This window comes from Coturnix japonica, chromosome 9, assembly GCF_001577835.2.
Source record: "Coturnix japonica isolate 7356 chromosome 9, Coturnix japonica 2.1, whole genome shotgun sequence".
Taxonomy (NCBI): domain Eukaryota; kingdom Metazoa; phylum Chordata; class Aves; order Galliformes; family Phasianidae; genus Coturnix; species Coturnix japonica.
This window is the reverse complement of record NC_029524.1, coordinates 8,565,309-8,709,487: the sequence shown is the minus strand read 5'-3', so window position 1 is coordinate 8,709,487 and position 144,179 is coordinate 8,565,309. Positions and strand designations below refer to the sequence as shown.

Sequence of the window (144,179 nt, the reverse complement as noted above, 5' to 3'; positions counted from 1 at the left end):
GAGTATTCATTCATTTTTATCATCATCTTTACATTTTCATTACATTGTGGACAGATTTCTTATCCTGAGATTAAAATACTGGTGCAAAAATAACACCAGGGCTAATGATAATTACAATAGGACAAGGACTGCGTTTACTTGTTTCAGCCTTACACACAGATGCTATGCATGCAATCCCACCCAAAAGGAGTGGGGAGCAGGGAGGCAGGCTACCTTTACCCTCATTCAGGCTGCAGCCTTCTGAGCACAAGGAAGCTGCAGGGAGAAGCAGTGACCTTTCTGGAGAAGCAGCTCTTCCGCAGTGGGTGGGAGAGCATGCAGAGAGGCACAGCAAGCAGGGAGCAGCAGGCAGGAAAGCTGAAACAAACAAAAGGGATAGCTTACAGCAGAGAAAAGGCTCAGATCCTGAGCTAGATATATGGGTGTTTCTATAGGAACTTGAAGTGGAGCACTAAATTACATACAAATTAGGAAACTGCTGAAACTTGCTTCAGTGGAAGGCAAAATCGAGTAGAGGGATTCACCCAGTAAGATACACAGAGCAGGAGGGTTCTTTTGCAAACCTTTCAATCAGACTATGTTGATGAGCCTCAGCTTTCTCCCCTGTAGAGATCTCTCATGTTCTTGCTTTATAGTTTGCATCAAATAGAACCTGACTTTAAAGATGAGAAGCTTTTGGTTTCTTCCAGCACACTCACTGTACAATAAGGCAGAGTAGGTCTGCTTTGGAGATTCTGATGACTCAGGGGTCCGTCAGCTAATATATATATGATCTACCATATAACAATTATATATATTCATAGGTATATAGAACAGTCAGCTAAAAATGATACATAAAATATATGATTATAAATCTTCTCTTGTCAGGAATCCATAACTCCTAATTAAATTTAACCATAATTCTTTGGCTACTATTATTTTTGTTTGTTTTACTATTTTAGTACATCCTTTATTATTTGAGTTCTTCAACAGCTTAATAGCAGGAAAAGATCAGTCAGAGGCACTTATCTAAACCCAGGAGATACATTCCTGACCACCGGTTATCTTCTGAACCATCAAACATGATCTCCATTGTCCTTTAATTGTACAGAAACTTTCCCTGTTTTTAAGGCTAGGACTGTAAACTCTGGGAAAAAGAAAAAAAAAAACAAAAAGTCCAGAATATCTTGTATTTTAACTTTGTTTTTGTAATGACAACAAAGATAAAACCTTGTCCTGACACACATGCTCTGCTGTTTCCTAGACACATGATTTCCACTTCTTTTGGGACATACATAATAAGAATACATTCTACAGTAATCATACATAATAAATCAGTTTCTAGAGACAATTAGCTAATTAAGGTTCATATTAATTTTAAAATCCTCCTTTCATAATGCTCATTTTTCTAAGGAAATGTGAAAAATACTTCAGCTCATGGCTGTTGCTCAGATAAGAAAAGAGGCACTTCTATCCTTAAAAGTATATGCAGTCCTGAACACACTTCTTAGTGTACAGATTAAAATGTTTTTTCAAACCTCCTCTTTCACAGAACTTCTTCCTGCTCTAAGAGTTGTTGACACTGAGCACACAGACAACAAAAACATTGCTGTCTGAACTTGAAGCAGCAGAATAGCCTTAAAAAAATCTGAGGGCATCACTTAGAATTACACAGATAAGCATCTGTGACCACAAAGACTCATGCAATAAAAAGATTTTTTTTACTGAGTTCTACCAAGCACAAACACTGTGCTCTCAGGCTGTTCTAGTCTCCCTCCCTCTCCATCTTTCTCTCTATTGCCTTCCTTCTTTATACAAAATAAAAGCCCTCTGAGCTGATAAAACTATATTTTCACAAGAAGCAGGAAACTGTACAAAGGGTTTTACTATAATCTTTAAATCATATGCTGAGAAACTAAGAACTTCAGAGGGGAACCATCCTTCCAAGGGGTGAATACATAGCATTCACTGCAGTTAACTTAGTGGGCAAGGTTAAGTCTGATGGCTTAATTGTAGCTCTATGGCGGTAGGCTACCTGAATGGCTTTTGTTACTGATGGAAGTGCACTGCTTTGCTCTCGATGGTCTGTCTACTATCATATCATCTGCGTGACTTCAAGATGTATGTCAAAGTCTGAATACTGTTTCTTCATTAGCTACCACTTCTGCTGGTACAACCATTAACTGCAGATGTATAGAAGGGAAAAAAAACAAAAAGGGTTGTTCTCCTGGACTACCATGTGACTGCATTTGCAAGCTTGTTAAAAGATTCAAACAGTATTTCCTCTCTTGCTATTGTCAAACAAAATTCATTGTTCACTTAAAATAATAGCTTTTACAGAACGAGTCTATTTCTTTTCCTTACCGGAAGATTGCAGGAACAAAACACAATTAATGCCTTTACTGCCATTCTTGATTCAAATGAAGATTTAAAGCCCTGCATATCCTGCCTTAAATTCATTTTAAAATATTTATTTTCCACATCATGTCAAGATCGTGGTCAATCTGGAAAGACAGCTTATGGTCTGAAGCAACAACTGTTCCTTGGGACCGTGAATAGCAAATTCTCTCAGGGTCCATTCAGTAAAAACAAGGGCCACAGAGGAGCCACCTGAGATCCAGGGACAGAGGAGACATAGAACTCAGTAATTACAATTCCTCCCCTCAAAAATAACTGCAAAAGCACTTAAATAACTTCTGTGTGGCAGGAGATGAACATTCGCAAAACAAACTTCAACATACTTGAAGGAAAAAAGCAAACAACGGTAAATATGGTCTGAGAATAGCCCTCACCTGCAGTGCTGCCTGTCTGCTGGCCCCTATTTAAATTCAGAAGGGAATCAGTCCTTATGCCAATTAGAGCAAGTTCCTACAGTGGTGCCATTCTGCTTCTCTCACTGCTGTTCATTTCAGAGATGAAAAGGAGCTGCTTAAGGTGAGGAAACTGCTTGTTGGCAGCAAAACAAACCAGCCTGGTAAGCAACTGGGAGGTTTGGCAAGAAATCAAAGTTTCCTTCCTTTCTTTGTTTTAAACACTTGACCCACTATTCTCTATACAAAGTATATGGAAAACTGTGAAGAGATTATCCATTCCTTTATCCATTTCCCCACCTAGAATGGGTGTAACAGGAGTCTGAAGTAAGACTGAAGGTAAGAGCACTTATCATTTTTAGTTCTCATGGGCAACAGATTGTGGATTAGCACTGGTTCATGAATTAAGAGTCCTGACACTTTGTTTTTGGTCAAATGTTTTGACTCAGAGCTGACACACAAAGAGGGGGAAAAAGCAAAAATGCGTCCACCACAGAGCTGCAAAAATGAGAAAAATCATCTGGAAGCACTTCAGAAAAGCTGGTATTCAAATACTTATCTACTGCTTGATTTAACAGAAATCCTCATTATACTCATAAGGGAAAAGCATGATGAGCTGCTGGTTTTTAGGCTGAGTCAGAAAGCGGATCATTATCACATTATCTGAGCAGCATACAAACAGCACTTAGTACAAAGCACATTCTCTAATTTATTCTTCCACATCATATGAAGATACAGTTGTACAATACTGCTATGGAAAACAGCTGCCCACATTTAAGTTCCATTATTTTTTCATCAGGACTTAAGAACACAGAATTATTAAATTAAAAATGAGAAATAAAATTGCTGTTCTGTTTCTTAAATAAAATCAGATCTAAGTATCATTAGATGTAAAAACACCTAATCATTACACAAATTTTCCATGGCTTCTCAGAGTTTGTACTTTAAAATGCTAAACCTTCAGCTACAGTTCTTTTTGCAAGCGTGCTCTGATAGCTTATTAGGTTGATGCTGGGTTTCAGACTTCAGCACCATCATTTTTCACTTTCAGTATGCTAGCATGGGGAATCAAAAGTCAATGTCTTGCCTGGCGTCTCATGTTCATCAAACATCCCGATTAAAATCTTTGCAGTTATTCTAGGTAAAAGGCTACCTACATCGATCTTCTCAAACTTCACTTAACATTAGGATGGATAACAGTCCTAAGAGTCAATCATTGATCCCTTGTTAAATTTTCAACGTGTCTCTTTTTTTCTCCTTTAAAGCAAATTCAACATTGTTTTGTGGTAAAAAATACTCTTATCTGTCCCCAGAAATGCATTAACATATCAGTGTTACTGGGGGATAAAGTCTAGAGGAGGGATAAAGCAGATACCTTCAAAACAACTAAAAGAAAACTCTCCTGTATTAGTCAGTATAAACTTCTCTGCCTAAAGGCTACTTTCAAACCAGCTTCATAGTTCTTGCATAACGGGTATACAAGAAAACAGACCCACAAGCCAGTCACCATATAACTGTTCTGTCAATGTATTTCTGCATAAGCTCAGCTGAGAGCTTCCTCTTGTTTTCCCCATTATCTCGTTGGTATTATGCCCTGGGAACAGAAGCAAAATTCTTTTGGACTTGTTTACAAATCAGGCATATGTCTCCAGTTTATGAGAGTGGAACCAGCTAAACTGATAATGGTTTGTTCTTGATGAATGCCATGTAATTGTTATTGATCAAGACAAAAATTACCCATACTTATCATAAATTTAATTCCTTCATTCAAATAAGTACACAAACTGGAATGCTTTAGGGCCTCCTCATTTGGTATTGTAGCACATTGTCTCTCTGTTTTTATTCTAATCACAGAAACAGCAAGTTACAGCTCCATGACCATTAGATACGGACAAGTATTCCTATCAGCTTGACTGAACTGACCAAATGCAGCAGGCATTTTTTTCCCATCTTATTTTCCTCCACCTTCATATCCTTGCATATTACATCTGCCTGCACCCTGATGGCATCAGAAGCAGCTTAAGCCCTCAGAAACAACCACTATGGCTACACGCTGCTTTGCCTTCTCTTGAGAAGTCCAGGAGACTGGAACAATTTAGTTTATTATAGCTCTATGAAGATCACAGGAAAGCTTTCATAACTGTCTTTCATAATTGTTCAAAAGGTATCCAGTCAGAACAGCATGTGTGAACATCCAGTCAGAACAGCACACGTTTCTGTGTGAACGTGCGCTGACAGGACCACTCATCAAATCTGTTCTTACTTGCAATGAAACTTCAACCCCAGCAATTCAAAAGTCACGAGACATGTCTAGCACATCCTATGCCATGCTTGCATGAAGTCTTGCAAAGCAAACCTAGCTAAATGTTCCTGTACAATAGCTGCTTTTTTAAACAGTTACTCCACTATTGTTTAGTGAACTGCAAGTTATGACAACTGATACATCCATAGTCATCCCTTTGGCATTCTGTATAAAAACATGAATCACCAGAACATTCACTATGAGGAACTCCCATCATTAGGATACATGTACAGTGTGAGTTCAGCCATGCTGTATCTTTCCATTCTGTACAATATAACTGTCAGAACAACTTGAATGAATCATATAGGCCAACATTTAGGCCTGGCAAAGAACAGCTCTGATAAAACATGTCAAAATTAATTAGTTATGTTTAGCTTGAAGCAACATTTGTGTGGAGAAGAAAAATGAAAATTCTCATTCCTCATAAGCCATTGTACCAAATGTTGTAATAGCACCCTGTTAATGTACATGAATCAGAAACCAAAACACTTGAAAGGAGTTGGCCTGCTAACAAAGCTCGGGCATTGAGAAGCATACACAAAGACCACAAACAGGCTAGAACAACTACTAGAACCAATTGTGCAAGCACATGAGCAACAGCAAAGGGAGGAATTAACCACTTTAGCTACTCCAAAGATGTCAGAGGGAGAGGAATAGCCCTAATGTGTCCAGATGCTCTTTCAGGGAACAAAAAAACCTGAAATTTCCCAAAGCAACAGTAAGGCTGCCTATTTTTTAAGTGAGACACCAGTGAGGTTTGAAATCACTTGCTGTAATAACGCAATGACTAATTATAAAAAAAATAATAACTTGATGGTTAATTGAATTTGCTTTCAATTTCTCTCCATGCATTCTTTAATGTGTCTAATGAAGCTCCCTGAGGCTATCAAAATGCAACATTCAAAATGTGCTCTCTAAAATGAAATGATCACCTTTAACCATAACAAGTTATGTGTCCTCTAACATAAAATGCCAGTTTTTTTTTTATATTTTTATTTCAGAATTGATGGCTTGTCAAGCGAAGAAAAATAGGGCTTTCTTTTAGCAAAACAAAAAGCTCCACACAAACAAACTGAAGCAGTAGAGCTCCAGCAGTTCTGCTGTGCTACGAGCTATAGCTGCTGAGATCTTCACTCTTAATCCAAATCCCATTTTAGAGAAAGACACCGTATATAATTAAAATAAAATTTTACAACTGATACTTAGTAGAGCAATTTAAATCTTTAGATATTAAAAATCAGATGACAAAAAGATTATAAATAACTAAGTTAGAATAAAATTAATATACATATTTATGGAAATGAGATTAACATCCTTATCTTAGTCACAGACTTAGATATTCAGATGAGAAAAGTGCTACATATAATACCAGAAGTTAAGAATGCAACAATGTTCTCAAGACGAGACCAGAAGCATTTTATTTCTACAAAATAACACTGACAGACTTTATGTAAAGTTGCCTGACCTGACGCTACTAGACAGCCTGGAAATTACACACAGGTTCCACTCACTAAGTCCATTTACAGTGCAATAGAAAGGTAAACTACTTGCTGCAACACAAGCAGCTTTTATTGACTAGCTGAGTCTTTGTGACAATACAGCCAAAAGTACAGAGCCAGAGTACACAAAGCTTTACTGCCACTAATAATCTTCATAGAACAGAACCACAGAATCATTATGGTTGGAAAAGACCACTAAGATCAACGAGTCCAACCATCAACCAGCCCCCACCATACCCCTCAGTGCCACATCTCCATGGTTCTTGAGCAACTGCAGGGACAGTGACTCCACCACCTCCCTGGGCAGCCCGTGCCAGTGCCTCACAACTCTCTCTCAGAATATATTTTTTCCTAATATCCAACCCAAACTTCCACTAGCACAAGTGAATGCCAGCACCTCTTGTGCTACTGCTGTTGCCTGGGAGAAGGCTACCTTGCTGCCACCTCCTTTCAGGGTGTTATACAGAGAGCAGCAAAGTCTCCCCTGAGCCTTTTCTCCAGACTGAACAAAACCAGTTCCTTCAGCCACCTCCTGTAAGACTTGTGCTCTAGACCCTTCACCAGTTTCATTGCCCTTCAGTGAACAATGACTTAATCAGGTTAATACTAAAACTTATTTTGTCTCTTTGGGCTCAGTGAGACTGGTGGCAGTACTGATACCTGGGAGGGCAGCAAAGAAAGTTTAGACTTGAGATACAGTGGAAAGTGTTTCCTTTTACATTCTCTATTTGCTAGTGGCCTTTCTTCAGCATTGACCAGGGTAATGTACATGATGTTCTCATAAGAGTAGACTTCAAGCTATTATGAACCTCCCATTTCAGCCTACTTCAACTAAAATTATCAAGTACTTCTAATAGCAGTAGTATGTAAAACAGGGCAGGAAAGACAGCACCATTTGTCTTATAAAGCACCGTAACAAAAGTCACTACAGAGTGACCAGGGTACTCAGTAGCCTCTGAGGGATGGCATTTAATCCAATAGAGTTCACAATTTAGTTTTTCAGATTAGATTAACACTTGAAATGCATTTTATATGCCTGGAAAAGAGGCAGACAAGTATGGTGCCATAAAGCTGGCAAAGGAGGAGAAAGACAGCCTGAAGAAAAAAGCAATTTCAAATTACATAATTTACTTTTGCCAGAAGTATCTCGCAACCTCAAGATTATTCTCCTCCCACAACTTCATTCCCCATTTTCTATTGTAAACTATCTACCCTTCTATTATAAAATGACTTGGTCGGTTCTTCTGACTTAGGTCCTGATCTCGCACAACTGCACAAACATTTAAATTTACTCACACAAGTAGTTTCACTGGCTTCACTAAGACAGTTGGTCGTAGGTGTAAACCTTTCAGGACTGCTGCCTTTGGTTTGTTAAGGTGAAACAAGATGTTAAAAGTAACTGTGTTCCTGAAAGTGTAACAAAGAAATTTACAGTAACAGAAAGAAGCAAAGAATCATGCATTTCAATGGGTCCTTAAAAGAAACTGAAATTCATTTTTAAAAGATACATTGAAAATGCTAATAGAAATACATTTATAACATTTGTTCTGTTCTACTTCTTCACAGTGCAAATACAAATTGTCCATGTACTGAAACAGAGAACTGCAGAAAATGGAAACCAATAATGACAAAATAACTCATTTTCTGTTCTGCAATACAATGCCAAATGGTGCATTATCAAACTACTTATGTGCTTCTTCCAGTGATTCATGGAACACTTAACATTATAGCATCTCACTGATAAAGATGTTGCTGGGATTTATTGACACTGCAATTGTTCAAAAATTAGGTAACAAAATGTTATGCACAGATGATATCCTGAATTCACAAACCTCAGTGTTGCAATATATTTTGAAAACCACAGTCTTGCAACATCTGGCATCACAGGGGATATATGACTAACATCACATTAAATTCTGGTTCTATACGTAACTTCCCTCCGTATGGGAACATCTGTATATTGAAAAAAGTCACTTATGTGCTAGAAAAAACTATGGCCAAATCAGAGTGCTGGTTTATGGCCTTAGAGAAGCTGCGAAGTGGCATCTGTACGGCTGTGAGATGTAATGCAGTTCAGGACAAAAGCTTGATGCTTTATGCCACTGGCACCATTAGGCCTCTCCCAGCTGTAATAGCACTGCTGTTGTTGAAATGTATACGTAATGAACATTTCTGCCTGAGTTTCTTGAACTAAGAAATATTTTAGCTTAATATCACCCTGACAGATCCACACAGCTATCTTTCCTCTCAACCTCCGATTATCACAACCTTTCAGGATCATCCTTCCCAATTAAAACCCCACGTCAGAATTCAGTTTATATCCTTTTACACCATTTGGCAGAAAGTCTCCTTTCCAAAGGCAGACAATTACAGATTCACAACAATCTCTGAACAGAATTATCCACTAGTGCTAAATAACACCCTTTGTCATGATTTTTTTCTTTCTTTCATTTGAAAAACACAAAACGGTGGAAAAGCAAATTTAAAAGGAAAGAAAAGAACAATTATTTTTCAGCTTAATCCTCTCTACAGAAAATGAAGAACAACACAACGTATTTCCAACACATTACTTAGCTGTGACTAAAGCACTTAAAATATTTAATACTAAAGATTTTTTTTTATTATTGCACCATTTGGAATGAGGTATTAGATTATTAATAATCAATAAAGCTATGTTTGCACAACACAAATAATTATAGAAGACAGCTTATCTATTATTACTGCTCTTTCTGAACAGGCTCAGAGTCTACACAAAATAAACAGCTGAACTGAGGAGGACGTTTGCTCTATGAAAAATAGAAAGAAGTATCAGCAACCTCTGTGACTCAAATAGTTTCTATTTCCACCTTAGTCAATGGAAACTATAGCTAGACAGATGACAGTAAACAACATACATAATCAAATTTAGAAGTTGTTAGAAAAAAAACTACCACCTATTAACTTCTTACTGAAGAAAACAATCAGATGTGACTCACAAGTAATAGACTTCAACATTAGCAAGTATTCATTTCAATGCTTTCTATCAATTCTATGTAGAGTGACATAAAATTAAAAATAAAAAATGCCTCAAAATTTGCATAAGAATCAATGAATGGCTGAAGATGAAGGTATCAACTTGCATATATATATTCTATATTTGTGACTGAATTAATATCTGTTTTATATGAAAATATATTTCTTGTAAAGAGCCAGTTACAAATTGCTTTAGTCTAGTTGTAGTTTAATTTATCAGCAAAATACAGAAATATTACCAGGAGACCTGATAAAAGATTGAAATTGATTGTCAAAAAGAATGGATATTCAGCTATAAATACATAATATGCTTAATAAATGCTTTATACAATTAAATTGGTGCATTCTTCTCTTCATTCTGTTAAAATCAGCTTTAAAAGAATTTGATCCTGCAGGTCCCATTCTGTAGCCACCCTTAAAGCCTTCTTTTACATTGAATGACAATCAAACCAACCAAAAATCTAACAGAAATTAGGAAAACAAGACTGACTGGTAAACCAATAAGCATCCAGATTTGACATAGTATTTGAGCTCCATTATCTATCATTACCTGAAAATTAAAAAGTCCTGAAAACTGTAGAACAAAGAGGAAAGATTAGTAGAAATAAAAAGAAAATAGACAGAAAGACAATAAATTATTGTAGTCAAAATGGTAGAGTCAGTGGAGAGTCATCCAAAGGAGATGCCTCTTCACTCTATGATTGCTTTTTGTATTTCAGGATTTCTATCATTCTAAGATCCTTAGAGAAATATGGCCCTTCTTCTTGATTAAGTCTCCAGTAAAACAAAATAATTATCTCCTTTGCTAGGACAAAGGAAAATAATATGGTTGGTACAGTTTGTCATCTACATTTCCTGTCAATGCCATATTACACCGATTAGTTCTTCTTAATCAGATGTGCTGCATTTCTGAAGCAGTGTCAGAATACGGAAAGTTTCTGAGGTTGTTACTAATCTTTTCAGTAACAATCTGATATTTACAACAACAAACAAACTCCTGACTTAGCTTCACCTCCATTTGCATATCCACCAGAATCTACCCTGTTAGGATCATTCAGTTCTTCAAACAGTCCAGTTTCAATGATTTCTTCCTGCCAAGGTATAGGGACAGCACCCGTCGCAAATTTTTTGAAGAACTTCTTGTCTTTGTCATCAAACTCAATCCCTCGTATTTCAGAGAAATCAGCAATGTCTGCAACATCTTTGGCATAGACAACTGATGGATCTGGCACAAATGGAGGGTCAATGAGGTTTGCCTCTAGCCTGTGAAAATTTATTGTTTTGAAGAAGCTGTGCTTTCTTGGGTCGTCATCTTCATTTCTGCAACAAAGCAAAAGATTGTTAATTACTGCAGTATTTTGCTCTCCAGCAGATACAGTCACACACAGCTCAAGCATATTCAGCGTTGCATTGAACAGTGTAAGCACAGCTAAGCAGCCAAAAACAGCCCGATCCCATTATTAATTTCTTACCTCTCAAGGTAAATTAGTCTGGGCAAGGTACCACACAAGAGCAGCAGCGCTGCTTCTGGCAGTACACTGAGATACACATAGCCAAAGATACACCAGAACTGAAGAGATTGTAGGGTGGAGATAGTAAGTATTGGACTGACTGCTCAACAACAAAAAGTCAAGTGGTTGACTTAAAAGGATAAGAATATCTAGTAAATTCCAGACTGGGGTGGTCTGGTTTAATACATCTAGGGACCGACGGATGTAAAACAGTCTGAGGAGGAAACTGACAAATGGCATTTGTTCTGTTAATTTAAAGCAACTATGCATTTACATTAAAAAAATTCTGCAAAGCCCAGTTAAGTAGCTCTAGCAAGTCAGTTAACTGAACTACTCTTACAAGTACAAGAGCAAAAGGACTCATAAATTATGGCATCAGCAAGAGTATGTGCACTTCTGTCAAAAACACAGTTTTCTAAAAGTATCTTTAGAACCAGGAATAAAATCCAGACACTGTAAATACAATATATTTAGGTACACTTTAAAAAGAGTAACTCAGGGATGACATTTGATGTAACAGAAACAGTGAATTCTTTCACTGTAGCATATCCTACAAGCTTGCTATGAGTCTAAGAATAATCTGAGCCTCAACTGTACGGTCATTAAAGCATGATCCATGACCACAGCGTTAGATTTGCACATTGCCCATAATGTAACTCTAGCACCAGGCCATACAAAGTTTGTATTTAGAATTACTGTGAAAAGAGAAGCAGGGGAGATCGCTACACTTTTTTCATGGCTATGTTGTTGTTTTGTAGTAGTTGTTTTTTATTCGTGGGTCTTGAAAATGATAACGTAAATGAATGTACTTTTTTCTGAATTTCAGCAAATGGTCATTGCTATTGTTCCTATTGTCTTTCTCCATTTTCTTACAAAAATACTTAGCAAAAAATGTTTAAGTGCTCAAGCAAATCTTAGTCTTTTTATCACTGTAGATGTAAAGAAGCACCATACAAAAGTAGCAGATCTGCACAACCACAGAAAATCTTTAAGACCTTACAATATGTTTACAGAACAGCTTCTCTGGCTTGCCTCTACTGCCATTTCCTAATAAGCCTCCCTGCCATGCTTCTGGCCTGCCTTGGTTGTAATGAGGCACAGCTGAGATGAAAACGCCAGCTGCCTTTTTCAGCTCCCTTAGAAAACCAGATTTCTGTGCTTCTGCTGCCTGGTTTGTCTGAGAAAGTCACCGCCAACCACTAAGAGCAGTACTCCACCATGACCACAGTGACAAGATACAGCCTGAAGAATGATAGATGCTGCCATCCTGGTATCCTGCCCAATGAAATAACAACATTTTCAACCCAAACGAGCTATATGAAGATAATTATTAAAATGTAGATTAAGACTCTGCATATGCATAATCTTGTAAAATCATCTTCTAGATTAACTAGCTAGTGATAATGCCATGTACTTGTACAGCTCTCGAGCTTGATGTGATTTATTTACATTTGCTGTTAGCCTGTAGGGCATTAGAGCTGCTGCTCAGATTAATTAGTGCCCTGTGACACTAGAGAGCTAATAGTGCCACCAATCCTATTAGACAAAGACGTACTCACAAAAATTTCACTTTATTTTGCTCCTCGTTTCTGTGACATAAACCAAAAAGCAGTAAATGCTGGGGAAGGCTCCAGTATGGATTACTGTGGTGTTTTTCTTCCTGATGTATTTTCTGTCACCACTAGAAACGTAAAAAGTTTAAAAACATAAAGCTACAGGAACGCCACCTACTGGAACCAACTGAGGCATCTTCCAACTAGCTGCAGATGAATTTGAGCTCTTCCTCTGTGAACTGCATGTTTATGTAACTTAGAAGAAAGAACAAATGAGCTCATCTAAACTCTGTCAGTTTTGTATTCCTCCACAAAAAAAAAAGAAAATCGCTGTACATGCAGGAAAACGCGGGCTACAGGGATGTCAATCCCCTAAAACTGGTTACTTTATTTCCTCAGTTAACCAATGGCATTAAGTCTTCAATAAAAAAGTGAGGTATTTCAAAAGGTCAGGTGTACAAATTAAAGCTGTCCTTGAGCAGCTTTAACTTATGCAACAGGCACTTATGTAGATAACCCAAGGTCTTATTGTCCTTATTAGAATTACAGTGCTAATCTTTACATAAGGATGAGCTGTCCTGAATAGTATCTCCCTATTTAAGACATACATAAATGCTTTTATTCTGTCATGACCAGACATGGTATATATGAACACTTTTACAACACATCTCAGTAACTGTATTGTAATAGGCAGTGCAATTTTTTATCCCTGTACATTTCTGATACTGCTCAGAATTAATGCAACAGCAACCAGGCAGAATAACTGTAGTTTGGCTAAGGAAATGAGTTTACTTAAGTGAATAATTTGTTGCTGCTTTTGCTTCAGACTTGTTGAATCAGACTTGACCAAACTGCTAAGTCAGGGACAAATCCATCGCTATTCATCAACTCAGTGCCACCAATGAAGTCCCCAAATCCACTGTTTCACACAAATGTGTGCCCAATATTCTTCTCTCATTTGTTCCTGGAATGAGTCAGAAAAACCAGGAACCTCTACAAGACTTTTTTAAAGCAATTGAGTAAAAAGAATAGTCTCTTCAGCAAGAAGGCAATGACGTAGCCCTGTAAGTTAGGCATCTGCAGGGCAGAAAATCTGTACTGCAGATCTGGATTTCTGCCCACATAATTCCTGTAAGTGATAAAGCCAGAAACCCTGCATTCAGTCTACATTAGCACAGATTCACGTGTCTACTTAAATACCGTCTGCTTTTAGGAAAGGAGATGCAAGAGAAATGGGCAACTCCCATCTCCCAGAGCTGCAGAGTCTGATCCCATAAAATACCAATAAAAGAACTCCTGTGAGCAGTCTGGGGTGGAGATGGACAATTACAGTATTGCAACAACATTCTTTATTTCCATTTTATCTTCAAAAACTTCCACCTCTCTTCATGGAAATGAAGGAGAAAACTCTGTACTCTGTAGAAAGGGTAGGTCTAAGCTAATCTTATGTAAAATGTTATTACTATTATTATTTGTGGCATTAATACAGCTTTTTTTCTGAATGTGAGAAATAAGGCATACCTGCTTCCTAAACGATTCTCTGGTTTCTTAGCCAAAAACAGTCGGCAAATATCTTTTGTTTCCTCTGTAAAGTTGGCATGTTCAAATTTCACCTCATCTTCCAGAGTTCTTCGTTTAACCTCATCCTTATCAACCTTTTCTTTGAAATTCTTGAATGGTGTTCGCCCAGCAATCATCTCATAGATGCTACATCCCATAGCAAACCAGTCCACAGGATAGCTGTAACTTTCTTCCTTCAGGATTTCTGGAGCCATATAACCATTTGTCCCAGCCTACAGCAAACATACAGACAGATTTATTACACAATGTGAGTAATGACATTCAAAGAATTAAATATAGTTTTAAAAATATTAGTAACACAAATGCTAAGTTGGTTTTGTATCTGTAAACTGAGGAACAACTGTGTTTTAGCACATGGACTATTTCTGTCCTTAAACATCTTAGCCCACAGAAAATCTTTTAAATGCATTCTTCAAAGGTGAAACGTCTACATAATTTTTGCATAAAGGGGTTTCTTTTAAAATTAATCTTTATCTGACTTCTTTCATCTTAGCGTTTTTCCTGCTGAAGAACACTTCTGGCTTTGTCTTGCAAACACAACTAGTAATCATTTTGAAAAGACTGAAAAAGGACCAAAAAAAAATCAGGCAATCTTCTGCCCCCTCCCTGTTCAGTGGTTACAACTCAGCTCCAACAAGAGGATTGTTGCCATGAGAACATTCTCCTGGAGCTGGCAGCCGAGCTGTGGTGGGAAGTTATCAGTCACATTCCCTGCTGTCTTCTGCAAGGAACTATGACCATCAAGGGCCAAGAAAAACTCTTAAAACCATTGTATGAAAGTAAACCAAAGATAATTGTAATTAGTACATTACTTACATTTAGGTGAAAAACTAGTTCATAGTGCTTGACTGGGAAAAGCTCTCTGAATAAAGGAAAGGACTAATCAAGCCTCCAAAAGAAGTGGTGACCACTCTTTGAGAGGGGAATTCATCTGCTTTCTACCAGTCGTATGCCTGGCACATCCCCAGCTGGGGGACAGAGTCCACAGTATTCAAAACAGCTCTTGCTGCCCCTCTGGTAAGCAGTTCTACCTGGATGGATGGGGAGGTGAACTTCTCTATACAGTTTCTGATGCACTGTTACATCACTCAGGATATGAAATTTCAGTCAAAGCATTTTCTCAACTGACTCTACCACATCTAATTCTAGACCCTATTTCATGTATTTACCAGATTCAGCTAACACTGATAACTATGTCATTTGAACTTTATCACCATTTGAAATGAAAATACAACGCTCGTGTAAAATCCCCCTGGGTGTATTCAAGATGGTCACCATTACTACCACCAGAACAGTCAGTGACAAAGATTCACTCTGAAGCAAAATAGAGTGAAAAAGGTGTAACTAAAACTATAGTTCATCCGAGCAAAATATGTTTGCGAAAAGAATAATAGCCCAAGAGATGAATTTCAGTTTACGAGTCATGTCTCACTATGAACCTCAGCTCACGCCAGTTCATATGATGGCATATTTGCTACAGTAAGTAATGTCTGCAGGAAGTTAGTTTTTTTAGAGATATAAAGCAAAGTCCTTAATTTGATCGACGCATAGAAGTGAAATGAGAAAAAACAAAAATATCAGCAAGGTTGAAAGCAAAAGGAAGGGTTAAAAGTGAACTGTTATCTCCCTCAGTAAAACCACAGAAGTTCAATGGAGCCATTACAGCAGCCCAAATCATTCCTCACATAATTTATACTGTTTGCATTGGATTCATCTAAGTTAATACTGAGAGATATCCTGACAACATTCAATTTTTATGTGCAATTACTTTGCCACACAGAAAGAAGAAGCGCTCCAATATGGCCTGCAGAACTCTGGCCCATCTGGCCAAGGATCAAGAAAGCTGGAAGGGAGTGGAAAGGCTGAGAAGAGTTGGGAAATGTTGGTACAGAAGGACAGAGACAGCTCATAGTGCATTAGGGAACACAGACACTGATTACGCTTCTGGAATATTTTTGCTTCTTGTTCTGGGAAGCAATAAATGTTCTTAGCTTTCCTGAGATGAACTGGTTTTAGGGCACTAATGCCTTGAACAACTGATAGATCACAGTATCTGCGGCCAACAAGGTGTCTCAGCAGAGCTACCTCCCAGACGGTCTCTTCCTTTCTTTCCCAGTTGGCTTTTCAGAAGAAAAAGGTGCCAAGATTGCTCTCTTCCATATGCGTCTTCCACATATAGCCTTCAGTAAGTCACACTATAAAGAACACTGTGATTTGATGTGATCACAGACTAAAATACCACATGAGAACATCTTAATAGAAAACAGAGATGTATCAACAAAAGCTTTCCTTTGAGATGGTGGATGGGTTAAGAGTGTGAATAAAAACTGAATTTACAACATTCTAAATTTGGTATCACTGAAATCTTCTGAGCTGTTACAGAACTGATCCAACTCCATCTGAGAGAAAGCATGAAATACATGTTGTTCCTCTGGTATGCCCAGCTATTGCAGGTGAGCTGTTTTTCTGATGAACATTTAGCACAGCTTGAACCTAAATTTAAAATAAATCTCTCTCCACCCTGAAGATTATTGCTAGTTCTAGGATTGCTAGCAAAGGAATAGGCTGAGAAATAGCAATCTAATATAATATGATGACCCCTAAAAACAAACAAACAAAAACAACAAAACAAACACACAAAAAGAAAGAAAAAGAAAACCTAAAGAAAACCCACTGGAAACAGACACATTTCACAGGTACTGAACAGTGATTTTTAAGTGGGAAGAACTACGTATCTCAACTTATATACATTATATATATAAGTAATATGAAAGAAAAAAAAAGGAAGAAAAAAAGCTTAAATTTTAGTCCTTCACCCCAAGCTCAAAATGCAGAGCTTTGACAAATTATTTCATTTGGGAAGAAGGTTGATAAAACTTTAAGTATTTAAATGCAGAACAAGTAACACAGAACTTTTTCAACCCTTGGAGCTGAAAGAAAAGAAACCTTCTGAATGAAGACTTACTTGTATCTTTAAGGAGTAGAAGGCACTGGAAGGAAAATACAACCTCACATCCCTGCAGTATCATTACTAGGAACATGTCAAAACTCTTATATTACAAGGAAAAGAGATCCTGTGGCAGCACGAAGGACAGCCTCAATGACTCAGGAAAGGTTTATTTAGGCAGGTATGTAAGGAGCACATTGTCAGCCTAGTGAATGGTGCTGTAAAACTGTACAACCCTCACTAGGAGCTAAAGCATTTGATAACATCCCATAGAAGGCGGAATCATATGCCCCTGCAAACACACACAGCTTTTCCAAGTTCAGTCAATGCAACGCTGGCCATTTTTTGCTTACTCTCCACCTAACACTATCTTTTGTTATGATAAGCAGAATGCTTTATTCGCATACACTGTCTGAAATACAAAAAATATTATTGTTCTGTTAAATACATTTTAATGTACTTGTTTTTGACAAGGATTAAACGATCCACTTCCCTCAATTCTCCTGCCTTGAAAACAACCCAAAAGGCAAGTTTTCAATAATCATTTAAAACATAATGACCAAGTGTTGTCCTTAGATACATTAGCACAGACATTACATTAGGTGGAATTATTGCTTTCAGCATGCAGCTGAAATGAGTCATCTGAAACGATACCTTGTATCTTTAGTGAAATGTGATTCTGTATAAATTTTTAAAAGGCCACATAATTATAGTCTATGAACAACACAAGATGAGATCCTGAGAAGCACTAAGTGCGCTGGGTTCCCAGGACAGCTGAGGGTACTTGGGCTGCCAGCAGAACGTGGTGCACAGTGCAGCTTCTGCCCCTACATCCCATTCAGCTTACTGTCCCAAGAAGGAAAAGTATTCTGAACAACATCGTTATCCCAGCTTCTTAAAAATACAGCGAAGAAAGAAAGAGAGCTGTCTAGAGTTTTCATTATCACGGAAACAGGCAAATGGGGAGAAATGGGATTTAGATCCCTCTAGCTTTTCCCACAGATCTCTGCAAAACAAACTCAATTGATATCACAAAGCAAACAGTATAGCAAATCAGAATGACTGTCCTTTGTTTGCCATGGCACAAGAACTGTTGAACAGAGGAAAAAAAACAAGCTGAGTTTAGCTCTATCAGCTGTTTCCTGGGGCTCAGTCCATCCTTCCTCCAAGGGGTGCCTGACAGCTTTGTTCTCTCCTCCAGCTGTTCCTCTGCTCCATCAGCACTGCCTGAACACACCCTGCAGGAACGAAGCGACTCACCACAGAAAACTCTTCTCTTCACATAACTTAATGGGCCTGAGATGCAGAGAACAACTGATATTCTTCTGCCATTCACTTTGCAATGTTCCTTTCTCCCCCCAGAGTCACTGTGAGGAGAATTAGGCACAGAGTTCCTCCATGCTTTCTTGTCACACGAGCCAGCTGACCAAATGTCTAGGCAACTAACTTCTATAAGAACATTAAATCTGATCTAATTAGCACGAACTGCACCTCTGAAAAGTCTCGCTGAGCAAAGACCTCAACATACTGTTAATGCTTAGCAATGGGAAAGACTCCATTGACTTTCAGACAAACCGATGGGCTGCTGGTTCAGAAGAACACAAAGCACTCTGTTGAGAGAACCAGGAAAAGAATAACGATGGCTGTGAATCCCAAAGGCTCACATTAAATTCAACTTTGAAGGTTTTTCTTTCATTTTCTCAGAGGGACATAATTTTAGCTGGGAAATCTTGTCTGTCTTAACAAAATCCATACAGTTAAAACCAAAATGGGACAAAACCCAATTTCTGCTATGTAGTAGGAAAAAAGGAAACAAAATTTCTCTCTGGGATCAAAGTCGCTAACTGAATTTGTACAAAAAGTCCACGGCCATTTCTCATTAATTTGAGCTTGTATGACAGTGACCATTGATGTCATCACCATAAGTCGCACAAGTAAAAGAGAAAGCCTTGTGACAGGCTTTCCTGTGCTCAAACACAGCAGGAGAAAGTAGATGCAATGACAGTGTATTCTTCAGTTCAGCTGATGAAAACGAAAACGAAAGGGATAACGGCTTGAGAAGGACAGCTGCTCACTGACACCAACTGGATCTCTGGACTCAAGAGCATCTCCCCAGTGGCTCCCTGTGTGACCACAGGTACATCATGATCTTTGCCTCAGATCCCACTGCCAAACCCTAACGTACCTATCTTGTGAACTGCCAGAAAACACACGCTTTTACAGATAGTGAAGTAGTCAGACATTATAGGGATTGAGCATATGGGACAGGCAAAACATCTGGTACTGCCCCCCTAACTACACAATTAGTATACAACCAGTACTAGGGATCTGTACTATTCCTGTGACACAGTTTTCCTTCTAATGTTCTGTTTCTCTTTCAATTTCTTGTGAATATTTCCCATCTATAATGTGCAAAAATTGCTGCATTTCAGAGATAGGTATGCTTTTATTTTTAAAATGATTATTGAATATTATATAAAAAATAATAAAATGAGAAACATTCCATCCACTTAGCTCCGTATATATTTTATGAAGCTCTTTCTAATTAATGTTCATGCAGCACAAGGCATAGGTGGCTTTCTCAAAGAGAGGACATCAAAGAGAAACGTTATGCTCGGCACCTGCACCACGGAAGAACAGCACTGCAAGGCACAGGTAGCAGCACCCCAGCTAGCACAGCCTCCAGGTTAAGAAACACAAATGACAGCAACCCCTGCATGGCTGCTGCCACTGACATCCACAGGACTTCAACCACCCCTACAGATGAGTCCAGGAAGATTTGGCCCATACAGCCAAGTCAGGTCAAGAACAGAGTCATGTCATTCCATGTTTGTTAACTGGAACACTACTTGCAGTACGTGCAATTGTGCACATGGCCCACTATGAGCAGAAGCACGACATCCCTGCAACCTACGTTACAGCTCCTGCTACACTGCTCGTGGTCAGAGCTGTCAAAGGAACAGCTGAAAGATAAACATCATCAGCCAAACGCTGCATTTCTTACCCAACAAAACGCACATTACTGACTAAAATAAATCACCATTAGATGATTTAATCAAAGAGATCATTCTGGAAAGAACTGGCTAAAATTAAACAGTAGTACTTAGCACTTACACAGCATTCTCATCTTCCAACAGTTTAAGCTTTCTACCAGCTTTAGAAACTTCACAAGGAATCTCGTCCCTTGCTTTTTCATGGAACATACTGCAGTATTTATTAACCATGAGACGAAACCAATGAAGAAAGATGATCAAAGTCATGCAAAGTGCCTGGATGCTGTGTTACAAAAAGAAAGAGAAGCTATGTCAGGCAGGTGGCACACCTGGTACAGGAAAACTATCCTGTTGGGATATACCTGACAGCTTGGGAAACACTGCATTCTTGTCACTCCAATGTACTTTCTGCCCCCTCCAAAACTGCAGGATGCAGAAAGTTCTCACAAAATCATTTTTGTTCCCTTCATTCTCAAGTGCCGATGGCAGCCACAGCAGTAAGATTCCATTCTGTAAAGTGTGTGTTTCAGGAGAAAAAAAAAAAAGCAGCAGTTTTCATCATGGTAATGCACTTCGTAACTGTGATTATCAAAATTCTTAAGAGCAAAGCCCCTCCAGTTAAATATAATCAGTCGCACTTGTGACACATCAAATTACATCAGGTATGTGGTGGTTCTGAAACTGTAAGATCACAGCAACGGTTGTTAATTCCAAGCAAATGAAGAGCTGCCATTTTTTGAAAGCTCGAAGGAAGAATTTTTTTATGGAACTTTATCTAATAAGGACGTAAATGTGACCATGATCAGAGGGCAGCTGCAAAAACGCTTCGTTATTTCTCATCTTCCAGCTCTGAACCCTTCTCTCCATTTCTCAACTGCCCTGAAATGAAGCTGCGAGTTTCAGGAACATCTAAATAGATTTCCTTTTGTTTTCCTAAGAAATAGAATCTTACAATAAACAAACATACAGGAGGGCAAAAGGACATTTTGAGTAAGAATTTAACCAAAACATGTTTTTACTATAAAAATATTATCATGTCCTTCAAATATATAAAACATAGCACAGGAAGACCAAGGAGCCCAAAACCTCTGCTGATACAAGTGCATTTTTATGAATATTATAGAAATATTTTTATCTTGTTTTATTTTATGCTGATATTCTTTTCCTGTATTCAGCCTCCCTGGCTCACACGCACCTTCTCCACAGAACTTCTTAACTGACATGCAGCACACATGAAGGTATTAGAAGAAAATGCTTGCTCTTTTCTCACATTCTCAGGAAATCAAATACTGCTAATCCTTTGGATAAGGGCAGGAGCATTTGACTCCGACACACATCAATTACAAGACGTATAATGCGAAAAACTTGAACAGACCTCCAGAAAAAGCACGCTCAGTCACACTGTTCAAACAGAGAAACTTGGTATAAGACATGGAGACTCCACACTGCCATCTTATGCAAAAAGAATTAGTTCCAAATCAGCCATAAGCATTTAGCAAGCTCTTAAAGAAACTCTTTTGCTCATAATGAAAAAAAATCATTGTGATATCCACCCTATGAACATTACAGTTTCTCAGACCAGATTCAACAAAACCTCAATAAGTGCATTTGCACTGACAACCCACATATGGTAGTCAAATAAGTACACAGCTAGACAAAAACACCTTGCTTAGGTAAAAGCCAACTTTGAAGGCTCTCAGTTTCTCTTTGTAGCCTATTTCAACTTAAGAAAAAGAATATCAACATATAAAAAGGGAGTAATTTTATCTCACAATCCAGCTTTATACATGATATCATCAAGACATCAGAACAGATGTTGCAGGCACACTTGTATGGAAAGTCATGTTGATATTTCCTAATGGCCTGAATAATTTTATCAACTCAGACAAATAGTTTATGATTCCAGGGCTGTCAGTAACAGCTCTGCCTGACTAAGTGAGCATATACACATTTCTATATGGAGAGCTTAGGTATGTGCACATACCTGAGAAGAGAGGGGAAAACCTAGGGCTGGGTATCCAATAAACTCTTTAAAAACTTCTGCTTCTTAAAGTAGGGTAATTTAATGTACTAGAGTTACAGACAGTTTGTATAGGTATCTCCCAAATGGAGTATGTTTTGTGACAATACATAAAGGATACCGGAGCAGCTACTTCAATTAAGTTAAGCTTTAAATAATGACCTACAAAGTAGTTTTTCTGTAGCATAATCACACATTAAACTATTAGAAGACTTGACCTAAAATTCATGGAACCTTCCCATGTGCTAAGAATATAATCTTTGGCTGATAAACAATGCAGAAACATTACAGTTTCACTGAAATTGCCACGGAAAACTTGAAAATGTCTAAAACAGGAACTCATTAACAAGCCTATCACTGGTGCCCCATGCTAATCTAATCACCTAACAAGATTTACAAAGGGGATTTATGGATCCTCCATCTCATACATGGACGGTATGTATTGTACACGAGATGGTAGGAATTTTTATGATTTGAAGGTGAAGCTAATTTATCTTTTAATGGCTTCCACACTAATGAGAAGTACACTGGATTTTTAGAGTACATGGAAATATTGTATTTTGTAAAATCTTGAATGGAATAAAGAAAATGCTCAAGTAAGTTCATGTATTACATACTACTCAATCCTGCATAAGGATCAATGAAATTATTCACATCCTTTTACTTCGTAATATGTAGCAAATAACTATGAAAAAAGGCAAAGACAGCAGAAAACTGCTACTGAGTTTCACTATTTATGAATTATTAAGAGGTATTTTCTTAACAGCTGAGGTACAGTTGGTCACATGGAGCTGAATGTTTATCAAGAAGGTGTCTTGGATCAGGTGTCCACTTTGAATGCACACCGCTGAAGAAGTGATCTGATTTAAAACCAGACAATCATCAATGCATTTCAGGGCACTCTGCAATGCCGCCTTGAAAATCTAGTCAATTGCGGGCAAGTACACTTGACTCAATAGAGCAGAGGTGCTCAAATCTTCATAAAACCCCAGCTGACTTCAAGTACACAAAAATGTATGGACAAAATCTCCCCTTTTTGCTGATTTGATTTAGAAAAGTATTTAAATGATCTGACTTTTATTTTTTCCAAACTCAATTTGTAGAAGAGCAGACTATTCAGGCAGGAAGATACAGGAAAATACAGTTACTGAAACTGTTTTCTCATTTATATCTTCAAACAGATTATAAAGATTGCACACAAGGTTTTTACTCAACTAAGTGCACCTGGCTAATGTATCATTTAAAGAATTTTATTAAAACAAATACTGAAGGCACTCTAGAAAGAATATAGGCCATTAGCCCATTTTTAGAGTAATCAAGAAGAAAACTAAATCAAATGAACATTTACTTAGCTCCTGATGATATACAGAAGATATGAAGTCTTCCATTTTACTTTGCTTATCTACAAACTGTCACCCAGAATATGGAATCTGCCTTCTGGTGTTTGGCACTGCAGTCAGTACCTGGGGCACAAAACACATTTGCCTGGGAGGAACAGGCAGATATTCTGCTTTAGCTTATCTGCCTTTATAAAGCTGTGTCCATAAAACGGTGCAATTGATTATATTAATAAATTTGCCTCGGAACCAAAGGTGTCTATACAAATAGATTCTCATAAGGCTTTTAAAGAACTACTCAAAAGCTTCCTAGGAGATAAGAACTGCCCCCATGTTAGGCCAGAATGTAACTGCAATTAGTAACCAAATTAATTTAACAGCACCATTCTTACTTTCTTACATACACCAAATCTTGTAAAAGTGTTTTAGAGCTTCCTGTGTTCAATGCTGCTATAAATATTACTAATGACCAGCTCATATTTTGCAGCAGTAACTTTAACTTCCTCCTAATTACAACACAAAATGAGAAAAAAAAAATCATTATAATCTCTCTCATATTTCATGTTCTCAACAAAAACAAAGCTGAAATTCCTTCTGACACACTGCAGTCACAGAGTATATCTGCTGCAGTTCATACTCTGATTTAGTGCCCATGTAATGGTGAACGCTGCTACTAAAACCAGTGACCACCAACAGAACAACCTGACTTTCATAACTCTGTCATGGAAGGCAATGAGACACAACTATCTCGCCCACTGCTGCTTGTGAGATTGTACTGTAATAAGTACAAGAGGTCATGTATTTCTGAAAACATTTTTTTTCTTCCTTTACCAAAGCCCACACATTTCCAAGTAGTAAACACTGCCCCTGGACAAAAACAGATTTTCATCGTAACAAATGTATGCAACTGTAATTCGCAAAGCATAGTAAGGTTCAGAATCAAGAACACTCTGGGCTCTGATCAAAAGGCCATCTTCACAAACAAAACGTTACCACTGCACATAATTTCTACTTGAAAATCTGTCCTTGCTATCACTGAAACTGCATTTTCATATCTAAAACTATGCAGCCTCGTTTTAAAATCTCCCATTTAAAACATTCATCTGTATTATTTGCTAGCAAGAACTAAAAATAATCATAACATTTTTTAATGGTCAAAAGAAAACCTGTCCTTCCAAGTACAAATTGCTGTATGAAGTGATAACACAAAAGGATGTGTGTACCTTAAACACGATGGAAAATTTTACCAGCAAGTCCTCTCCATGCTACTCAATTTTTACAGCATTTTAAAGACGTGGGAAGTATAATTACTGCAGTTCATAACGTTGCTTCCATTTCTTCACATTCCTACTGTACTTGGCTCATTATATACATCTTTAAGTTCAGGACACTTCAGGATAAAAACAATTTTTACATTTCAGGATTACATCTTTTCTTTGTAAACCTCATGATACTGTTACAAATTGGGACTGGGATGACCACAGGCACAGCTGAGGTGCTGCACAGAAATACACTCAGTAAAACCCAGTTTGTTATCTCCCTCTGTCTTCCTACACATACACACAGGCACGCACATTTTCAAACTCCCATTGAGTCTGCTGATTTTTTCAGGAATGAATTTCTAGGGGGAGGATTCATAATTGCTTATTGTGCAGCACCACAAACACCCACAACGCCATCAGTACCACCACTCAGGAGAAATCTGAGATCTCAGAATCCTTTAGGAACAAAAACTGAGAATGGGATTCATCTCTCTAACTGATTTGCACTAAGCAAACTAGTCATTGGTTAAATCCCAGACCATGCACTATTACTTAAGCTGTGTTAGCATCTCTAAAACAAATGGTTCAAGTGCTGATCTTAAAAGAAACAACAGACGGAACCTGATTCTTCTGTTTTTGTGTAAGAGAAGTTGCTTTACTACATATAGCGTCCAGAGACATAATTAACCAAATCTTCTTACCACCTGTCTCTTAGAATGAAATGACCACGTAAGGTCTTTAGCAAGCAACAAATCCTGGGGAATTAAGTCTTGGACTCAACGCATTAGAAATAGAACAGCTTCCTTTCCCACTGCCCATGTTCAATGAATTCCTACTCACCCTCTGAGTGATGGATTTTCCCTCTTTGACTTGCACTGCCAATCCAAGATCAGACAGTCTGCAGTTTCCGTTATCATCCAGGAGGACGTTTTCCGGTTTCATGTCCCGGTAAATGATCTTCATGGAATGAAGATGCAGAATCCCACAGGTGATCTGAGCTGAGTAATAAATGACCCTGTTCAATTCTAAACCCCTTTGTCCTACATTGTAGATGTGATATTTCAGATCACCTCCATTCATGAGGCTCATGACAAGACACAGATGAGTTTTGCTCTCATAGGCATAAGCTAACGTGACTATGAAAGGGCTGTTGACCTTCTCCAGGATTTCTTTCTCCAGTAGTGCCATCTTCTCTCCACTTTTCTTTTTCAACCTTTTCTTATCTAGTTTTTTGCAGGCATACATCTTGCCAGTATTTTTCACCTGAATGGCACAAACCTAGAAGTGAGATGCAGATGGGAAAGTAAAGAAGCAGCGTTACACATACTGGTTAGAATATCAAGAGCAGTAATAGGCAGGAACTGAGGAATCACAGATGCCCAGCAGCAGACACTGATGGTACCTTGCATGGCTGAGCATAATAGCAGAAAAAGCAACGAAAAAGCAAGGATACAATCTGTTCTATTCTGAACTAGTATACAACTGTGGGAAGATCCTGAGGACTCCGACAATAGAACTGTATGATTCATTAAAATAAAGAAGGATCCATTCCCTGATCATCATAATAAGCAGCAAATACAGTTTGCACCTCTTCCTTCTCAGAAAAAAGATTATAATCTTATTCATATCTTTTTTTGGAAACAGAACTTGACCTGTGCTATTCCTTAAACTGTATGTAAGAATTATCTGGAAGAATATGAATTAGCACAGGCCAAAATAGTGCCAAGGAAAAAACTAACAATTAACTGTACAGACAGTCACGCCAGCTTTTGTATAGAAGCCTGTATCTTTACTAGTACGCATGCAGAACACAAAATTTTTAGGGCAGTTCTTCAATAACAGGCTTCTGGAGTCAATATGAGAGGAGATACAAAGTGAATTTCTGAGAAATTAACAACCTGGAGGCTAAAGTTCTGCAAAACTTCAGAATGTGTTTAAATTCATTACCAAGTTCAACATTCAAACCCACCTGCTGATCTCAACAGGGGAGAGATGACCCACTTTTGTAAAGGTACAGCTCTTACCTCTCCAAAGCCACCTTTGCCCAGCACTCGGAACTCATAGAAGTATTTATCAGTTACTGGCTGCTTCTCAAAAACTTTCCATTGGAGGAATTTGTCGTAGAAGGGGCTAGTCTGGAAGTCCTGGAAGGGCTTGCCTTGAAGGAAGAGTTTGGTTTCCTCTCTAGCCAGCTGTACAACATTCTCATAGTCTTTCTGAGCGGCTGCCTGGCATTTGCTGACTAAGTCAGAGCTCATGAAAGACAAATAATTTTTGGAGCCTGTCTTAAGAAAGTTGGTGATAATGTTCTCCATGGTACTGCTCTTGATGTTGTCCTCTGCCAACTCCCAGTTTGACACCTCATCCAAGAAATCCCTAGCCACCAAATATTCTGGAACTGTCTCTAAGAAGTCTCTGAAGAATCTCTTGCCAATGGGCTGCTGTTCACAGATGCTCTCGTAGTCAGCAGTAATGGACTGCCTAACCTCTCCACATTGATCAATCTTGGGCAGTGAGAGGCTCTTGCGTCTCTTCTGCATCTCCTTGGTGTCTCCCTCTCCACTCTTCCTGGCCTGCAGGTAGGCCGTGTTGGCAATCAGGTTGTCGAGCCCCCCCATGTCACACATCTTGGCAAGCTCTTGGGGTGGCAGAGCCTGGCTAGACAAAATCAGTAACTGGCCCAAGAGCTGAGCTGCAGCTGCCCTGCACTCCTTCCTGCTAGCGATGTGTGTGCGTTTCTCAAATGCACCAGAGAGACTAACTGCTTTTGCATTAAATACCTCTCAAGGATTTTCACTAAGTACCTTTAGGTACACGCACCATTTGTGGAAAGTGACTGGTAAGAGGTTTCTCTGTAAGGAGCTTGAGTTTGCTATCTATAGCTGAAGGATGACACCCTACACAAACCTCCTCACTGGCAGCACTAAAGAGACTCAGTTCAGCTGCAATTTCTCAGAATGGACCCTGATAACCTTTATATGTACCATGATCTCCTCTGTACATAGATGCTGGCTGCAGAAAACAAGCAATTACTGCTGTTTCTAACACAAACAGTACAGTCCAAGCCCAGTGGCACACCAGCCACAGCTAAGAGAAGCCTCTTGCGACCCTTGCTCTTGCCACACCAAATGCTATCAGACTCTGAGCTTCTAATTGTCACTCAGAGCTCTGAGGTGCCCCACTTCCAGACTCAAGTTACACTCAACAGCAACAACTCTGAGCTCCAAGATATTCCTGCAGACCTTGATGTCTCATGCCACTCCATCTGAAGGAATAGAAAGAGGATTACATGCAGAGGCTCAGATCTGCTGCTGCTCTAAAAATAATGATCCCTACATATGAAGCAGCATGGAGTTGTGAGCTCATTTCCTATCCACAGAAAAAGAAAAAACATACTTGAAATGACAGGCCAAATCTTGCCAAGGCATTCCAGATGATACTGTGGCCTCTCTTTACTTTCCTGCTGAGCTCGTCTTATGACAACAAGTGCCTGGATGACAAGGAGACAAGGTGGCAGTAGTGCATGGCTGAGGCAGCATCAACAAAGGCACAAAGCGGATTATAACCAAGTGAAGCCAAAATCCACTTGACTACATTCCCAGGGCTACCTACCAGGAAGTCTGTGCCCTATCTTTATCCGTAAGAAAAAATTCCTGTATGGCATCTGTTAGGCCCTCTTCTGCTGCAGTGTCTTGTGATTCGGCCTCTGAAAACAGTTTTTAGACATAAGCATCATGGGAACAGGTGAAGCAGTTCCATGATTTTTTCCAGGAGGACTGAGGAGAAACTACTCAAGGAGAGTTTCCTTTTCTTCTTTTTTTTTTTTTTTTTTCCCTTCTTTTGTAATTGGAGCAAGCTGAAGGACTGAATCACAGATACTTAACTTCAAGTTACAACAAGCAGTTCTCAAAATCATTACAAAAAGCCTTTCTTGGCTGCTTTCAGTCATTCTACTATCATGTAGTAGTGCAAGTATGAATTTGCTTTTTACTTAATCCTGTCTGCATTGAATCCATTTGACATGTAGCTCATGCTTATTCTCCACAAAACGGCATTACAGATGTGAGGGCATCTCTATCTGTGATCGAAACAGTCATCCATTGCAAGCTATGTGTATGAGAAAGCTGGGTACTCCACAGCAGTGTATTTGACACCCTTGCTTGCGTAGCATGTCTAATTCTGACAGCTGAATGCATGGATGGGGCAGGTGCAGGTTACATAAAGGGCTGAATGATACAACTCGCATGGCAAGGAAGGCTGGAAAAAAATAAATTAGAGGAAATAACGTCAAATTCAGTGAGTGATTCTCCTGAAAAAGTTGTCCACAGCAACACATGTCTGTAACAATCTGGGAACCAAAAAGAAAGGCGGAAAAAACAAAAACAACCCACCTTTATTTCAGGTCTGAAAATTCAGCAGGGTCTTTTAGCAAAACACCACCACTGCCCAAACATAGAGAAGCAGCATGACTGGCTGGTAAGCGGGCCGAACTTCAGCCTACACCAGCAATGATCACAATGAAGCAAATCAAGGAAACATGCAATGTTTATGCTATGTGCACAAGAAAGGCGCATTTACAGCTTCAAAAATAATTCTGCTCTATTGTTTAGAACCTTCTTTGATCTCTGTAGAACATGCACTCTAACATACAGTTCTTCTGCAAAACAAGGGCACTTAAAACAAATACCTAAGTGAAACAGTATCATCTGTGCACACAGATCTGTAATTCCAGTCAATTCTGAGAAGAATCCCGCTAGATTTGCTGAAATTATCCAAATCTACCCAGCTTTTATTAAACAGAGAACGACATTCAGGAGATTCTTCTGCAGTTATGATTCTCAGCTATTAGTGACACGTGAACAGAAAGCACAGTGACAATTACTCTGCTGCTGCCCATACAGTCCCATAAACCCCAGTAAAATGAAGGAGGAAGTTCTCTGGTGGGATCAGATAAAAGTAAAGACATTTTAGGGGATGGAACCCAGCAGAGAAAAATAAGTAGTAAATTATTTTCGTATCTGAGAAGATGAAATAGAAATTGAAAAGATGAAGACAAAATATCCACAACAAGCCAAATGCCATAGGCACCTCATTACTACTGCCATTTAAATGACAGACATCTCCTGGGATGCTAACAACGAGTGCAATTCGCTGACAGGGACACAAAAGCCCTATTTAAAACATACAGAACATTTTAAATACAAGATTACAACCATTAAACAAAACCCCAATAAACTCTGCATGGCAGTGTGATGACAAAAATCAAAGACTGCCATTGGAACTACTTTATACAATGGAGATAATTCTGTTTAAGTATGTTTAAAGAGAACTAAATAGAGATACATCTGAGAAATGAATTCATCTTAAATTGAGATTAATTAATAACATTTAAGTAAAAAAAAAAGAATATGCATATAATCTTGCTTCAATTCCACCCAAGTTTATTAACCATTTTATTAAGTCCGAACTTCAATCTCTCTGTTACATACATATATTTAAAAAAACAACAAAACATGTTCAGATTAATAGTAATTACTTCCGATATTTAGGGCAAAGCACCTAAAGACGTGTGGGAAAAATCACGGGTCTGACCCTATTAAAAAGATGATACATTGAGCATTTCCACAGCAGTGAAACAATGCATTCTCTTACATCCCAAACCAAACACATAACCCAATAAAATAACAGTGAAGAATTTTCTATCAAACGAGTTCTGATGAAAGCACAATTTAACATTATTTTCCTAGATTTAATTGATACCTGCTTTCCTTGGGACATTAAAATGGTTGTTTTTGTTTTCCCATAGTAGACAGCAAACCAACAACATGGTTTACACCACTCGTAAACTGATATCCAATGTGTGTCTCTGTACCAAATATTTCTGGATTAAAAGTACTTGTGTCCATGAACTTTAAAAGAAACATAAAATCAGAGATGTGGTTAAATTTTAGTGAACTATGATCGCAGAAAACGTGTAGAACATTACACAGCAAGACTTCAAAGATGAAACAAATTTTCTTCAGCCATAAAGAAAACCTACATGAGAATGACAGTGTTGTTCACATACCACTCATTTTAGATTAAAAACCAAAATACTTGCTAAAAATCTGAATTGTTTTTTAGTATACAGCATTATTAAAAAACAATGTATTCATCCAAACCCAAAACAATATCAGACACTAAATTATACAGCACATCAGATTTAATGGAAAGGTCTCCTTTTCAAATTAATTCATTGCTCCAAGCAGAAACATTAAATGAACTGTATTTGGTGTATAATCTGCACCACCACATTTCTGTGCTCTAAATACAGTTAGCACTCAAATTGTAACAGACACATTTATTAATGCAATGCCTCTTTATTCAGTTGTAGAAACACCTGCAATAAGACTCATCACTGCCTCGCAGTACTGCAAAGAGCACACAGCAAAACCACACTGTTCCATACAGCAGACAAATCGGATACACCATGCCATGATCGAGACATTCCACTCTTCCATATGAGTGTATGGCATAAGATACACACAACTCCAGCAAGTCCAACAGAAAACGTCCGGTGTTTTTATTTGCCTATTCTCTGGACTACCCAGTCCTGCTGGCAGAGGGGACAACGATTATTCTGTTTCACCCACAACGACATGCAGCAATTGTGGAAGGAATGATTGCATTCTCCCCAAACCACTGAAAGAGAAGAAAGAACACGTTCTAGTCATGCTCAGATGTCCGATCAATGCCCACAGCAAGGTCCAAGCTCTCAGATGTTTAAAATCACTACAAACTTAGAAAACCTTTAAAAGGACAAAATGTGTCATCACTGACTTATCCACTGTGTCTGGATGACTGCGGTCATGCTGACAGTACTTCTCAGCTCTGTCACACATCCTCTCACACGTGTATTCTCACCTTCCTGCTCCAAGTGTCTGAAACAGATCTGTGAGCATCAGCTCTGCCCTGGGTAAGTTCTTTGTTTTGACTGTCACGTTCAAAAACATCACCGGTGCGCTACTGATACTGACTTCCCATCAGACAGGAGAATATCACCAAATTCTCATCTGAAATGCTGCATTTAAACTGGGTGAAATCAAGGAAGAGCATGTGACGCTCTATGTAGCCTCAAAACAGCTCTACTGGCAAAATAAACCAGCAGTTTCATGGGCTACAACTCTTCAACACAACAAAATGGTTATGTACTGCCCATGTACTCACAAATATCAGCTGCTCTGTTTTTTTCCCTTATTAGCTCACATTTTCCTTAATGAAATATAAGAGTACCAACCAAAGGAGTGCTGTAATGTATGTGTTGTTTTTTCTCTATTTTCAACAGGACTCTTAGCAAGGCATCAGAAACAGGAAATTCCTGTTCTGGTTAAAACAATCATCAGAAACAACAGTGAATTAACTTTGAGACAATACACTTCAAAGCAGAACCAACAAGGGCGTGGAAGGTTTTACTACCAGCTTAAGAGTTGACTTAAAGGTTTAAAGCAAACAATATGAGACAATTTTCACTGTTTCTGATCTAAATATATCGGAACTGAGATACAATTTGCTTTTGCATATGTTGGCAAGCAGTGTAAAGGATGTTCATGATTAAACAGCATTACAGCAAACTCAAGTGATTATGTTTTTTCAAATGGAAACTGAAAAAATAAAAGTTGGGTCTGAATCAACACTGGGAAAAATATCACTTTTAACACAGACAAACGGTTATTTGAGAACAGAATTCTTCTAGGGGTAAAACCATGGCACCCTCTGGCACAGCCTGGAAGGGAAAAGGAGCCATCCATCCCTTCACCCACTTCAAAGGCATGCGTTGTCCTCTGCTGAACTGCAGTCGGGATGAGAACTCAAACCTCATGGCTGTGTGTGGACACCACAAATGTGAACACGTCCTGTTCTACACAGCGTGCCTGGCACCAACACTAATTGAGTAGTGCTCAAAAAATAAACCGTAAAGTGTTATTAATGTAAAGAGATGACACACTGTACAACAAAACAGCAGTTTGATTCTGAGCATTAATAAAATCAGTATTCCCTTCAAACAGGGAAATGCCCCCTGCTGAGAGAAGCTTCAACTTAAAAACAAGCAAATGAAATCACTACATACCAACACAATCTTCTTGTTTGTTTTCAGCTTGACATCTAAGGCAGGCATCTAAAAGTAAACAAGAACAAGACTCAATCTGATGCTCAAGATTCCATCTTAAGAATAGGCTTGGCAGAGAAAAACATTTAACTTTAAAAACAATTATAAAAGGTAAAAATCTCTGATTTTGTTGCCCACTTCAGCCTTTGAACATTAAATAACAACTCCCCCCAGATTTCAAACAGTGAATGAGATGGTAACATTCCTATCTGAAAGAGATCAGAAGGACCCTAAGCTTCACAACGAGTTTCATTGCTTCTATTTTCTCAACTTCTGCTGAAAAAAAGCCTTCTCCATTTTGCAGATACAACCACCAGCAAGTCCGTGCCAAGGCACTCAGGCACATTAAGAGCAGAGCAAGCACGCAGCCAAACCCTAATTACAGGGCCTTGTTTTTCAGATGTCAGCAGCTCCTTTTAAGGAAATCATTCGCAATTTTCATTTCTTTGGCCTCTACATCTCTCACAACCCCCCACCTCCTGTTACCATTCTTTTATACAGTACCTTTACTTAATAGAAACCTGAATGTAATTTTTGGAGTTACATACAAACCTTTTTTAAACACTGGTCAAAAATACCCAATTAAAAGTATTTATGTATTTCCCAAGCTCCAGTCCATGGCTACAGGGCTGGATGACAGACACAGCAATCAGAGAAGTCACAGCTTCCAGGCTCAGTACAGTGCCACACATACAGAGCAGAAGAACGGCTTTGTTTCTCCTTTGCACTGACACAAACTGCCTCAGACACACAGGCACACACTACGCACAACACAGTTAACAAGTGCCCCGCAGGTTGGATGTGACCTGCAGGTCACCAGCTGGATCACATTTCCCTGGAAGACAAAAACACAGCAGGCTACAGGAATTTTAATTTGAATATTTCTGCCAGATATTGCCAGTAGTTCTATTTTAGATTCACCTGCTCTGTCCTCATTTTCTCAGCCAGTACAGAATGAAGATCACAGAATCTCTGAAGCAGCTGCTCCCTCCTCAGTTAGCTGAAAGTAAGGCTGCAAACAAAGCTTCCCAATGCCTGTTCCTGTAGTTGTAACTTCCACAGTACTAGGGGCCACGCAGCAAATATTCAGGTGCTATTCCATGCTACATGGAAGCAATCTGATCTGGAGTCACCCAACATGCTGGGCAGCCAGATGGGGGGGACTGGCAGCCACTTGTAAGGCAGCTTTTCTATCTCAGCCCCAGCTCCACACTTCAAAGAGACAGGACACAAACCACAGCAGCAACATAAACTGTCCCCATTCCCATGCTACAATTCTAAGGGTGTCAGCTTGACAAAACTTAGCACACTCACATCAGTTCAAGGAGTTAAACCAGCAGTAAATTGATGCTGGCTAATAGTTCCCTCCCTTCCACAATCAAACACGCTGACTTCAAACATACAGAGCCAGCATAGGTCTGGCACTGCCTGCAGCCAAAGGGGGCTGTGCTGCAGCGGCTCTGCAGGAGCCAGGCTGAGTCTGGCAGGGTCAGTGCAGAACTGCTGAACCCGAGTCAGTAACGATCAAGTTTCACATTCTGGCACTCAGTTTGCTCCCAGAAATATTACCAGAATTTTCTCTTACTTTCAGATGAAAAGCAGCCCTTTGGCCCAAGAACAAAAAATTGTAGATGATGGTTGTTTGTTTTTTTTAAAATCAAATATCCACAGAAGAGAAACGTGCTCTTGCAATGACTGCTTATCACAGAAGGTTGGGATGATTTCCTATTCCCACAGTCTGTGCTCACTGTACAAACACAGCAGGTGACTGCAATGCACGTTCTGCCTGTTCTGTGGAGCCCGAAGCAGAGCAGCTGTGCAGGTCTGTGTGCACGGGCCCTGCTGGGGGCTTCCACTGCAGCTGTGCCTCACACAGCAGCAACAAAACAGATGCAGGTATAACAGAACTTAAAGACTTTTCAAACGCCCCGGGTAAATGCCATGCAGGCCAAACACATCACAAGATGCTGACGTCGGTCACTGCCTAGGCTGCTTTCCAAAACTGCCTTAAGATCAGGTGATCCAAGTCCCCATTTCTCCAACAGACCTTTCTGTACATTGATCTGAGCTGAATAGCGGCGGCCCGGCGGGCGGGACAGGCCTCGGCGAGAGGAGCGTGCGGCGCGGCCCTCAGCGAGAAGGGCGCCTGATGTGAACGGCCTCGGTACCGGGCGGGCACGTTGTGGTGACGGAGGAGCACGGCCACCCTGGGCCGGACCCCGCGCGGCCCAACACAGTGCCGGGCAGTGCCGGGCAGTGCCGGCAGAGCGGGCGGGCACAACCAGCCCCGCGGCGGAACGGCGGCCATGGCGGGCCGGGCCCTGCCCGCTGGCGCTTACCCATGACCTGCACCCGGCAAATGGCGCAGGTGTCGCACTCCACGTCCCAGCTCCACATGGCCACCGCGTTCCACTTCTTCAGCGAGAACATCTTGTCGGGGCCGCCCGCCTTAGAGGCCGAGGAGCCCGGGTGCGAGTGGGGGGCGCCCGGCTCGTCCCCGTCCTCCACATCGGCCATGGCGGAGGGGCGGGGACGCGGCGCGGCGCGTGGCGGCGGGACAACAGCGCCACCTGGCGGAGCGCAGCGGGAACACACACAGGGAGACACCAGGCTGACCTGCATCAGTGCTTGGTGTGCACCAGGATCTGGGTTGGGGAGTGAAGACATGAATAGAACTGAAGCAATCGATATTTATCTTTAAAATCTCCTTCTATGCTTATCGAGCCTTTAGGTAAGATGGACGCATCTCTTAACAATGCCATTAAAAAGCAGATCAACAGGGGAAACAAAAGATCTTAAAGCAGCTATTTCCTACTCAAACTTCCACATACCTGTGTCTCATCATGTATATATAGATCGATAAAAGAATCGTGGCACTTCTGAACACAAATTAGTAAGAATAGGTCTAACCCAGAAAGTTCAACATGCTTTTTTCTTATACATTTTCTTCTCTTATTTGCATAATTCTACCTTAATAATACATTGCATTTTTATACCTTTTTGCAAAGGTGTCTATATGTTAAACATATATTCCGAGATTAAAAATGTTTGAAACCAAAGCACATTTTATTTCTCCTACATAAAATGTGCCTCTGAAAATAATTTAAAACAAAAAGGAAAATACTGCCTTTCTTCTTCATACTTGACACAAGAGGCCATCACTCCGCTTTGCTGCTGAGTCTAACAGTTGAATTGAAACACAGCTCTGAGTTCGCTGTGAAAGACCGAGATGCCCTTTAGTACAAGTGGAATTGCTGAGGTGACACACTGCTTCCAGCAGCAGTGTGAAAAAGGATTTCAAGAAGTAGGTTTTTTTAAGTAGAAAGGAGGTAACTTCCCATCTTGTACCCAGCTCACTTTGCCTTGTCTACTGTTACAAATAAGGAACATGCACTTGTCTTCGGCAGCGCAAGTTGTAGAGCAATTGTGATACAGGTACCTGTGCATATTCTGCTTCATAGAAAGACAACCAGGTTCCTATCTAGCAAATAGATTATTTTAACAACCAAAGATTCCAGGAAGTTTTGAAGAAATACTGTCTTGACACTCTTGAATTCATCTGTTCCATTTAGTTACACAACATTATGAAGGTATTGGGTACGAAAGGGGCCCCATTTTAAACCACAAACAAAACGTAATTATTTCACATAGGGTCAGGAATGACTGCCTTGGTTCACATGTTCTCAAAACTGTTCTCAATTGCTTGTTTAATGGAGCAGTTTGAACTCATTGCTCACTGAACGATTACTGATAGAATTATAGCTGCACAAGCTATGAAATGGTGAGAAACCAACTAGTTTGGCAACTATGATATATATATTGTGGTACATAACAGCAGGTATATAAATTTGGACTCATTTTATATAATGCAGCTTATAATCAATTACATTCCTGCAAGAATTTTATAGTAAGATACAGCATCATTCATCAAGCATTTATTCTAGGTTCTGATTGTCCCTAAGTCAAAAGTACTCCATTTTAAAACCGTAATTACTGCAGATTTTGGAAGAAAATACAATTATGTCTTTCAAAGGTTTTATGACTTTTGGGAACAGAAGCATTTGAAAATGACCTGATTTGTGTTAGTTTTCCTCTCTTCTTTCCTCATACAACATTTTCCAGGTTTTTTTCCCCCCGCAGCTCGCTTATATTAAAACATAGAATCTGAGGTTATTTTTACTAATAACAGAATTGTTATGGAAATATCAGTTTTATGATAATGCAAAGAACAGTTATGTAAGCACGTGTGTATCTTGGCCAACCGTTCGCAGGCTGAACTGTATTGGTACACTTGCTGTTTGCTCTGTCAATAGAATAACGTATATCAGAAGTCTTAAGTACTGTGTCAAATTAATTTATCTGCCAAAGAAAAGAATACAAGCAGTGTTCGTGTGATTAAGCATGAATTTTACACAAGTCTGGGTAAGATTTGAAAGATTAACAAGTACCAGAAATTCATATTTAGTACTTTGTGTTATTCATATTCAATGAAATGGATCAGTACCTACTATTCAGAAGGGAAATACTTAAGAAGTTACTACAAAAACAGTTACTGACTTTGCGTGGGAACATCTCTGGAAATCCTGGCTGTACAGCTCCTGGCTTCACTGAACTGCTCCATTAGGTCTAAATCCTTGAGTTGTATCCATTCTTCATACAACACTCAAACTCATCCACCACAGCTGAATCTGAGTCTCAAGGCCAACAACACAAAGGTTCCAGATAACTCAAATTCCAACAGATACTACACTAAAATCTTGTTTGCTAGTTACTTTATTCTGTAGTAAAGCTCAGTTATTGCTATTCCTTCCATATAGTGTGAGCTTCAAAGCTCAGCTCATATTCAATTCATTAACTTTTTAACAAATTAACTGTGAAGACAAAATTATACTTATTTTAACTGAGGTTGGCTGGTTGGAACAAAACTACATTCTGAACTGAAAAGCAGGTTATCTTCATATGAAGTTACAAAAAGGCACTCTTTAATTGCATTTCTATATAATGTATAGAACCTTGCTGTCACCCACACTGGAAGAAGAGGCTGAAATACACCTAATTACCCTTCCTTTGTAAAGTACTTCATAAGTCTAAGGATAAAACTGTATCATAAACATCAGATCTGAGTATGATTATAGATACCCTGATTTTTGAAGGGGAGTTTCCCTTTTTCTAGTTCTACAGCCTGCAGACTACTGGCCATCTGATGAAAGCTTGTTGATGAATGAGTCTATCATAAGTAAATGCAAAAAACTTACGTACAAATAAGCATAAATTAATGTCACATCACGCTCACATCAGCTGCAAATAGAACAGAGTACTAATAAAATTGCCACAGAATCTTTAACATTTTGTTTGGAAGAAACTCAGTACATTTTCTTTGTCTTAAGCTTCTGCTTTCTGAATCTCTGCAAATGATTGCAGTGACATGAAGACTGGGCTTTAATACAGCTTATATGAGAATTAATAAAAACCTATTCCAAAACATCTTGACAGTTTGTACTTTAACGCCTAAGAATTTCCATATCACCAACAAGTGACAGCAGGTCAGCTCTCTGTACAAGGAAGTAAAACATCAAGACAGTAAAACATATTACTACAAAGTTATCTTCCAAAAACACCTAAAACAAAGGAAGAACAGTATGTGACAACATATATATATATATATCTATATATATATAGATAGATATAAGATATATATATATCTTTTTTCCATATGCAATCTACTTAAGATAGTTCTGATGTGTATATAGCACTGGCATACTAGACAGGCAATAAATAAATGAAGACAATTTGTTATCTAACACCAGAATATAATAGATATCCTTTAACACATCAGACTAGACGTTGTAAACATTTTAGAGCTGTGAAGTTACTGAATCTTCTTACATACAGCGTTATACCACTGAGAAGCATTTCTCTCTCCAGCTATAATGCTAAGTTAAACTGAAGTGACGCTGTAGATGACCAGACAAGATCCCTCAAATTGAAGCTGTAGGGTTTTGGGGGTATTTAGATATTGATTTTGTTATAACCAACTCCTGTATGGAAACTCCTATGTAGTCGGTCTTCAAGTCAACATTTTCAGAAGCCTCACAGTAAGCGCACAGCAAACCTCAAGTTTGTTGGAATTTATTTATGAGTTATTCTCAAGCGACGTTACAAAACATTTTAATGTCCTGATAAGAAAATAAAATTTAAATAAAAATACATTCAACAATACATCAGCATAACACAAATTAAAACTAATGATAATTTACAATCCAAACAGAACTGATTACTGAATAACATCATGTTTCTAGACTAATCAAAATGAAGGCAACTTTTATTATTAATCATCCTACTCGTACCTAATTAAATTCTAGAACATCTACTGTGTTTTTAAACATTATAAAAATGAGAAATTAAATCCTACTGGTCACAAATATTCAATGGCCTTTGTTCTTTTTCCTAAATATTCCAGTACCATCAAAGAAAAAAGTGCATTTTCTTTATTATTATTTAACTTTTCTTTAAAAAAAAACCAACAACAACAACAACAAAAAACCAGTTCCAAGTGTTTTTCCATAATCTGGATTATGAAATCTTAAAAAAAATGGCCCCAAGGAAGACACGCTTTGCCACAGTGTTAATCAATGTACAGCACAATCTAACCTCGACACATAAAAGCACTTAATTTGTGATTAATGGCAACTTTTTGATGGCAGTTACACAGACCCAATTTACCTTGGCAAAACACATTTATTGGCATTCATATGATTCCCACCACTCCAATTTGAACCGTTTGGCAAATGAAAATCCCTTAAAATACATCAAAATTATTTAAGTAAAGGCAAGAACGGTGGAGGTGACTGAATATTGTGGCATCGCAGACACTAGCACTGATTCCCAGACATTCTATCGTGGTTTGTACGGTTTTAAAACAAATAGTTATTTTAACAAGTTACATTCATTAAAAAAAAAACTTCAATCTTGTCTTGCCAGTGTGCTTCTATTACAGAAAGCTCCCCTACAACAGTGTTACATACGCATAGTAACTGAACCAGCTTAGAGTTTTCAAGCATTGTGGATTTCTACTCTATTTGTATGTCACATTTCTAACTAATTTGGCCAAAATCATGATTGTAAAACAAAACACACCAACAAATAAACAACAGAAGATCCCACAGCAAATGCTCAAAAATAAAAAGTACCACATATAGTTATTATTAAAAATAGTATTCCAAGGAGTACCATTATATTTAATACTGATGAAGCAAAGTTGCCATCTTTGCTTCTTCCAGGTTATATACATATACGTTCTTTCAGCAGAAACCTAACATCTCAGATGAAATGAGCAAAAATTAATCTTACTAGAGTCAAGAATGGCAGTTTAAAAATTGTGTTAATTGGCAAATAAGAATTCATATAGCTAAGGATATAAAAATATTCACTGAAGCATTGTTTAAAGAAAAACAATGTTGATCATTGAACTGATCATAACAAGCAGATACTACAAAGTATCTAAAAATAATCTGGGATAGTCCAGATATCTAAAGTGCTTTGAGTGATTATATAATAGAGATTATTTATTAGATTTGTAGTCAAATGGTGAACTGAACCTAGCTATTACTTTTTTTTTTTTTAAATCAAAAGATCATGAACAGGATGATGTCAATTGATCGGTACTTAACCGTAACCAGTTCACATTTGAGTTTGTTTTTAAATCTGTAGGCAAACTTATTTATGAAGAACGCTGCTACCCTGCATCTGTTTTCAGATAAAGAAAAAAGTACCTTAAAAAAGTACCCTACAGGAAATTGATACTGGTCTCATGTCTCTCCATATACCACTCACTTCAAATGTAAACAGGAGGCATAATAAAAGTTCCCTGATTTCTTCTTCTTTAGTACTTAAACAACAAAACCTAAATTCTTGCATCTGCTGTCCAGATTATTTGCAACATACTGCATGATTCTGTAAGACTTCAGGTGTAGTTAAACCAAGTTCTAACAACACCTAATATAGGAAAAAAAAGAATGTCAAATGAGTTGACTGTGAAAATTCAGATCTTTTCTATGACAGAGTATCTCGGGATTTCTATTTAAAGATTGTTATCAGCAGGGCAGGCATTCATTGTAAACTCATACAAGTTTGCAGTACATGCATTAAGAGATGCAATACAACCAACAAACATCATGTTGATTTTCTTCCATTAAAAAGCTTATTTGTTTAGAAAATTCTTTCCAATAAAACAGCAAACAACTCTTAGATTTACTCATATTTGTTACTTTCAGAACCTGGAACTTCAAGTTCTTCAGCTTTAAAGACCAGATTTCCAAGTAGCTAGCTTTCTATTAAATATTAAATAGATTGTCAACACAACTAGCATGTATGTTCATTTTTAAATACTTTGTGAAAATGCACATAATGAACTACAAAATGAAACAAAACAACAAAAAACTTGAGAATGCTTCCAGTTTGTTTTTCATCCAAGTGTGCCATAGCTGGTTTTGGTTAGGAAACCTTCCCGATTGGATTTTTTCTGGAAAAAAAAAAAAAAAAGAAAAAAAAAAGAAAAACATCACATGTAAATATTTGTAATGGTTACCCTTTGCTTTTTAATTATTTCATGTACTTTTTACTCATTAAGAAAAACAATTTTTTGCGTAATTTCTGGATGTTTGTGATTTGCATAAAGCCTTATGTACTTGCACGTGGAACTCACAAATCAATTGTCACTTCTTCAGAACAACCTGAGCCCAATATCAAATACTCTTGTAGTGTTCTTTCTTCTGAAAATTTAAACATTACTGATGCAACAAAGAAAACACAGGATTTGACCAGTGCTGTTATGTGGACAAAAGCTTGGATTGAGGAGAATCGAAACAATCAACTCTGGAGCAATGAGCTTGAAAAGATATATATATTTTTTTAAATTCTATTTTAAAAAACTGCATTTATCATTGAGCACGACAAGAGAATTTAAAACACAAAGTATGCAATAAATGCGTGCTTTCAGTATAATAATAAGAACCTGATCATTTAACTTTAACTGATGCTTGATTAAAAAAGTTTAAAAAGAAAAGCACTAGAAGGTAGTCAGACAATTTAATTCCTTAACTGAAACTTCCTAAGACAACTTAAAATACTAAGGAACATCAGAAGGTTAGCAGGAAGTTCAGGTTAATACGTGACGTGCACACAAACCTGAAATTGCAAGAAAACTACAGATTTGTTGCTTAAGGGAATCTTGACACAAACAGATGAAACAAGATATTCTTCTGGCACAAGCTATTATCTATCAACTGATGAAGAGCTGCACTACTACAAATAAAGGAAATTACATCCCTTATTTTCCTCCATGTCTCTGGGTTGTCAAAAATCTAGTTTTGGTTCAGTTATTGCTCCCTGAACTTTATCATCTTAAATTTTTGTTAGTACATATTTGTACATCAAAATTATTTAAAATACTTACTCACTACCATATTCAGCACTGGATGATCTCTTCTTTAGGTATTTCTCATGTGATTCATTCAGCTTTTCTACTGTATCTATTATCTGTTTAAGGGTATGAAAAGTTGCCACAGAATCTTCAATTGTGAAGTTAGAATAGTCATCTGGTTCTTTCCGTGGACCCTGATAGACAGCGATGCTTCCACAAGCCTCTACAAAAATAATCACAAACTCCCAATTAGATTTTGGTTATCAAGCAGCACATTTAACTCCTACCATGTAAACAAGGATTCTGAAATTCTGAAAAGTGATCTTACTCTAGTGTATGCATATAGCAGACTGAGACAGAAAAAGTATCAGCTAGATGTATTTGTGGTTCTGTTGCTTGTTCTCCACTAGTTCTGCATCCTGATTAGCCAGCTCCCTCCTAACCAAAATCAATGCTTTCTTTTAACTCAGCTACACTGCATATAATTCATTCCATAACCAGGAAAACAAGAACAGGGGAAAAAAGCAAACGACTAGACTTGCCATCTTTGTTAAGACTGTTTCAGAATTTTTCATACACAGACTCAGATCGAATAATGTGCTCACCTGATGTCTACTGCTAAGAAATGACTGAACAATGTCTGTTACTAGAGTACTAAAGACTCAGTACAAGAACTGCTCTGAAAATAATGCTTCCTATGTTATAATACTGGCCCATGACAGTATTGCTGGTATGGCAATAGAAGTTCGACCTTCCCACCAATATCCCATCACTTTTTGTTGCCACGTGACAGATTGTAGAAGAGAAGTATGACAAAATGGCATCTGACATGGAACTGTGCATGATAACAAAGGTGTGCCACTGAATTCTCCTCCAGGCAGAAAAAATTGCACCTGTGGACATTCAGTAGCACTTGCTGGACAGTTATGGAGATCAAACAGTGCATGTCAGTACAGCAAGGTGGTGGGTGGTGAATTTCAGTAGTGGCTACGATGAAAAATAGTGTTTTGTCACTGAGAATTTGCTCAATCAAATGTTGTTACCACACTCTCTATATCTGATGTACTTTTAATGGAAATACATTGGAGGCATTACCTACATATATTCTGTCTCCAGTCTGTTATTGTTAACTAAATAGGTAAGACATCAAGTAGATGTTAGAGATCTAAAGAATTAGAGTTGAAAAATACAGTATAATTCTTCTGAATTTGTACTTGAGTACCTTCCAGCTTTTGAAGTTTAGACATGTTGATGGTGAAAAGCGAGTAAATTCTTTCCGTCTCTCTGTCTCCATCAATCTCAATTTGAGTATCAGCAGGAACATCTCTAAAAGGTGAACAAACAGAAAATAAGTAATCCAAGAACTACATGTTCTTAGTAACTTGCTAAAGCAGACAGGAAGCCTTGCCTACAGATTCTCAAATTGTACAGTGAGTCACCTGTGATCGGACTTACTAAACATACACATTCTCATCTGAGACGCAACTTACGCAGTGCAACGAGCACAGCCCACTGTGTTCTCTACTGTAGCCTTGCAGCAAAGCCAGTTGCCATTCAAAAAAGCCGAAGGGTGGTAAAAGCTAAGTCTCTTCTGGTTGCATCTTGTTACTCGACAGAGAGCTTCTATCCACTCACTAGCTTCTACACAATTATTTGCTTGGATATAGAGTGGCTTTTCTCCATGTAGTACTTGAAACATCTGTAGAAGTAATGCAATAAATGCAATTTTGCTCAGTAAATAAAGCCCAATTAATGATCTATTTTGAATACGTCCAAAATAAGTTTCAAACCTCATGCAATTCAAAGCAAAATAAAGACTGAAAGTGAGATAAGAGAGAGAGAAAAGGACTTTTTACCTCTCACATTTTACTATAGAATCCTAACATAAGAACCCAACACAAAACCAGCTGTGTTCAACTTCTTCATCCAAAACAGTCTTAAATAATAAAAATGCCCTCCTCATTCAAGTCTCTTTAGATGTGACCTCAGATTTTGTACTATATATCCTAAGAGTAATAGGAGATTCCCAGAGGTCTCTCCTTTAGTCATGCTCACCCCTAAGTAACAGCTGTACTTCATCACTGCCTCAGAATTTTGGATTGATGTAAGGACAGAATGTGCTACAGGTCCAGAATGAGGCTGCAGGAACAACTATATCAGATGATTATTATATAATTTCTCATCAAAGAGAATAAGTACAAGTTAAGTAACATCACATTTTATTACATCAGCAAATAATGCAATACATACTATTACTACCTTACACATAAGTGCTGTTATAAGGTCACGGTAGTTCTAACCTGCATTTTAGGTACTCAGAAAGGGGGGCAAGTCATAAAACCATTCAGAAAAGCTGGCACAGAAATCTGAATCCCCAGGCTAAGTTCTGTACTCAGAAGAGTCAAAAGACTCTTGCAAAAGACTGAATGTAACCTTCTTTCTCCCCCCCCCAGTACAACAAAGATATTTTGGAGTTTATTGAGCTAACTAGAACCTGTTATTTTATGAATACATCAAGGACTGGAGAGAAATCACCTTCTAACTTACATTTTTCTTGTTGAAGGAGCTCTCATCAAGCTTCTCCACTGCTAGAATGTTTTTGACTGGAATAGTGAAAATTGGTTCCTTGTCTGTAAAATTTTGTAAATAAATAACGAGTGTGAAACAAATATTTTGTAAACTCAGCGCCATGATTCTATTAAGTTCTCAAAACATCCTTTTTATTATTGAGAAAAAGTATATAAATTATTGACTATCCTCTAAAGCTGCAAGAACTTAGAACTCGTTTAGTCCCAGCAGGACATGAAGAGGCTTAGAAAATGTACCTGCCATTTATCATGGATGCATCTGCTTAAGTTATTATGCATCCATAAAGCAGGGAACTCACAAAATAAAAGAATAACAAACCTCATATATAACCTCACATTTTACCAGTTACCAGCATTCATGTTTAACAAATTCCCTACTGCAAGAACAGGAATAAATACTGCTGTACTGAACTGGAAATTCCCAGGATCATGGGTGGCTGTAATTAAGGCCTGAGAGCTGACAGTACTTCCAGCCTGGATGGTCTCTAGCTCTCTTCCAGGGCTAAGAATCTCACTACTACAGTGCAGACCTTGGAAGGTTCTAGACCTTGGACCTCTCCAACTGCCAGCTATTTTGGTCTTCAAATCTCAACTCTGCACAGTTGAGTCCAGTAATCTGTGGTGTAAAGGTTTTCTACAGGACAAACATGACTCTGCAACTCAGTTCAGGAGAATGTAGCAAACACAGCAAAAGGTAACAAATAGATCAAGTCTGGTACGAAAAAGCATGAATTTTAAGTAGTCATGTTCAGATACAAACAGAAAACACTGAAAAATAAAAGTAACTGTAAAACATTGAACCTTGCTGTTTGTGGTAGGTGAATTCTCTACTTGTCAGACAGAACCACCGCTTCTTGAAATTCTTTTTACCAATCCGAGTCCTTCCCTGAGCTCTTTTGTACATTTCTCTGTAACAAAAGAATCAAATGAAAATGCAACTTTAATCTTCCAGAGAGCTTTCAAAACCACGTGGGAGCACAACATTACTCATCATACAACACAGTCGATTTCACTGTCATTACAGTTCTATTTGTTGTAAATGGGTCAAGATTACCTCCCAGTACACTGACTGTGTAAAGAGGGTTCTATTTACAGGCTAAGAGTGAGAAAAACAGGAGCAAATATGGGGAGCAACACTCGCTTATTCAGATTCCTAACTCCAAATTTTCAAGAAGTGACTAAGATGCATTCAACTACATGACCATTTTTATGTACTATTTTAATAAGTATATTTTTATTGTGTAAAATTCTGGTGCTTTTTTCCCCCCCCCCAATAAAATCTGCACTTAATATGTATCTGCTTCTCAGGGGTGAACACAAAGTTCTCTGTCCTCATAAACTGATGAATTTCTCAGCTTGCTTATTTCTTAGAATTAATGATTTTCACCACAACATTTATAAAAGCATTTTATAATCTACAGTTAAATATTCCAATTACAAGGTAATCTTGATACCCTGCCATGAAGGAAGAATATCTAGCTGGCTGGGTTTAGGCATCACACAAGGTAATTATGTGTTACCTTATTTTAAACCACTTTTTCATTTTCTGAATAAATCATCACAGCACAAACCAAACTGTAACAAAAATGCAGACAGACTTAAAAAGATTTTAAAGTTGCTTCTAATTTTTCCTCCACAAGTGTTACAAGTAGACTGAAAAGTTTGTAGAATCTGCTTCCATCAGCAGCTCCAGAGAGAAAGAATTAAGATAAATAAATGTTGTAAGTACTACAGTACATCAGACATTTCAGAGAATTATTAATTTAAATGTTGGCGTAAAAGAAAACCGTCAAGTCAGGTCTTTTTCTATTCATTTTTCTTTACCCTTCTTTTAGATGTACGGGCTCACTCAGACCACTTGGTTCTTTACTTTCAGTAGAGGAAACATCATCTAGGAACTTAAGGAAAAACACACAGGAGATTGATACCAGGCAGAGACACAGAGTAACCAAAAGTTACTTCAAAAATACATAAACACAGCTTCTTCCAGTACAAAGCAATTACTTCAACAGATTAGCTGAAGATACATTAGACTTAGATATACAGGGACTTAAGAGAAAATAAGAAGAGACATCCATAAAATACAACTGCTATGTGTATTCTACTGCCATGCTTTTTTTTTTTTAACATCTGAAATGCACTTTAAAAAGAAAGAAACTTGAATATCAACAAACCTTTAATAAGTCTGCTGAAACACATTAACTATAAGAAAACATACATAATTGAAAGGTACCTTTTTGACAGATTCAGTGAATTTCTCCTCTTGAAATGTTTTAAAAAACTCGCACATAAATGTCTCCTTGAAACTTGACTAAAAGAAAAGGTATAAGGACATGAATAAGCTTTCACAGAATGAAGTCCATTAAGGGAGAAGGAAATGCTGTAGCCTTACAAGTTTGCTTTTGGTCAAACTTCCCCAACTTCCCAAAGTCTGGATGGCTTTTGATATGAGAGTCAACGTTCTGGATGTCTGTGCATCCTAAAATAAAGAAACAAAAATAAGTTACACTTTCTTTCAAACAACTCCAGATAAAATTGATTTAAAAATGAAAATGCAACACCAACTAATACACTGTATGACATAGTACATCTGACACCTTCATTACTTTTCTTCTCCCAAAGAAAAGGAATGCATTTACTATGCTCCTCTAAAACTAAAATGCAATTGTTTTGAAATGATTTGTGATTAAACTGACACATTTCTCAACCCACTGCACAGTTTAACATTATTCACTGCCACTAGAATTTAATACAAGTGCACACAAAAATATTTTTCGGTATGGAACATCTCAGACCCCTCAAATCCCCCAAATATTACCACACGTTTCTAAACTACTCAAAACCAAGTCAATAAATTATTGCTGAACAGACTGTATATACTTTAATAATACAAAGTGAACTTAAAACAATGGATGGCCTTTGCCTCACTTAGAACCTCTGCTTGAATTTTCAGGATTATAAAAGCAGCCACAGCAAAGGGCCTTGCTGTTGCCCTTGAACTGCATAACACAAGTAATAAATTCCCATCAGCTCTTTTTACTCAAACAAATGGAATAACATCTAATTAGTTTGACATTGAGTAGACTGACATGAATTAATGCAATAACCTAATAAAATAACCTCTGAAATATAAGCCTCCATACATATTTTGTATATGAAAATAAAATGGTATTCACTTATTTCCATATTGCCATCTTTGATTTTTTTGCTGTCTAATTGACAATGTGAAAATTTAAAGTTTGACAACTCTGCAACAACTGGAGTCCTAAATAAACATACAGATTGATTACAGACACTTCAAAACCTCTGATTAAAGCAAGAAATGAAAATGCTCTTTGCAAGTACAAATGAGATCTGTTAATATTCACTATGGGAGGAACTAATGTAATTTGGCTATATACCTTAAAAAACCCTCAGTGATCTTGCTGTTCCAATGAAGCAGCACTTCTACATCCTCTGAGAATGCCTTATGAACAATGAGAAATTTGCTGCTTATAGAACTGTGAACATCCTAGTTGCTTTGGTGAGGCATAAAACTGAAAACATCAACCTACTGACAGATAGTGACCTTACTGGCCCAGCAACAGGCTCAGTGAAAAGTAACTTCTGCCTTGCCAGATAAACAGATTTGACGGTTATGAATAAAACAGAACAAAGCTTCACAAAACTTACTGGATGGTGAGGTCGTAAATGAAAAGTATGAGGTGAGACTACGGCTACAGCAAAGAAACGAAGGAACACAAAGCTGCTCACTGCAGAATACTGTACATGAGGGTCATCTGCAGAGAAAAACCATGAAATGTAACATGCACTAAGCTCAATAGGAAATAATGAGACAGTCAACATAAAACTCATTAAGAAGATAACGTCAGAGAAGACATTCAAATCTTAAAGTAGAATAGAAAAATCAATGAGGCACATGAAATGAGAAATGTGATCATGGGAAAAAGCATTCTATTAATAATGGTGGATTTATTTCCCTTTGAAGCTCTGTTCTCATAGAACTGGCTCATCAGCTCCACAGTTAGGAACAATGAGATCATCTCAAGCATTTACATATACTCTGTCTATAATGTGTCGATTAGATAAGGTTGTATACATGTCTAACTGCAACAGAAAATACTTTAACTGGACCCATAAGCAGATCAGCGCTCTGAATTGTATCTTTCAATTAAATCACTTCCTGCATTACTGGAAAAAAAAGCATAAGTATGTCATGCTTTTGTTGGCTTTTTCACTCCCTTGCTGCAGCTTATCAAAGAATATGCACAGTACCAGAGAACACAATTGTAGCTGACTGTCCACAAAGTTTTACTATAGCATACAGTCTGACCCCAAAACCAAATACCTGATTGGTAAGGGAAGAAATTCAGAAGACTTTTGGGAGAAAGCAGAAATTTTAGCAGTGCACGTAAGAGAACTGAAGGAAAAAAAGCATTTCACTCTGAAGATCATTTCCAAATTTATGATTATTTTTAAAAAGAACACTTACTTGGAAATCTTTTAGCAGCCAGATGCCTCAAAGAATAAAAAACATCACACATTAGGGTAGGGCAACTTATACTTGACCGCACAATTTCACGGAATACTTTGTCTACATAATAGCGCAGATTTTCCTGTAATTATGGAGAAAATGTTATTTTTTGGACCATCAGCTATGGCTTTTCAATGAACACACAACTCTTACAATTCTTTTTCCAAACATCGCTTGATTATTCAATTATTCGATTTTATTACCACATACATTTTAAAACCTTTTTTGTATTAATATGGGATTTTTTTGTAACGACACATTAAAACACATAAGCAGCGTCTGGCAGAATAAAACTATGAATCAAGACATTTTCGTGATTTGACAACATAAAACAGCATAAGTAGAATAACTCCCACACATCTCCAGCAAATGTTAGTTTGTGGCAGATACTGCTGCTTTTCACATTATCCTGTAGTAACAGGCAAGCATCAAGCAAGGGCTAAATGAAAAGTATTAGATGAGTACTAATTAGCTATATCAGCAACTGAATGTATGGAACATTAGTAATCACAACACCCAATAAATTGATGACAAAGCAGGTAATCCTCTAGCCTTTCCTCACTGGTCCATTTGCAAATTGCCTTACATTATTCATTTTCAGACACAAAGAGCTGCTATTTAATTATTATTTTTTTAAATTTGACTTTGAGATACCTTATATTAGCAAAAACAGATTAAGAAACTCACCATATTAGTTTCTACATTATCACCTTCTCTTAATTTGATGGGATCTATTTCACAGGGTTTGGGGGACTCACATATCTGAAATAAACAACACTGTTAAGAGTTCCGTTTTTCAGAAAGAATGCATGGAAATACACCTTTTTAAAACTAGACTCTGTCCTACAATTAGGGGTAGAATTCTAAATGGTTCTGAACAAAAACTTATGGAAGAATCATCCTAATTTTTCTATCTGCCTTTTTACACAGATGAATTGTATTAAGCATCACATGGGCAATTCTGCAAATGTTAAGAAGCTGGAGCAACTGCCACTGACGACTGCCAAGCACCCAGAACACAGCCAAAAACAGCAACTCCTAACCAGTAATTCATAACCAACTATTGCTCAATTAAATTTTCCTCTAGAATTCCTTTACCTGAGTCACTACTGTCACACTGCAAACTATACAAATGCCCAAAGTGTTCAGATACACCAGCAAACTAATGAGTCAAGCAAATGGGTTCAGTACAGTAACCTACCTCATCAATAACTGGTTTCAAAGTAACCTTTAGGTAGTGTTTTCCCACTATTTTCATCATTTCATCTACACAGCGAGTTGCCAATGAGTTCCCTCTGAAGATTGTATTTGCTTCTCTGTAAGAAAACGATTGATTTGAGGGAAAATGAACTCAGGAACCACAGTGTGTAATATTTTATCCTGCTATTAAGTTTTTAAAAACATTTTATCATATATTTTAGTCAGGAATTTCAGATCCTAGGAATCTTAGGTCCATCATAGTGGCACCCAGTGAACAGAAAGAGAATAAATAATACTATAGCTGCTAGCAAAAGCAGGAACAAATAGAAAGTGCAAGGAAAAGCCTAAGAAATTTTAGTCCAAGGAAGATATAATTCAGTGTTGAACGTGAGAAAAAAACAACTGGAAGAAATTCCCCAAATAATGAAGACTTGTACCTGATTGACACGCTACTATTCCCCTGGTGCTCCTGGTTCAGAATCTTAAAGCTACACTAACAAGTTCAATCAAAATACACTTCATTTAAGATTGTGTTACAGCTGATCATTACAATTGTGCAAAATAAACCTTTCTAATTTAATGAATTTAGTATGATCTCTGTTTGTTATAGTTAAAAATATAACAAAGGAATATGCGTACCAGAATGCAGCGTAAAAATTACTTTCCAGGAGTCACCTCTTTCAACACAGTTGAACTGTTTTATCTTAAACCTTACGAAGTTGACTTTGAAATGAACCATGCTGTTCATAGTGATAAAATCCCCTGTGCCTAGACAGGACATATCTCAGTGCCTCAGAAGCCACTACTCCACTTATTTCCTAACCGCAGAGCACACCTTAAAGGTTTTACATGAGATAATTAGATTTGTCATGGTCACTTATCAATGCTGTATCACGAAGTCCTGTGGAAATAAGAATGATTTTATAAGACATGAAATAACTTAACATGGAATACATACTGAGTGTCCTTCAGATCTAGTTCTGCCACTGCAGCAACAAATGGAACTAGCTTATGGTGGTGTAGTAGCAAGCGTACAAGAGGCAGAACAGCATCGTACTTGTCTCGACAAACTTCACATAGTATATAGGCAGCAGATGCAGAAATTGGCTATGGAAAAGCAGAATAATAAAAAAAAACAAAAACATGAGTGAAGCATTTAAGTGCTCAACTTACACGTGGTAGAGTACAGATTGAGTCAAATCTAGCGAGACCACAAATGAGGCTTCCTAACAGAAAGTTTCCATTTCCTTGAAATATTTAAATCAAAACTGCTTATTATCAACTCCATACTTAACATTTGAGAATGAAATTCACCCTTTCTATCCACCCAAGAGGGTAAGAACACGGCTTTGTCACAGAGACAAGAAAGAGGCACTAAGCAGCTGCACAACCATAATGTCATATATCTTTACAAGACTTTCCATACCATAGCTATATATCACAGATGCCACACTCATAAAACATTGTCCCCATTATAAAGCTGTGAATTATAATGCAAAACAAATAAAGTATTTAAGTCAAAAAGCCACTATCTGCCAATGAGCTGTATCTAACTCTTCCTGAATTCCAGTGAATCAATTTTTGTGTTGGCTAGCAAAAATTTTTATCGGTCTGCTTCCAATTCACCTTCCTTTTCCTCTGCTAATACTTCATCAATATTGAAATGAACAAATGACATAAGAGAGGAATATAAAGTCTACTAACTGTAATTCCTGGCTCGTAGTGCTTTGCTATCTGCTGTACTTGTCGCTTTGTCAGCATATCCAAGTGAAAAATCCAGCTATGCTTATTAGCATATTGGGCCAGATGGAAGCAATTCAGAAAAGGTGGAATTAGAAACATGTTCTAATGGAGACCATTTTTAGCAGGGGTGATTATCCACACCTCCAGCACCAATGAGTCCATGTCCATGGAAAATCTCCAAATGCAGAGGCTGAAAACAGCCAGTGGGAAAAGACAATGTTGAGAAGAGAAATCAGTAAGTAAGAACTATTTTATCACTTCTAGTCACACAGCACTGGTCCCTTCACTGTCTTTGCTGGTTCTTTTACAATTATCTTTGTATTTTGGCATTTTGGAACACAAAGCGTTCTCCAAGTTGCTCAGTGAGTTTTGACAATAGCACTGCACAGAAATAAAGAAACTTTAGCTTTGCATATTTCCACACACGTGGTCTCATACAGAAGTGCATAATCCATTTCAAGTCTTCATTTGAAAAGTAATTTTCCAACAGAATTACCTGAACATCTGACGATTTTAGCAGCAAGTTTCTTAGAGAAGCGTAGTATTCAGATGGAAGTACACAGTCTTCAGTGTAACAAATATTTAATCTCAGTGATCCCAAATCATCCGTTTTAGAAGACTTGTTACCATTTTCTCTTGGTTGAAGTAAGTACCTGAAAAAAAAAAAAAAAATAGGGTAATTTTCTGTACCCCAATTAGGATAATGTGCTCTTTTTCTATTTTAGGTACATTTAAATCAATTCTTCTCTGACTCCTGCTGTAGTTCAATTTCATTCCAACAGGAGGTGCAGTCCCACAAAAGTTTTCTTAAACAGCTTATGGCACCATAGTATAAATTCAACATTTGGCTGGCCAACTTCAAATGTTTTATAGTGACTTATATTAGTACTTAAATCATGGGACTGGCCTTTTTTTCCCCTAATAATAAGATGCATTGCCCTGAAGGCACACTAATGCAATGCACAACTAATTTACAAGGAATGTCTCTAATTGACAGCATGGATCAGGTTTATTTTTCCAAAGTACCAGTGATACTGCTGATATATCCTGTAGTCCCATTGCATTTCAGAACACTTAATGTAAATTAGCATTAAAAAACAGAAAAAGCAACAGTTTTTAAATCACAGAATATTTATAAGCAGGTCATAATTGGAATAGGAGGATCTTCACATGCAAAGTACATGTACAAAGTCGATTAGCAAACAGAAGGCCATTTACACTTTGAGTCACATGTGCATGAGCCATGTCTGATTCAGAAAGCTATACAAACACACTACGTGGTAGTACGTCCATGCTAATGTAACTTCTCTCTTGGCATGTTTTCAAGTGAGGTATGTCACGTTAATATGGTCATATGGCTTTTGATCAGCTCAGAGTGCTGGGCAAAGGAGTCTGAAGCTCAATTTTTTACTTAGTGTACAGAGAAATACTGACACAGACATTTATTACATTTCGGATCATATTCAAATGCTAAGATTAAAACCTAAGATTTGGATGCTGTCTGACTTCTCAGTCATTCTGAAAGGCTAACACGAATTTAATTACTAGTGATGTAGTTCTGAGAAGCTTCAGGATTCCCAGTTAACTTGAAAATTATATACAGATCACTAAAATTCAGCAAACTAACAGACAGCCATGCTCAGCCTTCCTTCTCTTCACCCTCTGTATTTCCCACTCAAATACATTAAATATCTAGCAGGAGTAGACAGACTGGCAAAAAGGAAGTTGTCCATGAACCCTCTGGTAAGGTTAATATATTCAGCAAGAAAACACTTCAGAAAGATTTTACACTTTGTACCTTCCATGTACAAAAGTCTAAGCTCATTCAGATGAGCTAGACCACTGTAGTTCAAGCAGGACAACGTACTCCAATGATAAATTAGAATAAAACACCCTTTGCAAGGGGAGATACGCAGCATAGAACAAAATTAACTTCTGAGCCGTTATTTCTCACCATGCTTGAAAGGAATCATTTCTTAACACCTTCACAGGAACTTTAATTTCTCCTAGGAAGATATCTTGTACCAAATTTCCATTGTTCCATAGGTCCACCCTGAAAATAACAGCAGGACTTATTTGTTTTTCCTCTCCAGAGAAATAAAAATCTTCAATTAACAGCACTAATCCACATGCACACAGGCAGGAAATGTTAGAAACCTCACTCCATTCTAATTAAAGCAAGAGGAATCAAACAAGTGGCTTATTAATCCATAAACAATGAACAAATAGTGAAAGTTAGACTTGCAAACCTCCCATCAGTAAAATAATAATAAAAATAGTGCTATAGGTAACACGTATTTTCTGCACAGCCTCCACCCCCAAAACTGATCCTTCTCAAATAATTCAAATGAACATTCTAACTGATAGATTCACGCATCCCTATCTAATAGCTACAACTGGGCACACTGCAATGCCACACCGACACATGCGCGTGTTTTTCCAAAGAGCAGCATGTATGTTTGCAATCTTAAAAAGGAATCACAGACTCCAGACATGCACACTGGGTTGTTTAATTGTTTTTATTTTTATTTTTATTTTTTCTATAACTTCTTACCTCGCTGACATTTCTGACAGACAGCAGATGTTAAGAAGAACAAAAAAATTAATACTAGATTTGTTGGGGCATGACTACTTTTCTAAATGTTTGCATATATAATGATATACACAATACTAATCAAGATATTCTCAAAGCTAATAGTTAAGAATGCACAAACTTAGTTCTACAATGGCTATTAAAACTAACCACTAAATTCTTCTGATGCCTTTTAGGAAACTTAGGCTAGCTTTGAAGACTTTATCATTCAGCAAATCTAGTGCATGTACATGCAGGAGTATGATAAAGAAGTTGAGCACTGGGGCATTCGACTGCTCTAACTACATCAAGAAGATACAGATTGACTTCCTCTAGGGTAAAGAAGCAGAAAAAGAGTATACTTTGAACTATTCTTAACATTTGCAATGAGAAAGTGAAACAGACATTTCTCTCAGAAGTAATGTGAAAGCCTTGAGAAGTTCTTAAGAAGCTTTTCTCTCTTCTTCTGAAAATACTGCATTTGAAAGCATAAGCGAATATCAGATCTGCTTTTATCATCCAGTACAAGTTCCGTAATCAGTATTCTGCCCAAACCAGTACGTATCAACAGGAAGTCCTCTTTGTACCCCTTTACCCACAGACACAGGAAAGAATTTGAGGCCACAAGATACACTTTCACAACATAAGAAAACTCAGACAAAGCCCTGAATGATAATCCAAACTCCCTTGCCTTCAGTAATCAGCACACTACAAATTACATAGGTAAATTTCTATGTCTGAAGGATTTTTTGTGCAAATTCTCTAGAACTACTCTACAATAGAATAGCTTTTATTATCTCAAATTACGATATTTTATTGTAGTAATAACCTACTAAACTCACCTGACTTCCAGTTTCTCAATATCTTCTTCTTCCACTTGAAACTGGGACTTTTTGGTGTAACTGCTGGACCTTGTTACCTGCAAGTAAAATCTTCCTATTAACATAAAATAGCAAACCTTAAGTCTAACAGTGCTATATAAATATTAATCCCTTTAAATATATATTTATATATATATTCAGTTCACCAAAGAAGTTGGTTTTGAACAGAAAGGAAACTAATGGAGCAAAAAGTTCACGCTGGAGTCTGATGAAGGCTAGCTGAGATCCAGGGGGAACTATAGTATTGATGTATCAGGAAAAAACAAGGAGGAAGTAAAACATTAAAATGGCAAGAATCTCACTGGCTTCATTATGAGCCAGATGAGAGCACTGAAGTGAACTGAAACATTTAAGGAAACAAATAAACCCAGTTTTCTTGCCCTTGTTATACCATCTGCTTATTTTTGTTCTCTTCTCATTTCTGGACTGATGGATTGCATTCTCACTTTAACACCAAGAAATCATAAGACAATGCTATAGGGGTGCTTCTTGATTGTAGTTTTATCCAAGTTTCTTACTTCTACAGAAATGATGTTCAATATCTTATGCAGTTCAAGCAAAACACAAACAATACCTGTTTCTCTGCGCATAAGCAGGGAACAATTTATTAGGATTAGTATCTACATAAACAAGTAAATTATACTACACTTGAGGCACAAGTTCAACTACTTTCAACAGTCAAATGAATAGTACTAGACCCTTAACATGCAAATGTAGTATTTCATTACAGATAAAAACTTAAAGTTAGCTTCTGAAGGGCAACTCAAGTGAGAGTGAAAACAGATTCTAAATAAACTAACTTGTTCTTTTAATCTAATCAAGAATTATGCCCTTTTTTGTATATCACTATATTACCTTATTTTTTTTAATAAGACATTTACTGTTTGTTTTCATTCTTTAAACATCTTCAAGAGCATTGAGCCCAAGTTGAATCCCACAGGACAGGTTTAAGTTCTAACAGAACTCTGATGGCAGCAAACGCTACATAAAGTTACTAAGGAGAGTAAGTTACCCTCACAGGTGCTTATAAGGAGAACGCTACTGGCTGGCAGTCTCAAGCAATGTAATTATGTCATTTAACCTGAGGGGCTACTAAAGGCTCCTTCATTTACTTGAACAGAGATTTCTGCTAAAGTACAGCTTCCTTCAAAACATTTGAAGCACTGCACAAAACAGACAAACAGAATACCACACAAAAAGTTACCTCAAAATAAAACGTTTCATTAAACTGCGGATTGCTTGTTTTCTTCTTCACTTTCGTCTTCTTTTGGTCATTCCTGTTCCAACGTGGTAAATTTTTTTTTAAACCAGAAACAACTTAAGCACAGAATTATAAAGATATTCCGTTGTCAAGAAAAGCCTATGTGTTTAAGCAGGGTGTTTTTTATTATCATTTTAGAGATCACTTTGGTTAATGAAGAGATTCTTAATCTAAATTTATCTTTACCACATAACCTGGGATGTTCAAGCACTTACAGTTAGCCATGTACCTGTTCGGCCCAAGTAAATGTCCCATGGCACAACTACACCTTGCATGAATCAAGTACAATATGCCAACCACACCTGAAGCATTTCAAACTTAAATTTGAATACAATTACTTTACCACTGCCTGCACGTTGTGAACATAGTTTTCCTGGTCTTGCTCAACTGCTGAGTTCTGTCAGGTTCTTTACAGATAGTGGCTTACACCAAGCCACTGAATGTTTTCATTGCAAGAAATCTCTGTTAATGCTGGATGGCTAAACAGCGTCAGGACAAATAAAACATATATTCCCCACTCTCTCTTGGTTTATATAAGTAAAACAGATTTTTTTTTATTTTACATGCTTGTAAAAGAATGAAGTCTTATTTAGGTAGCAACAGACTATGACAGTACAATATTGGAAGATAAAAGGAACAAATAAAAAATGTTGGTGCAGAAAAACAGAACAAAGAGGAGAAATTGTCTCCTAGCCAGTCAGTCAGCCATTTTCAGGGGGCACTGCCCGTATATATACTCTCTGCTCACAGTATATGAGTCACATGCATGAGAGTGGAAAATGTTAACTTTCCAAGTTCTGTCAGATTTGCATATATACTCCCATACCAACGGGATAAATATTGTGTAAATTCAGTCTGTACCACAGAACTCATAGAGGAAGCAATTGCCAATATACTTTCTTTACCAGTCAGCAACATTCTTAAGTATAATGATTGAATCTCACTACTTCCCTTAACAAATTAGACAAAAAAAAAAAAAAAAAAAAAAAAAACCAACAATATTTTCTTACATCCTTTATCAAGAAGGAAAAAACATCCCATCATCCCATTCTTTCACTTAGATCTTACTCAGGGGCACTTCTTCAAAAGTATTTAACACACACAAGCTTAACATTAGAGGTTTGTTACTGTGCTCCCAGTGATAACTCCCCTGCGCTGTGAAAAATGGGTGAATTCAACACTTTTTGCTTAAAACCTGTTACTTTTTTTTCAGTTTAAGATCACACCATTTTAGATTAATTTCTTATTATAATGAAACTTTACCTGGAGGGACCCACAAGAGAGACAGTTGCATAAGGATCACAGTTCTGTCCGTTTATAAGAGGCAACCCATGGCACTCCTTTATGCTAAAACAAAAAGGCAATCAGAAAGAGATAGGGTTAAAAATATAAACATAATGCAAGAAATTCTTTTAAAAAAACATTTTTCAATTTCTGCCCTACTTTACAGCATATACAAAAAAATGGCCTCAACCATGATGGCAGCAACTACATTTCTAAGGCATTAAAATAGATTTCAGTGTTTTGTTTCCGCTTAATTAGGTTCTGAGTTGAGTAAGTTCAGAAATGCAGTCATGTCTTAAATTATTATTTAAAACCAACATCCAAAGCTAATAGAGTGATAGTTGGAGCACAACTTGGATTCATCCATACTATCCAGCCACAGGAGGAAAAACAGTTTACCTTTGAAATTATACTTGCAGAATTTTCAAGCACTTTTCACAACAGCATACGATCAAGGGTAAACTGCCCTTTTAAAAGAGCTATTTTCTTCCATTAATGCTTATAACTCAGTGACAAGGAGGTAAAAAGGTGCACTGTCCATCACTCCTGACATGAAAGGACAGGATGATTATCAAATTATGTTTTCTGGATCAGATTTGCAACCTTTTTGCATCACCACAGAAGCAACATGATTAGCAGCAGAGCAGTGCCTGCAAGCCAGTGTGGTATATACCTTCAGATGCTGCCCAAGTATGAGCATTAACTATAATCAGCTGAAACAACAGAAGTAAACCAAGGCAGTATGCGCTTGGAGCAAAACCTTTCTAGCAAAACAATGCAGCCACGCACATTTTGGTATTTACAAGTCCAGAAACATTCAGCAGGTTACAAAATTTCTTAAGCAATTAAGACAGACAAGGTCTGAATGTTACATTCCTGCTTGATCTGTATTTTTTAAAATAATCTCTTAAGTAACAAATGGCTGCAATTGAACTATACTGAAGCAAGTAAGTTTTGGTGGCATTATTAGCCCATTTGAGGACAATTCAAGATCTATATCATTCACAAAGAAAATAAACTTTTCTGCTCAAAATCTGTGTAAGTAACAGAATACATATACTGAATACTCTAATGTGGAGTTCAGGGTTACACAGTAGTTTGTAACACAACCAAAAGCACCAAGTTTAAGGCAGCTGCAGTAATTCAATGCTATTAAGTAAATGTCTCCTGTGCGCAGAAAAACAATGCCAGAAGACCAACAAGAATTCTAAGCTGAAACACAAGCTGGGAAGAAACAGAAACTAACACTCCTGTGCTGCCTCAAATCTCCACCCTCTCGGACCACGCACTATTATAAACCAGTGGTTATTTTCCTCCAAAAAGTCCCTTTGTCTCAGTCACTTCAGGGAACATCCAGTGCTGAGCCACCACACAATCATTTGTTATTTTTCCTCCAGTTCACAAGCACGCGGCCGGCCCTCAGCATTTCAATAATTTTTGAATCACAATGAACCCCACAGTGATTCCAAGCCCACCATTTAAAGGGGTTCTTGAAACATCTAGTTGTTTCATAAGCATTAATTGATTCCTCCTCCAACACATACATGACATAGAAGCGTGGTGACAAAATTAAGCTAAACTTCAGTAGTTTGAAGTAGCAGATGGAGACAGATAGGACTTGATCTCTCCAACTATTAGGCATTTTGTAACACTAAGCACACTGTGTTTGTTTAGTGCAAGTGCCGAACGGTAAGTCAACCTCATCTGACCCTCAGAGGAAACACACAGCAGGTGGATCAAGTCAAAGCAGATAGAGTTCAACCATTTCAACAAAATTTCTCCTTGTGCAGCCTGGTGCTCAAACTCTGGATTTCTGTAGCAAACAGACACGCAGCTACAGAAAGCGGATTTCACATTGTATGAAGTTCCTAATTCCTTTCCCGATTGCTGTATGACCTGCACCTGGATTTCCAGATAGCAGGAAAACATTCTCCTGACAACTACACAACCCCACAACCAGGTTCAGCATCCAGAATTGTCCCTTTAAGCTCATTTCACATTGCAGTCAGTCTCCCTGCGCAGTCATGCAGTTCAAACTTTCCCTTTCCTCCTCCTGCCCAAGTCCCAGCTGAGCCGGAGTAATAAACTGACACTTCAATTTAAGATAATGTGTACAATCAATTTATAAATGTAAAATGCCAGAAATTGCAATACAGCCATGATGAACTACTTCTGCCTTTCAGTTATATGAGCAGGGTAAGCATGATTTAAATTAAAGCTTAAATTTAAAGCCAGGTTTATAAAAGTTAAAAAATAGAGGCTTAAAGTTAAAGCCAGGCTAAACATACAAAAGGCAAACACTACTCAAAAGCCTAATTTGGCAAGAAAAACCCATGCATTGCAGCAGGAGCAAATATGCAAACCATGGCCACACAAACTTGGCTGTTTGGTTTTTTTCTTTCCCCACAGACTCACAGAAAAAGGAGGTGCAAACACGTATTTCTGACACGTGCTACTATACACACCACTGTGGTTTTGAAAAAGTGTTCATTGAGTCAGCAGCTAATCTACTGCATTATCTTTTTCCCCTCCTCATTCACACAAAAAGGAAACAACTAGAGAGAGAGACAAAACAAACTTTTAATTCAGAAGCATTATGTGGGTGTATTTGCATGAACTTTAACAGTAAGTTTCCAATTAATACAAAAATACCTAAGTTCGGAGATTAGCCCACTATAATTAGTCCTTAACGCAGCCTTTCATCAGATTAACTCATTGCCTTTATTTCTACAGAGGGGTAAGAACTTAACTGATACAATTTCAATCCATAATTTCACTTTATCCAGAGAAACACGTATTGAAATATCTTGTTTCTAGATTAATTCCACAACCTGGAAGCCCCAGTTGGCTTCTGGAGCTCCTACTCTCAGAAAACTGGACACAGTATTTATGTATTTTCTTTCCCTGAGGTCAAATAATACCAAGTTAGACACTTGTGTATCTTATACAAGACTGCTTTATGTCTATTTGAGCAAAAGCAGCAAACTTGCTGTTTTAAGGGCCATTGTTTTTTTGGTTTTTTTGTGGGTTTTTTTTGGGGGGGTGTTTAAGGGTAAGGACAAAGCTGTATCGTACATGCTGTACACAATCAAGTTTTCCTCCATCCTGTATTAGCTGTAAGAGGTTAACAACTTCAGCAGCTCTTGGCACTACACTTAACTTGTAAAAACTGCTTCCTACTGGAGACACATTCAGCATCTAAAGCAAACTTCATGTAAATGATTCAGAAAACCAGCAAAAGCACTTCCACGAGCATGTCTACGAAAGGAAGGGAATTCAACTCCTAGTCAGCTCCAATCCAATCACTTGGGGTCAGCCACAGAACAGTTACTACTGGAGCCCTAGATAATAATCAGAACCACAGCCCTTTATCACTTCTTGTCTGTGGGCTTAACATAACCTTAAAGAAAGCTTAACACGAGCTTAATTATTTTCCATCTTCACAGAACTAGACTCTCAGGGAATAATACATAGTGGAAATGCACAAGAACCTAACTATGCACCACAGGTACTGAGAGTTCTCTTATTTTATAAGGAAATGTAACAGTGAAAGTTTAAAAGCCTCCTATGCTACTAAACATCCAAATTAATGGTCCCTTAGTAAGCAAAACACAGTTTTAAAAGGCACACATTATAGCCCACACCTTAAGAATTACCCTTCCCACTATTTTTTTTTCTCTTTAGCCAGTACTTGTTGAAGATTTGAACAGACCAAAAAAGGTAGGGACAGAAATATACATGTTTGGGTTTGTTTTTTTTCACCTAACTAAAGCTCCATTATTTGCTATTTTTCAGCTTTGTTAAAGGAGTGCAATATACCAACTTCTCAGGGCCTGGTGACTGACAAAACATAACTAACTCTCCTCTGAATTTTATAAAACACTCTTTTTAAAGGTTGAAATGTTCTACTAGATAATTTCACATGCGTTTTCTCTATGTTCCTCACACCTAAAACTAAAAGGATCTCAAGAACATCCTCAAATCCATCCCTGTAGACTTACATCCCATAAGGGATTTATTTCTCATACTCTCACACATACAGATATATTCATGTACAATCATCTCAAGACTATCGGTTTGTCTGACAAAAAGATAAGCTTTTTTGGTTTAAGGAACTCTTGATCTTCTCATCTAGAATGGAAACAAAAACACTGACGTAATTCTGTAGTGTTTTACGCAGTCTTCTCCCACATGTCAACAAGTGGGTGAGCAGAGCAACCATGACAGTAATCTGGCTTCCTTTTTTGTCATTTATCCCCATCATAAAGAGATCCTAACAGAGGGTATCGTGAGTAACACACTTCCTACTCAAAACTGCAACCCGCAACAGCAACTTTCTAAAGCAACCTTCCTTCACTATATCAAAAAGTCAAAATATTTAAAACTTAAAAGCAATTTAACTTAGAGTGCACAGATATGCGGAAATTAACTAACAAATGGGACATCTAAAGGAAAGTTAGGTTGGGAATAAATCAGTGATAAAAATCCAGCCAGCTTTTGGCATTAGTGCAAATTTAAGGCTGTTCTAATTGATGCTGAAAGAGGGATACAAAAACAGGAGCAGCAAGATAACCAGTGATACGAGCTGCCACCCACCACACAAGCAGAAAGACATGAAAAATTATCTTGAAGTTATAAATACACATTGATGTACCACAAGTTTTCATATCTTATCTGAATTATCAGCCTATAATAGCCTACAAAACATTACCAATTTATCTGCCTTAGTTCTGTTACAGAATTAGCTTTCCTTTTCATGATCAACTAAGCAACCGAAGAGCAAGAGGTTAATTTTGCTAAGCCTTGCTCCAACTGAATTCAGCTTCATAATGAAAACTCCATTGCAAAACAGGCAGTGCAATGGTTTCCCCTGCCCGCTGGAACTGATCTGAGTATGAAGCTGAGACAAACAGAATACCACACACAGTTTCCTCCCTCGTCACAGTTTCGCAATACAAACATTATTTAACACTGAATTCTCAGACAGGGAACTTTCAAAAAAGCAAACCTTACTCTGAGTTACCAGATCAGTTACCAAATCTCACTGGAAAGCAAGACTAGAAAGAATCAGGCTGTCTTTTGAGTCTTTATTTTAATAGTTTATATTTTGTTTATTTATAACCTTCTGCTTGTTCCCTTTCCTCACATGGCCTATCCCAAAACCTGTTAAGATAAGTGCAGACAAGTCTCGTTTATCTCTGAAGAACTAAAACAAAATACAAAACTGCATTTTTCAATTGAAATTCTAGCTTGTCCTCCTAAGCCCCACTCATACTGAGAATATAGTCACAAGAAAATGCTGGCAAACTCAGAGTATCTGCAATCCACTGTTTCCACTGGACTTAACAGCTTCCCAGAAGCAAGCAACATTGAAGCCTGCTGCACTTCTTCCAAAATGAAAAGACTAATTTCTTCTATAAATCCATATCATACTTTTAATATGAATATCAATACACTAGATTTTGCATAGCTGCATTTGCATTAACTTACTGATATCTACCATTAAACATATTGCTTAATAGCAAAAAAACTGAGTGACCACCATGTGTGATTTGAGCCTTCTGTCTTAAGTCTGTAAACTGTATATTCAGACTCCAAAAGTCTAAATTAGAAATTTAAATAAATTATAAAACACAGCTCTAGGAGTAACAGCAAACTGCAGAGTATTCAGCATTTCCTAACAGGCGTAATTCCCCACTTTTTATTTAGTATTGATAAAATTCATACAATAACTTCTACCATTTTGAGATCACATACACCAAAACCCTATTATTTATATGAAGCTCTTTACATATTGGAGTGAAAATTAAGTTTGCTAGTGAGAAGTTTGAGTCTTAATAGAAGCGAGTACATTGGGAGCTACAGAGAGAAGCAGCTGTGAAGAACTTTTGCAGGTGCTCCCTAAGATCATACCTATCACCTCCAGTACAGTAGGCTCCAAGAAAAGCCACATGGAGAAAAACAAACATTATTGGTACCAGAATGTGCAGACATTCAGTATTTAAAGGGGCAGATCACATCATGCTGTAACAGACAACTGTGTATTTAAGGATTAATGTATTTTCTTACTGTACTACTAGTTGCTGGCACACAGATCCATTATCTGTAATCAGTTCATTCAGTTTTAATTCAAGGTGAACCTTCCCCTGAAAAAGACAGAAACACAAATAGTTTTAAGAACTTTTCTTTAAGAAGTACAAACTAGAAAAATGATATACTTTATAGTTAGAAGCCATTTAAGGTTTGTTAAGTGGATACAGTGGAGTAACGTCCGAAGCACAAATCGTGCAAGTATTCTGGATATGCTGATTAATAGAAGCATTACCACCCTCAACTGCAGAACTGAGTCAAATCTCCACAGATCTCAAACAAAGCAATTCTTCCAGCAGAAGGAAGTAACAAGAGCAAAAGTCCCTCTCAACCCTTTTGTCCCAAGCATGGGATTAACCCTTGAACAAAGTAAGAGCGAATTTAAGAGAATTTCAGGTGAAAGTTCTAAAGTAACCTTAGAATCTCAAGCATTTAAGTGTATTTAGAGAATGTGAATAGTAGACATACCCAGTAACCTTTAAAGTCCAATTGTGAAATCCAGTCCAGTCAGATTATCAGTTAGGAATCTCATTCCATTGCAGCATTCAATTATATCATGAAAAATCCCAATATACTGATAGAACAGTAGAGGAAAGGCAAGGAGTATCTAAAAGCTATTCCCCTCCTTTCATTTTTTGGAGATGGTGGGGTGGTATTTGGCAATTACTAAAATGTACTTCAAAAACAAAAACAGAAAAAATGAAGACACCATAAGCAATGGCACGGCATGGATTAACTCAGGAACTCAGCAAGGGTGAGCCTACTGTATGCTCTCAATAAAATGCCTCAAGAGCTCCAAGTCAGTCATAACATGCACCTTTCTTTGGATGACCAAAATTTGGCAGTAGAACCTTGCTCCCAACATCCGCAGCCTGAACAACAATGCTACTCGGTCACTGGCTGCTTGTGCTGTAAAAAGACAGCAGCACAGTCTTTAATCAGTACCACGTTCTCCTCAGCATATTTGGGATTTGTCCATTTACTAAATGAAACATCCGAAAACCATCTGCAGTGGTTATGGTTCTCATTCAGCAATACAGTGAATTTGGCAAGAGTCAGAGCAGGGACCCAGAAGGTTATTCCATAGTTTTTCAAAGGGTTGAAGCTATAACTTCAACTACAGTTCTGTTCCAATGGCACCAAAATGGAAAGAAAACCCTTAGCTGACAGTGCAGGCACCTCTGATGTATGGATGTCTTGTCATGAAACTGAAACATCATTATTGCCAATCCCCTGCAGCAAAGGCTGCATTTCTCTCTCTGTACATCACATGGGAGGAGAAGTAAGGTTTCTTTTTTAAGGAAACATTTGGGATGCCTGCCAAGTGTTTTGCAAACTGTTACTACATGCACTGGAACACAGGTACATTAAGAAAATATTTGTCAAGCAGAGAAACTCAATTACAAAAATAGATTTACCTAATAAAAACAGGATACTGAGAAGCATGCCAACAGCCTTACAAGGCAAACTTACTGAATGAGAAGCAAAAGGACAAGACAGCTAGTATTTATGGAAATAGCTGGCCTAAGTACTTTTTAGTAAGCAGACCTTATGAATGGCTTAAACATCTTTTTTGCTCTTAGGAAAAAGAAAAAAGAAAAAAAAAAATCAACAAAAGAGCCCCAAATAAATCAAGAGCTCTGCATGGAGCAGTACAACAGTTTACTGCTCCTAAGAACAGTATTTAGAGCTCGAGTGAATCAAACTCAGCACTGTGACAAGTACAGCCATTTTACCAGAGCTAAGTGATCACTCCTCTGACAAGCAGGGAGCATCTGAAGAACACTCATGTTATCTGTTGAGAACAGCACGATCGTTTCCTAAAGCTGCTGATCTGCAGATCTGTATCAGAGCTTTTGACATAATGCACACAGTGAAGAGAAATCAGCCATTCCATACAATAAATAAGCATGATTTATAGGAAAGCACTTTCCACCTGCAGATCTCAGGAACATTCAAAAGCAGATAGGCACCATTATAATTTTACCAATGGATTAACAATTATCTTTCCCGATACTGACTAGAGAAAGATGGAGCTGTTAGGCAGTCAGACTTGCATACGAACAGAGAGGCCAGAAACAGTGTGTCCAAACCTCTAGCCCGAAATTCAGAACCTCTGAAGCAATTCAGTAGCATGGTTTTGCTTTTAGAATTACTACTGCATTTTAACACGCTATTTTAAGAGACTTTTCCTCCTCACAATTCCAATACTTGATAATATCCAATGATAACAAGTATCAATACTAAATTCAAGTTTTCTAAAGCTCTTCTGGGAAAACTGGGCTGGCAAATGTACTTCATATACGCCAATACGCACTTAGATACTATGCCCACATTTCACATTTTGCTGCAAGTTTACCACCAGACAATTGCTGACAGTGTATGTTTCCTTCCTAACATCTTCTCTCCTTTCAATTTAAAAGAACGATATTCACACTCATTTGTCTCAGAAGTAGCCAACAATGGGCTATGGTGGGTGCTACCTGATAACATGGGTTAAACAGAGTTAGAAAGACTAACAGTTATGCTTTGGTTCCTCTCCCAGTATCAGAAACTGCAGTATTTCTCTTGAACTCTGTCCTCACTTTTCATTTCCCTCAACTTGATGAGGGAAAAAAACATCACAAACTACTGGACTTGCGGGAATAAGTGAAGGAAAACTGGGACTCCAGAGTATTCCACAAATTATATAACTGTAAGATCAGTGCATAAATCTCTATACATACCTCTATCTCTCTCATTCTCGATTAAAGCAACTTACACCACGTTTCTGAAATACATCACATCTTAGTGCCTTCACCACCAAGATCCCAGCACTATGTACCGGCCCACAGAACGAACACAGCCAACCCTGCATGGTTCATTCTACCCAGACCTTTCCTCTTTTTAAGGTTTGCAGATGTCAATCTGAACCTCAGTCTCCACTTTTTCAAACAAACCTATGCATTCTTCAGGAAAACCAGGGGAATGTACTGAAAGTACACTACTACAATCATAAAACCTACACAGCCTATCAATGTTACAAGATTGGTAAACATTAACTTTACCTTCAGAAGCCTTAGAAGTGTGTAAAACTTCTTGCCCCTACACATTTTAGCAAGTGTAGACCAAATCTTCCAAGATTTTTCTCTCATGTTACAAGTAACAGAACAAGGTCTTGTTTAACACTATGATCTTATTTCAAGCCAGCTGTATAAAGATTTAAAAAAAGGAAAGGCAAATAATCCCAAGAATCGCCTCACCAGCAACCTGAGGCTATAGGAATTTCAGAAAATTTGAAGGGTTTCTTTTTTGCTGAGAAGCTTGTACCAATTGCACTGTTCTGCTCAGCTCTTCAAATACTACTTTATTTGCTTAGCTTTCTTTCATTTATGTGTACTTTTTGAGAGCTAATGAACAGCAGAAATTTTTAAGGAAGATAATATCCATTTATACCATTGTTACCAGCAGCAAGACAAAAAACAAACAAAACAAAACAAAAAAAAAACAGCTAAGAACATAGCACAGAACAGACGCTGGCTAAAAATCCACATCTAGTAATTTTTTTAATACATTTTTCAATGGCCATGAGAAGGGACACACAACCCACACCCGCCTTTAAAAACATACACAAAAGGGTAAAAGGACAATTTCTCGCCTGAAATTAACTTTGTTTTAAAGAGGGATGCAAGATCTGTTCTATCAAGTTTTTACATCAGTCTAATACATCTGATGCAATTATAGCTACCACATCATCAATTACGACAGTACAAAGATGTTTATCCACCAGTTTAAAGCATCTGGACCACACTACTTAATTCAGGTTATTCAGCAAGGCAGCTTGAGTGGCATAGTTCCATGCATCAGCGAAAGCAGCACAGCATACCAAACAAAAATCATCTAGATAAGAGTGATTAAAAAAAAGTAAGGCAGCTGATAGTAACATCAACTCACTTACCAGTGTTATTTGTGTAATCTCTATTTTGAGAAGGAAAAGAAAGCAAAGGAATTGAAAAAGCTTGTGCAAGCATGTAAGATAAAACGATCTTGGAATTATTTCATACACAGCAAAACCAAAATCTTGTATGAACTCAAGGATACAGTATTTTTACTCTGCTCTACTTTTAATCACCTCCGCTTCTGATTAGCAGTTACCAGTATGGAGTTGTGGAACCAGAACAGAAAAAGACACAGACGGTGTAGACCTTCTGCATTAGGAGTGGATTGTGATCCTAGAAATCTTAAGTTTACTACAAAGCATGCTGGTTTTAGGAAGTGACCAATCCCTAAACCTCCACATCTCCTCCACCACCATTTTATTGTTACTTTGTAGGAACCAGCAAGTTCAGTTCTGGTTAATTCCAGAAAGGAAGCCAAGACTTGGGAATATCTGAAGTTAAAATTTACTAAATTGGGTATCCAGCAACAGGGCTAACGGAGTCCCAAGAACATGGCTGCATTTACTTCAGAATAGGCGAAGAACAGACAGCAATAGCTACAGCTCTGGAGACATGGCACTATATATTCTTATAACAATCCCACCCAAAGGATGTGAAGCACAGAGGAAGTAGAACTCCAAGGCACAGCTTATTTAATGCTGCATGTGGAAAGTATTTGAGAATGAAATAAATGTATGAGTACAGCACAAGTAATTCTCAATTTGGAGACACTGCCATTTCACATTACACAATCAACATTTCAGATGAAAAAACTACTCAGCAGTATCCTAAATCATTCAGCTGTCTGAATTATTACATAGCTTCCCTTGCATCAAAGTTTTTTTGGCATCAAAATACTGTTAGACATTTCGCAAACAGCTGCTTCAGATCTACTACAAGCTTTGAGAAGCATCACAAGGAGCAACACTGTTTAGAAAAACTGACTGTGTTACTCTTTAATTGAGCAGAAACAAACTGACTCACAAGAATTACACAGATGTTGAACTGTCTGTCACAGCTCAACAAAATAGTCCAAATATAAACACATGTAATCGTAATTTGAAAAAGTTTAAGTGTGCAATTTAACGGTTACCTGAACCTCTGAGTTAGAATCAACAGGCTGAAGCGTAAACCAGTTCTCTTTCCCTGTGTATTTGCATAAGTCTTCTTTTTTGATTGCCACCTTTCCTATAGCAGAGGGAGATAAAAGCACATGTACCTCAATAGGGCTGATCTGTGCTTAAAAACTTCTTTTTTTTTTTTTTTAAGACAATGATGCTATGTGAAAAGCTCATAGAAACAAAGAACATGAAGTAGAAGTAAAGCAGTAAGTGTTCATACAAAGCCAATTAAGCTACTTCTGATGAATTATCTTGGATACCACTAATAACAAGGTTAAGTACAAGAACACACTTGTGGCTAAAAATAACAGCAAGGATCTGAGAGAAGACTAACGGTGCTGAAGAATATTTAAATAGCAATTTGAAGATAGAGGCCTTCTGCTCTTCTGCCTGCTATTTGGAAGGCTGTTATTATACCAAATTATCTGGTATCCTGGTACAAATTATTTCCTTCCTCAGTTCAAGTAACATGAAGTCCACATCCACAGCAGACACTTAGAGCTTTACAGCAATTTTATATGCAACTAACAGCTGTGATAAAGCCATTAGATAGTGAAATTAATCCCCCTCCTGTCATTTTTCAGTCATGAATGTTTCGTGCAACTTCTAAGTACTAGGTTTACATGTTGCACTGGCAGAGAAAAGAAGTCTATTTATAGGTTTAAGAATTATTCCACAACTACAAAATCAAGTAACTCTTTAGATCTATAAAAGTAGTGACACCAAGCATCAATATTTTATTGCACTGGAACAGAATTGGAGAAAAAAATATTTCAAAATGTATTATACAAGATGTTCCATTAGCCTAGAAAAATAAATGCACCATTTAAATAGTACAATTGAAAGTATAATAAAGCAAGGAAACAAATCCCATTTTTCAAACTTTAAATAAATATTTAGGAGCACTACCTGCCACGTTTTTGAAAATTCATTAGTTTAATAACTATATCCATAAAACCAGTTACTGAAAACTGAATGTTACACAAAATGCAGAGAGTACCCAGAACTTACCTATACGCAAGTCTTTCTGTAGAACACTTTTATCATAAATGTAGAAGGACAACCACTGGAATGTTCTTGGAATCTCAAAGAGAAACTCCTCCCCAAAATAGGGGCTGAAAAGAAAAACAGAACATTAAGGGAGACACTTGGTGTGATTCATACTGCGGACGTTGAAATGCTACGTTTTTATTGATTTTTGTTACCACCACAATGCTGATCTGTCATCCAAGCCACCTACAGTCATTTCATGACAGAACATAACAATCACACTGCACAAAAACAATTGGCAAGTGTTCAAGAAATAGACAGAAATTAGAGCATACAGAAAGTGCCATCTTTCCTGTAATTTCAATTACATTTTCCTGTCTTGAAGTCATTCTAGTTGGCTCCCAACCCATCATCCTTAAACAAATTATTTCTGGAAATAGAAAAAATACATTTTTCTATTCCATACACAGTTAAATCACAGTAGAACACAACTCAGGAACCAATTCACTAACTGCCAGCATGTTTTGCTCTAACTTCTGCCATGCCTGATGCTCAAAGATTCAGACCTGTAAAAAGAAGCCATAAGCAGAAGAGAACAGTGCAACTGAAATATAGAAACGCTCATCTCAAACCCACACATATTCCCATATGATGAAACGATCACCATACTTCTCCACCTAATTAAATCTAATAGAATATTCACAGCCATCCATGCTGTAACAAATAACGAAAACGAGTATTTGAAAAGCTTTCTGTGTAAGAAAAAAGAAAATCTGAGTTTCTCTGTATTGCAGAGCCATTTCATACAGAGAGTATTTGGTACCCTCCCACTCAAGCGATGCATACACCCATTAAACAGAGGGAAAACTTATGCACCCAGTCACAGCCAGCACTGAGACGTTTACATTCCAGCAGACTGAACAGAACCACAATGCTGTTTGTGCCACTGCAATTTGTGAGCTCCAGAAATAAAATACAATCACAACGTCTCCTATTTCAGAATGACTGGATTCTTACAGACTTCATACGCTGTTATTTACAGTGCCGTATTATCAGCACAGATGTTCAGCTTCTGTGAAATGGATTTTAGCCTCCACTTCCTCTCTACAGAAAACCATCACAATGACAACTGGATCACACCCAGCAATTAAGTTTCTGTTGTTGTTTCCTAGTAAAGTACCTGGCTGATGTTGTACAGTTAAAATACCCGTTTATTCAAGTAGCACAAACATGTTACCTTTGGAACCACCCATTGATAGTCAAATAGGATATCATACCCACTCTTCCCCCCCCTCAAAATAAATAAAGTCACCAAAAGCTCAAGTTCCAACACTTCATTAAATAAAACAACTGCTGACCAGTGCCAAAAATCCCATGTGCAAAATCCAGCATTCCAAATTATTCCAATCTATTCTCAGAATCAATGGTTTTAACCCCAGGAATTCATTACAAAGCAGTTCAGAAGTTAAAATGTTCATTTAGTTCCAACACAGCATTTTCACAACTCCAAAGTATATGAATCATTATTACACCTCACATTATACTGATATGTAACATAAAGATTCACAGTTGAAAAACTTTCTCCTAGTTTTTCAGCTCCTCACTTTTCCTCTCATTTCATACCAACAAATTCAACTCACTTAGGGAACCATGTTCTTGTCAGCAGCACTACTGAAGCTACAGATCTCTGAGCATTACCTTTAGCAGCAGTGCAGGCTTAAGCAGCCCCAATTTCCTTATTGCTTTAACTGCCTATTCTAACTGTATTGACACAATAACTCATTAGAAGATGAAATGAGGGCTTATTTCTAACTTAGGTCAGGTTCACAACACGGCTCCCTGACTAGCTACACAGTAATAGCTGCAGTTAAAACAAAGTTATTACAGTGGAAAGTGTGAACAGCGGATGAAGAAGCTGGTACTGGCGTTGAGGGAAATTCTGCCACTAACTCAGCTTCAGTCGGGAGCAGAAGATGGCAAACAACCACCACGCATCACTAAGTGCTGACTCCTTATTTTTACCAGATCTACACAATTCTTATAACTACAATCAGATAACGATTTTCTGCTGTGGGATGGAGACTATCAGTAGAGCTTTCTAGCAGCCTGTACAGCAGCCATATCCTAAGGCTACGGAGAATGAAATTCACCAACACAGCAAAAAAATAGAAAAAAGAAATCAGTCACTGACAAACATTAACAGCAAGCAATGTGTTGTTCCAATCATGCATTGTGTTAACACATTTCTCCTTACCCAGATTATCACCAATGCGTTATGAATCAGTGGCTGGATACTCTTTAGCAAAGCATGAGGCACAAGACCTGTTGTTTGATAAATACAACTTGAATTCAGTTCCTTTTCTGACCCTGCACTGGCACACAGCTCAACTTGGAAAACAAAACAATTCATTTTAAAACCATAACCAAAAAACAACACACTGCAGCCTCCCCCCATTTCCTCATATCTGACCATGGAAATTTGTGGAGATTCAAACTTCTTTAATGTTTCCAGGGGAAAAAAATGTAACTTCTTCAAAATCCACAGAAATCCCTCGCAGTGTCAGGAACCATTACTGAGTCATTAGCCACCATCGCCTTCCTATTAATTCATATTTCAGCTCTCTCTGAAAACTCATTTGCTTCACAACTGTACTTCAAAACATCATCATTTTAAAAAAATGCATTTTGTCCCTGGTTCTCAATCACTGGAACCAAAGACCATTTTAATTCTAATGATAACTACTTCCACAGATGTATAACTACCACAGACCTGCAGAATATAATTTGGATTAGATTCAGTTCAAGTTTGCAGACTAGAATATAGTGACAAAAACAGACCATGAATTACTTGTGCAAAGAAGTCAGTAAGTAATTTTAAAAAAGAAAGAAATACCATATTAAAGCTTACTGGAAAGCAATGTGCACAGTTTTGAAGCTAACACAGTACAGAACTGTCACTTCCCTTCCAGTAGCCCTAGGTTACGAAGGTACTCTAGATTAATACAGTAATAAGCAACAGGATGGTATAATTAAGCTTCCAGAACAAGTGTCTGCCTTCAGAAGTGCACACATCCTAGGAATACAACAGTAAGCATCCAGCTCTGGCTGCTGCTACCAGCAGATGCTTTACCTTCCTGTATTTCATCAGTTTGTACAAAACCCTATCCATGTTGTGGATTTAACTTCATACAGATGTCATTCAGAGAAGCAAAGGCAGTTGGCTACATAGCCAGGAGAGGCTAAAAGGCACCTACAGGTGAAGAGTGCTTCAGAACACTGACTTTTGGTTAATAAAACATTCTAGAGTTGGGAATACAAATTTAATGTCACCTGAAATCTGTCCATTTGGAGTGTCGATTGAGACACCCCCAAAACTGTCATATTATACAGATTTTCTTCTTCCCTCTGTGAGATACCAGTGGCACCACTCTCAAGTGTCAGGTACATTTCAATACTGTTAAAAAATGTAGCTTAATCCAAGGTGATTCCTTTTACTAATGTTTCACTATGCAGTTGCTTGTTCTTTTTCACATGATTCAAGTGCATCAGCACAACACCTCTTTAAAGTGAACATATTCCCCTCCCTTTAAAGGGAATACAATTTTATGAAATACATAAAAATTAAGAGAACCTCTAGCTAAGTATTGCCCAGAGAGGCACAGCAAGCTGTTCTGTGAGTGTACAGGTTGCAGTTCAAAGCTTGCAGGAGGGAATGAGGCCTACCCAGGGGAACATCCCACAGCAAACAAAACCCTTATACATGGAAAAGTTCAAGTTCCTCCATTCTGCAAACAGGTTTTACAAGACAGACGCTAAGAGCAGAATTCCACCACTGCACAGTGACTACATGTCAGGAGTAGGAAATGACACGGAGAGATGAGATGGAGCAGATTTCTTTCCCTTGAAAATAACCTGGCAAGGAAAAGAACGTTACGCTGCCCAATGGAATGGAACAGAGTAACAGCAGAATCTGTTTCAGCATGTTTCATTTTAAAGGCACTGTGGTACCCATAAGCCTCCATTTTGTCTTTTTTCCACTACTCTTACGAATTGCACACTGCTGTAACGCTTCTGAGAAGTCACCACAAGTCAGTTCTCATGTTAAAGAGGCAGGAGCAAAGCCACATGCACACTGATACAAGTCTTGCTTTTGTTCAGGACTCAGACTGTCTAGGTTACAATTTCCATGTAAAAAACCAAAGCTTACCTTAAAGATTTTTCAACTACCTGCGTACGAAAAACTTCTTCTTGGTCCAAATTTATGGTACAGAAAAAGTCTCTCATCTTGTTGGGTACCAAATGTTTGGCATCATCTGTAAGCAAAAAAAAAACAAAAACAAACAACTGTAAGTACTAAGGGGAAAAAACAAGATGTCACACACACAAAAGTTCTAAGGGACATCCAAAGTCTGTCCTTTCACTCAACATGCATTTCCATATTTGCTCTCTATTTGTAAGCTCCCTTACGCACCCAGAGAGTTGTTTATATTCTGTGTGATATGGAGAGAGCTGCCAGGAAGATGACAGCACGCTGCCTCACCAGCACTGCTGCCCGCAGCACCTGCACCTCCCTCCAGGCCTGAGGGCACTGAGGCTGAGAAGCCCCAGCCTGGGGCAACCCAGCATTACCTCCCAACACAAAGACAATGTCTGAGCTACTGTTTGCTCAGCAGTATCTCCTTAAACATCTTCCGTGCAGGAAGCTGATTAATAAGATCCTACCCATCAAATCTACTTCATTTTTCATAATGAACAGCTATTGTTGATTGATGCATTTCCAAAGATTCAGCTACAAGTATTGGTGGTTTTTTCCCCCCTAATGTCTAGTTTAGTAGGGAAAGGGGAGAAAAAAAATAGATTGACTAAATGCAACACATGTAAGAACATGAAAAAGTTTCCAATGAGATGGGAAGAACTGAGAGTTCTTGGATGCTGAGCACAGGCCACTGCACCAACCTCTGCTGGGCACCAGGCAGCCCCTTCCTGAAATAGTTACTTCTAAGTGGGTACAGCTAAGAATACTTCCCCATATTCCAACTACTTGTCCAGAATCCCAACACTGTAGACACCTCCCCATCTTTATGGCAATACTGCCCATCAGCTTAAGCAGTTATGTCCCCTCTGGTGCATTCTTCTTTGAAGACAGGAATGGGTCCCTGTCACCTTATATCCTGATGACAGGCATGAGGTTTTTTTGATCCTCACTCCTACAGAGAGGAGCTCTTAGTTGCTGTGCAGTTCTTCTCTGTCTTACACCATTATAATTCTGATCTTTAACACAGGCAACCAAAACTGTATTCAGGACTCAGCTGCAGCCATCAGCTCTGACAGTCCTATTCACTTCCACTCCTACTGGTGATGCCTCCCACAGAAAACACTGCATCAAAATTATCTGAACTTCAGATAAGGTACTGAAGAGTAGCGTGGCCACAGCTACATGAATTACTGATTTTCACTATGTATCACGTCTAAAAATCACACCACCTCCGCCTACAAAGTCTGCAGCCTGAAAGACAGATTTGTCACAAATGTGTTCCTGTTGGAAAAATCACAGATGTGAAGCACGTTGGAAAATAAGCTTCACTGTTTATGCTGTTAAGATATTAAAGCAGAAGAGCTTTGTTTTCTCTTTTTGCCTAATCACAGAATCACAGAATTACCCGGGTTGGAAGGGACCTCAAGGATCATGTAGTTCCAACCCCCCTGCCTAGCAGGGCCACCAAACATACACCTTTTGTCCTAATCATACATCAGTGGTGGCCTTTAAATTCAACCAAGTCAGTCTGGTATTTGAAGAGTCCCCACAGCACTGAGCAGAGCGGGATGGTTGAACAGAGCAGGCTGAGCCACTGCTGCGCTTTGGAAGCCAGGGATACATGCACTGGGAAGGCACGGACACCCTGTGCACACTGCAGGAACTCCCCCAGGTAAAGCTCTGCTCTCCGAAGCACCAGGGAGCTCGTCAGCAACTTGGGTGTGGGAAAGGAGGAAGCACAGGTATTATTTTTAAACATCACCCTTAATGCTGACAGACCGAGGGATATGTACAGAACTGGTTTTGAATGCCTTTAGATTTCAAAATGGAGCTAAACTGAAAGCGACCAGTGAGATAGTGAGGAAAAAATTACACAAGTATGAGATGGAAGATGACCTTCAAGCAGAAAACTTGTTAACACTTATGAAAAACAAAAGGAAATGGACGAGAGGCCACTATCTGCAGGGGGTCTGCTGCTGGGATTTGTAATTAGCGACCACAATGAGCACACTCCGTTATCAGCATCTTAGAACTTGGGTTAATACCCTGAAGGTCCTCCACCCTATTTTAAAACATCTAAGATGTAACAACACTATAAACCATAGGACAGCTATTTGCACACCATACTTCATAGCCCAACCCAGCAGCACAAGTACAAAACACATCACTAATAATAAACACCAACCCTTCTATTTAGAAAAGGTAAATCCATAACTATGACTGACCAGCTGACTGTCTTTTCAACTGTCTCTGCTGCCACTCAACATCGTCCTTGGGGTAAACAGCAAAAAAGTGACAGTAAAGAAAAACTTCTGTCAACTATGTAGTTTGGTTCAGATTTTAAAGTATGTACAGAGCACTGTTTGGGTTCTGTGTGCAACTATGTTGTAAAGCCCTGCTTCAAAGCAACATCAACTCAAGCCTAAGCAAACTGAAAAAGCTGTGACTCTAATAAAAACTCAGTGTTAAAGCAACATCAATTTAGCAACACAGTATTCAATAAGCTTGAACTTCTCATACCACTTTCACATTACACATTAGTTGTAAGAGCAACTCACTGCACATCAATTGTTCAACAGACACACAGTGTGACGGTAACACAGTGCTAATGGGGATCAAGCACCAGACACGAAGGAGGAGATGGGACACACCTGAGCTGCTCACAGTGCCCCACCACACGAAGGAAGGAGCACCACCTTCCGCTTGCCATCACTTTACCAGGTTGCAGAACGCAGCAACATTCAGAGTTACTTTGTAACTGGAGGAACCATCCAGCACACTTATGTAGATCAATAAAAGCAGCTTCAAGTGTTTTGAGAAACCCAGGGGTTCACCTTCTAATACCTCAGGCAATATTGGTGCTCAGTTCAGTACCACAGAACACAGACTCCCCGAATTGCTGCTTTCAGCTGCTGACAAACACCCTGCAGGCGGCAGCCAGGCCTGGCAGTGCTGCACAGAGAGGGGTCGGATGCCCCATCACTGGAGGTGCCCGAGGCCAGACTGGATGTGCCTGTGCAGCCCCAAATGGTGCCGGATCCAGCAGCTGGGAGCCCTGCACACGCCATGAGATCAGCAACTCCAAACCGAGCCGTTCTGCGACTCCAGGATAGAAGTCAAGCAGCAGCGCAGCATCATTAAACGCGTCAATCCGTCAGCTCTGACCTGGCTCCAGCAGCAGCCCGCGGTAGTTCCGTGCCACCTGCTGCCACCGGGCTCTGGGGAAGCTGCGCCCGCACCCCCCGCTGCGGCTCGAGCCCCTCCGGCCGCGATGAATGAGCCCAATTCATGACGGCAAATCCGCTCCGCACGGCGCGGGCTTTAAACACGCTCCGGGCCGCAGCCACCGGGCAGCCCTCGATCCCCGCCCCGCGCCGAACCCGCCCCGCGTCTCTTCGCTCCGTTCTGGGCCGCGTGAGCGAGGAGCTGAGCGGGGCTCGTGCCGTGCGGCAGGAAGCGCTTCACATCCTGTTGCTCTGCGCTCCGCAGCCGCAGCGCCGTCCCCTCCCGCCGCGTGCTCAGCTCCGCTTCCCATGGTACAGAACGCGGGGTATTTTTAGTCAGCACTTCCTAACCACCAAAATAAAGCCTCTCTCTCACACACACACACGGCACAAAGGCGCTGAAGCTCCGCTGACCGTTCAGAACTCCGTTCCACCGCCGACTTCCTGAACGCGGATCATTTCGCAACCGCCGCTTGACAAACAGCGCCGTGCGGGGCTGGGAGGGCGGCGGTACGGCCCGGGCGGAGAGCGCTCCCGGAGCCCCGGCACGTGCCGGACACAGCACGACACAGCACGACACAGCACAACACAACACAGCACAGCACAGCACAGCACAACACAACACAGCACAGCGCGGCGCCCCGCCCGCACACACACACACAGACAGACACACACACACACTGGCAGAGACACACACACACACTGGCAGAGACACACACACACACCCCGCGCTCCCGCCGCCATCGCGCCGCCCCCGCCCCGGGGCTCCCCGCGCCGCCGTGAGGCGATGCCGCCCCGCCGCAAGGACGGAGAAGCGGCGGCGATCGCTCGGCGATAGCTCGGCTCGGCACCCTCCCGCCGGGCCGTCACACATCCCGCCTCGTCCCGCTCCGCCCGCACTTACAAATCTTGCCCCGCAGGCTCTGCAGCACCCGCACCTCGTCGCCGCCGTCCTGGGCCGCCATCGCCGCCGCCTGCGCACTGCGGGACGGGGGAGGAGCGATGCACGAAGGACCGGCCCGGCCCGTCCCGCCTCACTCCGCCCTCGGGGGCCGCCACGGAGCGGCGCTGTGGCGCGTGCGCACTCGGCCCGTGTCCCGGCAGCCCTCGTGGGGCGGTGCCGCCCCGCTGTGCCGGGTTCGGCCCGGTTCGGTTCGAGCTGTGCTGGCACTTCACGGGGTCGCTCCGGCTTTGTCCCGCCGGGCCCAGCTCGGCTTTGTCCCGCGTGCGGCGTCCGCAGGAGACAGAAGCTGTAGGCTGAAGCACGTTGGACACCCGCATTGCCGCGCTCACAGCGCGTCCTGCTGCCGGCACAGAGCGCTGCTCCGCGTTCCATGTGCGGCAGCACCGGCTCCAGCACCGATGGGCTCTGCCCGGTCACCTCTGTGTAACAGCCCATCGCACCGCTATGACATGGCACGGTGCCTGTAATTGGGCTGTCAAACAAAAGCCGGCCCCAGTGCTGCCGGTTTTCCAGCAGCTGTGAAATTCCCTCTTCGCTCCCATACTCCGCATCAGGTTAAAGGAAAAGAGACAAAGGCGGCAGGAGCAGCTCAGGGGACAAGGAGCAGCTTCAGCACGCTGCGATGTGGGGGTTTGTGTGCATGCACATCACTAACTCGCACAAAGACACGGGTTTGTATGAGCTGATTTTTACCTGCTAGAAGTGACGGCTTCCTCAATAGCACAAATTGAGGGATCTGATCACCTACGGTTGTCTGCCCTGTGGGTGCTGAACCCAGCTCAGAGCTGAGAGCTTTGGGACAGAAACCTCTTCAGCAGGGAAGGACGAGGTATGGTCAACATGGTGAGCTGTGTCGCAACAGCTCTGACACAGATATGTGACTTCAGTTCTGCCACAACACTCTTGAGGGTTACATGACAGCTGGAGTTCACCGTTTAACTTAACATCACCTTTCTTTGAAGTAACTTCTAATTAGTTTTTTAAATAGGTCAGAAAATGTATATATTATATGTAGCCAACTTCTGATTCCCTTTGTTTAGGTATACAGCTCTACTGAGGACCATCCCCAAATGCTCTAAATAATTGAGCTTTAAATTTAACTTTAAATGCAAGTTACAGAGGAGTGACACCCAGCTGAAGGGGGTTCGTATCTTCATATTCTCTATGCAGTGAAGACACTACATGTATTGGCAGTAGTCCCAAATCCTTGGAAGTGAACAGCATAAGATACACACACAATCTATACCATTAGAATTTGATTTTTAAGATTTTTAAAGCTGTAGGTCATCATGAAAACACGTTTAAGATGCTGCAAAGCATTAACCGCAGTTTACCTGTCTTCCACTCCTTTAAGGTACCCAACAGGCAGATTCTGTTCACCCATTACTGCAGGATGCAGCAGACGCTGGCACTTCCCTTGAGTTCTGGCGTGTTCTCAATTCACTGCTCTGACTTTAACAGAGGGAGCGTTTGGCAACTGTTGCTTAATCTTATAATGAAACATATGGTAGAAGATACGTATCTCTGGACTGTACAGATTAAGTATGAACTTAAAAAATGGAGAGACTTACAGAAAAATAGGAAGAGGTTATTTTAATCAAGCAAAAACAGTTATAATAACTCTCTCTAAAAATAAAATTAGACTCTTTATCAATCCTTAACATCTGCATTTAATATTTTCTTCTAAACAAAAATACAGATGCAGCAAATTACAGTCTTTGACAACATACAGTATTTATTTTAATTCTAATTTGGTCATTAATACTTAACTCATTACTTCAACGTGTTACTTGTAGTAAAAGTGCCACAACTGAACTATAAACATGACATTGCCATCTTAAAACTCCTTTGCTATAAACTGTAGATAATATACAGAGTTACAAAGTCATTGTGTTTTTATCAAAATATACAAACCCCCCCCAAACCTAACACAAGCTATCAATATTTTTCTTATGAACTATACAGTTATATAAAATATCTGTAAAATTATCTTTATATGTATAAATATTCTACCTTATTTGCTTTGGTCTATAATTATCATCATCATACAAGTCCACTTAGAAAATATCCTCGTGTACTTTCTTTGAAACATCATCATACTTTCCTGTGTTTATTCTGCTATTATCCTAATTGAAAATGGAACCAAAACTGCTATGAAACCAAACATTTCTCAAAGGGTTCACAGCGTTCATCAATGACAGGATAAATAAGCGGACTACATTATTACTTCAATCAATACTGTACTATAATTTCAATTGTAATTTTATCATACCCAAGCTATAATTTCCTTTAGAATATTCAGGAAAACCAAGTAAACAAATTGTGTACCATATTTGCACATAGAATTAAGTTGAGGTTCACTGACCTTTGTCCAGACTTAAAACACTTTTAACACTTTGTAACAATGAATGTACATAACAAATTGGAAGTGCAGATCGAGTACAACAGAGCCCTATGATATAATATGCAACTTGCAGACATTTAACCTCTTCAACTTTTTAAACCTCTTTGTTTTGGTTTAAATTAACACTATTTTGTGACTAACTGTACTATTAATTGCAGTGATGTCTTCTTTCAGAAGCTCACCCTCTGATTCCTGGTGAATGCAAACTGCTCAGCCAGAAGGCTCACCGGAGCATTGTGGTGTGGCAGGAGAAGGGAAGCAGAAAGGCCAGCGTGGCTTCTTCCAGCAACACGATGCTGCTGCTTCTCTGCTCCAGGCCTACCATGCTTGGCCAAGGGACACTGAGATGAAGCTTACCTGGGGTGAGACACTGGGACGTACAAAGTACTGATATTGCATTTAAGGCACAGGGATGACAAGGAATCCCACAAATTGGCCCTATCCCTGTTATCTATGGAAACTGCCTCAGGGATATACATGGAAGCAAAAATCTGATTTTTTAGCTCTTCCTCCCGAAAATCAAAGCATTCACTGGGAGCTGCACTGTCATTTGTAGCCCAGGCATTACACCGGGATGTGGAGGAAGACTCTCTTATCTACTCTTCTTCTGCTGAGAAGAAAATACAGCAGTTTCAGACTCACCAGGAGGTGGACGTTTGTATTATAGAGTTCTTCAAACAACACTACTTAATGAGAACAATTTTCTTTCAACAGATGACCTGAACAACTTTACAGTTCAGTCATTCAGAACTTCTGCCATTTGGAAGACTGGCTACTACGATTTGCACTGAATCTTCATGAAACGTTCCAGTGATGCCTCTAATCTGGCATACTTTCTGCACAAGCACTCAGACTTAATGCTTAATACGGTAACTACAAAACTGAGAACAGAAAGGAAAAAAGGTTTATACTTTTGTGTATGTTTTGTAAATGCTGAGTTACAGAAAAACACTCCAAAACTGAACTGTACTTCAGCAGACCCGAACTGATGAAACATTGCCCACCTTCACTGTAGAATACACTAAATCACGATTTGCTTATAAACACATTAACTTTTGTTAAAAAAAAAAAAAAGCAACATATGATTTCTGCAGCAAAAATTCCTTCTATAGTATATGATTTGAACTTACATATTTATTTTGTCCAGAATGATTCTGACTGAACAACAGCACTGTAGAACAGTTCAGTGGCTAGTTTCTTCTAGCTTTAAGTAGAAGGAGTTTGGTTGGTCTTGCATTTTCCTTCTTTCTCTCCACACGTATGCTAGAAGTCTGTTCTGCCAAAACTATTTGGGGTCTTTCAAATTAAGCTTGTATTATTGCAAATAATAAATTTTTCATTTCAGCGTTATTTTTCCTTTGTTTGCATATATTGATATATGTTTAAATGAAGACCTTTGTAAATTATCTGTGTGGAGAATTTTCCCCATTCGATGCATCTACATTTTCTCCAACATACAGTTTTGTATTTTTCTTCTCTTTTGCACAACTGTCACTCAGAGTACAACTTCTGGAGTTACATTTTGTATGGTTTTCCCTTCACTTCCTTCTGAGCCAAGGAAATGCTGATTTTCCAACAGCTGAGCGCTTTCATTGCAGAACTGCTCTTTTCTGTCCTGTGGACCTGTACTTTTGAATAGATGTTTCTTCTGGTGCATTCCCAGAGCAGCTGCTGTCTTGCAGATTTTGGGGCACTGAAAACAAGCATATCCTTTTCCATTATGCTCACGTATATGTCTTTGCTCATGGTTCCTTTTGGTAGAAAGATAGAGGAAACTCTGCAAGCAGAACTGACAGTGGTAGCGTTTTTCTCCAGTATGAATTCTTTCATGTATTTTGAGTGTTTCATTTAAAGTGAATGCCTTATTACAGTACTGACAGACAAAGTCTTTGATGCCCAGGTGAATACGTTCGTGTTTCTGTAAATTTCCAGGGACTGAAAAACATTTACCGCACGTTTTGCAGGTGAAGGGCTTTTCCCCTGTGTGACACCTCATATGCATTTTTAATGTGGATGGACTTTGAAATTGTTTTTGGCATAATTCACAAATGTAAGGCTTTGAAGTAGATACGTGCCAATGTACATGTTCTTGAGTTTCTGTAGTGGAGTTTTGATCTCCTTCACAGAGCTCACAATGAAGACTGGGCATTTCTGTGTTCTCCTCTTGACTAACTGCCTTGTCTTCAGGAGTGCTCCTGAGCACATACTCTCGACTGCACGTACTGTGACTTTCCATAATGGTGTTCCTGTTTCCGTGCTTTTTCCTCCATTTGGTCTTCTTCATTTTTCTTAGCTGTTTAGACTTCTTTTTGGGTTTGTAATTGTAATACGGTCTCCAGGGCTTATCACTGGAGTCCTGATCACTTACATCATCACACATTTCTGTCATCTCCAAGCATTCTGAGCTATACAGCCTAGACGGGCTTTTCTCTTTTATCTCCATTTCTGACTCCTCATTTAGATTGTCCTGTTTGGACTCGTGCTTAGATTTTCGTCCCCTTTTACAGAATAGCTTAGATCCTAATATATGCCTTTTAACAATAGCCTCATTACCAATTTTTACTGTTATTTGACAAAGAGGAGCAACATTGCTGTCAGTAGATGTTCCAGGTAAGGCAGGCTTTGCAATGTAAGTCTCAGTTTTACTCGACTCTTCAGAAGTATTAGTGGTTTTGCTAGATGAACCTCCAGATCCTTGGATGTGCTCCATATCCTCAGCTGCTTCTGCTTTGTTGCACAGCACTGCTTTCTTTTTCTCCTTAATAGGTTTTGATTTTGTAATACATTTTCCATAGTTATCTGACCCATACTTACAATCTTCACTTGCAGGTTGACTAGGTACACTATTAGACGATTCTGTCTTACTGTTTTCTACAGAAGTGATTGTTTTACTGTGCATTATTACTGATGAAACTCTGCTACTGTGCATTATAACAGAGGGTGCAGAACTGCTGTAACTGATTACAGAGGTTGAATTTTCTTTCACATTAGTTAAAGACACGACTGAGGAATCATACTCGTGAGAACCAGAGTCTTTTGCAGCAGTGGGAACTCTTTTGTCAGCTGTGAATAAGTCTCTTTGCAGATCAGAATTTAAGATACCTACTCCCCAGGAGGAAGAGTTCTGAGGATTAGTGGAAGATGCTGTATCATTACATGAAGAAGTGTCCAATACAAGAGTTCTGTTGTTTGTTAATATATTACTTTGAAAATTCAGTGGCGGCAGCTCAGAACTAATTGAACTCTGAATGAAGCAGTTACTAGAAGCAGTTTCGTTAACTTGGCTACTTGTTTGAACGTTTTCATACGTAGAATTTCGGTAGGACTTATACGGTAGTCGCCTGCACTTCATGGGCAGAAGTCGGTAAAGTTTGTATGGGTACACACTTGGTTTTAAGCCTCCATTGGCAGTCTTCTTACTTACTGAGAGACGATGGTCAATTGCATGGAAAGATTTCTGATGATTTTTTAGTATATAGTAAGTCATGAAAGTCTCTAGGCAGAAAATGCACTGATACCGCCTTTCTCCAGTGTGCCAGATCTCGTGTCTTGTGCGATACTCAGCTAATGCAAATACCTTGTTGCAGTAGTGACACGGGTACGTTCTTCTCCATGAATGCACATTTGCATGTCTTCGAAGGCTCGACAGTGTTACATAACTACGTTTGCAAACTATGCAAGTGTATAATATCTGCCCATCAACAACTTTAACCAAGTGATCCGTTTCTGGTAAAGCGCAGTTTGCATTAGAATAATCAGTTATGCTGTTTTCAGACAATAGAGGCTCCGTGTTTGCATATGAACTCTCATTCCTTCCATCCGTAGCAGTATAATTATCTGAAAAATTTTGTTCATTCCCACTGTGAACAGATAAGCTACTTGATCTCACACAGACTTGTTCGTGACTTTCCAGTATATTTAGATTTGCAAATTGTTTGCTGCAGTATTTGCATATGAAAGTTTCTTGATGCTCTGAATGGAGTTGAAGATGAGTACTGAGTAACGCCCTGTCACTGAATGATTTTGCACAGCAGTTACAGCTGTAAGCAGGTGTAACAACAGTTGTCACAGATCCAGAGATATTAGCAGATGTGTTTTCTTCTTCTCTGGACAAATGGAGATCTCCTGCTTTATTCTGAGGTTTTGGAATGGAAATAATTCTCTGATCATTAGCTGTTTCAGGCTGGGCTTCTGCATTGGCTACCGCAGAGGCTGGTACTTTTGCTACAGCCGAACCAGTACCCTGGGACTTGAAGGCTGCTTTAGGAGTAGTACTACATGCTTGTTTTACTGGCTGAATGAGTGGTGTAGCTCGGAGATTTTCATAGTGGTCTTCACCTGCACTGTATGAAGAGCTGCTTTCCTGTTCAATGCGAGGCGCTGCTTGAAAAGTATCTCCCCCTGAAGAAACGGCGTAGGAGTGCTCTGCCAATGTACTGCCTGGCTCTGCATCTTTGCAAGTGTTGCTTCTGTCAAGGCTGACGTTGGTGGTTTGTGCTGTCTCGGATACCTTTTTAAAGTTTGCCCTCAAATCAAGTGGAGAAAACAAACTATTTTCTGTTTCAAAAATTGAGAATGCATTTGTAATTCGTGGTCCATTTGTCACTGCAGAGTCTTCGTGTCTCTTTTCATGTTTTTCCTCTTTGACAGACCCCTTCTCACTAACACAGTATGCATAAGGGCAGGGGGAGCTTGAAAAATTAACATCTGTAAGATCTTCAAGAAATGATATTCCCAGCTTTTTCCCTGCAGCTGCAAGGTCTGTTACAGTCTCCTGCCTCTTAACAACCACTGTGGAGCTGTAGATGTAGTTCAGTATTTCTGTAAACACTTCAGCTTTGAGATCATCTAATTCCAGTACATGACCCGAAATACAGATAGTACGACTCCAAAATATGTTTTTAAAGTAAAGACTTGAAGCTGCTAGCACATTACTGTGGGCTTTAAATTTGGTGTCTTCCACAATTATGGTGACATCACATAAAATACCCCTAATGCGCTGCTCATTTAAAATAGAGAGTACAGTGTCACTATGGAAGTCGTCCTTGAGATCCTTTGAATGGGACATGACTGTCATCTACAACGAAAAAGAAAAAGGATTCATTTAAATTACATATCCAATTTGTAGTTCTGTATTTCTCTTACAGTTTCTTTTTTAAACGTACTAACTTTTGACATAGATTTCATGTTGGAGTTACTTAGATTCTCTACTGCCAATGATACCAAAGGTAACCTGGCTTCTCAGGACATCAGGATGATTTATATAGAGCGATCTCCAGGTAGAAATTATTTTCTCCCAGCTGACTGATACTACAATCGTGGATGCATCAGCCCATCCATTTGTTGCACATTCCCCATTTTATTCCAGCTGTGCTACCACCTCAACAGATACCTATGCACAGATCAAGGATGCAGGGACAGCTGTAGCTCCTTAGCAAGAGGCAGGTGATCTTCCCTGCACTGCATGGCTTACCCACCCTGTGCCTTTCACTGGCAACTACAGCTGCTGCTTTCATTTGTGCCAGCGGCTGTATCTGCCCAGATTCACGCTAAATGACTCACTGAACCCTTGAGGAAACTCCCCCAGCACGTGGTTGAGTTATTTGGCAGTCCTTATGGGGAAGGCTGACTTGCCCTGATCCTGTGGATACAACTGCTTTGTTTTCTGAGGCTGTTTGTCAAAGAATGACTTTACAACACAACTGCATTTGATCATCTTGTTAAGAAGATATTTAAAACAGAGATTTGAGATCCTATGAAATAAAGTTCCAGTTGCAGGGTAAGTTTTCATAAACAAAAAACATCAGTGCCTACTGAGAATGCACTGGCTCCCTCACTCAAGCTATTCAAAAGGAATCCTTTGAGAACAAGACTCATATAGGGGCCATATATTCTCACTCTAGCTGACCCGGTTACATTTTGGATAGTTATCAGAAATCCATCACATATTTCACTGCATGTAGAATCACGCAAAAGAAAACCACTAAAAACACATACAACACAATGTAGTTGTACAAGATATAATTCTGCACTTCTAGGATGAAGCTCTGAAGTAATATTTGTACCTTACAACATAGCCAGTGTTTCCAGCAGGAAAGGACTGCCCCTATGAACAGCCAAAACTTTAAAGACAGTTTTAACAGTTTGAAATCACTTCACTGCTGTAATGGATAGAAATGTAGACAGGTATTATTTTGATTACCTGGTCACTCAACCTAGCTGTAAATGGAAATGCGCTGGCTTGTTCCTTTAAATCACATCATGGTTTCTCATACACTTATTTGACCTAAGAAATGTTTATTCATTTGGCATGATAACATAAAGCTCATGGGAACTGAGTAGTTATTTCCTTTCTGAAACTCCCAAGTAATTGTAGATAGTTTCTAGCATATGAAGTCTACGACAGAAAGAATACTACAATAACACTTCATTTCAAACCAGCAGCCACTATTGCATAATTGATTCTTTTTTCTCATTGTGAACGTTAGAGATGGCATCTAACTTGCTCATGTGATAGAGTACTAGAAACCAACTGCCAGACATCAAAAACATTTCACAACAGGAGCTATTGATAGTTATTTCCCGAGCATAGGAAATGATGCCAGCTCTACCTCCCAGTGAATTATCCTGTAAGATCTCGCCTGAGCTTTTGCATTTCTGTATAGGAGACAGCTGCTTTTAGCTCAGTCATACCATCTCACTGTTTGCTGAATATATATGACTTTTTTTCTTTTTTCTTTTTTTTTTTTTTTAACTACAAGGCATGTATCTGCAAGGCCTACGAAAAACACCATGGTAACATTGTACAAGTTTTACTGTACTAGATATTTCAAAATTTATCCTCCTAAAAAGAGAAGTGAATATTTTCGTTTTCTACTTGCACGTTAACAGATTGCCAGCTTTTGTTGTCTCTGAATCATGGATATCAAAGCATGCTCAGTGAAACACCAAACCAGATTCCTGTTATTAAGACAGCAGGAACCATCACTTGCTTTTTGGATGGGTAATTTTTTTTTTTTTTTTTGCTGTGAGCTAAACCATCTGGTACAATTGTCATTGTAAAGTTATACAGGAAACTGTGGAGCAAGTACTGTTTTAGAGCCAGTGGTTTTTTGTTCTATTTCAAACTAAGCAATCCCCAAATAGTCCATTTAATTCTCTACTTCCTTTTACCTGTCTTGCTTCTTCCATTTGTCAAACATACACGTGAGACGCTGTAAAACCAGAATGCTCTACCTAGCACAACGCACAGATGGAATATTTTAGGAATACTTTACATTCCATTTGAAGTTACTACAGCAAAAACAGGAACAGCATTTCAGTTTCTGAGGAAGTGCTTCTGTGACCAAGAAATACAGAATTCACTGGGAAAGACTGATCCCTCTGTCTCTAGGTGAGTGGGTTTACTGAAAGATAACGTTACCTTTTCTGACATCAAGAGAATACTATCTCAGGACAGCTGTACTAAAAGAGTACTAAAAGTTAACAGACAGATCAGAGATGGGTGCATCCAAATACAAACGTGGCTAGCTATGAGGCTAGCTATGCCTCGCAGATGATACTACATCCTGCAAGGACTACATCAACCAGCTCCATACGGGCACTGCAGAAAGAAGAACCTACTGATGATTTTTATATCAATATCACTTTGGAGTGAACAAAGAGATCACAAGAAATCTTTCAAGCCTACAAACACCATCCATAACGATTAGGAAAATGTTTACTACCAAAGTTGCAATCCAGGATTACTACTTTTAATTCCCGCTGAACTTCTGAAATCTATTGTCAGGAAAGTGCACTCCAAGACACACGGCGACAGACTCTGTTACTCCCGTTCAGGCCCGAAACTTGACAGACCAGCTGGTAGCATCAACAGAGTAACAGTCGGACCAGTTGCCTGTACCTACGGAAAATAAAAAACAGCAAGATGCTTGATAATCTGCAATAACAGCTTTTGCATTTATCTGGTTTTTAATCCCAAACATCATTACTGGGATTCTGAAGATGTTACTGCCTTCTGGCACTCTCCCTATGGCAACATGCCATAACAGCGTTACACTCAGCTCCATTCCACCCTAATAACATACTTTGAAGACAACCTCTGTTTTGTTTCCAGCCTGCCCTCCCAAGCAGTGATGACCATTCATCAGCATCTAACTGTCTTAGGGCAGCGTTTTGCTCTACAGCGGAAACAGGGCTAGGCATCAAAACCGAGCAAACAGAACAAAAAGCAAACAAGCACAGCCAGCCCCCCAGCTCTGCGACCCTGATCCCTGCTTACACAGAAATATTAGCTCAGTACTTAATGTCAAACCATGGCTTTTATGGCTGTAGCTGTTTCTGAGGTCTCGCTTCCCTGGTCCCTCTGGGCAGAAGGCACAAGGCCACCCACACTGGGCTCCCCTCGCTCTCCCAACAGCCTCGAGCATGCACTGAAATCTTAATGACGTCTAATTATACTTAATAGCTTGCAATGGCTTGCAGCTTAGTGCTACGGTCTGAATGGCGACCCATGACTTCTATAAGCTCATCGATAACGCTTCTATTTCAGTCTCCTGATTCTTGCACCCTGGCCTACCCTGTCACACTTCCTCCTCCTGTACGTTACAGCCTCGTAAGCGCTCCGGACTTCAACTCAGGTTTTCATCCTGACTCTTTCCTCTGCCTCGGAATTCGGACAGCAGGAGGGGCAGCACCTTCGGGTACGAGCACTGCGAGCGCGGGCAGGACTCCGCAGCCACCGGAACCGCTCCGAAGGCCTCGTAACTCTTCGTCGTTATTACATCCCTAACGCATTCCCTCAATTCCGAGTCCAGACGTGTTGCGACAGCTTCTCCCCAGAACGAAAACAGCCTTAGAGCCTCACGAGCGCTCGGAAAAGCCTTGCGCTTCTACAGCAGTTATGGCCGTCGCCCTAAGAGCCGAGGGGAGCCCCGTCCCCACGGCAGGACGGCCCGGAACGAGCCGCCAGCCTCGTAGTGCCCGCGGGGCTCAGCGCTGCCCACACGGTGGAGCTGCTGGCCGCGCTCAGCACAAGCCCCGGGCCTGCTCCTGGTTAAAGCAGCTCAAGGCTGCGGCGGCCCCAGCGCAGAGCACGGCCCGGCCGACCCCGACCAGGTACATACGGTACACACGGTACCTGCTCCCAAAGGGCAGCTGCACGGCAGGACACTTGTCTGTATTGAAGCAGCCCCGTGGAACGTCAAACGTCTGGCAGCCGTTCGGCTGCAGACAGCTCGTAGACGCTTCCTATTTATGAGCACTAACTGCGCTCGGACTAAACTGCATCTCGAGCTAAAGCAGCGACTCACGTTAACTCAGAGCATGTTTTCTGCTAGCACCGACAGACGATTAAGCAGCAACGTCACGGCAGAATGCACAACAACTCACTGTTTTGAGCTACATGGCGGCTATGAACCACGCCTGCGGGGTCTTCCAGGGCAGGGGGCGGGCGGCAGCGGCTCGGAGCGGTGGCGGCGCGTCCCGCCGCGTTGCACTGACAGGTGCCGGCTCTAGCGGCGCGCGGCCTGCAGCGCGGGACCCGCCGGCGCGAGGCGGGAGGGCGCCGCCGCCATTTTGCGGCGCTAATCCCGGTAATGGGATTTGCCCGTGGCTTGTGAAATACGGGATGGATTCGGCTGCCGCGCTGCGTCTCGCGTTTGTTCTGCTGCAAATGCCCCGCGCTTCGCTAACGCGTCTGTCTGTGACATTGAACGTGGCGGCGATTTGTTTATGTGCGACTGCTGTGAATTGAGAACGATTCCCTAATGTCCGGCCCTTTGCTCTGTAACCATTAGTGCGGTTTTGTCCACGTCTTCGTGTCCCCTTAGACCTCACCAAGGATTTTGTTTGCTGTCCTTCAGAGCTTTTCTGGTATAAAGAAAGGTGTGTGGAGAAAAGCAGCTCAGCACTGAACTGCAAATCCACAGAAAGGAGAGAGGAGGTATTTCCTTCAAACGATCATCCCTGAAATAAACTCTGTTCGGATCCCTAAGTAAATCTGCAGTCACCTTCTCTTCCTTATCTGACTGCGGAAATTCACAGGGATTCATGGAGACACTTCTTTCAAGCAGTTGTTTGCCCCACTGTGTGTATTGCTTCAATTATTTATCACCTCAGGAAACAAGTACTGCAGTGCTGCTAGTGCTCCAGGAGCACCCACAAATGTTTGCCTAAACAAGGGAATTAGTTGGATTTGATGTAGCCAGATCCTCCCATAGATTCAGTACGGCCTCCCCACATCTATTCTGTCTCTCTGCCCCTTCCTCACGTCCTTGGAATCACAAAGCTGAGGAAAAAGCTGGGCCTTGAGTCAGGTGCAGAACATCTGGAACACAACTGAGGGGCAGGCTGCCATATCACATCCAGGTTACCTTTAATGGGGTCCTGGACTTTGTGTATTGCTTATGCAGTGTTCTTCAGTATCGTTTTAGGCATGTATATAAATATTAGTATGTACTAATGAGGGTGGATGAAAGAAGTGCCACTAAAGTATTTGTGACAAACATTTTGTCAGTAAGAACACAATAATGTGGATTAAATTAAACCTGTTATAAGCCCATAAAAGAAGTAAAAAAACATGCATTACTGAGCACTGATAAATACGGGTATCTCTTTAGATTATATGAAACAAATTTAAGATTAGGTTTTCAATTCCTACTACCTCTTAATTAATTTTGTTGTGTTTTTGTTTTTTTTTTTTCTATTGTCTTGAAAATCAAAGACATCAATAACTCATGCAGCACATACCCCAATTTAAAGACATTAACTTATTAATATTTGGCTGTTCAATGCCCTGGCAGTTTAATGTCTATAGACAATGTAATAGAGTTGAAGAAAATTGGCTGTTTTTATTATTATTTTTATGTTTTCCTAGGGCAACTCTAGCTAATCCACTGCAAAAAGAATCACTTTTTCTCTGACCAGTGCTGTAATTGAAGTTACTAATTTCCTTATGTAGGTTTGAGCTACTCAAATTTACAATCCCATCAGCTTCTTATGGATGTACTCTTTCAGAGCAAGAAATTCTTTACAAGTCAACACGGTTACACCCCAGATTTTACCTTTTCACTATTATAAACCCACTTGTACACAAAGAAAATTGATTACTTCTTACGTGATGTTATTGCAAGGTATAAAGAAAATTGTCAGTGAACTTTAAAATGAATTAAACAGTCCCCAGGTTTCTGAAGTGAGACTCTATGTACGCTTTGCTCAAGTCTGACAATCTCACTTCTGCAAATCATGGCACATGGTATTTTTTCCTTAGGAGTAAGGAAAAAGAGCTTATGCTGCCTAGTAAAAAAAGGAAGGCGTTCCAGTATCTGGTCAATACTCCTCAGCTTCATGTCTTAACGGCAGCAACAGCAACTCATGTAGCATTACCAGCTCTAGAAAATTGCCTTTATGTGGCAGGTTTTGGCCTAGACTCCACTGGTTTCCTTCTCCATGCCTTGAGCAGACCAGACTATCCAAGAGAGGAATGTTTGGATGGACTGCCTTCTCCTTTGCTCTCGCAGCTGAGGTCAAAGCAACCAGCCATGGTGCTGAGTTCAGAAACAAAGCTCTTCACCCCTCGAGCAGACCAGCCCAGAGTGGTTCCACTCCCCTTTCTGTCAAATAAGAAAGGAAAGGTATTGCTTTGCATAACATTCTTTCTCTCCTGGACCACTGAGTGAAGGGAGAAGCAGGGGAAGGAGCAGTTACTGAGCCCTGTGACAGCTGCCAGCTTCTCCAAGTCTGGCTGGAACAGGGAAACCTGGCAGAAATCATTTGATTCTCAAGCTGTGTGAGCTGTGCATGTTTACCATCAGATATATCAGATGGTAAATCAGATATATCTCTAAGGTGTACTGGCTTTTGACAATTCATTTTAGGCATGGCTTATTCTATGTCTCGTTAACTCTAAACACATACAAACAATTTTTGAACGTAAAAATTTAAGATTGTCTCTCCAGCAGAATAAATAAGAAAATGAAGCAACTGTGATACCAAATAAATCCTAATTATTCTTTAGCAAAAAATAGAAAAGCTTATGTCATACTGCTACTAACAATCAGCAGGCCTTACTTCTTGCTGTCTCTGAACATTCTCAACATGATTTCCATTTAAGTCTTCAATTTTTTTTCTCTGCTGCTGACAAGCCACTTTCTGTCCTCCCACACTCCTGAGACACAGCACAGTCCGTGGCTAGCACAGATCAGCTGCAGTCCTGAGACTACATTTACAGACAGTGTTTTCTATTTTTCTATTGTTTACTGTTGTCAACCGAATTATCAAATTAAACCTGTAATTTCATTTTGGACAATTATTGTGTTGTTTTCTGTTGCTCGTTCAGTTATCAGAAGGTCAAAGTAGTCCAACTAGCATCTCATTTTTCCAGTTTTCAGAGGAAGCAACCTTTAAGTATCTAAACCTACATCGACAAGAGCAGCAGGCAAATTGCATGCTCAGGGGCCGCTATTAATCTCAGTCAGGTGTGCTGGGGACCAGGCAGATACAGATACAGCACTTTTTGCTCTTTCTTACAGCTGACGTAGCAAATCTTGCTGGACTGAAAGCAGAGCGAAATGCTTTCCTCTGCTAACACCTGATGTAGTGGCCTGCTGTTTACTGGCCACCACTGGCCACCAGTATTCCTTAAAAATGTTTTATTTATGTATTTATTTTACTTCTATACTGCTAAAATTTAACATACCCAAAGCAATGTGTGATAGTTATTACTCTGAATCACCACTTAATGTGGCAATTAATTTTGGCAATTTTTATGACACACACAATAACTTTGGCTGTGTGCTCTTAAACATTCTTAAACTCCATTCTGTACTAACCCAAGCCCTCCTCTTCTTCTGTTCTGTATGTTTCCAGCCTAAATCCTCTGTGCAGGCAATGGAGGACTGCAGCAGTAAGCGGGCAGCAGCTGGCCGCAGGAAGAAAACCTTGATGTCTGTAGCTCTGGTTTGTGTTGCATGCTCAGCCACTAACATCAGTTACCCAAGTAAAACTCACTGCCTGACAGTGAGCTCAGATCAGATGGGGTACTGTAAGAAAAACAACAAAAAAACAACTACAAAAACATGTCAACTTGCATCTCCCTTGTGGTCTCATGACTCCTGAGCACTGCCAAGTGTGAAACCACCTCTCTTATTTCATACTCAAAAAAAAAAAAAGTCAAATGGAAATTATACCGGTCATATAACCAACTTCTGTGTTGACCACTGTAGCTGAATGTAAGCTCAGCACTTGCAGACTCCTCAATTTTTACTATCTGTTTAATGGTTGGCATTTTAGACTGACTTCTGCAGGATGCATCGTGTTGGGGTAGCACAGATAACCCAAAGGACTGTACACACTTTTCATTTTAAATACAAATGAATAACTTGAGAATAAAGGCCAAAAATAGCATGTGTGTAAACTTGCTGGAGTAAACTGATCGTAAGTATATGAATCTTAAAAATGTAAATATGTAATGCAACATAAAACAAAACAGCACATTGTAAACAACTGCACCCAAAGTGCTGCCTAAATACTACATCTAAATCTTATTCTGGAGGTCTGTGAACAACTGGCATTCTGATATTTTCCCCTTTTTCCTCCTCCCTGTCACTGACTGTTAGAAGACAGCACTTGGTCATACCTCTTTGTGTAGATATGTTAGAATGAGAGAGCCACAAGCAACACCAGTCTTGTTTTCTTTTAAGTGGCTTTAGTTCCGATGTTGAACAGAAAAGCCATACTTACATCTGTATGCTGGTGCAAGATTCAAATTTGCAATGGCTGCACATTTATGAAAGATAATGTAAATCTTAATTTCCATATTTTGTTGTCATAAAGAAGTTCTTTAAGTATTCACAGTCTTGGAGGAAGATTTCAACTTGCAGAGCAAGCCCAATGTGTCAACTTCAAGTCCAGTTTATTGTCAATTTAAAAGCACAAGGAAATTGCCACAGAAAACACAAGGTTTGGGGGTTAAAACCTTTGAGTATTAAGAATACACACTGGGCCATGTGCAGAAATCTTTTTCTATGGTGATGTTGAAGACGCATGCATTATTATTAGCGCATGATATGTAAATGCATCGGGCTGCTTAATAAGCATTCACTGGCACACATCTGCAGCTTTGCTAATGTACCTTTCATTCGTATGTGGTTGCCAAGGAAACAGGTTATGGCCCAGTATTCTACCTAAAATATACTGAGCAAGTATTCTGTAGCAATTTACCAATAGGTACAACTCAGATTTTAAAGCACGTTGCCTCTTTAAGTCCAGCTAACTTGCATTTATCTAATTTAGATGCTTTGTTGATTAATTTAAACTACCGCTGCCATCTTACAGTCTCTGAAAATCTGTGACCATTTTCTGTGTCTTACAACGCTGTCTATTAAAAGTAAACTACAGAAAACATTTTGACACGTTACAGGAATTCCAGGGGGTTTTGTTGTTGTTGCTGTTTGTTTGTTTTTAAATCGGGTCCCTGTTCTGCATGTCACCTATTAGCCTTAATTATTATGTCCCTTTTGAAGTATCGCAGGGTGATCTTTGAGCTAAGCCATCCTATTATCCAACAAACTGCTTCCCACTGAGGTTTGGGCAAAAAATGCCACGGAAATCAACAAAAATTGCTGTCAAGTAAATTATACTCTGTGATGCAAAAGACCATGTTCAAAACTAATGAACTAATCAGTTTCCCTGATTATTTCACTTAATACCTACATACCTCAGATCTAAAGCCTAGCTGCCAGATTTAATTGAACCAAGGTGTTTATTATTGTACATTCACAGTAAAATGCAAGTAAAGTTCTACTATTTGTAGATTTCACATCAAATGAAGAACTCTTGTTTTGTAATATTATTTATCACAGTATTGCACTTCAGTTTGTAAAGAGCCGTGCACAACTCACCATTCAGTAGCTTTTTCACTACCCCGATTACAGTCACGTATTGAGGCAGACATTCACAGTTTTTGGTTGAATTACATACAACAACTGTATTAGAAACTGGTGTTAGCATTCTGAGGGTTCCTCTGCCTTCTCCATACGGCGCCAATTAGTAATGAACACTGGCGACTGGGATCCATTGCCAGATTTAACATTATGGCAGGCTCAGGAGGTTTGCTTACCTGCCAATATGTTTGGTTTGTACAAGTCATTGGAGGCTTTAACAACCTGTAACAGCCTTTTTCAAACATTTATTCTGTTTGATTTAATTCTCCAACCTCTATAGCAGCAGAAGCCCAGCAGGAGCTGAACAAATCCAACAAAACTGATCTATGTAGCAAGAGCAGTCTTTTAAATGATTCTTTAAAAGGTAGCTATTTAGCCAAGGTCATGTCGTGCCGTGGTTTCAAAGGGTTAAATATTTCAGTTGTATTTCACTATGTGTTTAAAGAGATTTCAGCTTGCCGTGTTCACCCCATAAACTTACCCACCTAAAATCAGGCTGTTCCTCAGTTAGAGTCTTTTAGAAGTGGTATCGACAGGCATGTTCAGCGAGATCGTCTCAGCCATTTTGAGAACTCCGTGGCTGTCAGTCAGCCTGCAAAGTGGAAAATCCAAATTTAATGACTCAATTAGTAGACAAGTACCAGATTCCAGATACATCTGTTAGTTGTATCATCTAAGTTTTTCTTGGAATGCTGTGGGACTGTATACCTACATCTGGGAGCCTTGCAACATACCAGCAATAAAGCAGTACTGTTAACCGAACACTTATGAATGTGGCTTCTGCCTGCGTTATTTCATTGTGCTTTAACCTGTGTAGTGTAAACTGGACACTGTATTTCACAGTATATCCTAAAAAGAAATCTAAGGATGGATTAAAACCAATTATTTTATTGGGATCACTGAAAAAATTAAACTAAAACCAAGCCTGGCTCTACTTCCCTTCCCCCATCTCAGCTATTTTTGTTCCCACCTGATAACACAGCAAATAATGAAGGCTTCAAAACTTTCTAAGTCAGTCTATTCCCGAGTTTCACAGAGTAAGGTCAGTGGAAAACCCGTGTTCTTAGGATTATCTATCTTGCCAATTTAGAACACAAATCATGGTGTGGGAAGCAAAAATGGAGATTACTGGGCAGCTTCCTAGACTCCACCAAAATCGCCAAAACCAACAAGTTATTCTTTATCTTGAAAGCCTCCACACATTTTTTGCAGCCTTTCAGGCCTTTTGTTTCTCTTCTTTCCCTTTTGCCACTGTTTTTTCCTGTTTTGTTTTTGGCCTCTTGTCACAGATATCCTCATCAGACTTTTCTGGACAACTCTCGCTCTCTGGATTGCGCTTCCTGTAACTCTGCTTAAATGACTCACCATTGTGAAACCTTCAGATTTTATGTCATTGTACATCAAACACTCTAATAACGTTTTCATATAGCAGTTTAAAAATATTTAGAACATGGCTGAATTCCAAATATACTAAGCAAAATCAAATTCTTCCATACAGCAACTGCAAAAGCTTTCAGATAAGGCACTATGACTGAGCTGGCGGACATCTTTGTTGCAGGAAGTAGGCACAGATGCATCTTCCATCTGCAAACGTGCTGTCCTATCTTTGTAAATAACAGTATACAGGAACTACAGGATCCATCACTTTGGCTTTAAAATGCAAAAATATGAGCATTTCTATTTTAGCTAAGTATGTTTTTTAGTGTAACTTGATTTCAGTAAATATTCTAACGGTCATGTATGCATGTAACAAAGGCCAGAATGAAGGAGACTAACATTATTATCTCAAACATCAATGAAGTCATAAGCACATCTATATACACAAATGACTGTCAGATGTTAAGCTGAATGGGAAAATTAAGCATCACACCGGAGGAATCCAGTGGTAAAGGGACTTTATCAAAGCTGAAGTATTTCCAAATATGACAACACTAGAATTCAAATGTAATACTATACATAATAAAGCCCTTTTAAAACATGATGAAACAATTCCCCTGATAAAATATAACACAGGGACTAGGTGCCTCCAGAGGGTTGTTACCTGTTCTTTACTACCACAGCCTCTGCACAATAGTCTGACAAATATTATGTCGACACACAGTACCACACTGTGAGACCTGCAGTTTCAAATCAAAATGAAGTTCAGAGCCAGAAATAACCCTAATCATAAACGCTGCTAAAAATCAAGCAAAATAACATCTGATTTAATCATTTTTCATTGCATTTTTTTCTCAGGTTTTGTGTAGATTTTCCGTTAGGCAGAAATGGATTTTGCATGGATGAAGCATAATTATCAAAAGGCTTCCAAGATAAAACTGGACAGAACCCCCATGCTCTCCCACAATAGCATCTGAGAAGCCGTGCAAGAGGTGTGAAAAACCGCACCTGTTTCTATCTGACCTGGTTGCCCCTTTATCCAAAGCAAATAAAATGGATGGGATTTACACAACATTTTGTATTGCGGCTCTGACTGTAACGTTCTGACACTGTATTAGATGGACCCAACTGCCATTAAAATGTATACAGCAAACCATGTAAAACAGTCAAAATGAAAACAGCTTGCTAATTACTAGAATCCTCCTTAATAAATAATTCAGTTTCTTTAGCTAGAAGGAATTTCTGCTCATAGGCTGCCACTGAGTTTTTCCAGAATCATGAAAGCACTCGAGTCCGGTCATATTAATTACGAGAGGACTTGCACCCCCTAACAAAAGAGTAAATCTGCAAATAGATTTAGAACAAGCATGGTGAAGCATGCTCATGTAACAGAGCTATGCTTTCTTTAAATGCTTTGAGTGGATATATTTGAACACAAAGACAGAGTGAAAACAGTTTAACTCAAAGTACCCCCTCTTCCCTAAAGATAAATATCAATGGCAATAAATAGATTGCTTCTGCAAAGCATTAGCTCAGCAACTTCCTTTAAAAATAACCACACACAATATAAACAAGGAAATGCAGTTTTGGTACCTACATGTAATGGCGCACTCTGTATCATGTTTCAGACTAAAAAAAAATCAATAGAAGCAAACTACTGGAGAAAAATAAATAAATAACAAATTAAAGCCGCCTTTAATACATCACTGGGGAAATGCTGTCTATTACGTTTTCAGTTCAGTTTCTTTAGGTGGAACTGGAAAATATTGCACTGCACCAAACTTGTCTCATAATTCTGAATCAAATGGGTTTTATCATCATTATTAAGCACCAGCCAAGGTAGATGGCAACAGTCATATTCGTGAACAGTCTTACTCTGCATCTTTGTAATGTACTGAAGTGTTATATTTAGAAATAAATGAGAATTTGTTTGATAGCACTGAAAATGCCAGGGCTATTATTAATGTAACTGGCTGTGCTTCTCGATACCTCCTCTGTATTAATTTTCAGTGCTGGGTCCTCACCCAAAGCAAAATACTCTTAGTCATTTTAAAGTCAAGGACATGAAAGGAAAATGGCTTCCCTGCTGCAAAAGTCTCGCTGCAGCAGTGAGAATTTCTCAAGTCATGTACAAAGGGGATCCACAAGGAGATGCACTACATTGTAAGTACAGTGGAGACGCTTGGTAACATCTGTTATTGTGGTACACATAAGATTTGAGTTCACTGATATTGTTAAAATATCGGCTAAAAATAGAGCAAGGAGTTACAACACTTAATTTTTGCAACATCTGTGAGGTTTGCAAATCACCATAGACTACAAGTGAGCTCATTTTATAAAATCTTGCTCACAATCCTACCCAGGTTCTTTTCCAGTATGGATAAGCAGATCTTTCATGGACCATCAGAACATGCCCACTATTGAAAGGAAGATTTATTAGCATTCCCATAGCTGAACTCAGCAAAGGTGGAAGGAGGTTTAAACACTCCTCTGTTTCTCTATGTTTCTCTGCTAATCAATGTTTCAGTGATATTTTTCTATTGGTAATAATGAAACTATCACTTCACATGCACACAGTGCAAACTTTGACCTACAAGCAAGACACCAGAAAAGGAAACTAGGGTACGTTTCTGGAAACAACCACTGCAAAGCAGGAATAAAATGGCTTTTTCTTTGTACAGCTTCATAAACACGGCATCGTTTAATAAATGATAGCCGTGTGGAAACAGAACAAGATCAGATTCCCACTTAGGACTGCAAAGAAACTTAACTGTGAAATTACCATTTGCATTGTGGTATTGCTATGAAAGAGAATAACATTTTACATCTCCACTATTGCATCTTTTAGAAGGGTTTGGTTGCCAAGGAAACTGGTTCTGGCCCAGTATTAATCTGAAACAAATATATTACAGAAGTTGGTGCAAGTAGTGCAGTACTCAGAATTGATTTTATTCTTAATGCTCAACGTCAGGTTTTTGCACCTAAGGCTGTTCAGCTTTTCTTTCAGAACCTTTTTTTTTCTGTGAAGTAAAACACACTTCAGTGAGCCGACACACAGTGTGAGCTGACAGGGCCATCGATATCAATCTCTCTGTATAAAGTCCTTCTACCTTAAAATAAAAAGGAATACTGCAGGTTTGTGTCTGTAGCCAACACTGCAAAAATAAGCATTGGACACATTAATCGCTATTTAATATTTCGCACAAAACGCAGAAAACCGCTTGCAGCAATTGGAATGTTTTTCATTTTTCTTATCTACCTCCATTTTTATTTGTGCCTTTTCAGTGCATGCTGAGTGATGGTTACAATCAGCTTTAAAACAGGATTGAATCAATGGGGTTTTCAAAAATTCTTTTGTTGCAGAAGCGTTGCCACGCCCTTAGTACATACGATTCTTTTAACAGGCACGATTGCTCCACTTTCACAATAGATTTTTTTAAAAGCAGATAAAAACAATCGTCATGCCAATATCCGAAGCCAACAGTTTGACACTGTTGTTTTCATTAACAATTTAGTACTTAAAAAAAAAACAACATCCAAAAGCCACATTCCAAAGCCCATTTCATGTTCTTGCAACGCTGCCGAAGAAATCAGTAAAACATGCAAATCTCAACCTACCTGCGTGTATCACTTAGTGCAGTGGCAGCAGGGCAGTGCACCCAGCCATTCCTATCAAAAGCGATGGAGAGAAATTCTATTCTTGGTCTTCTTGATAATTTTTTTTTTTTTAGAAGCAGTTGTCAAAAAAACCAGATGGGAAGCAGCTTGAATAGAGCGTGGTCAGGAGAACTGACTTTATCAATAGGGAAAGCAGGAGTGGGGGGAAAAAAAAAATGTCCTCATCCAAGGGTTTCCGAAACTGCAACGCAAGGTTGTTGTTGTTTTTTTTTCTCCTCCTCGGAGTGTTCAGAGCTGGAAGCTGACCACTGCAAAGGCCACTTGTCACATTTACTGAAAATCAGCCTATTGATATCACAGCTGAAAATATAAACTCGACAACCAAAGCCCATTGCACAACGTGGACTGCGTAAGAGTTAAAAATAGATTCGACGTGCCTCCTACCTGCATAATAAATATGTAAGTTTCAAGTGCTTTAATTCGATATTCACATTAATTAACAATACAATATACATTATTTAAACTACAGTAAACGCAAGAAGAAAAAGGGTGACACCATCTGGAAGCACGGTTTGTTTCTTTTTTTTTTTCTTTCTGTTTTCTTTTTTTTTTCCCCCTTTCCACGGGCTAATAATGTAGTTTGAACGTGATGACAAGCTAACAGCTCACCACATTGCAAAAGAAAAAGAATTCTTAAGGTGATGCTCAAATATCTAAGCCTGTAATGAAGCACAAGCCAGTCTTCACTACTGCATGATTTGGCACACAGACCATTTAACATACTCACATTTGAGATACTAGGCACGGTATAATGAATTCAATACACAGCATGCACACAGCACAAGCAACGTTAATCCTGCCTGCCATTTTAGGCTCGCAGGAGTAAGATACATACTGCAGCACAGCTCTGGTAAGGGAGGAGGCAAGGGACAGCTCACCTTAAATGCAGTATCTGATTAATGTTGTAAGTGACATTGCGTATCAGCTACAGAGTCTTGGTTCAACTGGGTGGGAGGGAACAAAGAAAATTGTCATCAACTGGTGATGCAAGATGAGCTCCAGTCACTAACACTGTTAGCAAACTCCAAATTCTACAGTGATACAGTAGTAGGCAATTCAAACTCTTATCAAAATCTGCCTGTGCAGTGGCTGAGTCCGCCTGCCGAGGAAAACAAAACGATCTTCTTGCTTATTGGAGAAAGGCTGGATTGACTACGGTGGCGTCCTCTCGATGCAGAAAGATGTCGTATTGCACATACTAAATCCCGGAAGCTGTGCTTTCCTAGCTTTCAGGTTTCAGAATTAAAAAGTAAAAAGACTGCGATAGAAAAATATCATAACTAAAGATGCAACGTTCATTAAAATAAAACACTCTTTTTTCCTTTCTGCTTTTTTCTCTTTTGCAGTCCATCAAAATCCTGAGCAGTATTGACAAACCACACGAGCACAGGGTCTGCCTGCAAGATCAGCTGTCTGTGTCTACGCTACACCCTGTTAACCACAAGCAGTGTGAGAGCTAAAAATATCTGCAATGCAGAAATGGTAGGTGCTGTGGTACACAGTTCGGATCAATTATAGAAATATTGTTCTACCCTCCCATCTAACCAAAAAAAAAATTGGTGCTAATTTCCTTCAAACATTATCTGTCAGACCTAAAAAAAAAAGCATAAGTATACTGACCTAGATAGCACTAAGAAGACTTAAGCAGCATACAAGCACACTCGCTGTCAAAGCAAGGAAAACGAAACAATGATTGTCTAATCAAACTGAAAGCAGCAACTTACTACCGCAGTCCGAATTCCAAGATGCTACACACAGTGTGCGCACATCTCATGTTATTGGGAGATGCAAAGCTCCTTTGTTTTTTTTTCCCTCAGAGGCTTTTCTTAGCTACGGTTGCACAATGACATTCTGACATCATGGAGGTCAGTACAGCTACTAAAGTGCTCTCGTTGTCTTTAAGGAAAAATAATTCTGAAATATTGGACTGCAGCTGCAAAAATAAAAATGATTTTAAAAATCTGGTCTCATTCTTCACATCTTTCCATTGCCTTCTGAGATTAATGGCACACGCGCGTTGTTCTGCTGCATATGTTTAATTGCTGTCATCCTCTGCAGAGACTGTAATTGTGGGAATGAGATTTGTATAGATTGCAAGTGGTTTTTTTTTAAAAAAAGGCTGATTTCCTGGAATAATTCCAAACACAACAGAATATTTCATACATGTATGGAAAAAAATGCAGAGCAAATAGCAATAAGAAAAATTGAAGACTGCTTATCAGAATTTTTTAATATCCCTAATAAATAAAACTGTTTTTATTTGCACTGTCGCTGTATCTCCAAAGGGAGAATGAGAGCATCGTGCCACAGTTTATTCTGACCTGAATTATTTTCCCAGAGGAGTAAAGCATCGTTTAAGGTAAAACAAACCATAAGATCTGTTAATAGCGCAAATTACCCCCCACTCTCCACCTTCAGTGCCTTCTCACAGCTTCCTTCCCTGCAGCCCAAACACCGCCAGCCAATATCCAATACACTGCCAGAACAGTGAACATGACACTTTGCTCTGAAAATACATCAGTGAAATATTTCTTAGGTGACTACTTTTGAATGTATATATAAGTGAATATAAATGTTTTCTGCTCAGCACTGGAATAAATAGATACTTGAGAGGCCGAATATGTACACAGAAGCACTATTTTTTCATTAGACCTGCCAATACAACTAGGAAAGCGAGGCACCAGATTTTCAAGGTTTCTTAGGAATCTTAAGTATTCTATGATGAATTTTCTAAAACAGCGCCTGTTTTTTGACAGTGAAAGCTGCTATCAAGCATTGCATTAAATAAGGAAAGGTTGCAAAGCAACAACAAAAGATCACGGTATGAACGTACTGGATTTGAAACAGCTTCTTGTAAAAAACAGTCAATTTTTTCCCCCTCTTTTTCAGTGATTTTATAGGTAGATGTTTGGAGATTCTTCTCTGGGAAATTATTTGGCATTTTGTTCCTTTTCATTTTACAGGCTGGGAAGGAGATGATCCGAGCAGTCAGTGCTTTAAAATATTCAGAATCCCCTTCCATAAATAGCACATCTGTCACACAGAAAGGGAACCCAGCCAGCAGAAAGGGAGAGCAGACCGACCAAAACAACTGCTATTCCGATACATGATTTCAAAATTAGTCAGGATTTTTGCCATCGTGTATTTGGATATTTTTGTTTGGAGCTTTTAAAATTAATAGATGTCTGATTATACACGTTCCAGTGTAATAGAAACTTTAAATTTAAGAGATTATTATGCACAGATTAATTTTGAGGATTTTTGTTAATGTTAATCTCTTTCTCCACTATATATCATTGGGCCTGTCACGTTCTGTTTGAAACCATGGGAGAGCTCCTAGAAACCTGCGGAAGGAAAAATTCAGGTCTTCTTAGCAGTATGTTAAGTTTACCATATTACAACATGGGAACCAAGTGCTAGGTTTCCTTAAAGGTAATGATTTGCTGCAAAGGACAGATTTGAGCAGCATCTCCTCATTCTCTCAGAAAAACACTGTTCCACCAGACACACAGCGAGGCATTTTGGGTTGTGATTCAGGGAGTAGCAAAAGCTTGCCAGTAGCGAACACAGCAAAGGAATAAACATCTCACACTGAACAGAGGAATGAGCTTGTCCAAATCTTTATGCACACCTCTTACTTCAATGGGCTATTTCTAGTTCTTAGTAATAACCTTCCAAGCTTCGACTTGCAAGAATTTTGCTTCAGATTAAACATAATTTCAGTTCAGAAAACAGATTCTAGACCCTTCTACAGCCGCACCCTGCATAACTTGGTAAGTCAATCTAAAACACTGCACTTCCATGTTGCACACAGTAGGCCCAGGTTTTCAAGGTGGACATGTATTCACACTGTATTTTTTCTCAGTCAGAAGCTTGGATGTAAGATCCAGCCTGATTTGTGACCAAAGTGAATAGTCCCAAAATGAGGCACTGGTTTTCCTGATTCTTGACTTCAGAATTCCCTGCCTCTGCTGAGCCAGGAGCATGTCAGCCCATGCCATGAGCTTGTGTCAGTCCTTTATTCGATCAGCTTAAAGAGGCTATTTCAAGTATCCTCACTGGATATCACAGGCCCATTTCCACTGTAAAGCTTCCTACATGTAAATATGCTTCCTCTATTTATCACCACTCTAGGGCAACAACATCTAATCTCTCCTTACATATGACAGCTTGCCTAAATTGGTGAGGAATTAGGGGTCGCAGTGTCACTTTGTATTACAGTCTCCAATTTGTGGTTTACAGTTTCTCAGATGAAAGGTCTTAATCCCCCAGATAGATTATCTGGGGAGCAGAAGCAAAACTCCAGGAAACTGAACTGATTTTAGTCTGCCAGTACCAAGACACTGTGTCATCCTGTGCAAACACAAGAGGCCAATTTGGCAGACTGAGAACTCTGCCAAGGACAAACCTTGTAGAAATAAGTATCCAGAAGACTAGAAGACTTTGAGGGGGAAAAAAATTAAATAAATAACACAGTTTTAAATGGGTCAGCTTAATTCTGCTTTTGTTCAACAAGGACCTATGCTGGACCAAAAGTGTAAATTGTCCCTCTAGCTATAGAGGACAGCTGGATTTGAGATTTATGCTCAATATAGAAATGAATGAACAGCCACATGCACAGGCACTTTTTATTTTAAACTGTCTGTCAAATAAATGAGCAACACAGAAAACAAAGGATAGAATTAATCCCATCTCAAGAAACTGTAGTCAACTGCTCTGTGATACCATCCCTGCAAAGCAGTGACAACGGGACATGAAGCACAGCTGGGAATGCAGGGTGGGAGTTTCCAAAAGTGCATACCGGTACTGTCCACAGCCTTTCAATAAACCTGCTCTTGGAATGGCTATTTCAGCCCCTTAATTTAGCACTATCAATTACATTTGTCTCTTCATTCTACTAGTACCACTGAAACAAACAAACAAGAAAAAAACTCCCAGCTGATGAATACTCAGTTCAAAATTAATTTGAAAAATACCCCTTGGATCCTGAAGTAAATTCTCTGACCTAACACACTTAGAAAAGCACCCACATTCTTTCCTGCTGGAAATGCCTTCCCCTCCAAAAAGCTACTGCTTGATACACGACTTAGAAGATATTGTCCTAATTACTGAAACCTCCGCTAATTGCTGTTGAACTGCAGGAAACAAGGGTGAGAATGGAAGGGCTGATTATGGAACCTGAAGTATGCCTTTATAGAACCAAAGGCAAGCAATCTGTGTAAGCATGTAGCAAAAACTGCCTCAAGACTAAATGCTGACTGAATCATTTGATTGCTGACAGTTCACCCAGACTGACACAATTACTTCTGTGTCTCTATATTGCTAGACAAGTTCTTCCTTTACTTGTTGGGACAAATAATAGCAATAATAATAATGATAATAATGATAATAATAATAATAATAATAATAATCATCATCATCATCATCATCATCATCATCATCATCATCAACATCATCAATTGTTCTTAGTTACTCCCTTACATGCTTTACAGACCTCCATTTTTAATTGCCATTATTGGCCACATAAAAAAGCCATTGGAAATTGCAGTTACGTGACCAAGGCAGAAGTCAATTCAGACTCCTGCTACCTCCTGCTAAGGTGGGCATGTTTTTCAGCACTGCTGAATTAAGTGCAGAGCAGTGTTAGAAGGCAACTGCTCTTAAAAAAAAAGAAAGAGAGAAAGAAAGAGAAATACAAAAATAGCAAATATCTGAGTATTATTAAGTATATTCTGATCTATTGCATTGTATCAGTGTGTTACAAATCTATATGCATTATGAAAAAAATATGGATTTACCTAAACTGAAGTATCAGAAACAAGTTGTCTATTAAATATATAGCGGTGCTTCATATACTTCTTCAGAAGCACTTCTAACAGCCGCTTGCAATGTAGTACTCTATAAACTATAAAATCATCATTAAGAATTAGAACACCTGGGATTCACTGTGTGACTGAAGGCGAGCGTTTTATTTAAAACTAAAAAAACAAAGAATCTGCGGCAGTGACTATACAGATATTTACACTCACCTTTACAGGTTGTATTTTTGTATACTGTGTAATCCAGCTCTCAGAATGGCTTGCAATAACAAGTGGCTTTGTCTTACTTTTTCTCTGAACAGTTTTAACTACCTCTATTGATGAGCCTGGTCTCTCCCTCTAATTATACCCCCTAAGATCCTATTTGCTTTCTGAACTGCTGCCAGACACAATGCCAAAGGTTTCATATTTCTGTCTTGTACCACTCCTGACAATTTACCTGATTAACAAATTTGGATGTTGCTTTTCTAATCTGTTCATATTAAGTTTGTTTTTCTCTGTATTAAACAGTGTGAATTGCTTGACAGCCCTAAGAACAGCTTTCCTGTGCTTCTCTTGAGCACAGCGAGTGTTCACATCACCCCTTTTTACTCCTCTAATTTGCCCTTTCTTTTGGAGAGCTAATAAACTCAAACAATTTGATGTTGAAAGATGCTTCTTTTTCACCAGTCACACAAAATCCTGGATACAGATACAGACATTTTATCTAAGTCATTCTTATGTCTGCTGGACTGTAGGCTAGGGCAGAAACAATTGGGCTGTTTGTTTTTTCCCCATGAAGTCTGAGCAGGGGCTGATTGGCTGGTTTTGGTCAGCTAAAGAAAGAATGATTTGGAAATTCCAGAAACAGTGCTTAGCATTTGATAAAATCAAGTGTCAAAGAGTAGGACAGAGAAATCTCACATCCCCTATGTATGGATGTTTATAGATGACCGTCTCACAACTCCAGGAAGTAAAAATATACGTAGAACCAAAGCAACAAAGAAAATCAATTTAAAGCTTACTTTCTCAAGCTCAGCTACTCATTACATTGCTAAGTTTGGGCTGCTCACTGTCACTAGTAGATCTGTTCAAACCCTTTATCCCCATTTCTGTGGCTTGCTCCTTCTTCATCTGCTCCTGACGAATTAGAAGGGAGTTGTTATATCAGTCTGATGTCTCAGAACTAATTATTTGCCATTTTTGCCTAATTAAGGAGCTTGCTCAAAGTTATAGTTCTGCTTATAACTTCCAGATGTACTGCTTATCTATGACAAATATCCTTCCTGACCACAAGACTTCTATAATAAGAGCAACATCCTTGAAATAAGGACACAAACCTTGTACTGGTATAATCCTATGAATATGTAGTAGGCAACAGATGTATTAGATGGGCGTGTATTCAAAATTTTCTCATATTAATAGAAGAAGACTTGGGGCTCTTGATTTGTGAAGATGTCCCACCTTGTGCCCTGCACAGAAATAAAGCAATATCTCTTCGCTAAACATTTGACTTTTCAATGTGTTTTGGAGATTTTAGAATCAGCAGCAGGCCTTCCCATTAATTACCTGGGATGTGAAACCAAAACCCCAGTGTTAACAATAAATTCCAGGCTGATCATTTCCTGCCATGGTGTAGCTTGAGATTTGTCTACAGCCACTCGCTTACACTGCCATCACTGCTACAGTTAAGAACTAACTGTACTCCCAGCAGGAGAGGTACTTGATCTTAAGAACGCTGTTCTACAAATTGCGGGTTGTTGATGTCTAAACTAGTTCAGCCTGAACTGAGATCACTGTAGATGAGGCTCTGTTTTAAAAAGTGTTCTGTCCTAGATCACTTACGAAGTTATATCATTTATCTTCACACACTCTGCCATGCTTCAGAACTGAAAATGTGCCTTTGAAAGTAATAGTCAGTCAGGAAAAGGAATGGACACACTCTAAGAGAGAGCTGTATCCCAAGGAATTTCGATTAAATTTTAGGAATAAAGCTAGTGAGCAACTCGGCACTAGGGTGAGGAGGGCATTTTTTAGAGTGCAGTTGTATAAAAGGCTGTATTAACAATAATAATACTTCTTCACAGCATTTTTTATTTAACTGTCTTAGAGATCATCACAGACATTAACTGGGCTTAACTACATTCTGCACTAGATTAGCATTATTATGATAATATTATGGATGGAAAAGAAAAAGACAGAGCTCCTGATTCACTCAGGAACAGAACCCAGAGCTTTGTGCTCAACTTTCTAATCCCAACCAAGAAGAACTGTTATCAGACAAATGAAAATGAGACATCAGACAGAAAAATTATAAAAGGCTTTTAAAATCATATTGTAATTCCAATAAGGAAGTGCTTATCAGACAAGGAAATGAAGTTGCTGTGGACTAACAAGAGCTAATTGTTTTTACTCTATATGTTTAAATCCTCACTGGACCTTTGCAGTATCATTCATAATCACCGGGTATTTATTACTGGTTACATTGATTTACTCATCTGCAAATCTAAAAGTGGAGAATATTTTACATAATGGCCATTAGAACTGGATCGATCATCTTCATTATTAACCCTGTTTATGACTTAAAAGAAAAGGATGGAATAACTGCATCTACTTTTGCCTAAAACACTGAAAGTGATATGGAAAAAAAGGCATAACAGTTGAGATAATAGAAGTGTCTCTCTTCAAGTACCATTCCAATCTCTATCATATATGGTTTGGATTTTTTGTTGTGGTTTTTTGTTCAGCAGTTTTAAATAATAAGAGTTTGGCCTGCCTTTCCTCAGTGAATTCCTGTAAAATGCTTAATTGGTCACTCATTAATCTTAATCTATCTTAATCTGATTTAGTATAGCCCACAAGATGTACAACAGCTTCTTCTTTGCAAAGCATCAGAGACTATTCCAGACAAAAATAATCCTTAATCTTTCTTCTGCCCTTGATACCATTCATCACTTCCTCCTCACACTGGCAGCTTGTTTCATGTGCCTTCTCAGCTCTGCTGTCTCTTAAGCTGTCCTTTCACTGTTCCAAATATGTCCCTAGTAGTTGATAAATTCTGTAATTTCAGAAGTTTCTAAAATCCTGCAATCTTTATGCAATATATCTTGCTAGTGCTAAAGTTATTTTAATTAAGTTCCTCATGGATCCTTCAAAATTAATGGCAGAAGAAGGCAAATGTTCTCTTACAAATATCAAAAAATGCATAATGAGTAATTTTTAAAATGCTCTTTTTCCTACAACATACTGAATAAAATTGTCATTGCCATTTTCAGTCTTCATAGATCTTCTTAAGGGCTTCTTGCTTATACTAAATATACCTCTTATTTGCTGGGCAGTTCTGGCTTTTTCAGTTCTATAAAAATTTTACTGCCTTCCTCATTTAGTAAAACTTACATTTGCATAACGTAAGAGCTGAATAGCAGAGTCATGAAGCAGAATCAGAGTACTCAGCTCCAATGCAAGCTTCCTTTGTGTACCTAAATCGAGGTCAGTAAAGAACATTTGAATGATCAAGAGTATGGCTTCCTCTCCCCTTTTGACAGTCTCTATCTTTCCCGCTACAAGAACAGTCTGTAGTGATTTTTCCTTGCAGATTTCTTTAATGGATCAAAGATTTCGGCGGTTGCCTTCTGAATGTTTCTCATTCAGATATGTGCCCAGTCATGACATTACTGAATCAGTTTTCTTAGCTATGTAGCTCTGCTAGATGATCCACAGGTGCAGCCGTGGGTGTACTTACATTTGCCCAGTCATACTAGAGAATATTCACTGTCTCAAAGAGAGTATTCTGAAGAAGAAACATTAAAATAAAGAGAATAAAGGTGGCACAAAGAAGAAAAAAAGAGAAAAGAAAATGATGTGGGTTTCTAAAATTATTATTAGAACTTCCTTTTTCTTTCTATAATTGGTGTAATAACTTAGCAATGAAATTCATATTAGCAGTCAAGTTGTTTTAGACAATAGTCTTGGCGTTCCAAACCACACCAACAAAGTAGAACAATCCAAGCAAAACATATTCACAAAATCTTTTGCCAGCATTGTGCTTGACTGTTGTGCTAGAAGCATCTAACACTGAGTGTAAATCTGTTTTGGAAAGTAATCACACAAGCTCAACTCTTCTTTAGTCAGTTTAAAATACGTTTTCTTTCATAAAATAAATTTCAGTCTGCTAACTCACGGCAAACTCAGCTAAGTCAGTACGGCCCTACTATGAGTTCAACTGAAGCTCTAGGCCTACGAAGAGACCATAGTACTCAATGTGCTTATGAATACAGAAAAATACACGTATCCCCAAAAGTTATTGCCACTTGATATAAAGACATTCAGAGAAAATACTCATGGTATCAACTATGCCTGCTTTACTTCAGAGGAGGAACACTAAAAATTAAGATATACATATAAGAACATGTTTTTGCAATGTTTTAAAATTTGGAAAACGAATCCCATGATTATAGTTATTGCTGGAAGATGTCACCTCCATGGAACAGAACAGGCCAGATTTACTGGTCTATTAAACTGCTGTCTATTCTGAGTCCTATTTAGATCCATGGACTGTTTTTAATCAGTATGTGTAAAATCCGACAGCCTACTTTCACATGTGTGCAAAACAGTCTTGTCAGAGAGAGCTCCTTAGAACTTGTGCTGAAAAGTCTGCAGAATAATAGAACATCTGTAGTAAAGGCAAGCTTGAAGATATACCCAACAGTCATCATTCTGAAACTCTCTGAAGAAACTGTCAGAAGACATCGTCCCCATTAACAAAATACAACCACACCATAACCAGCAGTAACTATCATGCTCCACCAAAGGGAAAGGATCAGAACAAGATCAGTCAGTTTATGTGTCTCTTTTTCTACACAGCATGCAGTTTTCAGACATTTTAAGCCTGTGGCTGCTCACTGTATAAAAGCAAGATGGCTGCCTACAGTCTTTGAGCTTCTCTGCAGCTACTAAATGGAGCCCTGTGTGGACAAATGCAGAGGAAGAACAGCAAGAAAAGAGCTAGAAGTGTAAAAACACAACAAAGCAAAATTAGCAATTTTAGAACTCACATATGGAATATGGGAGAAAAGTCAGAAATTAGTTACATCCCTCACTAGGATTTGCCTACTGGCAAAAATTCCCATTGGCATTACCACCTACTTTCATTAGGAGGAGCTCTATTGGAAAAAAAAAGGATTAGAGTCTTCTGCAATGCTTAGAATCTTGTTAAATACAACACGCTGAGCAGAACTGGTTGAAAAAGTCCATGGTTACATTAGCTTATTATTACTTAATGATTGAACTATGAAAAATGAGCTACAGCCTAAAGGTTTGTCAGCTGAAATTCAGTTGTAAACTTCTTTAAAAAATACTAGAACTCCTACACAAATAACAGCCACCATTAATTTTCACCGGAGACTGAACATATGACTGTCTGCTCCTACAGTTATAAGCCCAAAGTGGGAGCCATAGGAAGGGAAAACTGAGAACTGCTTCCTGGAATCTAGGATGAATGAGGCTCCTTGCCAAAGGAAGCACACACACGTGAACAAGACACTCAGAAGAAATAACCCTTCAATCACTCAACTCTTGTTGACAAAATTCTGTAGAGATGGCAGTTTGCACCACTGCTCAAGTTTCAGATTGCGGTTTTTCTAAATCTGGTGCTTTGTTTGCAGTGATGGTGAACTGCAAATCTTCAGCAGTTACACTACACTCAGGATGGACTGTGACACACTGCGCTCCCCCAGCATGCAGAGAACACTTCATCAGTTTGGACTTTCCCCACCTCTCTACAGCAGCACTCTCCTTCTCTCCTCTTGCAACACTGCATAACAGAATAACATAAGAAAAGCAGCAGTGATGTCTGCATGCATACAAACCTCAGGCTGTGGCCTCAGCTACCATTCTCTCTGTTTATGCTGTACGGTCAGGCAATTTTTTTCCTCTTTTTCCTCATCATAACTTAAACTCGGGGCTCATTCCAAATGGCAAAGTGGAAATTATCAGCTGGCTTTAGGTTTCAACTCTATGCAAATTGTGCTCTGCTTACAATATTAAACCAGTGCAAGTCCCAGACAGAAGACATCTGCCTGATCACAGAAGAAATTGGCAAGTGGTTACGTTTTACTTCCTCAATTTTTTGTAATTTAAATTTCAGTGGAGAACTTCATTGGTTCACATAAACTCACTGCTAAATAAGCAGTTTTCATCCTTCAGCTGTTTGTTAGATGTGCAAATGCAAGATCACATACACAAGGCCAGTGCTTTCAAATTTAAATGTCACAAATTAAGCATTTAGCTATGTAGCAAATCACACAGTAATTCAGTAGTTACTGAAATTTTATCCTGAAGTGCAGTGCAATTTTTTTTTTCTCTTCATAGAATTCCATAGGATTATGGAATCCTTTTCTAAGAAGAACAGTAGCTTTTATTTCTAAAAAATATTTATTTTTCACATAATTTTTATTTTTCAGAAGTGTACATAAAAGTTAAAAGCAAGCATACCCGAAAAGATTACATGTTAAAAGCCAAGTGGGCCCCAGATTTGATTTCCTTTAGTATTTTAATTATTTAAAAACTGGTAATTCAATTTCTGATGTATATAATCAGCCAACACAAATACAGATAACACAGCTGAGGGTCTTGTGGTGGTGGAAAGACTACTTTGCACAGGGCTTAATAAGACTATAAAAGTAAATACGAAAAAGTGCAGTGAAAAATACTGCCAAATACTACACAGGAGTTAATTTAGGGTGCATTTACAAACGTTAAGAGTTGTGCATGTGGCTTATGCTTGCATAGCTGTGAACAAACAAGCACTTACAAATGTCCTAGTGTGTGCTTTCAACCAGAGGATGTTCTTCTGCCAGTGGATCGGGTCATTACAAAGTACACAGACACCTAGTTAAAGTAATGAGTTTATCTTTACTTACATTTAAAGCAATAAAATAATAAGTAAAATTATACACCAAGAATAAAACAAAAGAAGTCAATGCACCTTAACCATTACTACATAAGATTAACTACAGTGACAAGGAAAGATGCATCACCACCTGCCCTGATACTTCACCACCCAGATCTGCAGTTGCTGTGGAGCCCCAGTTGCAGCAAGGATTTGTAGAACCTTTCCTTACAGCTGGGAGGTCCTAACACAGCGCATTCATTTGTAGGTGAGGACTCCAAAGTCACTGCAAGGGGGTCCACCTTTTATACAGTTGAATAAACAAGGTTGCACAATTTCAAGTGCAGAAACATCTGATTCCATCCAAGGCCTAGCTAGGGCTCTAGGAAGAACCAAAGGAGTTTTTCTTTCTATCTTTATGGGGAATGGAAATATGTGGGCTTTAACCGCATATTTCTCAACAAGGTCAGATGTCTGGTGTCATGGCCTTGCAACAAGGCCTTTTGTTCAGGCTTTACTACCTCTATCAGTCCTTCGACCTAGATAAAGCACAGTCTTCACAGTATATCCTGTTAAATATAATCTTAGACATAGGCATGAGACAAAAAGGCCTCTTTTTTTGTGCCTCAGTTAACTTCTACTCGTTAGTCATGGCTATGATTTACACTCCTTTTAAAACATGTCTAATTAGTTGCATAAAACAGGGAATTAAACATCAAACAAAAATAAAAACAGTGGCTGTGCAAAGAAGAAAGCAAAGTGCATGCTTAACCCATGGCCCCCTGGCAGCCATAAAGACACATCCAGTTCCCAAACTTTCCACATCTGGGTAAGTACATGCGCTAGCTTTCTCACTTCTTTTATTATTTGTTTTACCACTTTTCCATTGCCATCCATTTGTAGGTAACAATAGGATCCATCTGATGTTCTGCAAACTCCCCCTTCTTCTACCAACAAATAACAAAAAAACACATGCTGCTGAAAAATCTCATTTCTCATTTGAATGAATCGGTCTGCCAGAAGTCCAAGAGCCACAGATGTTTGATTAGCTCTTATTTCTAAGACAGTGGAGGATCTCCCAGTTGTCAGGAAAAGTTCCACAAATCTTCACTGCAACTGGGGATCCCAGCAACTGAGGATCTGGATGATGGTAGAGGTTAGGGCAATTGGTGATGCATCTTTCTTAATCACTGTAGTTAATCTTATGTAGTAATGGTTAGGTGCGCTGCCTCTTTTGTTTTATTCTTGGTGTATCATTTCATGCACTATTTAATACTTCAAATGTAAGGAGACTTACTTCTTTAACTTGGTGTCTGTGTCCTTCCTGCTGACTCTGTCCATTGGCAGAAAAAACATCCAGATTATTGAATTGTTAGTAATTTCTTAGCATATGCCAAAACAAAGCTGTCATCATTACCCATGCTTACCTGTGCAGGCTAGCATACATTATAGCCTAGACTTCCTTAGCAATGTTCCCTTACCTTTTGTGATGTTGAAGACACCATTCTTTAAACTGGCTAAACAGAGCATCACAGTAATTTCTCAGCAGTTGGAATCACTTGATACAACAAGCCAGTATATCTGCACCTGAAGAATTTGTACAAACAAATAAATAAATAACAATTTTCACTGTTCATTTTGAAGGATTTTAGAATTCAGCTATAAAACTGACACGTTCACAAAATGATTGCAGTTCACTAAAACCTTCATAAAACTTCCTTGTTCTAAATGAAATGGTCCTTTCTCAAACACCAAATAATGGATATTTTTACAAACACTGAAAGCAATTCTGATACCACTGCAAGTTGACTTTACATTTGGAAAAGCTGGATCCCAGCTCATTTTATTTACCCATCTAAGTACAGTTGCCTGCAGCTACATTCTCCTCTATTCTCTATAACCATCACTTTTCCTACAAGCCAGTGAAATAAAGCTTTCATTTATTTTAAAATAAAACTCTATTTTAGTTCCCTTTTGACAGATCTGCAGCATTTTCACATGCCTTCTCATACTCAGTCCTCCACCTGATCTTGGTTCATAGTGAGTTAAATAAATGCACAGTCATAGTAACAAGAAAGCTGTTAACCAGTTCAGCTTCCCTCAAGTTCCAGTCAATGTCACGGTAACACTTTGTGCAGCAGTATCTGAGGCTTTCTTGCTTGTTTTTCAGTGCTGGCGTGAGTTTATTTTTTGAGGTGGAAGAGCAAGAGTTTGACACCTGGGATCAGCCACCTAACAGTAAAATGAACAGTTGCTCTGTCATTATTGTGATGTGGTCAGTAAATGAATTAAGCCTTTGCCTACTGGTTTGCAGATCTTTGTTTTGCAGACTGTAAACCACAAAACTGAAGCATTATGCAAACAACAGAACAAAAAAAAGGCTGATTAAATTTAAAACAGTATTATCAGGATATCTTCCAACAGCTATTATTATAAAAAAGTAGTAGAAGACTGAAACTCATTTGTAGTCCAAGAATAATGATAGTTTTTATGACCCTTTTATTTGAGCTGTTAAAGTGGCCAGCATGTTTTCCTTTTCTGCAGAAAAAGCATAATTAAGTGATGATTGAACAAACTAAAATTGAAACAATCCCAGCAAACAAATTAAAACAAATTCCAACAATCCTAGCAAAGGTTTCCGGTACACTTAGGTAAGAAGGTTCTTTTTTTATTATGTCTTCTGGTCTTTCTTGTATGCCTTCCCTTAGTAACAGACAGCTTTAGGCTTTGTAATAACACAGGCACTAGTGATGACGTAGTGTTTCACTGAGTAATCACTGAATATTGCAAAGGACTGCACAATCATGACACTGGTCAAGTACCATCAAAGGCACAGTTCTCTTCCCACTTGCACCCTGTACCCCAAAGATCTCCTAAACTACAAAATGTGGAGTTCTCCTTCAAGTGCTTGTACTGTGTAACAGATGGCACCAGTCACAGACGTGGAACAGCAGAGGATTTTATGGCACATGAGAAAATACTGAATGACTCTTCATTTCATAGTATTTTCAGACTACTTTTTGTATTAGCAACGCATTTGAAATAACAAAAATGAAATCAACTGTATGAAGGGATGGTTTTACTACATTTTCTATATATGGTAATACAGAGTATTTTCCTTCTGATGAATTACTGTACTCATGATTTGTAAAGCCAGCTTCCAGGTCCAATAACAGAAAACAAAACAAAGATATACTTTGCACAGTGAGCTTGATGCTATTTCTCCCCCTAACCACAAGCACAGTTAACAGCTACTCACAATAAGAGGTCTTTGGCTGCACACATTTGTTATCTGATTTTATTGAAACCTTTAAATTTGCTGTATTGGTTCTCATGGTTAGAAGAGTATCATAGAAGAACCTGTAAAGTATATTGTCCTCCCATTCCCCCATTTTAATTCCCCAGCTTTTATTGCTGAGCACAATATCATATAGTACGGAACATCTTTTTTGGTCAGTTGGGATCAGCTGTCCTGGCTATTCCCCAGGTTCCTCACCAGCAGGGCAGAGTGAGAATCAGGAAAGACTTTGACATTGTAAGCCCGGTTCAGCACTAACTAGAATGCTTCTTTGTTGCCAACATTGTTTTGGTCACAAATCCAAAGCACTGCACCTTACAGACTCCTGTGATGAAAATTACATCTATGCCAGCCAAAACCAGTGCTGGAGTGAAATAAGCCTGAAATACAATAACCGAAATAGCTAAAATATATTGGTCTCCAAAACCTTAACTCTAGAATCTTTCAGAAGTACTGCATTTACTAAATAACTAAGGTATATTCATTATAGTATTTATCTAGCACTGAGTATGACATAAACTACCCTGAATGTTTGCTGGCTTTACAACATCCAAGCAGTTGGTATTTCTGAATGTTTATGATTTTTTACGTTAATTTATTTTTGTCAGCGGGGTGTGATTTTTCACTTAAAGACAAACTGCCAATTTTGCAAACTGGACACTGTTTTTCTTATCAACATAAAAATATAACACGTGGGAAAAATATGCAGTAAGTCTTTGAAAGTATTCTGCTGTAAGCATCTGTTCTCTGTTGATGATTAGCTGTCTTGGGATGGGTCTTGTATTTCTGGTATTTTCAGTGCCTCCCCCAGTGTTTTCTTATTTTTATTTAAATGCAGGTGCTGAAGTGTTTTAACTTACAAAATGGATGTCCTTGAAATAATCTGTAGTTAATTTTGTGCTTGATTTTCAGACATCTTCACTGAATGCTTCTTGTATTTACTCATGACTGAAGAAGACTGAAATTAATACTTGAAAATACAAGACCAACCAAAAGAAGCATTTCAGAAGCATCACTGCAAACAATCAGTGTCGGCTTTTCCTATGAGAGCATCCGTTAAGCTAGAACTTAGGCACACAAATACAGTTTAAGCATTCCCAAAGCAGTAAGATAACCTGAGAGTCTGCTTTCAGAAGTCTGACAGTAACTGTGCACATGCTTTCATTTTGCTCATAGCTTGATGCTGCTGAAGTGTCAGCCATAAGATACCACAAACATGTTTCCTGGCTAACACAGCTGCTTCTGAGAACACAGCGGCCTAATCTTTATTACATGTAAAGACAGACTTCTGTCCTTTGTAAGATAACAAACAAAGGTACTAGGTATAATTTCTGAGCTGATAAAACCATGTAGCTAGATTTTACATAATTAGTCAGTAGCAGAATACTTCTGTATATGTACGGTAAATATAGGGATGGGGCACAGTCAGCATCTCCGTACTGAATGGGAATGGTGCAAGAAGGTAACGTAATCTCCACAATACATGTGATCTTTGAGAACATGGAGATAATGTAAACATGCTGTGAAATGTTCTACATGCGCTGCAAAAAGTTTGGGTGAAAACACACAGTACAGGAAATTTATTTTTATAAATATAGTGGGGACAGACATTGCAGGAGTCCTTGCTTTTTGCATTGAGGGAAACCAATAAATATATATGTATATATATACACAGCAGGCACTCCATCTTCCATTTACTGCATAGAGGAATGATCTCATTTAAAGTATAGACTAAGTATGCAGAAAGCTTCTATTGCTCTTGCTAGAATAGGCAGAATAGAATGTAAAATTAAGCCACTGCTTCCTGTGGTTATCAGGGGCACTAGAAAGTCAACTTTATATGCATAAATAACTATATATATGCTTTGCTTAGTCATTTGCTCATCAGTTGGTCCTTTCCTATGTATAGGCAAAATGAAACAGTAGTTTAAGTTTCTTATCTGCAGTTTAGATCTGTGTGCTCATTTAGATGAATACGCAGGCGTGTTGTAAAATTTCAGTTTATGAATTTTCACAGCTCTTGTAATGGAACTGCAGGGTCTGTTCATGTCAGCCTCCTCCTCCAACACACTCATGTACGGCTTCAAGCCCACTGCAAGCAGCAGCTGTACACAGCCTTCAATAATACTATCTTAAAATGTAATGCTCTGGATTACTGTGTTAATGAGAATCCCTGCTAGTAGCTGGGGCATATTGCACACAACTGTGCTGCTCTGATACACTTCCAGTGAAAAGAACAGATACATTCATTGTCCAATTTTTTATCAGTATTTTGGAAGGAAACTATCAGTATCTCAATAGTTTTTGGGTTTCCAATATGTTTGCTTGGATTCCTGACTGAAAATTGTATAAAAATCCTTATTCTACCAGGTAGAATACAAAAAAAAGCATTCTTTTTCTGTCAGTATTTTTAATGGCATGAATATCTGTCCCCAGCTTCACTAGCTCAAAGACAAATCTTCAAAACTTGTTCAAAATTTTCTTAGAAAATCACAAAAATGTTTAGAAACAAACCATCTTTCATAACACAATATTAAATAATGTGAGACAATATAGGGAAAAGAATACCCAGTGGGAAAGAGGTTGAGTGATTTTTACAATGTCACAGCATTCAGTAAGGTACACATAGATAAGGAAGATGAAAGATGTGATTGAGCAAGCACACCTCTGGAATCAGCACTATCCATTCTTATTAGTCAGCTCTTTGCATCATATCTGAGATTGGATCTTTGCTACTGTTTGTTTGTTTGTTTGTTTTTTCCCCAGGGAAGAACACCTTCCAAGTGATGTAGAAATAACGACATACAAATAGCAAGAAAACTGAAGAATTAACTCACCTTTAATGAAAAATTCCTCCCTGGGATTCTCATCATCAATTTCCAGAATTTCAAATGCACACAGGATGGATGTGGCAGAAAAATATAAATGGCCTGGAAGACGTACATGAATCAGCCTTAGAATCTTTATACATTATTGACAAACTTAGTGTCAAGTCCTAGATTGACAATGAAGTAGATGTCTATGAAAGTCCTGAAAAGCCAGCTGCCCTGCTTTGTTCATGTTCACTGCCAGTGGCAACTGTGCACTCAGTACAGAAAGACAGCAACTAACAGGGATATCTGGCCCAGAACATTTTGTGTACAGCACAAGGGCACTGTGTAAGACATGCATGCCATCTTCTCCAAGTTGCCCTAGAAAGCTCCTCCTTTGCACTACCTACCAGAAATTTGCAAACAAAATTTCCTTTTGCTGGTTCCTCTAACTAAGCATATCTTGTGGCTATCTGTATGCTCAACAAAAGCTGAATCTAACTTACACTGCTACAGCACAGTGCATGTTGCTGACATTTCTCACACCGTCCTTGTGGCCTGGAAGGGGTTGCATCATGCTTTCAGCCAGACACCAGAACTCTGGTCAGGTTTGGGTACTCTTTGACATTACAGTGAATTAGGGTAATAAAATTATTTCGATTGATGGAACAGATTTCCAGTTCTAAAGATATCTCAGGAACAAGATTGTTACTACTTTAAAGAAAAAAAACAATGCAACACACTGCTTATCATCACGAGCTAGGTGTGCAATTATTAGTACCCTACCTATCAACAAGGTAAGGGCAGAGATGATGGGGGTCCTATGTCTGTCATGCTCTTGTTCAACTGATTGTCAGGATGCCGTTATTTCAAAATGCCTGATATTAGTGGCAGTGAGTAAAGACTGCAGTGCTGGTGAGAAGTGTGACACCATGAAGCTGCCTTTCAGCAAGATCCTCCAAGCAGCTGCTACAGACATTAAAATTAGTAATAGGAAGCAACAACATGCGAGTTAAGATGGGCACACACTGAGGCAGCAAGCAGGCCTTTTCAAAGCAGCGTATTTGGTACGCAATTGAGGTTTGCTAGGTGTGCTGCAAACTCAGGAAGTGCAATTTGCACCTCCTTGTGCCAGAAACTGAATGAGTCAGATCCTTAAAGCTTCAATTTTAGCTTTTCTTCGGCCTCCTCATTGTTCTGACTAATGTGATGCTATCAGAGCCAGCTAACTATGGTAGAAAACGTCTGCACACACCGCATAGCCTCAAGGCTACAGCACAGCCAGGCTGCTGTCAGAGCCTGAACACCCACAGATCGCCGTGCAGCAGCTGCAGGCCACTCCAGCTAACTGTAAGCAAGTAAGTTATTAGCTGCACTAAAAACACACACGCGGTGAAAAATGTGAACACACTACTGCTAACAAAGCACCCGAAGTCATCAGCACCTCAATTTTTAGGCATTAAAACTGATACATCTTAATGCAGCCAGAAGTTCAGAAAGAACTACACAGAAATTAAAAGCTCGTAACTCCCCAAAACAAGAAACCTGAAACAGCCAGCAACTTAACATGCAGACTTGGCTCTCTAAACATAACAAACAAACAAAAATATCCAGAAAAAAATATTCTGCATCATTAGGGCCCAAAGAGCACACACTGGACGAGTGTCATGCCTTAACTGGCTGCAGACTGTACGATAGTCAATAACAAAACCTGTCTTTCCTGAGGACTTACTGGGTATTTATTAGCATATACAAGAATCCAGGCTTCTTTCCAATTTATCCAGTTATTTACTATAAATAAAGCATTTCATAAAGTATTTTCTGTCGATGGGTAGGAGATTTGTTTTCATTTCTAAGTGAACTTCGGTAAGCGGCAAATGAAACCAAGGGTGAAATTAGTTAAAATAATTTAATGTTTGAAAGATTTATTAGCTGTTTGCTTTCATTGTGCTCTCCCACAGAAAGCACGACTTGGCAATCAGCTGATGAATTTCCTTACTGATCTTGTGTAAGGCAAAACCCTGGTCTGACAAATGATATGGTGACAACAGTTATCTGAACTGCTGAGAGCTTCTGGCAGAACCAGGCCAAGGGGCTCAATTCTGATCCTACAAGTGGTAGGGAAGCTATGCAGTTGGCAGTGAGATTACATTTGGTTCTGTACTGTTGCTGAAAATGAAGACCCCATCGTTTAGAATTTGTACCGGTAAACCCACAACATTTTATTTTTATTTTTTCTTAAAAAGTGAGGATGAAGTCAGTGTTGAGACCCCAGCAGCTTTCCCATGTCCTCAGAAGAACTGCAGGGAGCAAGATTGGGGCCATTTAATTTTGACATAAAGGTCAAATGCACACACTGCCTGTGCTGTATTCTATACTGCCAGCATAAAGCAGGTGACAGTAAGGAACCCATTCATCTAACAGCTGCCAGGTGTATTTCAGTGAGTACTGAAACCACGGGTAGCTTCCTAAGACTGATGGGAAGCACCAGAGGTTCTGGGGCTTACAGCACACAGCTTGTAACCCCTTCAGAGGCCCCAGATTATCATGTTACCTGCCAATCAAGCACTGCCCGCTCTTTGGGTCAAAAAGTCACCAAAATGGGAACAGAGAACCAGCTCATTATTTCCAGTTTTCTCAGCAGTCTGCTCTGAGCGTGCCTGCTGCCTTCTCTGTGACGTACATGGTATTGTTTGTGCAACAATATGTTTGCAGGGATCTGCAAAGCACTACCACTTGTGTCTACAGAAGTTACTCTGTAAGTGTTAGCAGCTGTTGCTCAGTGCAACAACCCTGTATAGAATTCCAAGGACAGAGACATTTGCAACAACGGCCTAGAAAATTTAAAACATCGCATTTAATACCTTGCCGCTTCTGAAGTAGCATCATTTTCAGAGGGGTTTTGCTCAAAAGAAGCACTAAAAACCTGGGACTCGTTACTAAATGATTCAAGCTAGGGACCATGGCGTCCCATTGGAGTACGGCCCGCTGCTCCACTGAGTACTCGCAAAGCCACGGCTCCATCCCGGCCGTCCCGCAGCGCTGCCCCCACACAGCCCGACCCGCCGCCATGTCGCGGCCGCGAGGGCGGGGCGCAGCAGCTCCGGTTGCGGTGAAGGGAGGCCGCAGTCAGCGCTGACGGGCGTTTCTCTACGCTGAATGTCTGCTATATCTGCTTTGGGGCAGTTCTGTGTGTGCTGGGAGCAAGACAAGCCCTCGCTCTCTCAGCACGGCTACAGGGGGAGCAGAGCCGCTGTGGGCAGCAGAGGAAGGAGAGGAGGCAAATTGAAGGAGCCGTACTGGTCTTGTGGGCGTGAACATGTGGCTGTTCCTTCCAGACAACCTCAATAATACTAATTCTAGATTCTCGTTACATTTCTGTTACGTTCCTGTTAATAAATAAATCGTAAATACAAACTCAGGGTGCTGTCAGGTAACAAATGATACGAGCAACATGTCTGTAACCCTGTGCCTTATTAAAGCAGATCTCCAGAAGCAGGAATGTGCTGCCTGAGCCTGAAAGAAAGTCAGTGCACCTGAGAAAATAAATAAACCCCAAGTTAGGAACACGTAATTTGGTGAGGAGCCTTTACAGCTCATGAACAAAAAGTGGCTGGAACAGAAGAGTGTCAGTGCTCCTAAAGTGAAAATGAGAAATGTTAACAATAATTTCCTTTCTTGGCAGCTACGATGACTGTATTAAAATGAAATTTGTGCTCCATATTAAATACAGACTCAAAACTTATCAATGGTTTAAGTTAGGAAATACTTCTCTGAGAGAGTGGTCGGGTGCTGGAATGGGCTGCCCAGGGAGGTGGTGGAGTCACCGTCCATGGGGCTGTTCAAGGAACATTTAGATGTTGTACCAGGGACATGGTTTAGTGGGAAATATTGGTGATAAGTGGACAGTTGAACTGGATGATCTTAGAGGTCTTTTCCAACCTTGGTGATTCTTTGATTCTATGATTCTGTGGTAGCGGGAGTTACCATGATCCCGGTGCAAAACTTGTATTTATTGAACCTCATGTGTTCACATGGGCCCACTGCTCGAGCCTGTCTAGGTTTCTCTGGATGCCATCCCGTCCCTTGAGTGTGTCAGCTGCACCACACAGCTTGGTGTCATCTGCAGACTTGTGGAGGGTGCACTCAATCCCACTGTTGATGTTGCTGATGATGTTAAAGAGCCCTGGTCCCACTGCTGACCCCTGAGGGACACCACTCGTCACCTATCTCCACCTGGACACCAAGCCGTTGATCACCACTCTCTGGGTAAAATCTCACCAGTTCCCCAGCCACTGAACCCATCAAATCCAAACCTTTCCAGTTTGGAGAGATGGATGCTGTGGGGGACAGTGTCAGAGGCCTTACTGAAGTTTGGACTGATGACATCAGTGACTCTTCCCTTGTCCACTGACACATTTGTGACATCATAAAAAGCAACAAGGTTGGTTGAGTAGGACTTGCCCATGGTGAAGCCGTGTTGGTTATCCCATATCACCTCTCTCTCGTCCATATGCCTTTGCATAGCTTTCAGGAAGATGTCCTCTGTGATCTTCCCCAGCGATGAGGAGAGGCTAACAGGTCGGTAGCTCCCTGGGTCATCCTTTCTAACCTTCTTAAAAATGGGTGCTATGTTGCCTTTTTCCAGTCACCAGAGACAACAGCTATGACTTTTCAAATATCCTACGTCAGCCAATTCCCCCAGGACACTGGGATGCATCTCATCTAGACCAGTAGACATACGGATGTTCAGGTTCCTCAGGAGGTCGTGAACCTGATGTCTGCTTACAGAGGTAGAGACAACTCTCCCCCAGTTCACATCTTCAGAGCCTTCTGCTTGAATGAGACAGTGGCAACCCAGAACTGTCACCCAGCTGCTGCTAAGTAGCTTTGTTACTCTTTCATGTGGCAAGGAACCAGAAACAACACACAAACCAAAATTAATATGAATTAAAAGTGCTGACAGTGACACACTTGGTGCAAAGCAGCAATGCAGGTGCAGAAAGCACCTCTCCCTGTGAGATGCATGTACGCTGTGAAGTTAACTGCATGCATATTTCCTGTCAGATTATAGAGTTATAGACTTAGTCCTGTGAATCACTACTTCCATGAGCAGTTTGCACTTACATGTAGATTGCTGGGAAGATTTTTATGGTGTTCTTAAAACAATTATTTATGTGGAGACTGAAACAAATCAGCAGAAAAAAAGCATGCTGTATATTACTTCTGTGATTAGGACTTCTTTAGAATCTCAGCTGCTGGGCCTTTTGTGTTATTTAAACGTGTGTCTAGCTATTGAATTCATGCCATTTAGGATCACTTTAAAAAACAGTGCACTTGCAGAAAAAAACATTAATATCCCATTACAATAGTATTTATATTACATGTATGCCATACGGTAAGCAAATTATCACATATTCTTGTTGAGAAAAGGTTCCAGCCTCTGATTGCATTACCTGATGGTTTAGAGATTCAAAAGAAAAGCAACGATGTTATTATCCTCCACTAGAGGGCGAAAGAGCATCTTTTGTTGCTAGGCAGATTCTGGAGGAAAAAAAAAAAAAAGAATTTCAACATCATTAAAGTAATAAGGTCAAATTTGAAAAACAAGAGAATTTAATTCATCATATCACCGAAACCGATGTAATTTCTAAAACAGTAAGGCTCTGACATCTGGCATTTAATTGCTGGTGGGTTACTTCCTGCAATCGCTGGAACGGAACAATGAACACCAGTAAGTTTATATGCGTGGACAGCCACGTTTTGAGTCTTTTTTCCCTTCTTTTCACTCCACAACGCTGATTTCTTCAGACAAGGATATTAACAGATAAATTAAAAAATCTAAGAAAAGATACGTAAATATCACAGAAATGGTAATACTGGAATACTTTCCTTGGGAAAGTGAGCACAGCACAGCTAGTAGCTGCAGAACTGCCATAGGAGCCTATAATCAAAGGCTGGAACTCATTGAAGAAAGGTATGGGAAAAGGGTAAGAAGAAATGTTCTGGGAGGTGTTAATGCATAGAATGGCTTAGAGAAGATTGGCTTAGAGATAATTTAGCACAGCAAGTTTAATTGACTTGAAAGTTTGCAAATTTTTCTTTACATAGTGAGAAATGGACAAACTACAAACAGAGCAGTAACTGGCTGGTTTTGTTATGAGTTTCTGTTTACTGCTCAAGAACTAAAACCCAACAGGGAAACAACTCAGGCCTTATCATAGATTTCATTTGTAATTTTCTGAAATTCTAACTAATAAAATAAATCTATAGTTCTGTTCTTGCAGTTCTTGTGTCAAAAATAAAAGCCCCAAAGCTTTTGATAAGATATTGATATCGATAGTTTTATATTCACCAAGTTGATAAGATATTGATATTGATAGTTTTATATACACCAAGTTATTAAAACTCTGATGTTAGAATTTCATAAAAGCTATGGGATTTTATGAACTATTTATTTAAAGAAAAAAAAAAAGGGCAATGTTTTGGCAGGTGCTGCAGGGAATAGGAAGAAAAATAGAAATTGCACAACTCAAACCTATCTCAGAACAACTCAAACACAAGCACAAATACTGTATTACATCCTGTGTTCAAACTGTTTACAGACCAGGAGATTCTTTTGACCTAAGAGTCTATCAGGATAAGGATAAAGAAATTGCAGCCGTGGTGACTGTATGACTGCAGAATGAACCCAGCAATTTATTTATAACACTATGCTCAGTCTGCAGCGAGAGCAACTTTTTCATTTTAGACAAGACACAAGTAAAATATTGACTTAGGAACTACATTTCTATACTGAAAGCTACTGCACAGAGATGAATACTGTGATTTGAATCAGCCTGAAGGACTAATCCTTGGTATCACTGAAATCAATCATTTATATAAATTAGTTGAAGCTAACCGGGTGCTACTGGAGCTTGCAGTTAATTTGGTGCACTTTCAACAGGCACAGCCCATGGCTCAGTCGTACGGCTCTCACAGAATGCTCAGAGATTTCTTACCACGCACAGGTCTGACCCAGAGAAGGAAGCAGCCACACCACAACTGTGAGTCAGATCACAAGGCCTTTGTGTTCTTTTTGCTATTATGATACCTGTGATGTTTAATGAACTGCAGCCACTCCCTTGCACTCACGTTTTAAACCAGAAAAGCCAGATATCTGCGTGTGCAAAGTATGTTAGTGTTACAACAGCAGTTAGGACTAACAGGATTTTTTTATATGTAAGATAGTTTATCTTTCCTGCTCAAATTGCCAAGTGGATTGTTAACTTTCAAAGCTGAAACAACACTGCGCAAAAAGAAATGTAGACCCAACCCTATAAAGAACTCCAGCAGAGCAAGGAAGAATTCCAAACACTCACTGGACTTCACTGCATGTGTGTATTAGATGCACATAATACACGTTAATTAACTTGTAAGATCTTTTTCTGTCAGCAGAGTATTTACTGCATTATTTTCCAGTAAACAAAGTACTATTTACTGCATTATTTTCCAGTAAAAAAAGTACTTCTGTATCTTGGACATACAGAAGTTATGTTTTAAATAGTCTTAATGTGGGGCTGTGTCAAAGTACATCTATGGAACTGGGTTAGTGTTCATTTTAGAAGCAGAAGCCACCAGGCCTACACTTACATTTGCAGTGTTCCCTGCCAGCTTTCTGGGCTTCTTCTCCATCTTTGTGTCCTCTTCCCATCCCTTTTCTTCCTTCATTCTTGCTGCTCTACCCCAGCTGTAGCAGGAAAAACCGGGCACCAACTCACTTTGGAACAGCAACATACAGTTCTGCTGAGGGTGTTTTTAATGTGTATCTCAGCAAAGCACTGATGAAACAGCCTTGCCATTTGAAATAGCCATCATCCTGTTGTCTTTTTAATACAGTCCAGGAAGTTTCCCCCCAAATATCTCACAAGATACACATCAGAGCATTTTGGACATGGCTTCCATGAAGGATCTAAGAAAACTGGACAGGAACCCATCTGTTCCCCCCCAAATCTGCAGCTGCTGTAATACAGCAGCTCTTGCAGACAGAAGAAAGAAAAAAGACAAATCGATATTGTCCAATGGATATCTCCATGTCAGCAATGATAAAAATGTCCCCTATTCTTTTGTTTCTGAATGTCATTCCCACGGTCTGTCCTCAGAGTTGAGTGAACTCCAGCAAGAGATCTAGCAATGCAGTTCAGTCTTACCCACAGGGGTAAGACTTTGCAGCCATGGTGTGAGGAGGTGGGTAAATGGCTGAGAGAGTTCATACTTCCTTGAGACGTTCTTTTAGGATGTCGCCTTGTATAAATCCTCCAAAGACAGCTGGGATTCTCTTCAGAAAGGAGGTGGGAAAAGGCAAGAAAATATGCATAATTTGGTGTTTTCTTAGGCAGTCTGGAATTATCAAAATGAAGGGGAGCCACGGTTTTTGGGGCATCATAAGAAAGCTGCAGTACTATGCCATATTAAAAGATTAACTTTGGCTTGTTTTTCTCTTCTTCCCTTCCCCTCTTCTTTCCTGTTCTCTTTCCCTTCCCTATTTCCTTTCCCTTCTCTTTTTCCCCCCTTTTCCTTTTCTTTTTTCCTTTTCTTTCTTCTTTTTCTTTCCCTTTTTCTTTTCATTTTCTTTTTCCTCTTCATTTTTTTTCCCTTTTCTTTCTATTGCTTCCTATTTCATTTTTCCTTTCCTCTTCCTTTTCTTTTTCTTTCCTGTTCCTCATTAGGATGAAGACGATGCCCTTCAAAACACAGATAAACTCAGTAACCCAGAAAGGTTACGGAAATGAAGATGAAATATCCTAAAAAAACAACAACTGTGTAGCAAGAATTGACCAGATGAATAGAACTGAATGGAACAAAATGAAGAGCAAGGTGCCTTTTCTGTGTCTTGATACTGTAGCAACCAAATTTTTATCTCAAATATTTATTTCCTTATTAATCACTGCACTACTACATTTCTTGGGAAATAGGGTGGGTACTTAATGAGAGCTTTAGGGAAGAGAGTAATGAGCACTGCAGCAATAGTATAAGATAAATGCTGGGCATCCAAATTAGTGCTTTATATTTTCATCCATACATATTTTCAGAGGGCTGAACAGTCTCTAAGCTGCTATTTTGAGCAATGGGGATTAAGCAAAGTGGTTAAAGCATAGAGTGAGGTGTACTGCCAGGATGAATGAACTTCTAGGTCGGTTGAAAATGTGATGAACCATTGGGTTTAAAGGATAGTAATCAATGAGGTGATATTCAGTTGCTGGTCAGTGGCAAGCAGAATGCCCTAGGTCAGTAGTGGGGACAGTATTGTTCATTAGCTTCATTGCAATTTGCATCCTGACACAGGATGTGCCTACATCAGATTTTCAGACAGCACTAAGCTGCACGGGATAGTTCTCAAACCCAATAATGGAGCTGCAGTTAAAAGTACTTTGGGAAACTTAAAAATTGAGTGAACAGCAATTAAATGAAGTTTAACAGGGAGTGAGAATGTGTGTGTGTAGGACTGAGTCGTGTCAGGCACCCATACAGGCTGCCTGAGCAGCAGCCCCGATGAGAAGGATGTAGCTGTCACAGTGGACACTGAGCTGAATATGAGCCATCAGTGTTTCTGTGATGAATAAAGTGATAATACAATGGCCTACGTTAGGAAGAGAGCAAAGACAGCAGATTAACAGAATTTTTTCTGTCTCTTTCTTCTGTGCTAATGAGTCAAAATCTGTCAAGGGCAGGACAAATAAGCCAAGGCTGACCTGAAATACAAGTCACAATCTTCCTTCAAGTAGAAGGTTGGACTGAATGGACCCTAGAACCACTTTGGATACACCATGCAGCTCCCCAGACAGCGAGCAGGACTGAGTTACTGGTTCCTCCTTCTGCCTTTCTCCCTCTCCCTCCCTCTCTTCCTCTCTGTCTTTATGTTCCAACATACAATTACCATCAAGTTAAAAAGTCAAGTAAAAAGTCCTTCCTTTCCAGATTCTATTATTATGCTTGCCATCCAACCAATATTTGCAGTTCAGATTTGTAATGCACCAGGGGCTGTCAGACTGTTTACATCTTATTTTACTTGATTTGGCACTTTATGCGTCTTGGCTCAAAACAGCCTTTGTTTGGTTTTCTGGAACCACAGCACTGTCCCTCTTCTTCTTATGAAACATCATCTGTATTTTCCCTGATAAACCCGTACAACTTAATGGTTAAAATTTGAGCAGATCAATATGCACTCATCTTTTCAAGAGGTGGCATAAATCCAAGATCTTGGCCCCAAACCGCAGTGACTTCTGGAGCAGAACTGCTGAAGCAGTATGACACAGCTAAGTGAGTTCTCTATCAGCTCAAACCTTACAGACTGAATCTGTTAGCACAAGGATCTCAACAAGCAGATGGCATCTCAAGCACTAAAGGGAACGTGGGTTAACAGCCAAAGAAATATATTTGTAATAATTAGAGATGAGTCATGCCACTACTCCGGTAAATCTGTTTCTGTGGTAGACTTAATAATGTATGTTAGCATGTCAGCTGATTCACACATCAAAAGTATGTGTCACATCAGGTAGCAATTGTAGCCAATAAGCAGCAAATTCACCTCAAGCCCTTAGCACGAAACCTTTCAAGAAACGAGGCTCCAGCTAAAAAGCTGATGCCAAAGCTAAAAGCTGGGATAGGAATGCACATACATGGCTGAAGGTACTGCAGAACAGTCACTGCGAATGTGTACAGTTCAGAATGACACCTGCATTTGCAATGCAATAACATAATCTTTTAAAATGAGATATTCTCATTTTGTTTACAAAGGAGAGAGAAATGAACCCAACTGCAAGTCTCGGACACAAATCTAGTTGCTGATTGTAGGACAGGATTACCTTTACAAGATTGTGGCACAAAGCAGTATAAAGTTTATGTGAAGACAGAAGCCATAGCACATAATCTTCCACATGCTTTAACTAAAACCAGATAAAAGTGTTTCTTAAAGGTACAGGAGAGCAGGAAAAGTTTCATCACCAGAGGGTGGTGAGCATGGAACAGGATCCCCAGGGTCATGGCACCGAGCTGCTGGAATTCAATAAGCATCTGCACAGTGCTCAGTTACATGGTCTAATTTTTGGATGGTCCAGTATGGAGCCACTTGTTGGACTCCACGATCCTTATGGATCCCTCAGATACTTGCAATATTCTGTGGTTCTTTGAACTCCATTTTCATTCTAAGGGAAGAATTCTGAAGCTCACGTATTGTGTAGATGAGGTGCTATATCATGGCACTTCCCCATTGCATTCTCAGGGTTGCTTAGCCACCCAAGTTCTCCCAAGCCACTCAAGTCTCTCTCAAGTTAACAATTCACTGAAACCCGAAGGCCACTAAAACCCTGAGACTGACGGCTTTTATTGGATGATATCCTTCAGCTCTCCAATATACATCTCCAACGATAACCTGTGCAGCGAAAAACTTCATTCAGCCACAAGAGTGTGCATGTGAGAGGACTGCAAATCTGCTCCGCCAAACCAGAATTAGCCGGTATCGCAGGAATGAAAGAGCGTGGAGATTTGAAATTGCAGGGAATGGAAGCGAGACAGCGCACGAGCCGAGCCGCCCGGGGAGCGAAGGGCCCGGCACCGGCCGCGCATCGCTGCGGACAATAAACCCCAGGCCGGAGAGAGGGGAGAGCAGGAACGGAGCGGGCGCAGGTCGGCAGCGGCACAGCTCGGGGCGCGGGGCGAGGCGGAGGGACCGGCTGGAAGCGGGGAGCAGCGCCGGACCGGGAGGGGACGGGGGGTGCCGCGGGGGGAGGACCGAGGGAGGGACCGGCAGGAGCCGCGCGGCATCGGGAGCGCCGAGAATAGGAACATGGGCCGGGGAGCGGGGGGTGCGAGCGGCACGGGGTCGGGCTGCGGGGCCGGGGGCAGCTCCACCGCAGCGGGGTAACCAGCGGTCATCCTTTGTGCTCCGCGGGCGGATCCAGCCTCGCGCCCTCCCCCGGCGCCGCCCCGCGCCGAGCTCCCGCAGCGCAGCGGAACCGGCAGGTGCTGCCCGGGGAGCGACTGCAGGGCGGGGCTGCGCGGGCACCAGCCTCACCCGCGCCTTAAGGACGGAGTGACACGTCGAGCTGCTGAAAGCGGACGGAGCAGAGATGCGGGCTCGGAGCAGCCTTCCCATCCCCAGCCTTCCGATCCCCGCGCTGCTCGCCGCCTGAGCCCGCTGCTGCATCGCCGCGTGGCCACAGCGGTGTGCTGTGCGTTTTCCTATTTCCGTTTTTCTCTCACTCTGGGCACTCACTCACTCGTGCCTCTCATCTGCACGAGTGGTGCTGATCTGAACTGTAGCTGCATCTCCAGTGAAGTTACAGACGACCGAAGTGCTTGGCATATGTTCCAGTTACAACAACGTCACCCAAACAGACCCTAAGCACACTGCTTAAACAGACCCTAAGCACACTGCTTAAACAGACCCTAAGCACACTGCTTAAACAGACCCTAAGCACACTGCTTTTAGCGACATTTTTCCCATATATCTTCAAAAGACAAATCAATACATGTATCTAGTGGGAATACTGTGAGTCAAACCTTAGTACTATTTATGAAGTATTTATGGTTTATGTCTGTTGGAAGTACATTCAAATTCCCATTTGATACCGTACTTCTCAAGGCAGAAGCAATCAAATACTGGAAGAGGCTACTGAAGACTATGTATACTTCTCACTGCACAGACTTCTTGTATCCAGATCAGGTATTTTTCTGAATCCCCTTCAACTTGTAACCAGGGAGCCATAGTGCCAGTAAAGGGAACTTGGACGTTTCTCTGCTAACTTTGGTCTTGTTACAGCACCTGCATTTGTCTCTAAAATAGATGGTGGGTCAGATTTTCAGAAGAGCTCAGTGTTTATGTGGTCTCCAACATTTGAGCCAGTTTTCTAAGAGCTCTGCATAGCGTGTGTGCTTACAAAAAAATCAACTCATTCTCCAGCTGCCCAAACAATCGTGCAGATTCTCCTGTCTTTAAATGCAGCTCCTTGTGAGGGGCTATATGCAAACACTGTTACTGCAAGAGAGTCTTCACTGCCTTGCTCACTGGGGAGGCATGTCTGGCTTCATAAATCAGCTGCTATCATTTTCATTGCAGTTTCTCTAGGATTTCACAATTACCGAGAGCCCCTTGGGCTTCTCTGCCTTCTGTGCTACCGTGTTCTTGTCGGTGCTGTGGTGTGGGAAGAAGGCTGAGGGCAGGTGAGAGCACTTCTCCTGGGTAATAGGCTATGGGCAGTGAGTCAGTGGCAGCAAGAGAATCCAGACATCCAATCCTCGCTTTATCCAGAGCTCCCGTTTGTGCAGCTGTTGGAAATGGCCTTCTGTGCTTTTGAGTGCATTCACTCTCAACTTGTGACATTAGCATAAAAGTAATAATAAGTGAGAATCCTATTCAAAGGAAAAGTATATGCAACTTCCCAAGCTTTGTGGGGGTTGCTGTAAGCCTGCATTAACTTGCATCTAATCAGGCTGAGCCCATTCTGTCAGGAAGTTTGCACTTTCTGTGCTGCTAGAAAGATGCGTGTCATACCTTTGAATCTCTATGCCAATTATTTTTGCTTTAAAACTTTTTAAAAGTATGAAAGATTTCCTTCCTGTCCAAAGAAGATTTTTTTTTTTTTGTATCCAGTATCAGTATGCAGGTGCACACAAGAAATAGAAGCATGAAAGGTGAGGTTCCATGCTGTGTCCTCAGTCTGACTTGAGTTACATAATTTTGTGCTTCATTATTTAAGATGTACTGTGATATCTATCATGCATTTTTCACTAATCCCACACAGGCTGTGCTCAGCAGCTTGAAATTTTCATCCATTCTGCTATTTCTCATTTTTTTTCCCATTAGCATCATTATTCAGTAACTTTCTTATGTAGTTCGTCTTTGTCTCTCTAGTGAGTGGGCTGTGTCCTCAATAGGAAGTCAGATAAACTGCATCACTGGGGGATCTATTTCCTAGTAACCTTGGAAGAAAGGGTGAAAATGCCATCTTTGAGGCCTACATGCTGCAGAAGAAGGATTGAATATAATTTTAACTAAGGCTGTCTCAGGCTGTTCTGTTCTTTTCAAAGTAAAGTCTGCAACCCTCACTCCTCACCATTCCCCTTGCTACATATACAGTCCTGCCTGAAACACTGTGAAGGACTCCAGAAAGATGAATAAGAATAGCTTCCTTCTCTTTTTGCTTTCTGATTTGGAAAGAAAAAGCCAGTAAATCAGGGTGTGTGTGAAGTAGCACTCGGTACACTCATCATTTGGTCCCAGATTATCTGCTCACATGGCAAGTATTAAATGTGCACAGTTCTTGCTATGCCTCCCTGCGTCATCCATACTTTCCTCCTCTCCTCCCTGGACACATTAGGGCTAGAGATGATGTAGTCCACAAGGAGTTTGCGTGCGTGGAATTTCATAACAGAGGTACAACTTCTTTTAGTTACAGTTAATTATATGAGGCAAATCAGAGTGCTTTTGGAGGGACCCTGAAGTTTAAGCTGCCCATGGCTATATGTAATTACCTGTTACAAATAAGGGTGTGTGGCACTCGGAAGGGAACTTACCAACAGGCAGCATGGAGAGGTTACATATGTGGGCAGTTTGTCAGTGATGTTTGTGCAGCAGTAGTTCTGATTCCTCCTGTGCATTAACATGAAGTACTTGAAGACATTCTTTGTGTGTTTATCTAGCAATAAGAAAAAAGTAAAATAGTTTGGAAAACTAATAACTGAAGAAGCAGATAATCCTGTACTCCTATAAAAACACTCCTGTACTTAAAGATTAACAGCACAAATTTTCATTAGTACAAGGTATGAGTTATTCTATTCACTGTCAGTGTATTAGACAGAGGAGCTGGCCCTGAACAGGAGATGTATCTTTTGAGGGCTCACAGAATACATGAAGCTCTCAAAAACAATTTTGATAACTTTCTTATCTTGTTTGACTATTGTGAAGTTGATGTCTCTTTTTTATTTCTCCAGAAAAGAAAAGAAGGGAAATAAATTCCCATCTCTGGCAATTTGTATCACTACACTTATTTCTAGTCTCCATGGAAACCTATGTGGTGCTCCACAACCATGTAACATTTCGATATGTTGCATAAATCAGATGGAGGGAAGATTAGGTTCTGTATCCTGCCTCTTTCTCAATTAAAAAATTGCTTGCAAATACTCTACAACACAATGTAGTATTGAATATTGAATTGTAGTCTGAGTGTAACATTCAGACTAAGAAAGAAATGAAGGTAAACAAGATATTATGGCTTGATCCTACATGTCTATGCATATAACTCTGCCACACAGTCTGATTCTGATGGGCATTGATATTACTCTGGAAGAGTTCACTGGTTCTGGTAGGATTATATAGATTAGTACTACGGGATCTGAGAGCAAACAGTCAAACTGACTCTAACAAAGTCTTAAACTTGCCAGACATGAGGTAACAGTCCCTTCTTTGTAATTCATATAAACAAAGCTTTTTGAAAGTCAGGAACCTGATAACTTTATCTTTCTGTTGTCACTACTAAGGAAGAAATACATATCAACACTTGTTTCCTCTGAAAACGTACAGTAATTTCATCTACCCGCCTCTTCAAGATTTCTGTTTCTTTACTCCAAGCTTTGTGAACTTGAACACGAAGCTACATAATCTTACTGGGACAGCAGAAGGAATACAAAGAGAGCCCGATCTTTTACTCTGACCAGAGCCAGCCCATGAAGAGTGAGTGCTCTCAGCCACATACAAGTAAGTAAATATATGCTGATAAAAATGATGTGACCTATTGGCACCTATAAGTACTTTTATGTAGACAGCCACGATAATAAAGTACATACACACTAACTGGAAAATTTTCTAAGTATTTTGCATTTGAACAACGAAATCCAAGTACAAGGGAAAAAAGGTGAAATGCAATTGTGATTTATGCTATTCACTGTAACAAAGCCACAAAATTGGGTCATTTTGAATGTGTTTTGAAATTATTTACTTTGTTTCAGAATACTGTGGAAAAAATGTACGCCAGTCGAGAGGACATTGGATATGATTTTGGAGATGACTCAAAAGTTGGAAGTAAGCCAATTAAGCCTAATCCAAACATCGATGGAGGATGGGCTTGGATGATTGTATTTTCCTCTTTCCTTGTGCACATACTTATCATGGGGTCCCAAATGGCCCTTGGAATACTCAACATGGAATGGCTTGAAGAGTTTAATCAAAGTCGTGGCTTAACAGCATGGGTTAGCTCTCTTAGCATGGGCATTACACTTATTGTAGGTAGGTTCTAACATCATTTATTTCAGAACTACAGAGATTTTTGGAATGCATTTGCTACTCACCCGTCAAATATTTTCTTACAGTTTTCAATTTACTAGCAGTAAATGTACTGCTCAGTTTCTCCTCAGTTATCTCTTTTAATTTGTCCAGGTGACAGATTACAAATTAGAGGAAGATAGGGGACAGCAGGGAAGATGATAGAGAAGACAATTAGACCAGGCAACAGTGTGAGCAGGAAAAGGATGCTTGTGACTTCAAGGTCTCACTAGAATACAAAAAACAGGTTTTCTGCTAAGCCTGTGGTCCTCTCCATACTCTGTCTATGAGGAAATGTTGAATTTGGATAGTGAACTCATTTATGTTTTGGGTGGTAACTGAGAAAAATTGTTTTCCGTTAGTGGTTGGAGCAACCCAAAAGAATATCTGTAGGTGTGTGTTTGTGTATGTGTGTAAATACACGCCTCTATTTCCCTAAGTTACGACTGAAAATGTGTTCGGGTCTGCCTAAAATATTTCACTGAGAACACAAGATCTGCTTTCTGCTGATTTCTAATAAAAGGTCTGCACTCACAGCTTTTGCATTGGGAAGAATGGCTTCAGTTTCTTCCTCTGTTTAAGCCATTCCTTCATGGAATATTCTTGATTTCAGGTCTTAAGGTATTTGCTAAACCTGCTAAGTAAGGCTGGTTAGATGATTTTTTTTTCCATGATAATAAGGAAAAAAAAAACCCTGAATTATGTGAGTGGCGTGGTGTTTTAGCACTGTTTAAAGCATTATCAAGGATTTCTGTGTGAAAAATAATTAAAGAGTTTAGGGATTTGAATAAATAACATAGCATTCCTTCATGTTCTTTAACAGGTCCTTTCATTGGTTTATTCATTACCATGTGTGGGTGCCGCAAAACAGCAATAATTGGAGGGATATTGAATGCCCTGGGCTGGATATTGAGTGCCTATGCCTCAGATGTGCACTACCTCTTCCTTACGTTTGGAGTGACAGCCGGTAAGCTAGACTAACATTTGGAAGTTCTTTCAGATGATTTTTTACTCCTTTGGATGTTATCTGGGTGAGTGAAAAGGGAAGTCAGACTGGTTCCCGGCCTATTTTTCCACATTAAAATGAAGTTTTAGTTATGGAATGTAACGTAACTTTTGATTTCAGTTTATTCAGCCTTCATGTGATCTGGCACATCGTGAGAATCAGAGGCAGTGAGCAACATCCTTCATTCCAGTAGAGTTATTGCTGTTTCTCCTTCACAGTCTTTATAGATTTGTCTTTTCAGAAAGCTCATTTGTTTACACAGTGGATTAATCCCAATGGCTTTTGTTGTCATTGAAATCTACCATGTGAAGAGGGCATTTTTATCAGTTTGTCCCATGTGAATATATTAGAAGGCATTCTTAAATAGAAGAATTAATGTAACCAAAACTCTAGCAAATGGATTTTCAAGAGATTAAAATATTGCTGAGCTGTATATCTAGCAAGCTCCTCTCTTTGTCACAGAAATAAATAGCGTATATCTTTTTACAGGATTTGTTACACGTTAGCAAAATATCAGAATATGATAACTACATAGTGTTTCTATAGCCATAATTAGGGTGTAACATGTATGTTTTTAATGAAAAAATAAATAAATAAATAGATAAGCATGGCTTCCTTCCAAATATATTGTTGTGTTTAATCTTCTGAATCCCTTTGAGTAGATTTGATCTGCCTGAATGAGAACAAAGCATGCAGTCATAAGTAATAAGTTCTTTGCCATTGTCTTTATGGCCAGTCAGGCTTCCCGTGCCTTTTGTGCACCTGAACCTCTAGGTTGGGTCTGGGGTAGCAAAACCCCTCACGCTGTATGAGCAAGTTTGAGACCACCTCATGAGGCTGAGTGTGTACAAGTCTAGGGGGCCAGACAGCATGCATCCCAGGGATCCCAAGGAACTGTCTCATGTGGTTGGCAAGACACTCTCCATGATGTTTGAAGAATTATGGCTATCAGGTAAAGTCTCTGGTGACTGTAAAAAAGGAAACTTCACTCCCATTTTTAAGAAGAAAGGAGGAAAGGAAGAGCAGGCCCTGGCACTGCTGCCTGGAGAGCTGTGGATGCTTCATCCCTGGAGGTGCTCAAGGCCAGGTTGGGTGGGGCCCTGGGCAGCCTGAGCTGGTGGGAGGCAGCCAGCCCACAGCAGGGGTTGGTACTAGATGGGCTTTAAGATCCTTTCCAAACTAAGTTCTCCTATGATTCTATGATCTGAGCAACACTAAGCAAGTCAAGGAGCTCTGAAATATAATTAATTTCATGGCTAATACAACAGAAATTCAACGTAAAAAATGGTTTGTAATCCTAACAGTAGCTGAAATGCCTTCTCTCAAACTACACCTCCACAGGATTTCAGAGAAATCTGCAGAATTTCTGTACATAAATTTTTATCTATCTGGATGGAAAAAGAATAAAACTCAGAAGGATCACTATGACAACTCTTCATCCTTGTGCACTATAGATTTCAGTAATTCTGTAAATTCATGAACAAAGAGCAATAATGATAGGCAAGGTTTTGCCCTTCTGGCAGTTTTTGCTTCCATACATATGTGTTATATTCAGGTAGACAGGAGCCTGAGTTATCTCACCCCTTGCTGCTTTTCAGAAAGAGCATACCAAAAATACTGAACAAAAAATGCAGAGATTATGCAGAGATTTTAAAGATTTTAAAACGTGAGCTGAAAACAACGTTATCAGAAAAAAGTCTGAGGCCAATTTTTATGTCAGGTGGAGAAACAAGATGCTGTTACAGTAGGAATGTGGGGCAGAAAAACAGCATAGGAATGCCTGAGATGTTCTTTCCAGCTCCATGAGACCCCTGCTTGCCAGGGCCTCAGCCGCCTGTTCGCTTTATTTTCCACCATTGCTGCTCACCGTCCCCTCACACGACATGTCCTCACGGTCCCTTCACAGGCAGCTCTTCTCCTGGTTTAGCTGTAGGGTGTTATGCAGATACTTTAGGAAAGATTTTAAGCCCAAAATGCTGTTGTAAATTATGACCACAGTAAATTTGAAAACATTTTCTGCATTCACCATTCTTCTAGTCCTCTTCAAGTGGCAGGGATTGCAAAACTAGACAACTATTACTGTTACGGATGCGTTTGTGTAACACTCAACACTTTCTGCTTGAGTATCACAGATTTTGGAAAGCACTACAAGACAGAAAATAAAGGTAAAATGAGAACTGAATGTTTTTTCTTGGTATTGCTGTTATGCTTCTGTTAAAGTTAGGCATAAACCTGATTCATTTTTTGCTGATTTTTATCTTGTTGGCATGAAGTTCAGGTTTGTTTTGATTTTTCTTTTCACAGGCATTGGGAGCGGCATGGTTTACCTGCCAGCAGTGGTCATGGTAGGACAGTATTTTCAGAAGAGAAGAGCACTTGCACAAGGACTCAGTACCACAGGAACAGGGTTTGGAGCTTTCTTAATGACAGCCTTACTGAAGTACCTCTGCAAGGAATTTGGATGGAGAAATGCCATGTTCATCCAGGGTGCAATCTGCCTGAACCTTTGTGTCTGCGGGGCACTTATGAGACCACTTTCTCCCAGCTACATTAATGCAAAGTATGTTGTAAGAAGCAATAGTGAAGGTAATCAGGCAAAAGCTCTGTCTTGTTCTGCAGAGACTATAAAGTCCAATGGTGTCCTCAGTGAAGAACCAGAAAAAAAAGAAGTGACAAAAAATGAAGACGTGCTTGATGACATAAAGCACATAGAAATTGGAGGTAGATCTCGGATTGGAAAGAGCATGTATGGACTGCGCATTCTTAAGACGGTGAGCCAGCTGACGGTTACAGTCAGGAAGGGCTTTGGAATCTGGTACTCCAGTTACTTCGGAGCTGCATCACTCTTCACCAACAGAGTATTTGTGGCCTTTATAATCTGGGCTTTGTTTGCCTATAGCAGCTTTGTCATACCCTTTATTCATCTTCCAGAGATAGTCAAGCAGTACAGTTTATCTAATCAGAACAACATATTTCCTTTGACGTCCATTATAGCAATTGTTCATATTTTTGGTAAAGTGATCCTTGGAATCATCTCTGATCTCCCCTGCATCAGCACTTGGAATGTCTTCCTCATGGCTAACTTCACTCTGGTCACCTGCATTCTTACTTTGCCACTAATGCAAACATACATTAGTCTGGCTGTGGTTTGTGCTCTAATAGGATTTTCTAGTGGCTATTTTTCTCTAATGCCTGTTGTGACTGAAGATTTGGTTGGAACTAAACACCTTGCAAATGCCTATGGCATCATCATTTGTGCCAATGGAATATCTGCATTGCTTGGACCACCCTTTGCAGGTAAAAAGCTCAAATTTTTGACCATCAATTGTTTGTTTTGTTGCTCACAATCTTGTGACGGCTTTACACAGCAGAAGCCAAAGTGCATGAAGCATTATGCCTGAAGTCACTTAGGTTTAAAAAGCATTCATTATAAATTTTCTCATACAAAGAAGTTGGGAAGTGTAGTGGGGAACTGATGGGGAGAGATGGAGGTGGTGATGATCAGTACTGTAGTCAGACTATGGCTGTCTGTAAGAGAGAAGCAAATCAGAAGGAAGCTGAAGGAAGCCTTGTTACTTATGGCGGTGATCAGCCTGGAATGGCACTGGTGTGAACTAAAGCCAGTTTGACCACCAGCAGCCCAGGAAAGACACAAGGTTCTTATCTATCCCTAGCATCAAGTGAGATGAAATTATTTAGAAGAAAGCTCATTTAGAATCCTTTGGAAAGCATCAGATTTTACCATATACTCTTAGCCCCTCTCAGTCTGTGCTCAGCATAGCTTTGTGTTTGGTCATTAGTAATGAAGCAAATTGGATGTGACTAGGTGGTGTGAAAAAGGTTTCTGATCTTGAGATTACATGGCAATACAGCCAGAATGAAATGACGTAATTTCACTATTTTGTTCTGAAACCTTTCTGAACTAGTTTTCATGTATTTTTGCAAAGGGGTTAAGGCTGGAATGGGATTAAATGCAGTACCAAGATTTTTAAAACATCTTTTATCGGTATGTGAACCTTTAGAACACTTTGGGAATGTCTTTGCTTGCACGAGGCACAGTATTTAAGCTAGCTTGCATGTCACAGTAGCAGTACTGGTCATAGCAGTAATAGCAAAGAAAATAGAGTGGAAGAAGTAGTTGGTTTGGGATTCCAAGCTGTCTAAAGTCAGGTCTGTTACAGTAATTTGTCTGAAAAACGTACAGTTTCAGATAGAAGATTGCTCATGTTCCTAGAATGGCACACAGCTAACATCCCATTTAAAGATTCCATAATATTCACATGAGGGTGACAGGTTTTGAGTTACTTTTGGGTTATGGTGAATGACCAAGAGATTTTGTTAGTGCATCTGTTTGCCTCCTCTAGACGTTACAATCACCACGTTACTTTTCCTTCAAAGCAACTACAGTTTTCAGTGAAATGTCACGAGATAAAGGTGCAATATCTTTCATATATTCTCAAGCAATTTACCATTTTGTCCTTACTTTGCAGGTTGGATCTATGACATCACACATAAATATGATTTTTCTTTTTATATATGTGGCTCGCTATACATGGTGGGAATATTATTTTTATTTATGCAACCTTATATTGGAAAAAAACAATCACAAGAAAAATCTACCGAAGACGCACAAGTATAGAAGAAATTCCAGGTTTTTTCTACACGATTTATTTCTTTCCATGTTTCTATTGCATGGCAGTTAACAGCTGTTTTTCTTAAGGAACCAACCACATTGAGCTGTGCTTAAGTACTTATGTGAAAGGAAAATGTGCACCAAAATGATAATAAATCATTAGAAATATGCTTTTAAAATAACTTAAGATCTTTCACTTTAGTACTGACAATTGCAGAGCTTAAAAGCACACTGACAGTCTTAAAATTGGAACGATGCTAGAAATATTTACTTTTGATTCTCTTAACTTTTCACCAGTAACCTCTGGTGAAACTCCATTGACTGCAGTGCAGTTACTTCTGATTTACAATAGTCCTGCAAGATAATTTGATCAGGATGCAAAAGGTTTATAATAATCCTTCTTACTATGTATCCTATCTGATAAAAGAGAAGTTAGTACAAATGAGAAAATGATTGTATTCCTTATCTGGCTAGTCAGGTACTGCTGAAATGTTAATACACTACTTATATTAGTTCAATATATTAAAATTCAAGATTCTGTGATGTAAAGCAGAAGAAAATTTCTTATGTTTTTCTGGAAGAGCTCTCTACTTGAATGAGTTTTAATTTTTATTGTTAATTATCAAGCGCATGGTAAATTAGCCATCTTCAACATGTGGGCTTTATTATATGTGCTCTGACTCTTAATGCACCTGAAGGAAAACAAACAGAAAAGCAAAACCAGAAAACTGATGGAAAATATTAATTTGATTCTTCAACAGAAATGATAAGCAGCAAAAACTGATGATCTGTTACACCAGTTCCACATGCATGAGTTACCGCACTCAGACAGACTGAAATCTGATTTCAGATTCAACTTCTCCAGCAGCTACTCACAATTTATGTTGATGGAATTGAGAACAGAATATGGAACTGTGTATATAGTCTTCTAGTTCTACTCACTGTAATTCAGCTCTGTTGTTGTGGACGACATCCAACGTAAATGGCTGTAGCAGTGTTAGCTGTCCTAGAGCTGCTGATCATACCTGTATCAGGTAAAGAGACCCGACATGAGAACAAATGTTTTCTGAATTGTTAGTTATGCTTTGAAAAGTTAAAATTGGTCTGACTCTTGTCTGTGGTCTTTTATGATAGAGAAATAATTTATTTAAGTGGACAATAAACACTTATTGTAAAAAAAACAACAACAACAAAACAAACCAGTATATTTAAGGAAGCAAATGCTGTTGTTATGGCACATCCGGGTTCTTATAGGTTCTTAAGCCTGCGTTATAGTTTGAAACGTTACAGTGAAAGCATTGCACCATAGACTGGAAAATATTTCCAGAAACAGTTTGGCCTTTGTGTCCACTGTCTGGCTGGGACAAGTCAGCCATCCTAAAGAAACAGAGCTGGGCAGAACTGGCCAAATACAGCGTAAGAAAGAACTGAACTACAGCATGCTGAGTTTTGTTACAATTAACTTCAGGATAAAAACTGTTGAGATATGAACTGTTGTGTTGCTGTATACAAGTACACCATGAACTGCCTAAGACTGTCATGTTTTAGATGTTTACTCACTGGCAAATTAGATAACACAAAGCATGGAAGAACTCCAGTCAATTTAAAATATTTACATAATTTTTCTTAAACAACGTTAACACAGAATGTTTTGAATAATGCTACAAAGCATATACATCTCAGCTTTGACAGATGAGCCTGATGTTAGTTTTCCTATATGAAATAAATGCCCCTGTTCCTTCTTCCTGCTTGCTTCACAAATGCTTTTTCATGACAAATCGTGTTCTTGGTTTACTACTGATGCATGCCACTGAATCCTCTAAAAGTAAAAATAGTCATGGAGGTGAAAACCTCAGGAAAACCCCAAACTACTTAAAGATTCAAGTTTGATATAGCATTTATGGCCTTTAAAATCCACATTAAAACAATTGAGGTGGCAGTGAATTGCAATCTGTGGCATGAATGAGCAGCCAGTTTATTTCTTAAAATCAGCTTTTTTTGCTGAAGAATATATTCGTGTAAACTACACCGACAGCAGTTCTGTAGCCAC

General features: G+C 39.2%; 5 protein-coding genes across 27 annotated transcripts; 1 reads left to right on the top strand and 4 right to left on the bottom strand.

Moving 5' to 3' along the window:
* Nucleotides 1–6,885: 6,885 nt before the first annotated feature.
* Nucleotides 6,886–30,021, bottom strand: GRK7 (G protein-coupled receptor kinase 7). The gene is made up of 4 exons (XM_015871490.2): nt 26,831–30,021; nt 25,647–26,084; nt 14,188–14,459; nt 6,886–10,922 (listed from the first exon to the last, which is right to left on the bottom strand). Exons 1-4 carry the CDS (start codon nt 27,431–27,433, stop codon nt 10,580–10,582), a joined length of 1,656 nt encoding a protein of 551 aa, XP_015726976.1. The 5' UTR covers nt 27,434–30,021; the 3' UTR covers nt 6,886–10,579.
* Nucleotides 30,022–30,230: 209 nt separating this feature from the next.
* RNF7 (ring finger protein 7) lies at nt 30,231–35,512 on the bottom strand. 3 transcript variants are annotated; one of them, XM_015871492.2, is made up of 3 exons: nt 35,292–35,504; nt 32,914–32,961; nt 30,231–31,487 (listed from the first exon to the last, which is right to left on the bottom strand). In XM_015871492.2, the coding sequence occupies exons 1-3, from the start codon at nt 35,467–35,469 to the stop codon at nt 31,369–31,371; spliced, it is 345 nt and encodes a 114-aa protein (XP_015726978.1). In that variant the 5' UTR covers nt 35,470–35,504; the 3' UTR covers nt 30,231–31,368. The 3 variants fall into 3 exon arrangements, with proteins under 3 accessions (XP_015726978.1, XP_032302362.1, XP_015726979.1); XM_032446471.1 differs by lacking the exon at nt 35,292–35,504 and adding an exon at nt 35,000–35,285 and having other exon boundaries at nt 31,421–31,487; XM_015871493.2 differs by having other exon boundaries at nt 31,431–31,487; nt 35,299–35,512.
* A 3,553-nt stretch (nt 35,513–39,065) lies between these two features.
* RASA2 (RAS p21 protein activator 2) lies at nt 39,066–79,054 on the bottom strand. 4 transcript variants are annotated; one of them, XM_032446467.1, is made up of 25 exons: nt 78,972–79,054; nt 74,762–74,867; nt 70,576–70,679; nt 69,537–69,631; nt 64,506–64,582; nt 58,416–58,499; nt 57,096–57,168; nt 55,853–55,929; nt 54,393–54,491; nt 52,935–53,091; nt 51,654–51,802; nt 50,697–50,811; nt 50,183–50,257; nt 49,454–49,577; nt 48,634–48,740; nt 47,354–47,440; nt 47,195–47,272; nt 46,786–46,859; nt 45,763–45,869; nt 44,921–45,003; nt 44,429–44,524; nt 43,864–44,072; nt 43,596–43,699; nt 42,407–42,596; nt 39,066–41,473 (listed from the first exon to the last, which is right to left on the bottom strand). In XM_032446467.1, exons 2-25 carry the CDS (start codon nt 74,836–74,838, stop codon nt 41,446–41,448), a joined length of 2,469 nt encoding a protein of 822 aa, XP_032302358.1. In that variant the 5' UTR covers nt 74,839–74,867; nt 78,972–79,054; the 3' UTR covers nt 39,066–41,445. The 4 variants fall into 4 exon arrangements, with proteins under 4 accessions (XP_032302358.1, XP_032302357.1, XP_032302359.1 ...); XM_032446466.1 differs by having other exon boundaries at nt 78,938–79,053; XM_032446468.1 differs by lacking the exon at nt 78,972–79,054 and adding an exon at nt 78,448–78,587.
* A 1,521-nt stretch (nt 79,055–80,575) lies between these two features.
* Nucleotides 80,576–143,152, bottom strand: ZBTB38 (zinc finger and BTB domain containing 38). 13 transcript variants are annotated; one of them, XM_032446458.1, is made up of 9 exons: nt 143,072–143,152; nt 134,747–134,868; nt 125,650–125,737; nt 120,221–120,313; nt 115,567–115,672; nt 96,829–96,935; nt 90,792–93,013; nt 89,129–89,304; nt 80,576–86,478 (listed from the first exon to the last, which is right to left on the bottom strand). In XM_032446458.1, the coding sequence occupies exon 9, from the start codon at nt 86,476–86,478 to the stop codon at nt 82,897–82,899; it is 3,582 nt and encodes a 1,193-aa protein (XP_032302349.1). In that variant the 5' UTR covers nt 89,129–89,304; nt 90,792–93,013; nt 96,829–96,935; nt 115,567–115,672; nt 120,221–120,313; nt 125,650–125,737; nt 134,747–134,868; nt 143,072–143,152; the 3' UTR covers nt 80,576–82,896. The 13 variants fall into 13 exon arrangements, 11 of the variants coding, with proteins under 11 accessions (XP_032302349.1, XP_032302353.1, XP_032302347.1 ...); XM_032446462.1 differs by lacking the exon at nt 89,129–89,304; XM_032446456.1 differs by lacking the exon at nt 90,792–93,013.
* SLC16A14 (solute carrier family 16 member 14) lies at nt 131,285–143,870 on the top strand. 6 transcript variants are annotated; one of them, XM_015871453.2, is made up of 7 exons: nt 131,285–131,857; nt 135,801–135,926; nt 136,178–136,454; nt 137,314–137,457; nt 139,801–140,793; nt 141,987–142,147; nt 142,891–143,870. In XM_015871453.2, the coding sequence occupies exons 3-6, from the start codon at nt 136,193–136,195 to the stop codon at nt 142,133–142,135; spliced, it is 1,548 nt and encodes a 515-aa protein (XP_015726939.1). In that variant the 5' UTR covers nt 131,285–131,857; nt 135,801–135,926; nt 136,178–136,192; the 3' UTR covers nt 142,136–142,147; nt 142,891–143,870. The 6 variants fall into 6 exon arrangements, with proteins under 6 accessions (XP_015726939.1, XP_015726940.1, XP_015726937.1 ...); XM_015871451.2 differs by lacking the exon at nt 142,891–143,870 and having other exon boundaries at nt 131,405–131,857; nt 141,987–142,299; XM_015871452.2 differs by lacking the exon at nt 142,891–143,870 and having other exon boundaries at nt 131,405–131,857; nt 135,779–135,926; nt 141,987–142,299.
* Nucleotides 143,871–144,179: the final 309 nt, after the last annotated feature.

Bases quoted from the DNA above. Each gene is read 5' to 3' on its own strand.
- GRK7 (XM_015871490.2), bottom strand. From the start codon at position 27,433: ATGTGTGACATGGGGGGGCTCGACAACCTGATTGCCAACACGGCCTAC. The intron at 26,085-26,830 runs GTAAGAGCTGTA...TCTCACTTCTAG, and splicing joins GCAAAGGTGGCTTTGGAGAG to GTTTGTGCCATTCAGGTGAA. The intron at 14,460-25,646 runs GTGAGTAGGAAT...TGTTTGCTGTAG, and splicing joins GAAAATCCATCACTCAGAGG to GCTGGGACAAATGGTTATAT.
- RNF7 (XM_032446471.1), bottom strand. From the start codon at position 35,260: ATGGCCGCCGTTCCGCCGCGGGGCTGGTTGTGCCCGCCCGCTCTGCCG. The intron at 32,962-34,999 runs GTCTGTTGGAGA...GTTTACTTTTAG, and splicing joins TCAGATCAATGTACAGAAAG to ATGCCTGCCTTAGATGTCAA. The intron at 31,488-32,913 runs GTATGTAGTGAT...CTTCTCTTTCAG, and splicing joins CAAACAAGAAGATTGTGTTG to TGGTTTGGGGAGAATGCAAT.
- RASA2 (XM_032446466.1), bottom strand. From the start codon at position 78,998: ATGGCGGCCCAGGACGGCGGCGACGAGGTGCGGGTGCTGCAGAGCCTG. The intron at 44,073-44,428 runs GTGAGCATGACT...TTACTTCTACAG, and splicing joins AGTACAGCTGTTACTTAGGG to ATGTTTCAAGTACTACATGG. The intron at 42,597-43,595 runs GTACTCAAGTAC...TTATTTTTGTAG, and splicing joins TAAACTTCAAAAGCTGGAAG to AGGCTTGTGGAAGCATCGCT.
- ZBTB38 (XM_032446465.1), bottom strand. From the start codon at position 89,606: ATGCCTAGCCCTGTTTCCGCTGTAGAGCAAAACGCTGCCCTAAGACAG. The intron at 86,479-89,423 runs GCCAGAAGGCAG...TTTTCGTTGTAG, and splicing joins CATGTTGCCATAGGGAGAGT to ATGACAGTCATGTCCCATTC.
- SLC16A14 (XM_015871453.2), top strand. From the start codon at position 136,193: ATGTACGCCAGTCGAGAGGACATTGGATATGATTTTGGAGATGACTCA. The intron at 136,455-137,313 runs GTAGGTTCTAAC...GTTCTTTAACAG, and splicing joins GGGCATTACACTTATTGTAG to GTCCTTTCATTGGTTTATTC. The intron at 140,794-141,986 runs GTAAAAAGCTCA...CTTACTTTGCAG, and splicing joins GCTTGGACCACCCTTTGCAG to GTTGGATCTATGACATCACA.